Below are 137,810 nucleotides of genomic sequence, written 5' to 3'. Positions count from 1 at the left end.
ATCTTTTAATATTAAAAATTCAAATTTGAGTAATTGACATGGCAAATAACATGGATTACCATGTCATCATATGCTACATTAGTTGGTATTACTTATATAGAAATTAACTTAAACTCGAAGTCAAAATAAGAAAAACATAAAACATTAATTGAAAACAAAATGCAAAGTGAAGTCAACGCTCTATCTCTTGGGTTTGACCTCAACGGATGATTGGAATATGTTGAACCGCTTGAAATGCTTCACTATCCCTTCGGAGCTTAGCCATGAATTCAGTATGCATGTCATGTACACACAGTTCCTCGAGTTTCGTAAGACCTCTATGCCAACTGGAAGTAACCTCAGATTCTTACATTTGGACATGGTAAGCTTCTTAAGCACAGGCATTGCCCCCTTATTTATTCTCATCCTATTTAGCTGATCAAATTGTTGGATGCATAATATCTCTAGCTTCTTGAACGTTTCCATTTGGAATGTCAACATCTCTCCAGTATAACAGTCAACCAGATTGAGCTCCATGAGATTAGGCAAAGCTTGAAGGGTCGTAAGTGGGTTTGCATCAGCATCCAGTTTTGACCGCTTCAAGCTAATCTTCACAGCACTGTGAAGATGGGAAATCCACCTCGGCTAGCTGTTGAGGCGCCCTTTCAAACAGAGGCGTTGCAGAGAGGAAGGAGGGGATCTCATAGGATCCATATCAAGATACTCCTCCTCGTCTGTTGATCTCACTTCAAGCGTCGAAAGGCGCACCATTTTCTCAACCGCGCAGCTCAACTCTGTTGCATGTTCTGCTCTGAGATCTGTCAGCCCCAACTTTCTAAGACCAGTTAACTCTGCCAAGTTTTTTAGGATAGTTCTGTTGTTTCCCACCTTAATTAGTGCCAGTTTCTGTAATTCGGGTAAAGCTCCAAATGTTGCCTGAGGAAACCACTCCCACTCCTTGGGCAGGTCCATCGTGATCTTGATCACAACCGCGACTGACCAAAAGATGGCGCATATTGCACAGCTCATAGATCTCTTTTGGTAATTTGGTCACCTGGGTTTGCTTAAGATCTAACGTTTCCAAATCCACAAGCTTCTCTATGGAACTTGGAACTGATTTAATTTTGGTTTTCCTCATACTTAAGTACTTTAGGAGAGAGAGACTAACAATAGATTCGGAGAAGTCCTCCAAATGAACGCCTGTGAAATCTAAAACCCTTAAATTGACAAGAGTTTTAAGTACCTTTCCAAGCTCATAACCGTCAGAGGAACTGCCTGCTGGGAAGGGCCAAACACTAGTAATGTACATGTTCGATTAAAGTCCCTACGTCTTGACATATTGATGATAGGAACATAATAAGCAGAAAGGTGTCAAAATTTCTCACCTGAATTAGTACTACTAGTACTAGCGCTATTTGATTCCAAGATGAGGACGTGATCTGCTTTTGAAATGATGAACTCGCGAACAAGGTTCAAAACACGACACGTCCTTACTTGCCCATCAATCTCCCTGGAGTTCATTCAGATAACCATCTGCAACCTCCTCCCTTGTTTTCCCTCTTCTTGGGGTCACAAATCCTTCAGCTACCCACAAGCGAATAAGCCTCTCACGCTTGATGGAGTAGTCTTCAGGAACAAGCTGAAGTACAAGAAACAACTTTGGAGTTCCATAGGAAGGTCTCCGTAACTTGGATCCCAAACTAGTTTAACAATCGGAAGATCTGAGCCAAGATTGTCATGGAACTTCTCCCACACAAATGGGGTTTGTGGGTTCTTTGATAGCAAACTAGCCACCTCCTGAAACTGCAATGGGCAAGAATTCACACCTCTTGAGGATTTTTTCTCCCCAGCCCTGAAGTTCCTCTGGACATTCGCTCGAATTTGGCCGAAATGCCTTATTGCAGAAAAGTTTGCTGACATCTTTCCATGATAACACTTGGCTCAAATCATGAATATACTCGGCAGAATTTGCTTGCAAATAAGACAAATTAGAGTCTCGAGTAGTTATGATTATTTTACTCCCAGGCAAACCTTGTGGCAGAGCATTTACAATGCATCCCAAATCATGTCCTCTCCAAACATTATCTAAAATGACCACATACTTCTTTTGCCTAAGAAGTTGTTTCAATTTTAGCCCCGGATCTATTTCTTCATAATGATGCTGATGCTGATGATGAAGTACAACTGGTTCTTGCATTCGGTCCTCAAATTTGCTCAACATGCTTAGCAAGAGCTTTCAGCAATCAGAGGTGCGTGGAACATCAACGGAAGCATGGCAATCAAAGAATCGTTGCACCCTTTTGCTTTTGTTGATGCTCAAAATGGTTAGGCCAAGATTGAGTCCAACTTAGTGATGAAGTGTGATGGATGATGGGTGAAGGTGAGGACCTTCAGCATGTGTGTAAAGACTTGGGCAAGCGATAAATGTAAAGAAGACAAGATATCGTGGTTCACCCTTAATGAATGGGCTACGTCCATGGAAAAGTATGTTCTAATTATAATAGTATATGATTACATTTGTACATGGGGTTGGACCCGAATATAAAGATGACAAGTGAGATGCAGGCCAGGGATCTAGAAGAGAGTCCAGGCCCTAGGGTCTAACTCTGAGACCCGGATCCTTCTCTAAGTGGGGAGAAAAGTCCCATTTTCACATGGATACTATTCCCTATTTATAGGAAGGTGAAAGTGGGAGGTTTGCATAGAATTTCGATGTGGGACTTTGTGCAAGTCGTTGTGGTGGTGACACGTGTCTTTGGTGCTAATCGCTTTGAAATTTGGATATCTCAGTTGATTATGGTGTAAATAGTAGTCAAATTTGCGGTCAAGTAACTTCAGGTTGGGAACTTGTGAGCTTTCTATGTAATCATGACCGAGCATTCCAGGTTCAGTGGGAGCCGTAGGGCAGTCCCTAGTCCCCCAAGTTGGCAAGCTAGAAGTTGCGTTAATACTTGGTATGTATGATAAAAGCGGTGTGAGTCTCTAGGACTGTTGGTATCTAGGTACCTGGGTTTTTGGCAAGTTCCTAGAGCCGGACCCTTGTGTTTCGGGAGCTAGGCTTCGATAAGGGGAGAATTGGGGGAGCCATTTTGTGCTTTAATGCTTCTTGCCGTTCGGCAAGGAGGCCAAGACCTATTTTCTCTTTTTTTTTTTTTTTTTTTTTGAATGGCCATGTGGCATGGGCTTTGGAAAAATTTGTAAGCCTGGAATGTACAAGCCTTGAAAGGAACCAAGGTCTAAGAAGGTTCGATGATCCATGCCGTTCGGCAAGTAGGCTAGGAAGTCTTTTTTTGTGTGTAAAAAGCTAGGCCTTCAGTTTGTTTCTAGGTTTGGCTTGGCCCCCTTGTGGCTAAGGTGTAGAGCTGGGGTCTAGGCCGTGAGTTAGCCTAGGTTGTTGTGTAGAGATATGGGTTAATGACTTGCAAAGGCTGGGCCCGAGATATGTTTCAGTAAGTGGTTGAGAACCATGGGTTGGGATTTATTGTCGGCAAGTTTCAAAAATGGGGGAATAAGGGCTAGGTTTTAGCATTGTTGGGGGGTATAAATAAAGCGATGCAGCTATTGTCGTTCGGCAGAGGCTGGGTCTGGGTCTGAGATTTAAAGTTTGAGCTAGTACGTTCGGCAAGGTGAGTTCCCAGTTTCCAGCTGGACCCTTGCCATTCGGCAAGGGTTATTTTGGGAGTTTTGAGAAGGTTAGAGGGTTTCGTGACCTTAAGTGCAGACTCTTGAGGTCGTGCTGTGGCTTCGGCAGGTCCCCTTTTAGAAAGTTAGAGTTGGATTAGAGGCGGAGTCCCCCATTTTCTTCTGCAAGGAGCCTGCCGTTCGGCAGGTTCCACTTGAATTCCCTTCAGTTTTTGTTTTTGAATTTGCAGCAAGCCGCAAGTTCTTGGAGGGACTATTGGAGCTTGGTGAAGCTGGGTTTGCAAGTGTTGCTTGGGGTGTTTTCAAGTTCTTGGCTAAAACCTTGAGTTGAACCCAGGTTTGGAGATTAGGAAAGTCTGGGCAACAACCCACTTTCAGCGGGCGTTGGGTGGCTTTTCTTGGTTTGGGTCACGGCTTCCGTCGCCGCTTGAGTCCCCTACAAACTTGAGTACGTCATTGCCGTTCGACAAAGTACCTTGGGGGCTTTTTGTGCTAGAGTTGACGCGGTGGCCTTTGGGAGGAGGATGTGTGCATTATCTAGCTTCAGCAAGGTCTTGTTTGGGGCCGGTCTTGGGGTGTTGTCGCTTGGAACTTGTCGTACCGTTGTTGCGGACTCACCGGTTTTGGCAGCATAGAACCTACCGTTCGGCAGGGCTAGCTTCTCAGATCTGAGGTTATGTTCCCAGCTTCGACAAGGTTGTGACAAGGCTGATTTTCGGAGCTGGTTCTGGTTTGGTCCAAACCTGGCTTCGACAAGTTTAGCATTCGGCAGGTGCTAAAAATTGTGTCAGTTGGGCCCTTGTTGGATCTGCTGAAGTTTCAACTTGAGTGAGCTTGGAGCCTTGTGACCACAGATTGGGTTCTCCTTACGATTTGGGTGTCTTGAGAAAATTGTGGTTGCATAGACCATTGGTTGAGCTGGGCTGTTTTTCAAAGGAGCCTGCAGCATATTGTTGGCTTGGGCTCACTAACAATCGGTAGTTGGGTTCAAACATTGCTGAAGTAGGTGCTCTTGTGAGTTTTGGTGAAAGACTTGAGCTATTGGGCTTGGTCTTTGGTGAGCTTAGGGACCTTCGTCCTGGCTCGGGTCGAGTTCTACCTTCGGCAAGAGTGAAGGTTGTGAGGGCTGATTCACAAGCGAGGTTGGTGGGTAGATTCGGTAATGGTGGGCTGAAACCGTGGTGAGCTGGGTCTTTGTAGCTAGGAATAGTAGCCAGGCCGGCTTTTCTATGAGTCTAGGCCCTTAGATTGAGAGCTGCCCTCCTTATCTTGTTAGCAACCTTTGCCGTTCGGCAATGGTGGACTGGAAATATTTTGAGAGCTAGTAGTGTCTTCGGCAAGGCGTGAAGGTAACTTGGAGCTCTAGATTGTGGTGGGTGTCTTGAGAAAATTGTGTTTGCGTAGGAGTGTGGCCAGGGCTTCGTGACCTTTGGTAACCTTGAGCACGAGCTGTGTTTTTCGTGGGACTCCCTTCACTTGTTCCACGATCCTTGCTGTTCAGTAAGTGGATTTGTGAAATCTCAGGTCTTGTGAGTTCGGCAGAAGGTAATTTTGTGGTGCACTGATCCGATTTGCTCAACCCTTGCCGTTCGACAAGGATGGATCGAACTGATTTTTGAGTTTCTAGAGCTTGGTCCCGGATTCGGAAGCTGCAGGAGCTAGGCCTCTTAGGTCGAGAGTTGCGTCTATTAGCCAATGCGTATGATTAGTAATGTTGAAAGGCCTTCATCTTCTGCAAGTGGGCTTGGGTTTCATGAGCTAGTACCTTGGTGTGGTTTTGCTCAGCAGGACTTGGAGCTAGGCTCTTTGTTGAGTGGGTCTTAGTGTTAGTAATTTTGTGAGCCCTTTTTGAATTTCATAGGCCTTGCCGAACAGCAAGGCCAACCAATTTGTTTGAAATGATGTGTAATGTTGCGGTTGCATATTTCTTGGCAGGTTCTAGCTTTGGCAATGTAGACTTGGGTGGGCAGGAACTTCTTAGCTGGCCCCTTGGAGCGTTCGGCAAGAAACCAAAATTGGGCCTACAAATTGGATTGGTTTGGAGATGGGCTCCGTGAGGTTCAGTAAGTGGGTTTTTGGAGAGGTAGGAATTTTGGATTCCTTGAGGCTGGGCCCTTCGTGGTTTCAGTTTTTGGCAAAGTAGGCAAGGCTTCATCCTTGCATGCCCCCTTGGTGTTTTAGCTCAAGTGAGTTTAGAGCCATTTGGCAGGGTTGGCCTTGGAGGTTTCTCGAGGTCTTGGCTTCGGATCGAGGCTTGGTGCTCGGTAAGTTGAGCTTGGGCAAGGTGATATATTTTGTGGTCCTTGACAAAAATTCCTTTGGTAAGAAGCTTGATCACTTAGCTGTAGCTTTTGGGTACCGATGGAGAGAGCCAAGGAATTGGAGCTGGGCCATTTGAAATTTGGTGAAAATTTTGTTCTTTTTACTCAATTGGCTGCACTAATATCATGTCGGCAGTTTACTCCAAGGAAAGAGCTTCATCAAAGTCAGAGTGCTATTGATTGCTTGGATGCTTTGAGAAATTTTCCAAGGGCCCTTGGGTGCCCTTGAGTGTCGTTAATTTGAAACTGCTGAAGCCCCCCCCCCTTTTTTTAGTAGCTTGGGTGTTGTATGGCTTGGCCATTTAAATTGCTCAAGACTTTCAACTAGTTGTCACATGGGCTTCCCATTGGATTGAAATGGTGGCTTGTCCCTAGCCATGCAAGCCATGCAAAGTGATACTCTAGTTGAATTAGGTACCTAGGCAGCTATTATTCATATGCAATATTCATGAACCATATTGCTGAATAGGATTGTGCAAATATTACATGCTTGTATACAATATTTATATGTAAGAAGAGAAATCTTATCTTGTGGTGAGGATGTGCGTGGGCATCGCTCATATAAGAGAGGTCTGCCGAAGGCATCACTCGGGCCTAATTGTGGCTGGATGCCGAAGACATCACTCGCACCAAATGATGACGGGGTGCCGAAGGCATCACTCGCGCCGAATGATGGCGGGGGTGTCAAAGACAATATAAAGCTTGCGTGTCGTAAGGCGATGTGGCTAGGCACGATGGTGCCGAAGACGACACAAAGCATGCGTGTCGCAAGGCAATATGACTAGGCGCGATGGTGCCCAAGGCGTACGATGTGGCTAGGCGCGGGGTGCGAAGGCAACACAAAGCTTGCGTGTCGCAAGGTGATGTGACTAGGCACGATGGTGCCGAAGGCGACACAAGATGTGGCTAGGCACATGGGTGCCGAAGGCAACACAAAACTGCGTGTCGCAAGGCGATGTGACTAGGCACGCGGGGTGCGGGCGACACAAAACTTACGCGTCGCAAGGCAATGTGATTAGGCATGATGGTGCCGAAGGCGACACAAGATATGGCTAGGCACGGGGGTGCCGAAGGCAACACAAAGCTTGCGTGTCGCAAGGCGATGTGGCTAGGCACGAGGATGCAAAAGGTGACACAAAACTTGCGTGTAGCAAGACAATGTGATTAGGCACGATGGTGCGAGAAGGTGATACAAGGCTTGCATGTCGTAAGACAATACGGCTAGGCACGGAGGTGCCGAAGGGACACAAAGCTTGCGTGTTGCAAGGCATTGTGGCTGGCGCGTAGGTCTTGAAGGCATCCTCGCGCCGATTGATGGTGGGTGCTGAAGGCATCGCTAGCGCCGTTCATGGTGAGTGCGAAGGCATCGCAAAGCTATATGATGAAGATTGTATGGGTGCCGAAGAGCACTGAGGAAGGGGAGAACGACATAAGTCTTTTGTATCGATTCCCACAGACGGTGCCAAACTATTGATGCTCAAAATGGTTAGGCCAAGATTGAGTCCAACTTAGTGATGAGGTGTGATAGATGATGGGTGAAGGTGAGGACCTTCAGCATGTGTGTAAAGACTTGGGCAAGCGATAAATGTAAAGAAGACAAGATATACGTGGTTCACCCTTAATGAATTGGCTACGTCCACGGAGAAGTATGTTCTCATTATAATAGTGTATGATTACATTTGTACATGGAGTTGGACCCGAATATAAAGATGACAAGTGAGATGCCCAGGCCAGGGATTTAGAAGAGAGTCCCCGGCCCTAGGGTCTAGCTTTGAGACCCGGATCCTCCTCTAAGTGGAGAGAAGAAGTCCCCTTTTCACATGGATACTATTCCTTATTTATAGGAAGGTGAAAGTGGGAGGTTTGCATAGAATTTCGATGTGGGACTTTGTGCAAGTCGTTGTGGTGGTGACACGTGTCTTTGGTGCTAGTCGCTTTGAGGCTGGATATGCTCGGTTGATTATGGTGTAAACAGCTTTCATAAACAATCTTTACAAGGGTGGTTTTGCCTGAGCCGCCTGAACCCACAATCCAAATCTGCAAAGGCCTTGAAGTATCTCCTTCCATCAACTGTTTGATGATTTTTTCTTTAGGTTCCTCAAAGCCTACAATGTCTTCTTCCTTAACAACTTGGTGATAAACCAAATTATTATAAGTTTCTTCAACTTTTGGGTTGGAAATTGGTGGGTCAAGAGCTGACTCGAGTTTTTTTAGTGAACCAAAAGTACTGATGCTTTCAATTTCTTTGAGGGTTCTTGACAAATTTCTGCTTGCTTTCCATACAAAGAAAGAATGTTTAACTTTGTGCCCCGTCCGAGAGAGTATATTGGAATGGAAGTGATGTGGAATCTCAGCGCTAAACTTGGCAAGAGCATCTTCAGTATCGTAAACTATATCCTCGATCTCTTTTGCACGATTTTGAATCACTTGGGAGCCAATCTGGTCTGATAAGTGGTCCGCAAGATAGGCTCTCATCATCGTCAACATTTTTTGGGCCTTTGCAAGATCAACATTGGCGTCGCTTGGACGGTTGCATTCTTGGATGAGCTTCTCAACTAGCACACAGATGCTTGTTGAAGAGCAAATTTAGCCATTTCCACTGCCCAGCTAGCTAGTTAGGCTTTTTGGGTTGATTGGAATGGTCAAGCCTGAAAAGCACATATAAATAGCCACATTTCGTGTCTCCAAAATAAGTGGAATTTTAAAGGAGAAATTTTGAAGGGGGTGATTTCAACATATTTGGGGTGTATTTATATGTATTAGGAAAATGAGATATCTAATTTTTATCAGGAAAATACTTCCCTCCCGCTAATAATAGTGTGACATGTGTGCATAATGTTTTTTTTTTTGGTTGAGTTTTTGATGAATTATTTTTAGGGAGTTTCACTCAAACACCCAAAATGGGGGCTGAAATTATAAAAAAACTCAACACCCAAAACATTTTATAAACACACCCAAAACCCATCATTATACACACTCAAAACTCATTTATAAACACACCAAAAAATATACAATTGTTGATTTTGAGGTTGATTTTGGGTGTGTTTCTATGTTTAAATAGTACTTGGGTTTTTTTTATAAATACATGTCTAGGATTGGGTTTATTTATAAATTTGTATTATTTTTACATATGTGTCAAACTGTGGTTCACAAAAAGGAGGCAAGCATTATCTTTTTTATTACCCATTTTCCCTTTAAAATAAATATGACAATAAACTACAAATCCAGATTTAGTGCATCTTTTACTACTAATCAAAGTTTAGATTATGAACTAGGTTTGAACAACCATAAATGTATACACAACTAAGTAATATTGTATTCACGAATCCTGAGGCTCTATATTTAGACATTGTGCATTTACCCTCATTTCGTGATATCTAGACTATTCTAATAATATAATGGTCCAAAATACGACACTTCAATTTTTAACTTTGGACACCTATCTATTTAATTAACTTTAACCCTAACACTCTTAACTCTAATTATTATTTTGTTTTTAAAATGCTAAATAATGTATTTTTTTTAATAATAAAAATCAATAGAGGAAAACCCATAAACCTATCATCAGCCACCCATGACCCACCCCAATTCATGGCAATCCCTTCCCTCCTCATAGCCAAGCCAACCTCGCCCCCTCTTTAACATCTTCTCTCTCTCTCTCTCTCTCTCTCTCTCTCTCTCTCTCTCTCTCTCTCATTTTAGTGAAGCATCATTTGCACAATCCTCTATATTTTCCTTATTGTGCTTGGGTTTGAGGAATTTGTAACTATGCATTTCTCTAAATTGATGCCTGACTGAGCAATTATGACGGGGCCTTCAATCTTGACCTACAAACCGGAATGTCCTGGTCCATATGCATATCGGTGAGAGAGGACCAGTTGCTATCCAAATCATTTGGTTCATGTCTTTGAATTCTTGCTAACTGGAGATGTCTTTGTATTCATGGAAGAGATAGAGTTGTGAACGGGGAAAGGTGGATAGGGGTCGGGATGGCAGTCGGAGTTGGGGAGGTGGGATGGCTGTTAGGTTTATAATTTTTTTATTTATTGTTCAGTTTAATTTGTTTATTTTAAATTAGAGTTAACAGTGTTAGGGTTAGATTAATTAAATAGATAGGTATCAAAAGTTAAAAATTAAAGAGTCGTATATTGTACCATTAGATTATTAGAATGGTTTAAATGTTGCGAAATGTGAGTAAATACACCATGTCTAAATGTAGAGGCTCGGGATTCTTGTATTCACAACCGTGATTGGGATCATCTTCAATAATGAAACATTCAAACTATATAGAATGATGAAACATTCAAAATACATAGAATGGTGAAACATTCTAATTTGGCCACTTATTTATTTATTTATTTTATACAAATAATATCCTATTTTAATATATATATATATATATATATATATAAAGCAAAAGCGAGAGAATGTTAAAACATTCAAAATACCAGAAAATGCCCTTGGTTAATTCAAATATTAAGAATTGAAATTATTAATTAAATGATGATAATATGGTAAATTCATATTTTTTTTATATTAAAAACAAAATCGGATAATAGGTCATACTTTGCAAAAGAAAAAGAAAAAGAAAACCAATTGGCACATGCGGGCGTGTCTTAGAAGCTATGTCCTAATATAAATTACAAGGAGGGGATTCAAATTTGGATCGGGTGAAGAGTAGAAATACATCAATTCTAGCCAACTAGACTTAAGTCCATATATTTATTGAAGACTTTTTTTATATTTCTTTATTGGATTGAAGCATGTATGCAAGCATACTGTCAACCCTTTATGGGAGAGAAAAATGAAGCAATGCCATCCCAACAGAAAACAAAGAATCATACATAGAAGATTCTCCAATAAGTATTTATGTTAATAATTTATTATATATTTTTGATCTCGACTGTTGGATTACTTGTATTTTGCATAATAAATCTACTAAAACATTCACAAATACATTCAAATAATTTTTGTCTATAATCCAATCTTAGTATATAAATATCGTAGACTCTCAACCTAATAAATAAAAATTAAGAAAGCGAAGTGTTGATTCATTGACTGATGTTATTGGCACTTGTAACCCGAACCTTTTTCTCAAATAAAACAAAATATGACTTGTCAAAAGAAAAAGATATCAAAAATTGAAGAGGCAAAATGACAAAGACCAAGACTTTTCGTTATCTAGCTCTTTGTCATTTCTAAGGAAATCTTGCGTCACATTCATTCGTCTTCATTATTATTTATTTTAATTAAGTAAAGGATAGGAAGAAAATGTATATAGAAGAAAAGAGGGAGAAAGAAAGGGAGGAGGAAATAAGTGAAAGCCAATCACGATGTTCCAATCCAAGAGCCCACAATGTTTGGAGGAGGGTGAAAGCCTACCTAAGAGCATCTCTCCACACCGTTTCCAATGGTTCTGTCAAAATCATGCAAATGAATTACTGTCCAACAATGGTCCTTTTTCCACACCCCTAACCCTAAGGAACATACATAATGCATGCATATTCGTTCAACAGTAGCAATCAATCCTCATCACTTCTTTTATATCGCTACGATATTTCATTTTCCATACATAACGGATTCTGGAACTTCAAAAAAAATATCAAGGAATTGTACCACAATAGCATCAGCGGATGTCTCCACTTACGTACAGGTCATGTAGAATAGAAGCAAATTAACCACACAAAAAAGAACAAGTCAATAATAAATTATTGCAGTCTGTCTTAGATACAATCTTAGCATATAAATGTTAAAATATCGTATGAACTCTCAACCTAATAATTAAAAAAATGTAAATAAATCCTAAAGAAAAAAGTCTTAGCGGCCGCCCTTTTGGAGTTAGTGGCCTCCTTCCCTATCTCCCTCTATTTATCCTCAAGATTATATTGTTAGTTTATTTTGTGATGTGGAAGCAGTTATCATGAAATGATGTCGTCGTCATGATCAAGTCAGCGTCTTTTGGCCCACGTGCAAAAGGACATAGTTTGGAGCTCTAAAGAGGGGAAGATGTCTAGTTGCGTTGGGTTCAGGTTTAGCCAGTGCAAGATAATGGGTTTAGCCGGTATGACGCTATGATTTTGTTCGAGTTGCCTGGAAGATGTAGAGCGGTGGTCCTATTTCTTTAGTTTTGTTTTAAACTAATAATTTTCTATAACTCTTTTTAGCTTTTGGCTTTCGATACGGATTTGCTGTTTCTGCTGTTGCGCAGTAGATTTGTATTTTAGATATGAGTACATATGCTTTTGGTTGATGGATCGGAGATTTAGTCATTGTTTTAGGTTAATAATCAATTCATTGAGAGATGGTATTGGCTTTTAAAAAGGAACAAAAATCATCAAGCACGCCTCAAAGTATAATTTCTCTTTTGTTATTATGATTTTTTTTTTTTTTTTTTTTGCAATGTCAATATATGGCTAATAAAAATCAATGGGGTGTTTGTTGGATTGACCTAGATCTTTAGTGTGTTCCCAAGTGATCATGGTTTCAAGCCTCGATGGTACCAGTATGTGTTAATTTTTCCACTCACAACTATTTAAAATAAAGGCAAAAAGTCATTTTTGGTCCTTGTAGTTTGCCACTTTTACCACTTTGGTCCATGTGGTTTCAATTTTGAGCAATTTAAGGACAATCCCCAATTTTTTGTCAAATTACTTTAATATGGAGGGGCATTTCGGTCCAATCTTGTATCCCCTCCACAACTACTCTCTAGCCACCCAAGCAACCCTTAATGTAGCTTTTCTTATGCTTTCAAGTCTCAAGTCCCACTTTATTCTTGGATTCATGATGAGAGGTTTTAGGCAATGCATGTAATTAGTTTTGGAGTTTGATGAGAGAGAGAGAGAGAGAGAGAGAGAGAGGGAAATGTGGTTGTGGAGGCAGGGGATACAGTGATTGTGGGGGTGGTTGGGTCGTGGTTATAGGATAGGGAGTGGATTGAGTTAGGAGGAGGAGGAGGTTGGGTGGTGAGGGGGAGGGATGAGAGAAGGTGGTTGGGTAGGGGCTGCTAGGTTTTGTGGGGGTGGTTGTGGCGAGGCTGTAAGTTGGACTGAAATGCGCCTCTATATTATAGTAATTTGACAAAAAAAAATTGGGGATTGTCTGTGAATTGCTTAGAATTGAAACTACATGGTCAAAATTGATCAAATTGAAACTACATGGATGAAAATGGTAAAAGTGATAAATTATAGGGACAAAAAATGACTTTTTACCTAAAATAAGAAAACATATGACTTTTCAAAAGAAAAAAGAAATTAACAATTATTTATTTATTTATTTATCAAAGTGAGATAACTTCATTGAAACAACATTGTCATAATACAAAAAGAAACCGGACTTTAGTAATGTAACAAGTGTGGCCTCATTAAAACCTTATGTTGAGGCCCAAAAAAGTCCATGGTTGGTACGAAATAAATTCCGGCCCAAATACGATAATTTATTAAGAAAAGTCACATATCATAGTACATGAAGGCCAGTCATATACAAAATTTTCGAATTTGGTGAGTCCAAATCAATTCCGACATCCGAAAGTACTGCAAAAAATTATATTGAAATTGGAATGTATCTTAAGATTTTGAAATATATTAGAGTTTCAAACTTAGAATACACATAAGACCATTTCCAACCATATTGGGGCTAAACTTAAATTACCAGAGAAGAATTTTGCTATCAAAACTGAAAATTTGGGTTTCCACCCCAATGGTTGGAATGGTCTAGTGACTAAATTACCAAAAGAGATTTATGAGTTCAACAATATGAGCCATCTTTTACTCAATCGCGGCTGTGATCGTGATGATGGAGCTGCAGGAGTGGAGGTTCCCGAAGGCAACACATTGGATGCAAAAGTTGAACCCTAATTAAGGAAATGAGAGTTATTAAAAAAGAATATAAGAGAACGAGAGCTCCAACTGTACTCTCACCCATCTCAAATTGGTCAAGTTGCACATATGATTTGGTTAAAACAACTCAACTTCCTTAAGTTATAACTCATTTATCCGACGATTGAAGTCTTTGTTGCAACAGTACAAACCAAATTGTAAGGTATTATATAGAATGTGAGCATCTAAACTAATTGCACCATGCCTCAATTTTCATTATGAATAAATCAAAGTTTTGCGCTTACAGTCCACTAAATAAATGCGTAGACAAAGCAAATTATATAGTTAATAATGCATGGAGATCAGTTTGCCACACATATGCTGTTCTAATAAAAATGAATGTAACAGACCGTAGTGTTCTTCAATTCAATAGAGTTGTAACCCATCTTCACCTTCAGTTCAGCTACTCTCCCCAATGTGGCCTAAACAAAAAGGGAAGGAAAAAAAAAAGGTCAGTCAAAATGCTAATGAACGGACCAACCGCCCTGACAATTAGCAATACCAATATTGTCTACAACTTAATCACCTACAAAGCCCAGTATATGTGAGATTTTATCACAAAAGACCTCGGTGATATCAGTAGTGGAGGAACCATTCATTATATTTTGTATTTTCTTTAGTCAAGTTTTCGACGTGAGACTTATATTCTTCAACATTAATCCCAAGTTAGAGAAAGTGGCTGCAGATTTACCCATTGCAAGTCATCAACAAAACATAAGCAATTTTATACTCACCTCATGCTTCTTCTCTAGAGTCAAAGCAAATCAAGAGAGATTCTGAAATCCAGTGAAACATTGATTGCTCCCGAGATAGAAAGAATGAATGACTCGAATGTGCTCAACCGCCTGCAGGTCTTCACTGCCCTTCTGAAGCCTAGCAATGAATAAATTGTGCATGTCATATAGAAGCAGTTCGTCGAGTGATCTTAGACCCTCAATGCCGAGTGGAAGTAACTCCAAATTCTGACATCTGGTCATGGTCAGCTTCTTGAGCTTAGGCATTGCTCCATTCTGGACAACCATCATATTTAGCTGATCAAATTGTTCAATGTGTAATATCTTCAGCTCCTTGAACGTGTCCTTTTTGAACTCCAACTTTTCCCTAGTGTAATAGCGAACCAAATCGAGCTCCATCAGATTAGGCAAAGCTTGGAGGGCCTCAAATGGGCTCTCATTGGCATCTAGTTTTGACCACTTTAAACCAATCTTGGCTACACTATGGAGCTGGAAAATCCACTTGGGCAGCCTTTCTAGCCACCCTTTCAAATATGGACGTTGCAGAAAGTGAGGAGGAAATTCCTTGTGATCCAAGTCAAGAAACTCCTCCTTGTTCGTTGATCTTAGTCAAGTGTTGAAAGATTCTGCATTTTCTAATAGAAAAATACAAGTCCCTTCCATCTTTTCTTTCAAGATCTGTCAGCCCCAACTTCCTAAGACCTTTCAGCTTCCCCAAGTCACTTATGATTTTTCTGTTGTTTTTCACCGTAATTAGTGACAACTTTTGTATGCAGCACAAAGCTACAATATTGCCTACAGAAACCTTCACTCCTCTTGCAACTCCAAATGTCACATAATTCGGGACATTGTAGCGATAGACTAAAAGATGCCTCAAATTGTGAAGTGCATAAATCTGTGCTGGTGATTTGGTCACTTTGGTCTGCTTAAGATCCAAGGTTTCCAAGAATCCAAGCTTCTTTATGGACTTTGGAACTGTTCTAACATTGGTTTCCCTCATACATAGGTACCTCAAGAGAGTGAGACCAACAACAGAATTGGGAAAGTCCTCCAAAGGGACACCTTGCAAATCTAAAACCTTTAAAAATCTAATGGTCTTAAGAAGCTCAAAGAGAGAACTTGTGTGCCCACACACCAGTAAGGTACGAATACAACTTAAGTCTCTATTCCTTGACAAATTGGCCATACTAACGTTATGAACAGAAAGGCGTCGAATTTTCTCACCAGGAATACTACATGCAGTTTTTATCACATGAGACAGTGATGAAATTCTCCACTTTTCAGATGATGAACTCAAGGACAAGGTTCAAAACACGACAGCTCATGACTCGTCCATTGACCTCCATTGTACTTGCATGAACCAAATTTCTTCCAATCAGTTCTTTGAGATAACCTTCTGCAACCTCCTCTATTGGTATTTTTGGTCTTCCCTGCATCACAAATCCTTCGGCTACCCACAAACGAATTAGCCTTTCACGGCTAATGGAGTAGTCTTCAAGAAACATGAAGTACAAGAAACAAGTTTTAAGATGGCTTTGGAAGATCCTTGTAACTTGGCTGCAAAATTAGGCTGATAATCAGAAGATTGGAGTGCAGACTGTCATGTAACTTCTTCCACTGGAGTTGATCGTTTCGTTGCTAGCAAAGTACCAACAGTTGAAATTGCAAAGGGTAAACCTTCACACCTCTTGAGGATTTTATCTGCCCACTCCTTAAGCTCGGGTGGACACTTTCCTTCTTTATCATCTTGAAAAGCCTTCTTGTAGAATAGACTCCGAGTATCTTCTTTTGATAACAAATTGCTCAAATCTGACATTGATAAACATCTCTCTAGATTACAATCTCTGTGGGAATGACCCTTGCTTGCTTACTATACTATCATTTGATTTGTGCACTTGCAAGGTTTAAATATTGTTGTTAAAAGACCCTTGCTTGCTTACTATACTATCATTTGATTTGTGCACTTGCAAGGTTTAAATATTGTTGTTAAAAATTACCAACAAGTTTTTGGCGCCGTTGCCGGGGATTGTCAATCTAATTGAGTTTTGTTTTCAATTTTCAGGTATATGCTGGGTCGTCGTTCACAGAGTCACGAGCTTATACCATACGACCCTGAACTAGAGAACACACTTCGTTATCTCCGTCGAGATAAAAATAAGCAAGATACACTTCCAATCAAGATGGGAGACGCGTTGGAACTTAACAACCTCACCCGACCTTTGAAGGATTTCACGGTTCCTAAAGCATTGGACCAGCCGTCTTGCATTGCATATCCAGCCACTACAACCACCTTTGAGATCAAGAGTGGCACCATTCACCTTTTGCCACAATTCTATGGCAAGGTTGGGGATGATCCTCACATACATATCAAGGATTTCTTTGCTGTGTGCGCAACTATGCACAATGGAGGGATTAGTGATGAGGCAATCAGATTGCGTTTGTTTCCATTCTCACTCAAGGAACAGGCCAAGGAGTGGCTCTATTCTTTACCTAGTGCATCTATCACCACATGGACAGCATTGGCTTCCAAGTTCCTTGCAAAGTTCTTTCCAGCTCAAAAGACTAACCATATTAGGAAGGAGATCATGGGAGTGCAGCAACTAGATGGAGAATCATTTCATGAGTATTGGGATCGGTTTCAAAGACTCCTAGCTTCGTGCCCTCATCACCAAATTGAAGATTGGCTACTTATGCAATACTTTTATGAGGGATTACTTGATTCGGAGAGGATGATGGTTGATGCTACTAGTGGAGGAGGCTTGATGAACAAGAGTGCTACTCAAGCTAAGGAGATGTTTGAGAACATTGCAGCAAACTCTCAACAATTTAATTACCGGAGAGCTCCCCCAAAGAAAGCAGGTGTTTATGAGGTAAGTGCTAGTGATATTGGTCCTCAAATAGCTAATTTGACTAACCTTGTTAAGCAATTAATCCCTCAAGCACAAGTGTGTGTCGTGTGTGCTAATCCCGGACATCCTACGGAGTCTTGTCCAAGTTTGTATGGTGATGGAGAAGAGATGGCTCAAGCACACTATATGCAGCAACAAAAGCCAAGAAACGATCCTTTTTCTAACACCTATAATCCGGGATGGCGGCAACACCCTAACTTTGGATGGAAGAACAACCAAAATGTGCAAACAGCCCCAGTTCAACAAAATCAGTTTGTTCCTCAACAAAATGCACCACCACCTCATGGGCAAGGTAAGTCTTTAGAAGAGTTAATTAATTCTTTGGCATTAAGCACTCAAGGTTTTATGCAGGAAACAAGGCAAACACAGGCACAAATGTCTACAGCAATCAAGAGCCTTGAAAACCAAGTTGGACAAATTGCAGCCTCCTTGAGTCAAAGAGAGCCAGGAAAGTTCCCAAGCCAAGTCATTCCAAATCCTAATGGAGGCCATGAAACAGCAAAGGCGATTACTCTTCGAAGTGGAAAAGAGGTGGCAAATGTTGACAAGGAGGAGAGAAATTCAACCAAAACAGTGGCTGCCCCCTTTTCCAAGCTTACGGTTCCAAGTGACAACTCTAAGGTAAGTTCTCTTGTGAATCATTCGATTACTCCAAAAGTTCCTTTTCCTCGTAGGTTTTTGAATTCAAAGAAGGAGCAAGTTTCAAAGGACATTCTAGAGACTTTCCGAAAAGTGCAAGTGAACATTCCCTTGCTTGATGCGATCCAACAAATTCCAAGCTATGCAAAATTCCTCAAAGACCTTTGTACAAATAAGAGAAAGTTCAAGGAGCATGAAACCGTGGCCTTGAGTGAAGAAGTCTCAGCTGTGCTATTGCGTAAATTGCCTCCTAAACTAAAGGATCCAGGGAGTTTTACTATACCTTGTCTCATTGGAAATCAAAGGTTTGAACATGCTTTATTAGACTTAGGTGCTTCAATTAATTTGATGCCTTTTTCTGTTTTTGAATCTTTAAATTTAGGTGAGCTTAAGAAGACTTCCGTGAGCATACAATTGGCTGATCGATCAATCAAGTATCCTAAGGGAGTCTTTGGAAGACGTTTTGGTCAAGGTGAATGAGCTAATTTTTCCAGCTGACTTTCTAGTGCTCGAGATGGAGGAAGTTCCTATTCCTGGAAAAGACCTTCCATTGATTCTAGGACGTCCATTCATGAGAACAGCAAGGACAAAAATTGATGTGTATGAAGGCACTCTCACAATGGCATTCGATGAGGAAACCGTGGAGTTTAAGGTATTTGATGCTTTAAAATATCCTAACGATGATCATGCTTGTTTTTCCATAGATGTACTTGAACAAATGGTACAAGAAACATTTAGTGCATCACAAGGAGAGACGCCATTGGAGAGGGCACTCATCCAAAGCCCCGAAAGCAGTGAATAAAGAAGGGAACATAGCCGTACTTGAAGCTGGTGAATATACTTGAGGCCTTGCCTCCCCAAAGAGGTAAGTTTAACTCTATTTTTGAGTCTCTTCCATTATCTACTAATAAGCTTGTTCCCTCTATTGTGAAGGCACCACAAGTTGAGCTAAAACCCCTTCCGGAGAACTTGAAATATGCATATTTAGGTGACAAAAAGACGCTGCCTGTGATCATTGCTTCTAATTTGAGTGCATCCGAAGAAGACAAACTAATTCGAGTTCTAAGGGAGTACAAGACTGCCCTAGGTTGGACCATTGCAGACATCAGAGGAATAAGCCCTACAAAGTGCATGCATAGGATCCTTTTGGAAGGAGAATCGAAACCTACAAGGGAAGCCCAAAGGAGGCTGAATCCAGTGATGAAAGAAGTCGTTAAGAAGGAAGTTTTGAAGCTTTTGGACGTGGGAATTATATACCCCATTTCGGATAGCAAGTGGGTGAGTCCCGTCCAAGTTGTTCCCAAGAAATCCGGAATTACCGTTGTGAAGAATGAAGACAATGAGTTGGTGCCTCAAAGAATTCAAACGGGTTGGAGAGTATGCATAGATTATAGAAAGCTCAATACCACGACACGTAAGGATCACTTTCCGTTACCATTTATTGATCAAATGCTTGAGCGTCTTGCAGGTCATAGTCATTATTGCTTCTTGGATGGATACTCCGGATACAATCAAATTGCCATAGCTCCGGAAGATCAAGAAAAGACCACCTTCACTTGTCCATTTGGTACGTTTGCTTATAGGCGTATGCCTTTTGGTTTATGTAACGCACCTGCCACTTTTCAACGTTGCATGATGTCAATTTTTTCTGATATGGTGGAGGAGATAATAGAGTATTTATGGATGATTTTTCAGTTTTTGGTGATTCTTTTGATATTTGTCTTCACAACCTCTCTCTAGTGTTGAAAAGGTGTCAGGAATGCAATTTAGTGCTCAATTGGGAGAAGTGTCACTTCATGGTACAACAAGGTATTGTATTAGGTCACATTATCTCTTGTAGGGGAATTGAAGTGGACAAGGCAAAAATCGATGTTGTGAAAAGCTTGCAGCCCCCAACAACTGTGAAGGAGATTAGGTCATTCCTAGGACATGCAGGGTTCTATAGGCGTTTCATCAAGGACTTTTCAAAAATATCAAGGCCCTTATGTCGATTGCTTGGCAAAGATGTGGAATTCGAGTTTAATGAAGCGTGCTTGGCTGCATTTAACAAGCTTAAGGAGCTTTTAACGTCTGCCCCTTGTTATACAACCTCCAGATTGGAATTTTCCCTTTGAGTTGATGTGTGACGCCTCGGATTATGCAGTGGGGGCTGTACTTGGACAAAAAGTGCACAACGTACCACATACCATCTATTATGCCTCCCGGACTTTGAATGATGCTCAGTTGAATTACTCAACTACGGAAAAGGTTGCTTGCTGTTATTTTTGCTTTAGAGAAATTTAGATCATATCTTATTGGCACTAAAGTAATTGTATTCTCTGATCATGCAGCGCTTAGGTACCTTTTCCAAAAGAAAGACGCTAAGCCAAGGTGATTAGGTGGACTCTCTTGCTTCAAGAATTCGATTTGGTGATTAGAGACAAGAAAGGGAGTGAAAGCGTGGTGGCTGACCATTTGAGTAGGCTGGTGCAAGGATCCAATGAAGAAGAGGACATGCTTCCTCTAAGTGAAAGTTTCCCCGATGAGCAACTCTTCACCCTCGAAGCCAAGGACCCTTGGTACGCTGACATTATCAATTACAAGGCTTCAAAACTGATTCCGGAGGATCTCACTCGAGCTCAAAAGGATAAGCTTGTCAAAACGAGTAAGTATTATGTTTGGGATGATCCATACTTATGGAAATATTGTCCAGATCAGATTGTTAGAAGGTGCGTGTCCGAATCTGAATTTAATTCTATACTTACCTTTTGTCATTCATCTGCATGTGGTGGACATTTTGGTCCTAAGAAAACAGCCCTTAAAGTATTGCAATGTGGTTTTTATTGGCCAAGCTTGTTCAAAGATGCATATACTTATTGTTCCACATGTGATAGATGTCAAAGAACCGGTAACATCAGCTCTAGGAATCAAATGCCTTTAACGCCTATTCTTATTGTTGAAATATTTGATGTGTGGGGTATTGATTTTATGGGACCATTCCCTTCCTCTTATGGCTTTATTTACATTCTCCTTGCTGTTGACTATGTCTCTAAATGGGTGGAAGCAATTCCTACCCGGACTAATGATTCAAAAGTTGTTTTGAGCTTTGTGAAGGAAAACATCTTTTCTAGGTTTGGAACACCAAGAGCCATTATCAGTGATGGAGGCACTCACTTTTGCAATAGGTCATTTGAGGCACTTTTAAAGCGGTATGGAATTACACATAGGGTCTCGACACCTTATCATCCCCAAACAAGTGGACAAGTGGAGATTAGTAACCGAGAAATCAAGCAAATCTTGGAGAAAACCGTGAGCCCTACGAGAAAGGATTGGAGTTTGAGACTTAATGAAGCATTATGGGCATATAGGACAGCTTACAAAACCCCCATTGGTATGTCTCCTTTTCGTTTGGTTTATGGTAAAGCATGTCACCTTCCGGTTGAGCTTGAACATAGAGCATTTTGGGCAATCAAGAAATTCAATTTCGATATGAAAGAGGCTGGAGATGCAAGGCGACTCAATTGAATGAATTGGATGAGATGAGGAATGATGCTTATGAGAGTGCACGGATTTACAAGGAAAAGCGAAGGCATTTCATGACAAAGCCATTCAAAGGAAGACCTTTGAAATAGGGCAGAAAGTCTTGCTCTTCAATTCACGCCTTCGGCTATTCCCAGGTAAGTTACGTTCTAGATGGTATGGTCCTTTTGTTGTTACTAATGTTTTCCCTCATGGTGCAGTTGAGATTCAAAATGACAAGATGGGAAACATATTCAAAGTGAACGGACATCGCTTGAAGCCATACTATGAATCTTTTGAGCTTGGAAAAGAGAGCATGCTTGTGGATGCACCACCCCCATCTATTGTTTAATCATCTAAAGAACCGTGTCTGGCTGAAGACTTTAAACTTAGCGCTTCTTGGGAGGCAACGCAACCATTCTTAACTTTTGTTTTAGTTTATGTGTGATTTCTCATAAATTTTCAAATTTTTGTTTTTGTTATGTTTTGGGTCATCAAACAATGGATTTTGTGTTCCAAAGAAAAATTTTCACATTTTTATAGCCCTAGGGTGTTTGCAGCATGTTTCAAATGTGTTCCATAAGTTTTTTTGGTCATTGGCTGAGTTTAGATACCAGAAAACAGAAAAATAGCTTTTATGTTCTTATTTTGGTCAAAACTAGAATTTCTGCTTAATTTATTTTTTGCTGTTTTTCAGGTCAATTCGATGCCACCAACATGTTTCGAATGGTTATTATGACGATTTGGACCAGGTTTGGGGGCCTCCAATGGCCTACATTATGTTTTAGGATGATTTGAAGCTCAAAAAGTCCTAAAACACTAAAAACAGCAGCTGCTGTTCTGCCCAGAATTTGAAGTTTTTCGTCACCAAAGAGGTTTTAGCGACGGTGTTCATCAGATTTTTCGTCACGAAAGAGTTTTTTGCCGCGGTGTTCATCAGATTTTTCGTTGCTAAATGTCAGATTTCCAGATTTTCATGATTACATATTCAGCTCAATTTCGTTCCAATTTCATCACATTCCGTGACTTTTAGGAGCTATTACTAGTCCGTTGGCATTCAAAGACACAAGTTGTGGGTGTGTGAGTTCGTTGCCTTGTTTATCTCCTCTCACTTCAACAAATTCTTGCCCCTCCGCACACCTAGAAAACCCGGGAAGTCCTCAAACCCTCTCTCTCTTTAATTGATTATCCATTAATTTATTTCTTTATTTTACACATTGAGGACAATGTTTATTTTAAGTTGTGGGTGATTGAGTATTGTCTTGTTTCTAATTTTGTCTCTCCTTAAAATATATTTAAAAAAAAAAATCAGAAAAATGTCATAAAATCAAAAAATATTTTCTTTTACTTTGAGTCTTGTTTTTATTTGTTTGTAGTAGTCACTTCCCAATTCTATGATGAGATTGAATTTTATTTACAAGTTACTTTCAAGAAGTTGTGAGCATGACAATAATTCTTTACATTATCTTTGTGTTAGCCTTATTCTTGTGATTAGACTTGGTAAATCTTTTTGCACATAGCCATATTAATATGATTTTCGATTGGAGTTCACATGATTTAAATTCGCAAATAAGGCTAGTGTAGACTTATACAACCCTTATTATGTGAGCTTTTGAGCCTATCTCTTTCTTTCTTGAGTGTTATATACTATTCTATAATTTTCTCGCCTACAAGTCGTTGTGATCTCATTATTCTTTGTTTTGGCCAAATACTTGAGGATGTTTAAATTGTTTGCTAGAACTACTTTCATTATTTATTTGAGGCATATTTCATGAACCACATGGATCCCAGGAAGTGATATAGGCCTTGTTTCATTCGTTTGAGCCTTTCTAGCCAACCCATATCAATTTTATCCCTAGTCAACCCCTTGTGCCTTCTATGTAAGCCTTTATCATTCTTTACCCAATTCTCCTCACCTTAACCTTTTGTATATTTATCCTACACCCTTTTAAGGAGCTTTGTAGAGCACTTTCATGGTTAAGGGAGAATTGCACAAAATGTTCAATCATGTGTATATGATACTGTTTCAAAAAAAAAAAAAAAAAGAAGAAAAAAGAAAGTATGATTCCGAAGCCTTTCAACTCGAGTTTTTAAGCCCGAGGAGTGTTTTACACTTAATACCCTAAAGCTATTTAGCTTGGGAGTTATTGGCCTAACACTTGTTACATGGGTTGATTAGAAAGCTAATGGAGTTAGAAAGAAAAAAAAAAAAGTAAAAAAAAAAAAAAATATTTAAGACAGTATCAAGATAAAATTGTGTGCTAAAGTGCAAGATGTTATAATTTCATGGAAAGCTTTACTTAGCCCTTAGACTTCGTTTGTTCATCCATATCTTTTTCTTGTTTCACCCATCACCCTAAGCCCTATTTCAACCTTAGTGAAAGTCCTACTTGATCCAAGGAGAAGTGTGATTCCTCAGGTGGAGAATAGGTGTGGAAGGACTATGGTCGGATGGTTTAAATATTTTCAAGTATGCGATATCTTCCCATGAGATCTTTTATTCATGTCTTGTGCTTTTATTTCAATTATGTGAGTACATCCTATTGCTTTGATTCTTCTCACATACATGAGTGACATTACCTAGTCAAATTTCGAGTGTTTTCATTGGAGTGAACATCCTTGGTGAGAATTGAAGTTAAAGCTTGTTCTTATTTGGTTATTTAACTTTTGTGAAGCTTAAGTCGTGGTTATATTAATGTTGGCTATTTCACACACGACACTCCAAGTTGTTCAATTAAAGTTTGGTTAACCCTTTGATAATGTCTTGAGTTAATGTTGCTTATTTCTTTGAAGTGAGTTAACCGTTGGTGATTATCTCTGAGATCAATATTGGGAATTTAGTTGTTTGTTTGTTTTGAGTCGTTGTTTTTTTTGGTTTTATTTTCCGTTTTGTTTTGCTCGAGGACTAGCAAAATCTAAGTTGTGGGTGTTGAAAATTTATGAGAAATCACACATAAACTAAAACAAAAGTTAAGAATGGTTGGGTTGCCTCCCAAGAAGCGCTAAGTTTAAAGTCTTCAGCCAGACACGGTTCTTTAGATGATTAAACAATAGATGGGGGTGGTGCATCCACAAGCATGCTCTCTTTTCCAAGCTCAAAAGATTCATAGTATGGCTTCAAGCGATGTCCGTTCACTTTGAATATGTTTCCCATCTTGTCATTTTGAATCTCAACTGCACCATGAGGGAAAACATTAGTAACAACAAAAGGACCATACCATCTAGAACGTAACTTACAGGAATAGCCGAAGGCGTGAATTGAAAACAAGACTTTCTGCCCTATTTCAAAGGTCTTCCTTTGAATGGCTTTGTCATGAAATGCCTTCGTTTTTCCTTGTAAATCCGTGCACTCTCATAAGCATCATTCCTCATCTCATCCAATTCATTCAATTGGAGTCGCCTTGCATCTCCAGCCTCTTTCATATCGAAATTGAATTTCTTGATTGCCCAAAATGCTCTATGTTCAAGCTCAACCGGAAGGTGACATGCTTTACCATAAACCAAACGAAAAGGAGACATACCAATGGGGGTTTTGTAAGCTGTCCTATATGCCCATAATGCTTCATTAAGTCTCAAACTCCAATCCTTTCTCGTAGGGCTCACGGTTTTCTCCAAGATTTGCTTGATTTCTCGGTTACTAATCTCCACTTGTCCACTTGTTTGGGGATGATAAGGTGTCGAGACCCTATGTGTAATTCCATACCGCTTTAAAAGTGCCTCAAATGACCTATTGCAAAAGTGAGTGCCTCCATCACTGATAATGGCTCTTGGTGTTCCAAACCTAGAAAAGATGTTTTCCTTCACAAAGCTCAAAACAACTTTTGAATCATTAGGGTTTGGGATGATCCATTTCTTCACATTCACGTAACATGTATGAAACTGTCTTGTCTGCACGTGGGCTAACTTTACTTGTAATACTGTACCAATTGGCTTGGTAGAAAATTCTAGAAAAATCACAGATTGAACTTCAAGATGTTAGCTTTCATCTCCAATTGGCCTTGCTCTAAAATTCCTCCGAAAAGTTGATTTTTCCTTAAAAAGCTTCTAAGAGCGCAGAAAAGCTGAAAATCAGAAAAGTAAAGTAATAAGCCCTTTTTAAATCTAATTCTCCTACAAAACCTAAGTAAAAAGAGTACATAAATGAGTATATTTATGGACTTATCAAAATCATAGATGTGCGCAGGAGATTTTGCTCTCACAGAAGCTACATAGAATGTACGAGAAGTTATAATAACTTTACTCCGAAGCAAACCATTTGGAATAGCATTTACATTGCATTCCAAATCTTGGTTGCTCCAAACATTATCTAAAACGAGCACAAACCTCTTTTGTTCAAGAAGTAGTCTCAATTGCACTTTTGGATCTTCATGATGATCTGGTCCCTCCCTTTTGCCTTTCGAGTCAAATTTGCTTAACATGTTAAGTAAGAGCTCATGGAGTTTCCGGGCACACAAGTCACACGGCACATCAATCCAAGCATGGCAATTGAAAAACCCTTGGACCCTTCTATTTTCAAAAACATTCTTCAACATAGTGGTTTTGCCAGAGCCGCCAGGACCTACAAGCGAAATGATGGTAAAAGGCCTTGAGTTATCTCCTTCCACCAACTGTTTGATGAGTTTCTGTCTAGGCTTCTCAAACCCCACTATTTCTTCCTCTTCAAGAAAGAGATGAGGCAAATGATTATATCCCCTTCCGGCGGTGCTGGAACTGTTAGTATATGCAGACCATAATCTTGCATATTAATTCAACCAGAAATGTAATAAGATTCAAAGAAATGCATAGAGATTTTCAGAGAGAAAAAGAGTAGTGAATTTAGAGATAGAAACTTGGAGAAGAAGCTGGCTATCTAAATTAGCTCAGCTTCAAAACATGCATATATTGTGATTCTGACAAAACCGTTAGGAATAGAATATTCCTCATTACATCACTCAATCTTAGCCATTCATGCTCTACCCTATGAGATAATGACAAGTAGCATAAGCTAAAACATTCTCTGTTGTACACTTGGACTATGATCCAACGCAGCCTTTTAAAGAGTAGAACCTTCCTATTCTAATTACATTTCCGTAGACACACTTATACACCAACACTCCCTTCTAAGTGTTGTGCTGAAATGACTCCTAGAGCTTTCCTCAAATACTCAAACCGATCTCTTGCCAAATGCTTAGTGACAATATCAGCAAGGTGCTCTTCAGTTTTGCAATATAGTAGATCAATCTCACCATCTTGAAGTGCATCTCGAATGAAATGAAACCTTCGATTAATATGTCTGGTTTTGTGATGATGAATTGGATTCTTTGATATAGCAATAGCTGAAGTGTTATCACATAGCAATTTAGTTGGTTCTACTTGCTCTTCCCCAAAGTCTGATAGCACAAACCTCAGCCACATAGCTTGTGCAGTAGCTTCTGCTGCACTCATATACTCAGCCTCTGTTGTTGAAAGAGCAACACTGCTTTGCTTGATTGAAGCCCAAGAAAACACACCTCACCCCAAGTTAAATGCATAGCCGGATGTGCTCCTTATGTCATCTTCACTTCCACTCCAATAACTGTCATAGTAACCTATTAGCACTGCTCATTTTCCCTTCTCATAAGCTATTTCATAATTCATAATGCCTTGAATATATCTCAGCACTCTCTTTGCTGTTCCCATGTGCTTCTTGGTTGGATTATGCATGAATCTAGCCAAGAGGCTTGCTGCAAACATGATATATGGTCTGGTTGCAGTCAGGTAGAGCAAACTCCCCACCATTTGCCTATACAAGGTTTCATCTGCTAGTTCACTTCCATCCACCTTTGAAAATTCTTCATCCACATCCAATGGTGTTGCAACAGACTTGCAATCCTTGAGTCCAAACTTGTCAAGCAAGGTCTTTGCATACTTCTTCTGGTGTAAGAAGATGCAAGTATCAGTTTGTAGGACTCCAAGACCAAGGAAGTGATGAAGCAATCCTAGGTCAGTCATCTCATATTGTCTCATCATATCATTGTTGAATTCAGCCATCATTTCTTTTGAACTTCCTGCGTAGATGAAACAATGAGAATACCACTTGTAGACATCTTAGTGTACAATTTAGCTTCACTTGGACTCCTATAAAAACCAGTTTTGATGAAGTAGGAATTTATCTCTTCATACCAAGCTCTTGGAGCTTGTTTCAAGCCATATAAAGCCTTTTTTCAGCCTATACACCTTATCTTCACTTCCTTGTTTCACAAAACTAGATGGTTGATCCACATACACTTCTTCATTTAGCACTCCATTAAGAAATGCCGACTTTACATCCAATTGAAACAGTTTCCAGTTTCTCTGTGCAGCTGCCACCAAGGTTCTCCACAGTATCAATCTTGCCACTGGTGCAAAGGTCTCATTGAAGTCTATTCCAGGCTTCTGAGAATATCCCTTTGCCACTAACCGTGCCTTGTTCTTCTGCACAGATCCATCCAAGTTCAGTTTTGTCTTATAGACCCATTTAACACCAATAATTGGTTTGTCAGATGGTCTATTCACAAGTTCCCAAGTGTTATTTTTGTTTATCATTAGAATTTCATCTTCCATAGCTTTCTTCCAGGACTCATCATTTGCTGCCTCTTCAAAACTCTCTGGTTCTATAATGCACATATTGCATTTCTCATAGATTTCTGCAATACTCTTGTACTTGCAAGGTGTGTGATCAAAGTCTTAGGAGCTTGGCATTCTTTCTTGATCACTAGATTCAGCACTAGTGTCAAATGTTTCACCTTCTTCAGCTTGTACTTCAGAGTTACTGCTGCTTCATTCTTGCCTTGCTTACTTGAAGTTGGTTCAGCAATTGGAATCATCACACTTCTTCCCTTCTGTGTATCCCAATCCCAGCTTGCATTTTCATTGAACACAACATCTCTAGACACAATTATCTTTCCAGTTTCAAGACTATAAAGTCTGTACCCCTTTTCACAACTTTCATAGCCTAAGAAAATGCACCTTTTGCTTGTCAAATCCAGCTTCTGCCTTTGTTGACTTGGAACATGAGCATAGCACAATGATCCAAACACTTTCAGATGCTTAACTCCAAGCTTCCTTCCACTATAAGCTTCAAATGGTGTCTTCTTATTCAAAGCTTTGGTTGGACACCTGCCCAAGATGTAAACTGATGTATTAACTGCTTCAGCCTAAAATTCAAGATGAATATTCTTCTCTAGCAACAAACACTTTGCCATTTCTACAATAGTTCTGTTTTTCCTCTCTGCTACACCATTTTTCTGTGGTGTATATGGAGTTGTTAGCTGCCTTTCTATGCCTATATCTGCACAGAACCTGTCAAATTCCACTGAGGTGTATTCTCCTCCTCGATCACTTCTATGCTTCTTTAATTTATAGCCACTTTGCAACTCCACAGTAGCTTTGAATCTCTTGAACACACTCAGTGTTTCAGACTTTTGTCTTAGAAAATAAACCCAACACATTCTTGTGCTGTCATCTATGAAAGTGAGAAAATATCGATTTCCAGCTTTTGTAGTTGTTTGAATTGGACCACAGATATCACTGTGTACAAGCTCTAGAGGGGTTGATGCTCTAATAGAGGCTTCCTTTGGAAATGACTCTCTGTACTGCTTGCCTAGAATACAACCTTCACAAACTTCTGTAACATCTGTAATCTCTGGCAATCCCACAACCATTTCCTGCTCTTGCAGTAATTTCAGACTGCTCATATTTAGATGCCTCAATCTTCTATGCCACATTGCAGTAGAGTGACAAACACTAGCCTTGTAGGCAAGATACATGTCAGCCTGCAATTTCATTGGGAAACTTCGGTTGCCTCTCATTTGTATCCTTGCAATCAAGTTGGAATAGGAACTGTCATTGTAAATCTCCACCTTATGATCTCCAAACACCAAGTAATAACCATGTTCTATCATATGTCCCACACTAAGTAAGTTTTCTTTCAATCCAGGCACTAGCATGACTTCTTTGTTGTACTTCTTCCCCATTTTGGTTTCAACCACAAGACTGCCCTTACCAGTGACTTCCACAAGCTGTCCAGTTCCCATTTCAACTTTTGCAGTCACATTTCTATCAATGTCAACAAGTAGATCCTCCCTTCCTGTCATATGATTGCTACATCCGTTATCCAAGTACCATACCTCATCACCTCCTTTTATACTAGCATTAGTTGCATTGCTAGCATAAAACATAGTTGGAGTAGCATCTACTTGGTTGGCATAGTTGACTTGCTGTGTTGGTTCCTTACTGTAATAATCCTTGGCTATGTGACCAAGTTTGTCACAATTGAAACACTTTGGTTTTCCTTTGAATCGGCACTCTCCAAAGTGTAATTTGCCATAGTGCTTGCAAGGATTTTTAGCACCATCATTTGTTTTGTTCTCCCACTTCTTGCCTTTTGATTTCCAACTCTTGTTTTACTTAGAAGATTGATCACCAATTTTAACTGATTTGGCATCCACACTGAGACTAGCAAATGCCTTCTCAGTTTTGTTTTCAGAATGTCTGTCCAACCTTAATTCAAAGCTCTTCAATGAGGCTACTACCTCTTGTACTTCAATGATATTCAGATCTCTTGAATGCTCAATAACAGAGCAGATAGAATCATAGGCAGATGGCAGACTAATGAGCAATTTTTAAACAACCCTTTCCCTAGGTAATTCCTCCCCATAACTTCTCATTTGGTTTATCAAATCAAATAGTTTAGTAACATAAGCAGTTAAGGATTCATCATCTTTCATCCTTGTATATTCAAATTCTCTTCTAAGACTTTGTAATTTAACACTTCTTACCTGCTTATCTCCATGGAATTCTTGCTGCAGAATGTTCCAGGCACCTTTTGATGTCTCCTCATGAGAGATTCGTGGGAATATCTTATCTGAAACTGCTCCTTGAATCAATCCAAGAGCCTTAGCATCCGTCAGGAGTACCTCAGCAACCATGTATTTCCCACTACCATTTGATTCTTCTTTCTCATTTTTCTTAGTATCAGATTCATCTGACTTCTTCATATCTGTACTATCAAATCCCTTTATCACCAAATCCCACAGTCCATGAGATTTGAAGATGGTCTTCATCCTTATGCTCCAGAAATCGTAGTTCTCACCATTGAAAATTGGTGCTCTCAATTCACCACCACGTGACCCAGCCATGTTAAACTCAGATCTGCAAAACTCAAGCTCAGCTGCAGCTTCGATAGCTTACCACTAAAACGCCCAGTATTACTTGATCAAACCTGGCTCTGAGGCCATGTTAGTATATGCGGACCATAATCTTGCATATTAATTCAATCAGAAATGTAATAAGATTCAAAGAAATGCAGAGAGATTTTCAGAGAGAAAAAGAGTAGTGAATTTCTGAGTGAGAGAGCTTGGATAAGAAGCTGGCTATCTAAATTAGCTCAGCTCCAAAACATGCATATATTGTGATTCTAACAAAACCGTTAGGAATAGAATATTCCTCATTACATCACTCAATCTTAGCCATTCATGCTACCCTATGAGATAATGACAAGTGGCATAAGCTAAAACATTCTCTGTTGTACACTTGGACTATGATCCAACGCAGCCTTTTAAAGAATATAATCTTCCTATTCTAATTACATTTCAGCAGACACACTTATACACCAACGGGAACTTGGTCGGCCTTCTTGGTCACGTCTCAGAACTTGGTGAATTGACTTAGAGCTGAAAGAAAACTAAGCTTGTTGTCGATGATGTTTTTTATTGCGGAGGAGAACTCATGGCCTGCTTTCTGTACTGAGGGGTCATGATCATGAACAAAGTCGTGAAACTTCTCAGATAATCCATTGCTAGGGAAGTGATGAGGAACCTTAAGCATGAACTTGTCAAGAACTATTGGAAATTAGGAACGTTATTAAATTGTTATTTAGTTTCCTTTTATTAGTTGATTGTAATTGATTTGGAGTAGTCTCCAAGTAACCTAGTTTTCCTAGTTAAGCTTGTAATATCTCTATAAATACTTGGCCTTTTGGCTCTATCAATAACAACAGAGAATTATTCTTCTTAACAAAATCTCTAATTTCACATGGTATCAGAGCACCGATTCTAGGGCGTCTCTTGAAACTTTTTACAAACCTTATTTTCTTCACAATCCGATGTTTCACAACCCTAGTTGCTAATCTTTGAAATCCTCTGCCAAATTGAGAGTCGTTGGAGCTTTTCATCCCTCACCCATGATGGGTATTCATCTTGTACAGTCGTCTTGTTCACCCTCTCCTCAATGATCAATATTTTATTCCCGCTACCAAAGCCATACCATCCCACAATTCCTACATCTAACTAAACCAACAGTCGCACCCTTCTTTGGCGCTGCAATTTCCTTATGTTTTTCATACCTCCGAGTATTGCTCTATATACAAATCATATTGAGCCATCTCTAGTCATGCTCTTAGTTGCAATCAGATTGAGCCCTTGTTTTCTTGTCTACTACGCTTGCCACAACCACGCCATCTTTGGCCTTCATCGAGCCTACCCATCATTTTTTTAAGTCGTCTACGCTTGCGTAGACCGCGCCCGTCTTCATTGCGGTTCCTTTGTGAGCCTCGTCGCTGCTCACTGAGCCGTTTATTTCCTCCGTGAGCCTCATCAACGCTCACCGAGCCATCATGTCTTTGGACAACCCACGACATCTCCAACAAACGCAAGAGGCTCTACACTAGCACCACCACTGTTGACCAGCCACTGTGTTCATTGATCCCTCTTTCATCATTATTTTTCATTCTCTCTTCTCTTTTTCCAAATCTCGACCTTCTACAAGCTTCGGATTTGAGGGGCAGATATGGGAGATAGACACATTGTCACACATCAGCTAAACACAGGCAGTTGCACACCATCATCAATAGCTTCCGCACAATTGCACCAGCAACATCATCAATCGGTTGCACCAGGCAACACCATCATTCAGCTGCCCCAGCAGCATCATTATTCAGCCTCAAGATAAGGCATCATCAACAACATTTGTTGCACATTAGCAACAAAATCACCATCGTTGCACATCAGCAACATCAACAACAACCTCCATACATGCAACATGCACTGAACATCAGCACAACTTTATTTGGGTTCTGCTTCCTTCAACTCACGACTCATACATCGTCGGATTTGAAGAGGAGCAACAACCCCCTTTATAGCAGCACACCGCTGTCCCATTTGCCTCCATTACAGCAGCGACATAGCTGCCCCCTTTACAGCAGTGACACCACTACCTCTTTATCAGCAACCTTTGGGAGTAACACCTTTCACAATCTCTTGTGCAAGTTGAACGTTCTTGATATCCACTCTCCAACTTGAGGGGGAGTGTTGGAAATTAGGAACGTTATTACATTGTTATTTAGTTTCCTTTTATTAGTTGATTGTAATTGATTTGGAGTAGTCTCCAAGTAACCTAGTTTTCCTAGTTAAGCTTGTAATATCTCTATAAATACTTAGCCTTTTGGCTCTATCAATAACAACAAAGAATTATTCTTCTTAACAAAATCTCTAATTTCACAAGAACATCCTCAATTTCATAAGCTATGTTTTGGATCTCTTTTACACGAGTTTGAAGCACTTCAAGGTCTGATGATGATGATGCTGCTGAGTAATCCCTTAAATGTGCTCGCATCCTCTCTAAACATTTCTTGGCGTTTTCGACATCATCATGGACATTGTGAATTCTTGAAGGCTTGAGTTTGTGGTAGAGTACTTGAACGGCAATTTCAGCCATTAATTTGTGGAGAAAGACCAATGTTTTGAAAGGCGGCGTAGATACAAAGCGTTTTATCCGCTATGCGAGCGTAAGCCTTGAAGCGTTGAGGCGTAAGCCTTTTGAACATTAATTTATTCTAATACACAATTAAATTATACTACTAATTATTATTGAACCCTGATATAATGTATTAAGTATAATCAAATATAAGTACTAATGGTCTCATTCATGCATAATAATCAATCCCTAAATCTAAAATATTTATTCAACATAAAAACAAAAACACAATTCAGTTTATATATTAGGGTTATACTATAAATAAATATATATATATATATATATATCCACGTTAATATATTAATTTAGGAAGAAAAAAAAAAAAGGGTAAGTAGTGGTGTTTCAGTGAAAAAGGGTTAGTGGTGTTTCAAAGTGAGGCGTTAAGCATGTTGGTTGTTAAAAACAAAAAATCATGATTTAAAAATAATAAAAAAGGCATCTTGAACGCGTCGGTTTCTTTAAGTAACCTCAATGCTAAACGCGTGCGTTTTATTAACTATATGAAACGAAGTCGTTTCATTGCCAGCGAACCCTTAAAAACACGCTTGGTCATCTTCTTCCTCTCGCAGCCGCTTGCGAGCGGCGCCTTCGTCCGCCTCGCCACCGTTGCCACGCCGCACGCCTCTCACGCCTCGCGGCGCTAAACGTGCAACTGCTAAATAGATGAACGCTTCAGCGATTTCTTTCCGCCTCGCTCCGACGCCCCAAGCGCGCTTAGGCATGCCTTTGAAAACACGAGAAAGACAAATTTCCGAGTTCTTAAAGACTACGTACCTGCTTCAAAAAATGCAGAAGAAATTAACGACTGAAAGAGACAACAATTACTTCATTGCTCATGATAAAAGGAAGCTTAGAATGGTATGATGCATGACCAAGACACACACTTTGTAAACTAGAAGAATGATTTGGACGTTGAGAGGTTAATGGAAGAAATTTGGTGGATGAACATTATAGGAAGAAAGGTTCTGAAATAGTATTATTTTGATGGGGATGATGAAAGTGTGGTGGTGTGAGCACAGATTTATAGAGACTGAGAAGCTGTAGATATTTTGTATGTAGAATAGATACAATTATACTAAAAGATATTTAGTATGTATGTAATCAGAAAAATATAAATAAATAAATATTGCGTGTACCATTTTTACAGAATGTGAGGACTGTGGTAACCAAATTAAGTCAAAACCCTAGGTCAAATAATTCATTCCATTTGGGGATTATTTGACCTAATTGGGAATTAATCAACCTAATTGGGAGTTACTCAATTTAATTGGGGGTTACCCAATTAAATTGAAGACTACCTAATTGGGTTGGGAATTGATTCCTAATTCCTACCCCGATTCTCAATTAAATGAGGAGTTACCTAATTGAAATAAGATTTGACTTGATACCTACCACAATTAGGGATTTGATTTACCCTAATAAATCAAATCCCTAATTGATCAAATCAATTCCATAAAGGGGAGGAATAATTCCCTTCCATCTACGGAATTATTCCTCTGAAACCCTAGCCTCCGAGACCATTATAAAAGCATAGCCACACACAATGGTGGAGGTACGTCTAAATTCCTACTGAAACTCTGCAGAAATCATTTCTCACAAACCCTAGCCACCACTTTCTTTCTCTCCCTTACACAAGGCTCCGGCCACCACACACGGCTCCGGCCACCCGGTTTTCCTTGAAATACCTTACCTAACTTAGGCATCGGAGGGCCTTTGGCCAACACCCCCCGGGTGTGGTCCTTTACTCCGATCTGCTTTTGCAGGGAGAAAGAGAAGCGGAGAAGACGAAGGAATCTTTGACGAATATTCTCGTGGGGAAAATCATTCCCTCCAAATTGGTGCTTTCATTGAGAGCACGAGTTATACTCAACGCGTGCTCAAGGAATCCGTTCCTCCTATTTTCCAATCCACCGAAGCCTTCCAAACAACCATGGTTGGAAGCATGAAGACGAGAGGCAAAACCGCCGCGATGGCTAGATCCGCGACGGCCCAAAGCCACTCCACCCACGGTCCCGCAATCGACATGGTGGCACCACCACCTCTCACCACCGCACCGGCCACCGCCGCCGAATATGGTGGAACCTCTCATCAAGGTGGGCTTATTACCACCGCCGACTTAGGCCCGGTCTTGGAGCAACTTCAAGCGATCCTTCATTGCCTCCACGCTCGACACACGCTCCGCCGCGCCTCAATGAAACCTAGCCCGTGTGCAATTGGGCTCCACACACTTCTCTCCTCACGATCCACGAAGTCAAGCGGACCTTAGTGCGAGAGTTGACCAGCTAGCTCAGAGAATGGATGACCAAAGCGATCTGATGAGGCAACTCCTCCACCAAATCAGCTTGGCTCAAAACCTTGGCCTTGGACAACTAGGCGAAGAGAGAAGGATGGACGAACGCACCGGCAGGCAGCTCAACGGTACCCGGTAGGTCAAGCGGAGTAGGCGGACAAGGCGAGGACAACAACTTGATCGGCCTGCCGACATGTCACAGAGCATCCGCGAGCCCCACTCGGGCGATTAAGTTCGAGGAACAACATGCGCGAGAGGCTAGGCCCACGACTTGACGTCCACGCCCGCTTGGGACCGCGGGAAATGTACTTCAAAGGCTAGGCGCCCAGGGAGGACAATCGGACAACCATCGCAACGAGGTCGTGAAGAAAGGCGCTCAGCTGTCCACTCGCAGACGAATGTTCACGAGAGGCTACGTCCCCAGGGTGGTCAACCGGATAATCCTCACAATGAAAACCACGAGGAAGGACGCTCCGCTGCTCACTCACGAAGAGACGGCTCTCGTCGACAAGCTATGGAGAATCTCTCGCAAGCGCAGTCCACCAACACACCGCCTAGGCAGCGCAGACGAGAACGTCGACCCTCGCGACCGGAGGAGTTCGATCAACGCGTCGCCCGAATCGCGAAGGTCGCCAACATGATCGACCAGCAATGTGTATGGAGGACGTTGAAAAGCTTATGAATGACCGACTTCAAGGTCGAAGACTGGTGGGAACACCGGCGATGCACTACGCAAGGAGATCGACCGAGCAAACTCCACACCTTTCCCGCCAAAATCGAGCGGCTGCTCCTCCGGCGATTCTCCACGCCTTCGTTTATACACTTCAAAGGGGACTCCGATCCCGAGAGCCACCTAAAACACTTCAAAAGCGTCATGATCCTCCACAAGGCCGACGACGCGTTGATGTGCAAGGTATTCGTAGTGACATTGCGAGGAGCAGCACAAGATTGGTTCCACACCCTGCCATCCGGGTCGATCAACGACTTCAAGGAGTTGGCTTACGTCTTCACCAAAGAGTACACCTCTTAGAGCGATCAAGAAGAACCACTGACCACACAACCTGCGCAAGAAGTCCGAAGCGAATCCCTTCGAGATTACATCAAGAGATTCAAAGCAGAAAAGGCCAACATTGTAGGATGCGACGACCGAATCGCGTCATCTGCCTTCAAGAAAGGCCTTCCAGCTGAACACGACTTGTATCGCGGCTGACTATCACTCCCGGCCAAACTCTGGCGGAGGTCTCGCGACCGCGGGCGCTACGCGCTCTGGGATGACGATCGAATCGCCGCAAAAAGTCTACTAAGCAGGAAGATCAACCAACTAAGCGGGCAGGTCAAAGAAGCGATGGATTTAGCAACAAGAACAAGGATAAGCGCAGGTCACACCCACAAGGAGACGCTGCAGGCAGGAGAGAACTACACCAAGTTCAGCATCCCCATACATCAAATCTTAGCCCAAGTGAAAAACAAACCTTGGGTAAGAAGACCGCCACCCTTGAAAGGAGATCCAGACAAGAGGGATACTAGCAAATATTGTGCCTTCCATGGGACACACGGGCACACTACCAACAATGCCTCGCTTGGAAAGCACACCTTGAAGAACTCGTGAGAGAAGGTCACTGCACGGAGTTCATCGCGGCGAGCCATTCAAATTGAAGATCGAGACACCGCCAAGAACCACCCGAAGGTCATAAGGATTAACACAATCCTAGCCGGCGCCAAGGAGTCGGGGTGACCAGGCAAGGAAAAGAAGAGGAAGATCAAGCAGGCCACTATGATCTTCCAAGTCTCGATCGGCCTTCTACCAGTGAAGACGATCCTATAATCGGCTTCCAAAAGAAAGATCTGATCGGCCTCGACATGCCACATAATGATGCCCTTGTTGTCAGCATTCAAATCGCGCAGGCCATGGTCGACCGAATCCATGCGAGACGAGGTAGCGCGCCAATATCCTACGACTAGCGGTCATCCGGCGAGATGGGCTTGAGGCAAAATCAACAAATCAGCCAGATCACGACCGGCTTTAATGGTGCAACAACGGTTACCGTAGGCACGATAGACCTCGACGTCTATTCTTCACCTGTAATCTGCTTGCAAACATTCATGGTCATTGATGAGGTCTCACCCTACAGCGGCATGCAGGCGGGCCATGGATTGGCAAGATCAACGCCATCACCTCGCCACACATCAGAAAATTCGGTACCCAATCACGGGCGGTGTCGGCCAAATCAGCGATCGGGCAATGGCGAGAAATGCTCGCCAAGGGCTAAAGAAAAGCAAACAAGCGCAATTCCTCCTGTGAGCGGCGGTCGAAGGAAGTTGAACAACCGAATCTTGCTATCTTATAGCAATCAAAGCATCGAGGACCAATCCGAAGAAATCCGTCCCGAGGTCTTTCTGAAGAATGATGGGAACACGAGGAAGACGCGTTGAGTTAATACCCTTGGATCCTGATCGCCAGACAAAAAAGCGCGGATCGGCTCGCGCCTAAGCCCTGACGAGAAGAAGGAGCTTACCACATTCCTCCAGAATAACAAAGATATGTTCGCATGGTCACCGTCGGACATGCCCGGCATCGACCGAAAATCATCGCCACCGAGGCTCTCGTCAACCCTAGCGCAAGCGGTGGCGCAAAAGAGACGCAACTTCGCTTTTGAGCGGTCGCTATCATCGGCGAGATTGACAAACTTCTAGCTGCCGGCTTTATTGAGGAGGTCTCCTACTCGAGTGGCTTGCCAACGTGGTTCTAGTAGCAAAACAAGAGAAGGGCAAGTGGAGAGTCTGTGTCGATTACACTGATCTTAACAAAGCATGCCCAAAAGACAACTTCCCATTGCCGAGGATCGACCAACTCGTGGATTCAACCAGGCAATCACCTCGACTTCATGGGCGCTTACTCGGCTATAACCAAATCTTGATGCACACGGATGATAAGGCGAAAACTTCTTTCATCATCGAGAGAGGGACCTCTGCTACAAGGTCATGCCTTTTGGGCTGAAGAACGCCGGAACAACCTACCAAAGGCTGGTGAATAAAATCTTCAAGGAGCAAATCGGCAAAACTATGGAGGTATACGTGGACGACATGCTGGTCAAGGCCCCAAAACGTGCAGATCACCTCAAAAACCTCGCCGAGGCATTCAGCCTGCTCCGCCAATATCGCATGAAGTTGAACCCTAGTAAATGCACGTTTGGGGTATCCTCCGGCCGATTCTTGGGATACTTAGTCACACAACGAGGTATCGAGGCACACCCACGTCAGATTAAAGCTATTCTCGAGATGAAGTCGCCCTCCACAGTGAAGGAAATACAAAGTCTGACGGCAGAGCAGCGGCCCTCAACCGATTCCTCTCGAGATCAACCGACAAGTGCAAACCATTCTTCAAAGCTTTGAAGAAAGGACAAAGAGACAAATGGGATGAGGAGTGCGAAGTAGCTTTCCAGAGTTTGAAGACTTATCTCACTTCACCACCTCTGCTCTCAAAGCCAGTCCTTGGTGAGGACTTGTTCGTGTACTGGCATGTCCAACTCACCTGTCACTCGGCTCTCATTCGAGAAGAGTGGGGCCCAACATCCGGTATTCTACACGTCAAAAGCTCTCCTCGATGCGGAGACTCGTTACCCAAAATTGGAGAAACTCATTTTGGCTCTTGTAGTTTCCGCGAGAAAGCTACGACCCTACTACCAAGCTCATCGAGTCATCGTCATGACTGACTTTCCTTTGAGATCAATCCTGCACAGACGCTTCTCGCGACTCATGAAGTGGGCTATAGAGCTAAGCCAATATGACATCATCTACCGGCCAAAAGCGCAATAAAAGCCCAGGCTTTAGCAGACCGTGGTAGAGTTCACCCCATCAGCCGAAGAAGAGAAATTGGTCAACAAAAATAAAGAAAATTCAAGAGCAGATGGGACATCCGCTGGACCTAGCCAACTTGGAGACACGTGGCAGTGCGGGTAGACGGAGCGTCAAACCAAAAGGAGCTGGAGCGGGTGTCGTCATCATCACCCCGGATGGAACCTTGTTGGAGCAAGCTATCACGCTTGGCTTCCCGGCCTCGAACAACGAGGCGAAGACGAGGCATCGCCGGCCTGCGCTTGGCAAAGGAACTCGCAATCAAGAAGCTAGCCATCTACTCAGATTCCCAGCTGATCACGAATCAAGCGTCAGGTGAATACATGGCGAAGCACCCAAGGATGATCTTGTACCTTGACAAAGTCTAGGAGTTGTTGAAGGCGTTCCTTACCTTCACCATCCAACAAGTACCCCGGGCAGAGAACGAGTATGCAGACGCACTAGCCAGCCTAGGGTCAGCACTGGATGCCTAGTTCAGATGCTCCATCCTGGTCGAACACCTTGACCGACCAAGCATTGAAGAAATATAGCCAATCGACATAATGCAAATTGACGAGGACCCCAACTGGCAAGACCCTATCATCGACTACTTAGCGAGTGGGAACCTACCAACGGACAAGTCCGAAGCTAGGAAGGTCCAGTAGAAGGCCGCGAGATACTATATGCACGGCAGCAAGCTCATTCGCAGATCATATTCCGGTCCTCATCTCGCCTGCATAAAATACCCTCAAACACTTGAGGTCCTCTACAAAATTCACGGCGGCGAGTGTGGCAACCACTCTAGGGGCAAATCACTCGCCTAGAAGGCTCTAAACATAGGCTACTTCTGGCCTACCATGCGCCACGACTTCGCTGAATATGTCAAAAAGTGTGATCACGCCGATACAAGCCGATCCCTAACCTGCGTGCCGAAGTTGACCATCTGCAAAATAGTCCATGGCGATTCATGCAATGAGTCATTGACTTAGTGGGTCTCTTACCACCCGTGCCCGACAAGAAGGACATGGATGATCATCGCCACCGACTACTTTACTAAATGGATCGAGGCAGAAGCTCTATCCTCTATTAAAGAAGCCGATGTGGAGCGATTCATCTGGAGAAACATCATCTGCCGGTTTGGCTGCCCACAATGTCGCCCGCGACAACACTCACAATCCATTGGCGGCAGATCACCACAATCGATCGCCCATAAGCGGCGTCCTAAGGGAGACGCAGGCGACGACCAAAGCGTCGCCGGAGACGCAGCCCGTAAGCGTCCTAAGGAGACGCAGGTGCGCCAGAATTTCTTAAAGGAGGTCTCCATGCCTTCTGCGGGAAGTATCGAGTTCCTATCCGTTTCCTAAGGGAGGCATGATAGACACGCGATTGCCCATAAGCGTCCTAAGGAGACGCAGGCGGCGACCAAGCGTCCCGGAGGCGCGGCCCATAAGAAGCGTCTAAGGGAGACGCGGTGCGCCAGAATTTCTTAAAGGAGGTCTCCATGCCTTCGGGAAGTATCGAGTTCCTATCCGTTTCCTAAGGGAGGCGGGATAGACACGCGATTGCCCATAAGCGGCGTCCTAAGGGAGACGCAGCGGCGACCAAAGCGTCGCCGGAGGCGCGGCCCGTAAGCGTCCCTAAGGAAGGCGCAGGTGCGCCAGAATTTCTTAAAGGAGGTCTCCATGCCTTCTGCGGAAGTATCCAGTTCCTATCCGTTTCCTAAGGGAAGCGGGATAGACACGCGATTGCCCATAAGCGGCGTCCTAAGGGAGACGCAGGCGGCGACAAGCGTCCTTCGGAGGCGCGGCCCGTAAAAGCGTCCTAAGGGAGACGCGAGTGCGCCAGAATTTCTTAAAAGGAGATCTCCATGCCTTCGTGGAAGTATCCGAGTTCCTATCCGTTTCCTAAGGGAGGCGAGGATAGACACACGATTGCCCATAAGCGGCGTCTTCCGGAGACGCAGGCGATGACCAAGCCATCCTAAGGGATGTGCGGCTGCCGGAGCCTCTTAAGGGGGCCACGCACTCGCCGACTTCCTAAGAAACCATCCTAAGGGATGTGCGGGACACGCCCGAGCCTCTTAATGGGGGCCCTGGCGCCGCCAACTTCCTAAGGGATATGCAGGACATGCCCGAGCCTCTTAAGGGGCCACGGCACTCGCCAACTTCTAAGAAACCATCCTAAGGGATGTGCGAGGACACGCCGGAGCCTCTTAAGGGGGCCCCTGGCACTCGCCAACTTCTAAGGGAAACCATCCTAAGGGATGTGCAGGACACGACGGAGCCTCTTAAGGGGGGCCCTGGCACTCGCCAACTTCCTAAGGGAAACCATCCTAAGGGATGTGCAGGACACGCCCGGAGCCTCTTAAGGGGGGCCCTGGCACTCGCCAACTTCCTAAGGGAAACCATCCTAAGGGATGTGCAGGACACGCCCGGAGCCTCTTAAGGGGGCCCGGCACTCGCCAACTTTCTAAGGGAAACCATCCTAAGGGATGTGCAGAACACGCCGGAGCCTCTTAAGGGGGCCCGACACTCGCCAACTTCCTAAGGGAAACCATCCTAAGGGATGTGCAGAACACGCCCGGAGTCCCTCAAGAGGGATCCTGACACTCGCCAACTTCCTAAGGGAAACCATCATGAGGGATGTGCAAAACACGCCCGGAGTCCCTCAAGGGGGACCCTGGCACTCACCAACCCTCCTACTATCTACACAAGCAAGATGTTTAACCCTGGCGGATGATGATGAAACAGCTCTCACTTGAGTCTTCTCAGCAATACTCATCTTGCCCAGCCAGCAGATCATCCAAGTCTGGACCATTATGCTTCCATCTCTCAATATCCTAGGCAGGGGGCAGACCACCAACTTCCTCTGGATACCCACTTAGCTGACGAGGCATGCAACGCATGAGGCCCAACATGCTCCAGCCCAGGCCTGCGATGATAGGCAGCAGCTGGTCCATCTGCGCAAACATGCCCCACCACAGCTGCCGCCTCGCTAACCGTCACATGTCACGATGACAACTAGCCGGACTTCTCCCAACTAACCTTCGCCGAAAAAAATAAGAAAAGACGAAGAAAAAGAAATATACGTGCTCGACTTACTTTGGGATGCACGGCGACTCCTCTCTTCGACAAGCAGTACAAATTCTCCAAGATCTCTCTCAAGCTAGAAAGTAGAGAAGTTAAGTTTGCGATGTGAAGAAGAGTGAAGAGAAGCCATGCATTTACACACGTTGGGCATCCTAGGTCAAGAAGGAATCGCAAGCCTATTCCTACTAGGAACCCAACTCCAAGAACAGTCAAAGGCTCACTCCAATTGGGAACCCAATCTGCAAAAGGAGTCCAAATCCAAGAAGGAAGCCCGATTCAGCTGGACAGCCCAACAGATAATTCACATCTCCTACATGCCACCGCGCGCCATGCAGAAGCTGGGGGGCATTTGTGGTAACCAAATTAAGTCAAAACCCTAGGTCAAATAATTCATTCCATTTGGGGATTATTTGACCTAATTGGGAATTAATCAACCTAATTGGGAGTTACTCAATTTAATTGGGGGTTACCCAATTAAATTGAAGACTACCTAATTGGGTTGGGAATTGATTCCTAATTCCTACCCCGATTCTCAATTAAATGAGGAGTTACCTAATTGAAATAAGATTTGACTTGATACCTACCACAATTAGGGATTTGATTTACCCTAATAAATCAAATCCCTAATTGATCAAATCAATTCCATAAAGGGGAGGAATAATTCCCTTCCATCTACGGAATTATTCCTCTGAAACCCTAGCCTCCGAGACCATTATAAAAGCATAGCCACACACAATGGTGGAGGTACGTCTAAATTCCTACCAAACTCTGCAAATCATTTCTCACAAACCCTAGCCACCACTTTCTTTCTCTCCCTTACACAAGGCTCAGCCACCACACACGGCTCCGGCCACCCGGTTTTCCTTGAAATACCTTACCTAACTTAGGCATCGGAGGCCTTTGGCCAACACCCCGGGTGTGGTCCTTTCTCCGATCTGCTTTGCGGGAGAAAGAGCGGAGAAGACGAAGGAATCTTTGACGAATATTCTCGTGGGGAAAATCATTCCCTCCAAGGACCACATGCATTCTTAGCTTGAGGTTGCATGGGGATGACCTTTTTTGTCTGAATTATACGTTGATTTTTCTTTTCCCAAAACCATGACATAAGAATCTTCCGCGCAAGTTGCACTGACTTGCAAAGCAACTCACTCGCAAGGGAGTCAATCTCCTGAAAATACCATTAAACAATTTCCTAGTTGCCATCAAGCTACAAGTTACGACTGTCCTCCTCACAGCAAATTTTCTCATGTTATATACAATCGATTACACTTAAAATTTTATGTTTGTTGACGGAAAATATGAAACATCTTCAACTTAATGGGCATGACCTAGAACAGTAAAAATAATATGAATGGAAAGGGGTTTCAATGAAGGGATATTAATTATATTATTCTTATCCAACAAAACAGATGCCCCTAAAACCTCCCAATAACCATTGAATTAAATAATCTAGTTGCAAGGTTGATAAGGGCATGGATCAATCTCGATATGTATGGAAAAGTCTCAAGAGAAAATATCATGATTTAGCAGATGTGGACAAATTCTACATTTGCAAGTACGAGGACCACTTGAGAAACTTTGGCTTGTATGTGTTGAACAAGTCAGCCATATTGTCATCCAAGTGAAGTAGTTCATTTTTTATATGGCCTGAAACAGTGTGAGCTGTGGGTGGCGAGAAATTTATGGTTGACCTTGATTTCATTGTTCTCTCCTATTTTGCTAGACTTTGTCTTTTATTTTCTATTTTATTATGATGTCATTTCATACAGAAGCTTTTCCCACTCCTTCTCCACCACATAACATGTGAGAGTCCGTTTTTTTTTTAATGATGATTTTCTTAAAACTTGCTTTTAATATTAATATTATTTAATGGTAGTTGGATTTTGTCCTTAGCTATCTATAATTTCATGTATGGTTGTGTAATTGAGTTAATACGCTCCACCTAGTTATCATGTGTCAATCAAATATGCATTAGATGGTCTACTTGTTTTATGTACTTGCAAACTAATTAGATGTTAATGAATTAAATGGTTGAGTCATCATCAATACGTGTCTTCATTGTATTTCTTCTTATCCTTCTATGGCCTTAGAGTGAAGGAAAAGCTACTTGAGCTTTAAGAAATAAGGAGATTATCCTAAAGCATTGAAGTTATCTCATAGCTACCGCCCTTGGAGTCCTATAAATACAACCATTATTGTTTTCTTCAATCCTCATTTCCTTCTTCAGAAAAGCGTAGAGGGAATAGAACTAAGAAATAAATGCAACGTGTGAGAGAGAGAGAGGACTAAAGAGAGATACAAGGAAATTTAATATTGGACGAGATAAGTAAATGGATTGTCTTACCAATTTATTTTAAGGGCTCTCATTGTCGAGGTGAGTGGTTTATGTAATGTGCTCTAAAAGTTCTTATTTTGTGATAAAATATGAAAATCATGAATTATCATGGATTTGTTCTATTTACAAATATCTCTCTATTTCAAGTCAAGTATGTCTAATTTGGTGCAACCTTTCACGCTATATATATATATATATATATATTGATTGGAATATTTGTGAAGTATGTATTATTCATGGAATATGAGAACTTCAATGTTGGGGTATCCGAGGGATAGATGTACCACACAGGGACATAGGGCAGTGAGGCCAATAGGGGTCACGTGGTTGGTTACATGCTATGAAGGATAACCGAGATATGAAGGGATGATGTGATATGATCTGGATTGGTGTATCTTTTCATTATATTTTCTAGAGTATGTAAAACGGCATTGCTTGACTGGCATATTACATAATTTACTCACTGAGCGGTGGTTGCTCACCCCTCACCTTGTTTAATTTTTCAGATGAATTAGTAGGCAAGACGAGGACTAAACAAGTTGAGGCTAAATTAGAGGAGAATAGTAGAGCTTTGTTTATTTATTGTAAAGTTGTAAGATTTTGGGAGCTATTTTTATAATAGAAGTTTATTTTAAATTTTATGTTTTGGCTTTATTTTTATTTTTATTTTTATTTTTATTTTTACTTTTATTTTTATTTTTCTCAAGCACCGGGTGCGGGGTTTTCACCAACCCCGGGTTTGAGGTGTGACATAACATCACATCATTAAACTAAATTTTTTGTAATTAATAAGAGAGCAAACATTAGAAAAAGAAATATCACCAGACCGATAAAAAAAAGAAAATAAGAATTTAGCTAGTATGCTCAAATCTCTAAGAATGTCACCAAGGATTTTGCATTCGTGCCTGCAAATGATTCTTTGGACCATAACTTGCCTATTAAGTTTTCTCAACTGATTCTTTTTTGGAGATGATATGGGGTGGCAAGAAAATCGTACTTCTGAGATTTGGTCAGCTTTTTTTTCCAGTCTTTTAATAAGAACAATATTTTATCATTACCTTGAACAAAGATTCCTTTCTAAAAGTTGCATTTGCAGATCAACTGGATAGACCATTAGAAATAATCTAACCCCAAAAAAAAAAAAAATAGTAGACATTTGCAGATGAACTGGATCGACCAATAGAAATAATCCAACAAAAAAAGCAGACATCCCAAGACACAAACAAGACATCTGACAAGACAAAATGCAAGTTGCATTTGAGCCAGTACATTCATAGATATCAATTCAAATTAAAGCAATGCATTCATCTCAGTTTCTTTTGGTTCTTGGCCTTCCACTCTTTGATATCAGCTTCAATCTGTTTTTGCACACTTGCATGGAAACCTGGATAAGGTTCATAGCCAAAGGCTGATTGAAGAAGCTCAAGCAGCACAAAGTAAGGCCCCATTAGAAGTGCTTGAACAAAGTTGTCTGAAAGAGCTGGTGCTCTTTTCTCAAATATCCCATGGCCTATGAACTGTCCAGTCCAGCAGAACAACTGAGCAGCCAGAACAAGCTTCCATGACCTGGAAAACCCAAGTCCACCGGCAAGAAAACTGGCTCCAACCCAACAGAGAAAGCAGAGCAAAGCTGCCAAGGGCCCTGCTTTCTTATCCAAGCAAACATAAAAAACAGCATACATCAAATTAAGAACAAACCCAAAATTCAATTCAAGACCATGTTCACTAATCCCAGATGGGAAACTGTAGAGAGAAGGTGTGAAATGGAGAAGAACAGCAGCAGTGAAGAATAATGGCCACACAAAGAAAGTGTGTATCAAAATGTTAACTGGGTTGCTGTGATATGCTCCATAAAAGGCAAAGTGCCTTTCAAGATCAAACAATCCAGTCCTCCCCATGAAACTTTTCTTGCCAAATTGAATTGTGTTTGTTGGAAGAAAAGGACAGGGTTTACTGGAAATTTAGACTTGACTGGCAAATGAAACAAATTGGGTACAGATAAAAGTACAGCTGGTGAAGTTTCCTGCTAGCTACTTTCTTAATTGTATGACAATGTGTCAGTGGTCATTTTTTATAATATCGTTAAACTAATTTTATGGGAAAGGATTGGATTGGGCTATATATTCAAACATATTTCTACCCACCATTGTCTTGTATCTATGGCAACCAGAGGTCTTATGGATCACCATGGGACACATGCCTCACAATTGATTGGATCTGGCCACCTATTCATGTGAAGTCTTTTAAGTTGAAGCAACCAATGACACTTTGATTAAACTCAATTTTAATGATCATATGTTCTACCTCCTAATTTCTGGTTTGGGTGATTTGGTGTCAGTAAACCTCGGATTTGATGATATTTAGTTGTACTACAAAGCCAATAAATTACAAGGAAATACATCGTACCTGGGAATTTTCATGTCGAAAATTATCAAGGTATTGAAATTATACAAACTTTTGCATCAAAATATATATTATAGGCTGTCATGTCCTCTGCAATTAGTACAGGAAAACTGCACCTTTGTTTCCGGTCGTTTAATAAGAATAATGCATTGTCAGTACCTTGGACAATAACACAAGATTCCTTTGTGCAAGTTGCATTAATTTGCAAAGCAAGCTGACGAGATCATTAGAGATAATCTAGAAAAGAAAGCAAACATCCCAAGAAAGAAGAAACTAAAGCAACTGGCAAGACCATTAAAAATGCAAAGTTGCATTTGATCTAGTTGTCAACAAACCGAAAGGTTAAAAGAAGAAGCTGATGGTAGAAAGCCAGTACATTCATAAAGTTCATAAAGGAAGGAAACTACAGTAATTTTACAAAATTTTCATACAAAATACCAAAGTTCATAAACTACATAGAGATTTGACAAAATTTTAATACTAAATAACCAGTACATTCATCTCAATCCATCTCAGATAATTAAGAGAGTTTCTTTTGGTTCTTGGCGACCTTCCACTCTGCGATATCAGCATCAATCTTTGCATTCACACTTTTGTAAAACCCTGGATAAGGTTCATAGCCAAAGGCGAAGTGAAGAAGCTCAAGCAGCACAAAGTAAGGCCCCATCAGAAGCCCTTCAGCAAAGTTTTCTGAAGGAGCTCTTTTCTCAAAAACCCCATGGCCTATGATCTGTCCAGCCCAGGAGAGCAACTGACCAATCAGAACAACCTTCCATGATTTTGAAAACCCAAGCTCACCACCAAGAACACTGGCTCCAACCCAATTGACAAAACAGAGCAAAGCTGCCAAGGACCCTGCTTTCTTATCCAAGCCAACATAGTACAGAGCATACATCACAGTGAAAACAAACCCAAAATTCATTTCAAGTCCATGCTCACTAAACCCAGATGGGAAACTGTAGACAGAAGGTGTGAAGTGGAAAAGAAGAACGGAAGTGAAGAACAAAGGCCACACAAGGAAAGTGTGTATCAAAATGTTAAAAGGGTTGCTGTGATATGCTCCATAGAAGGCAAAGTGCCTCTCAAGATCAAACAATCCAGACCTACCCATGAAATTTTTTTGTTGCAAAACCAAATTTTTTTCTGTTGGGAAGAAGGACAGATTTTCTTGGGAAGCTAGACTTGACAGGAAACTGAAAGAAGTGGGGGTATAAATAGAACATCTGGGGGAGGTGAAGTTTCCTGCGCACTGCTTTGAAGTTTCTTTTATTAATTGCTTTTACAAGCGTCAATGGTCAATTGGTATAAAATGTGTTTCATGGTCGACTTGTATTGACTCATGGAGAAGGATTTTAGTTGGATTGAACTGCACGGTACTGAGATGGATTAAAGTAATCTTTTGGGCAAAGGACTGGATTGGGATATAGATTTAAAAACAAACAAACTTATACCTACCATCATCTTGTCCCTATGGCAAACCAAAGGGTTGTATAGCACATGCCCTCATCTGGTCACGTTGAGTCATTAGGTGTGGAAACAACTTTTTTGTTAAACTCAACTTTAATGATTCCATTTTATACCTGCTAGTTTTTGTGTAAGAAATTGTTCATCCAATGCTAGCCCAACACAAGACCTGTTGAGTTTTGTTTGATACATACCTGATAATTTTCTATGTCTAAGATAATCAAGGCATTGCAATTAATATTGTACAAAATATTGCATTGAAGTACATATAGATTATGGTTTTTTTTTTTTTTTTAAAATAATCTTTCTCATGTATTGCAAGTAACTCTCTCTCTCTCTCTCGCCAACATTTACTATTACTAATACACTTGACTCAGTCAAGTATTACCCGAAAGATGTGAAAATAGAGAAACTTTAGGTAAGGTCTGACTCAGTTTAGCCTCAACCTAACCTTTCTCAAATGGGAACGCTATAAATTGACAACCACCATAAATTGTTAAAGTTATAAAATAATGTGAATGCTCCTAAAATCAAATATTCAAGTGCATTAAGTGCTACCAATACAAAAGCTTGCCATAAATCATATACGGAATTTTGCATAAATATTACTTGACCTTTTAGGCATGTGCGAGATTACCATCTAAACTTTTAATTTTCACTTGTAACTACCTGAACTATGCAAAGTGTTAGAATTTACATATATGACTTGATTTAATAGAATTTTTTAACGGGGTTATATGTAGGTGGAAAATTCCAACACTTTACAGAGTTTAGGTGGTTACAAATAAAAATTAGAAATTCAAATTCAAGTGATAATCTCGCATATGACTAAAAATTCAGATGATATTTATGCAAACTTCCCAATCATATAATAAGAAAATCTTAAGAATCAAAGAATATGCCAGTAACATGATAAATAATCTCAAGCCAGTAGGCCCAGTGGGCCATGGGCCTAGTGGGGTCCTTTTCTGTAATCTCAGGCCTCATTCATTTCTCTCCACGGTCTGATTTTCTCTCCTGTGCTGCTTGGCATTGAGATTGAAGCCCATTTGTCAAAAATTATCAGAAATAGTTGGCATTTTTTAATTTTAATTTTAATTTTAATATTTTCAACTTGTATAGTATTTAACAATAATTGCATGTCACATTAGTTGGAGTTTTATGTCCAAAGTCCAAACACAAATGCTCAAATGTTTCACCATTGGCCCATGCTAATCATACAAAACAAGCAAAACAAACCTACGATTGTATTAGAATAGTAATCAGTGGGAATTAAGAAAGTGAAAAGGCAAAACTGCTCGCAGAAGAAGACAGAAAGGTGATTCTCATGCTCGGCAATTCTTCTTTCTTTATGTCATGAATTTCAGGAAATGATGGTAAAGACTCATCTCAATTCTCTATCCAATAATTCAGAACAAAAATAGAAATTTTTGGAGTTCGTACATCTGCATTCATTTTCATTTGTTATTCTATTTGCTCTACCAAACTCATGCTTGTGGTTGTAAACTGCGAGCAGCTGGTTTTCATGGACTTTGTTCATAAATTAGGGCAATATAGTTGGGAATTTTTCTTCCATGGCTCATAGCTTATTATTATAGTGGTAAATTTCATTTTTCCATGGCCCGCAATGAAAATTCAATTCTCGTCCTGGTCTGTTTTGTGGCCTTAGGCCTTTGAAAGGAACAAATTAAATATGTCATCGTAATGATTGACTTGCAATTTGCGTTATCCTCTATTTATACAGATATTCACTTGTTTTACTCACATCTAAATACAATCAAAATAGCCATTATCTAACCCTAAATGTTCACCTAGTTTAGATTGAAAATGATCTTGAATTTCCCTTTTTAGTAGTATCTCCAATAGCTGTTCCCAGTCTAAAAGAAAATTTATGAAACTGCCAATTACGGTAATCGTACTTGGGGGGAGTTATATTCTTTGATTTTTTTTTTTTATAACAAAATTGAAGTAAAGTTATAAAGAAGAGAAACTTGTGGTTGCAACTTTAAGCAAAAGTGGTGTGCTGAGTAAAAGAGTGGTTGGTACTTAACCCAATTCAATTGACCCAATATTATCTTTGAAAAAATTTAAATTTTTAGTTTCGATCATGCGTGATCGTTAGTGGAGGAGCCTTAGATTTTTTTAATTTTGATGTCAGATCACTCCATTATTATAATGACTCTTTGTGGCTAGTTTGTATTAGCCATTTGTAACTAATGGTTTTTTTGGCTGAATTATAATTGCAATTTCAGAATTTCAAAAAAAAAAAAAAAAAAAGACTACACAATAGAAAAAGAGAATAATGAGGAAAATATATATATATATATATAATTCTAACCTTAATAAGATATCAACATCATTGTCACTCATATTTTCACTACTCATGAGTCATGACATACATTCAGTTTACAAAATGAAATTTTGACCATCACCAACAGTAGGGATTATAAACTAAACAGTCCATTAATTAATTGATTAACATGTTGTATACAATTGGAGTATAATACCCAAAAGAAACCAAATTGACACGTGGCACATAAAATTCCCCCACATGGGTCCATACTTCTTTAATTCCAAACTAAACCCTACAACCAAAAGTCAAAACACTCCAAACCAACCACATTGCCTAAAGGCAATGAGAACCTATTCCTTGTGGCACAAAAAAATATTTGCAGAAGATATAAAGTATACACATGAACATTGCCTTATTATTATATTCTCAAACAAACATAACAAAACTAAAATGAATATATGCCATGAAAAAAGAAAACATTTTTACTGTCACCACCCAATTAGAAATCTCTTGGGAAAAAAAAGTTAAAATATTTATCTATAATTGTAAAAATTAAAAAATAAAAATTTCTGGGGTAGTTATGATTATGAATAACATGTCTCTTGCACTTGCAAAATGTGAGAGCACAGAGAGTCAGAGATGGAGGGCAAGAGAGAGACAAAAATCAAGATGAAAGCCTTTGTTATTGCTTAAGTCACCTTACGTTAGCTTTGCCTTCCTTACCATTTTTAACGTCCCCATACATTTCAATACACACACTCAACTCTCTCTCTCTGAAAGCCAAGCCAAAATGCCAAACCCAAAAAACCCATAAAAAGAAAATAGAGGAAAGAGAGAGAGAGAGAGAGATATATAGAGAAAAGGGTTAGAGCATTTAGCAAAAGAAGCCAAACCCAAAGCCAACTGTTTGCTCCTCCCAACACCTCCATCTCCATCACCACCTCAGCTCTGATCATTGTCCACTAAACCCATATTCCTCTTTTCAACCATTTTTATTATTCTACTCAGAGTTTCTTTAAATTTTCCATCTTTTTTGTTTTTGGTTTTTGTTCAATTGCGCTCCAAAATCTCAAGCTCTAATAAACCCTCACTTACAGAGGGACAGCAACAAACACAGAGGAGAAGAGCAACAAATAGTTTAATTTATTAATTTTATTCTCTCCTTGAATTCTCATTCTTATATCATTTCTATTTATAATTCTAGTAGTTGCTATTTTCTTTTTCCTTCTTTTTAAAAAAAAAATCTCTGTGGGGGGTTTTGATTCTATGGCTGCGGTTGCTGAGATTTCCGGTGAGGCAGCCTCTGTCAAAAACTCAAACTTGGATTCAATGTCAAAACCCATGTCCGATTCCAAATCAGAATTTGATGTGCAGAAGCTGGTGGATATGTTCACCAAGCTGAACCCTTTAGCCAAAGAGTTTTTCCCTTCATCTTACTCTCACCACCAACATTCCAATTTTGACAACTCTTTGGCGGTCAATAACAATAAGCTCTCAGCCAATGATAATCTGGCCAATAATCGAAGGGTACTGATCACTCTCTTTTGATCCCTTTTTGTCTTTTTTGTTTTATTTAAATAATGGGTTGTTACTTATATTTTGTTTTTCTTCTGATTATGTTCGGATTTTAGCTAAATGGGCTTTGTGGGATTTTTCTAATTGATGTAATTTTGATGTAATGTCATTTGAATTGGGTTTTTCGTTGAATTGGTAGCTGTTCAGGTTGTCGGTGAGTGAGGTTCTTGAATTTCATTTTTTGCCTTGCTGATCATTCATTATAAAATAGTTTAGTGATTGCTGATTATGATAGAAATGAAAAGGGTGTATAGTTCCAGTATTGTAAGTTGTAACCGTATGCATAGTTTCTGTTCAGAAGTTAGTTGTTTACTGATGTAGTCTGAATTCATGATCTGAAGTTCGAGTTTCCACTTGTTCGTCTTGAGAGTAAATGAGCTCTATGTATTTTGTTTAGCCTTTTGATTTTCAGTTAACATTCAGTTTGATTTCTATGGGCTGTGTGTTTGTGTTGGAAAGTCGGTTGCTCCTTTGGTCAGCAATTTTTTTTTCTGGATACGCTTAGCAATCACTTTTATTATTCAGCATGGAGTTTTGTTTGGTGCATATTTTCAATCATGACTGTGTTTCTCATCATCATTATTATTAGTTAGAACTTGTAATGATTTGATTGTTGGACGTCTTATCAATTGAGAGCCTCTGAAGCTGTTCTTTTGTAAGAAACGACTTTGTTTGAAAAGATATGGATTACGTTCTACACATGTAGTTATTATTTTCCTTCATTGTATTTGGTCATAGTAATTTATACTTTTTGTGTTTTTCAGAGAAGAAATAGCTTTAATCAGGGGAAGAGAAGACTTAGTGGGAGAGCTTTCAGAGCTGAGCGGGAAAATAGTATTAGACGAACAGTATATGTTTCTGATATTGATCAGCAAGTAAGTGAACTGGAAGATACTGATACCTATTTTGGGTTTTCTGTCCCTTCTAATTATAAACAAATAGCTGTTATAAAAACTCACTCTTTCTTATTTAGGTTACCGAAGAGCGTCTTGCTGCCATATTTAGTAGTTGCGGACAAGTAAGTCACCTTGCTTTCCCGGATTTCATTTTGTGTTTTCTGATTTTAGAAAGAGTGTTGTTTCAATATATCTGTAAATTCAAACCTGGGAGCTTCCTTTTGTTTCTTTGCTTTCTCTAGAATTTTTTGGTTAGTCTTACAGAGCATGAATTCCATAACAAGACTTCTTCTTTTCCTAAAGTAAGCTATCATCTTTTTCCTCCCGAAATGAAGTCTCTCATGTTCTGTTTGTCCGCTTCTAAAATGAGGACTGAGATCATGTGACGAAGTATATTGTAGCAGTGTTGGTAATGCCCTGTGGTTATCCTCTAGAATTTTCCATTTAAGTGTATTGGTAATGTATATAATTGGAACTTGTATGGGACATAAATAATTTTATTTATGGTATCTTGTATGCAACATTTAATTATATGAAATGACACCCTTGGCTTGATCCACACATGGGTTGAAGGTAGTTTTGAGGGTTGCTTTGATGCTCTTCTGGCCAAGAGTATTTGGTGTTCTGTTGTTGGCTCTATATCAAGCTCTATGTCAGGTCTTCTTTCTTTTCAGATGATTTTGTGCTCTATCAAGTCGTGTGATAAAAATATGAAGAAATGAAATTCATAAGTTTAAGGGGCTTCTTTGTTTTCTTATTGAATCAAAGTTCATGTTGTTTTCCTGTTAAAATTTGTATAAATGAGATTGTACTATTTTCTGGACATTCTGGGTTGGTAAAGATCTCTACAATAAGAGGGAAAGTGGTTTTCTTTAGATTTGTGGCTATGGATGTCAGTACATGAGAAGGATTTATTGTAACAGCTATAGTTTATTATAGTAGTGTTGCTTTTTAGGGCTTTTTTCGTGAATACCTTTTGACTACAAATGGGTGATAATATTGTGCAGGAAAAAGAATGTAATAACTTACTATCATTTTCCATTTCAATATCAGTTTGTCAGAAAAAGCTTTTTATTAACTGGGTATCTGGGACAAGACAGCTCTCATAATGTGAATACTAAATTATATAAAGATTTTCTTTTAAACATAGTAGAAAAAGATTCACAGTTATCTGATGTATGCGTTTCCACTTCTCAAACATTATAAGCTTATTTTCTGTTAGTTTTATACTGCATGAGTTGCAGTTTCTCTTGCAGTCTTTAACCCATAACGTTTTGTGAAGCTTCTGTGATTATATAATTTCAAAAATGCGCTTCCAGTGAATCTCTTGTTTTTTTATGATGTTTCTTCCGGTAAAAAATGTGCTTCCAGTGGATCACTGCTGTTAACGATGGGATTTATATATTCAACAGTCAATTTCCCCTTCTGGTTTTCCGCATACTCTGGGATTGCCAGTAGAATTCATTCATGTCGTTTATAAAGGTTTAGGCTATGAAACACCAATACTTACTATCATGCAGCGGATGTGAAGAGATACCTATACTTGTGCAGCAGTAATTGTTGGAAATAAAAATTCATATTTTTGTCATTTGGTGCTTCCACAACACTCACTATCGTGCAGGTTTTTTCACGCATGTTCAAAAATAAATTGTAGAAAATGTGTTGGTTTGACGTAGTTCAACTATGAAGACTTGACTTACATATCGTATACTTGACAATTAGGTTAAATTTATGGACTCAATACTTTGAAGGTATACATAAGCAAGATGGGGATTACACTAAAACAAGGATAAAAGATAGTCTAAATGAAGGTTTCTCTTTGCTTCTGTCTCTCCCTCTCCCCTTCCCTCCCTCACCCACTCAAATGACATGCATTTTATAATTTTCCTTATCTGACTTTTGTGTTCTTTTTAACGCATTATTCATATTATTTGATCTTTGGTGAAATGTAAGAAAGTTAGTGGTTAAATGTTTTTCCTTAAGGATTTGGCATTTGGAACGATGTTTATGTGCCTTTCAGTAATTATGATTTATCATACTTGTAAGCATTGAGAGGCACATAAGCATTGTTGTTAAAGGCAAATTATGTACTTCATCTCTTGTGCAAGGATACTAGGTTCTGATAATGTGAAGGTGGTTGCTTTTTACCTCGATGGCTAATATCTTAAATGACACTCCTAAACTTTGTTGTAATCTTTATCTTTGAAGGTTGTTGACTGCCGAATTTGTGGTGATCCGCACTCCGTACTCCGTTTTGCATTTGTGGAGTTTGCTGATGAGCGTAAGATTTTTTAGCTTTTTGGCCTGCAAGCTTCTGTAACATTTTTATGATTGCATGTCACATGGAAGTTTTGTCAACAGATGGTGCGAGAGCAGCTTTGAACCTTGGTGGGACAATGCTGGGGTACTATCCTGTTAGGGTCTTACCCTCAAAAACTGCCATCCTTCCTGTGAACCCTACATTCCTCCCTAGGGTATGAACAATGCTCTAAAAGTTTTGGGTTCATTTTCTGAATGGTGTGTGCATTAATGTTTCAATAAGGTTGCACTCTGAAGATTTTTGCCTTCATAAAATATTCTATGATTTCATTTGCAGTCAGAAGATGAACGGGAAATGTGTAGCAGGACTGTATATTGTACAAATATTGATAAGAAGGTATATACTTTCCTGTTTTACCATAATGAGATATTTGGTTTCCTCGGTGCATCCTTGTGTCCCAGATGATGCCTGTGGGATTGGCCATCAGGCCTTTATACATATGTATATGGCAGTTGAATAACTGGAATCTTCCATATATTACTGTATATGCAGGTTTCTCAAGCTGAAGTCAAGAATTTCTTTGAAACAGCTTGTGGTGAGGTAGGAAGAGTTCCAAAGCATGTTATTTATTTATTACATATAATTTTTTGTGTCAATAGTGTTTGTTGTGAAAGCTAATTTGATATTGATAATTTTTTTACTTGAAGGTTACTCGTTTGAGGCTTTTGGGGGATCATGTGCATTCAACTCGTATAGCTTTTGTTGAATTTGCAATGGTAAGCTTACAATATTAAGGTTGATTGCCGACTAGAGTCAAAACTTTTTGAAGATATGCTTATGATGTTTAAAGACTCTTTTTAATCCCTAACTCTGATCTATATTATTCTATCAAATGCTGGCTCTCTTCCAATTGAAAGCCCTCCCTTCCCAAGTGGAATACTACTGGCACCAAAATTATCCCAAACTTTGAGTACCAAGTGTCTCGTGTATATTTTGAAAAGAAGCACTCTCCAGAGGTGTCCTTATGATGGTGCCTAAGTCCTAGGCGCCTGCAAATATCACTTGTTGTCATTAAGGGTTTTTCTTTTTAAACTTTTATATTGATTTTTGGGTTTATTTATTTTGTTCTAGGCTGTACTGTGTACACTTTGGTAAATAGCTTTGAAGTCTAGGAATTACTGATCCTACTGTATTATTTGCATAATTAATGATGGCATATGGAACAAGCGTCTGAATGGTATCTCTATCAAAGGTTCTTGTTCCATTTCAGTAGTTTTTGTTCTTGTGTAAGTCAAGTGGGGTGAAGATTTTCTTGGGAGTAAATTAGGATACATGCAATAAAAATGTTTACCATAGTGTCATGTAGACAGGTTCAGTTTCAATATTGGGCATTGTTTCCTCCCCTTTTCCATCCCATTCAGTTGGAAGATAAAGAATCTTCTATTTTCCCAAGTGTAAGGCAACCCATTGAAGAAAAAGATATAGAAAAAAAAAATATATATATATATATAAATAAAAAAAATAAAAAAAACTTTGGTGTATTGTTCTTGCATTTGTTGCAATGTAGCTCAGATAATGTATTCTAAAATCTTGAACTATTGTTCCATGTAAGTTGTGACCATAGAACTTCTGCACATTAGGTTGTTATGGAATGACAAAGAGCTATACCTTTTTATGTGTCACAAGGATACTTCCTTTTTCTGCATTTACATGGAAAGAGGTAAATGTGATGTGCGATGAACTTAAGTATATCTGCTTATGAAGGGCCATGCGCATATTAAATGCTTGACAGTTTTTTTTTTTTTTTTTTGGGGTGAAGACTGCCGTACTTCTGATTTGACATCATGAAGACATATAAGAAAACTTGATGCTTCAAATTTTCTTTCGTACCTTCTTAATTGTTTGCCCTTGAAAATTATACTTTCCATTTTTGGTTCCTTAGATTATACCGTGTGTGCATGTTTGTGTTGACTGGAGGTCCATCGTTTCATTTTATTATAACAAGAACTGTATAAAGGATTATGTCATATTCCATTACATGTTTAGTGAAAATATGTTGAGGAATTTAAAATCTGTTTCTGTAATACAGTCCAGACAAATGATTGTTCTCTTGAAAAATCATGTTGGCTTACTCTTTGCTTTGATGAACAGGCAGAAAGTGCCATACTTGCACTGAATTGTAGCGGAATGGTGTTGGGAACACAACCCATCAGGTGTGGTCTCTGATCCAAAATGAGTTTTTATCCCAACTCTTCAAATCAGTGAATACCATAATATCTTGTACATTTTGTAATCTCTGTAGGGTAAGTCCTTCAAAGACACCTGTGCGGCCACGTGTTACTCGTCCATTGCATTAACCAATACCATCGGAAAAGATCTGTGGATGGAGCTTGGAGGGCTTTACGATTCGGAGGAACTTTGTTGTTTAATCATCTTTTCCATTCAGTATTTCCATCTTTTCCGTCGCAGTGGTTCGTGTTCTGGGCTGAAATATTGGGACCCTGCTTCAGTTGAAGTTTTAAAAGATGGTTTAGATCTTGACAATCTTACCTTTAACCTCGTCGTTGATTTGAAAGTTCTAGTTCAGTTCAGTTCTGTTCTGTTTATGATTGTGAGTATGTCCCTGCTCACACTGCACGCACTCGAAAGCTTAAATACCAATTTGTATTTACTGAATAAACAGCCGCAATGTTGCAGTTTACCAATTCCCCACCATTGTTAAATTCCTCATGGCATGAAATTCTAGGATGGTAAAACACCGAGTGACTAGGGAAACCCAGGAACAGAATTTCCACCAAAACTCTAGGTTCCCTTTTTGCCACTCAATAACCATAGTTTTCTAGTCTCTTTTTTCGGTCGAATTTCTAGTCTGGTTTTGAAACTAGATTATGCTTATGCATTTCAATGAAGGCGTGCAGCACATGTAGATGTAGGTAGATGTGTATTGTGATTGTTGGGCAGTGGCTTATTAGATGTTTGATGTCTTTTAGGCTGGTTTTGGGCAGTAAGAGCACTGGAGACTTTCTATCTATAATCTTACCCTTTATAAACCTTTCTAATATGAGACTATAAATAATTATTGCGCAAAATGGGACACAGTTCTTAGATGATGGACTTCTAGACGAATCCACTCGTTGCTCGTCTACAACAGGTTGTCTTGTGGCAAGTAATTATAGAAGAAGATGATGAGTTTTCTACTAAGTTGTAGTGAGCGGGTTCTCTCTTCCCTTGGTTGTATTCACCTTCTACTCCTTGTTTGTGCTAAAATCTATGCAAATCAACAAAAACAATTACATGAAGAGTGATACAAATGAAACAAAATTGTTGAACATTCATGAAAATCAACTAGGTGGGAACATGAGCTGCCAGTCCACAACCATCAAGGAGGAGCCTCTGGTAACTAGGTGGACCAAAAGGCCGAACGGAAAATTTGGGTGAACAAGTTACTCGAGCAAAATGCACTCTTATAATCCAAGCAAGAAGTGTACACTGCATTTTAAATTAAATGCATCCTCTGACCCGAAAGGGCTACCAAGAAAGAATAGCGGAAGAGGCACCTGTGAAGTTGAGGATCGGAGGTCGATGATGGAGAACTGGCGGCATGAGGCAGCTTCAGGCAAGGGGTGGAAAGCATCATAACAGGGGGAAATGGGAATGAAAGAAGTGAGAAGTGGAGGCTGAAACACAATGTTGGTAGATGGGGAAACTAGAAGAGGGAGAAACTGTAGATTTTTTTATTTTATTTTTTTGTCTGAAAAACTGTAGATTTAGGGTTTTAAGATTTGGGCATAAATTTAGGGAGAGTAAACTAAGAATGAAGAGGAAGAGGATAGGAAACCAAAAGGAGACAAAGCTCCGAATTTGAGACATAGCTCAGGGAGGAAACACCATAGCGGGTGGGAGGAGCCGTTGACTCTCAAAACGGTGGAGAGGGGGAAGAGCTCGCGAAATCCGAATATATTCATTTCAACACAAAATTAGTCGTTGTGAGTAGATCTAAACTTGAAATCCGAATATATTTTGAAATTCCGAATTCTTGGAATTTTGAGATACATTCCAATTCCAATTCAATATTTTTCGAAATTTTTGGAATTTTGGGATTTCAAATATCGAATTTGAATAGGCCGTGCTAAAGTTGAAAATTGTCAAATTGGAATTGCACCCGAAAGGAAAAGCCCTTGAATATATATACTAGATGTTCATTACATGATTGCCAAGGAGAAGAGATACCCTATATATAAACCACTGTTTCTTTTTTCCACCCAAGTACATATGATTTATGATTTGTGAAGTATGGAACAAGTGGGTGATGTATCCACTGCTTCAGGCAATGTTTCTTTGACACTTGCCAAGCAGTTCATCCCAAAAGATATGGATGAAGAGAGAACTAACAGAAGGAGATCTAATTAACGACATCTTTAAAGATTAACATGGATGCCAAAAAGACTTGAAAAATAGAAGAGGAGAGCTAGCTATAAGCAAGGAGGAGGGGTTTGGGAGCCATGAGAGGCGCCTATGGCGTGTAAGCAGACCGAACTGGAACGTCCTGGGGGATTAGAATGGGCCAAGTTGATGTTTTCCAGCACTAAATTCTTGCATGGCCTACTTTTGCTGCACACCAGACTAACGGCTACTTCCGATGACGACCTTCCCCATATGTTCTTGTATGTAATGTCGCTGATTTGCACACTCGAAGAAGTCTGCATACAAGAAGAAACAATAAGGAAACCCTTAAATAAGATCTGTTTTTTTCTTTCTGGAACCCTACTTAGGGTATAATATTCTTTTATCAAATACACAATTTGATACGCCACGTTCTTAAATTTAAAAATCTAGATCATACGTTCAAATTATAATATACAAGATTAATTGTTTAAATTGATAGTCTAACAATGCAAAATGTCATATATTGTTCAACGATCGAAAGAGATTTTCTCTTATGTTTAAGATTCTCTACTAATGTTTCTTGCACCGTTATTATATTTCTGTCAAAAGTTCATATATGCATTGCAAAGATTATTAAACAAAAGTAGTTTTAGACATAAAAAAACCATGTCAACACCAACAACAACAAAAAAACACATAAGAGGGTTTAAACTCGTGGATTTATGGTATATGTATTGTCGGACTATTAATCTAGACCACTATTGATTAGATGAAATCTTATTCACATGTAAATAAGACCTTAAATTGATAATCCGATGACATAACATCTCAATATCAAGCAGGAGATAAAAATGAAGGTATATACCTGCTGAAAGCAAGGAGGGTTGGGGCAATATTCTTGATCGATGGTAATGGGGTTGAGGACATCATCCATGAAAATGTCCTGGAACGTAAAGTTGGAAGCCTTGCTGGCATAAGGAGAAGCCCAAGTTTTGATCCTCACGCCATTGCTAGTCCCCAAGAATGTGCAGTTCTTCACAACCACTCCAACGACGTCGTCTTCATTCGCATACCCTCCAAGGCTTCCAATGCTGATTCCATGCCCAGGACCGCAGAAAACTTTAGAGACGTGGATTTTTTTGCTTCCCTCCACTATTGCCACGCAGTCATCTCCGGTAGCGATCCGTGAACGGGCGATTCTGATGCGGTATGAGCTTCCTATTTTTATTCCGTCAGTGTTGGGGCTGTCAGCAGGAGCTGAGATTCTGATTTTTCTGAAGTCCATGTTGTGGCAGCCGAAGACTTTGAAATGGGCATTCTTGCTATCGTATGATTTGACGCGTTGAACTATTGCGTTTGTGACGAAGTCAAAGCTCATAGACTGACACATTCCACAACACATGTACAACAAGATGTTAAATTGTGACCACACACACTAATCATTTTAAATAATATTATTTATACTATCTCAACTGACGATCTAGTATACTACCTCCTTAACCATATAGGGTCGGACCTAAAATTTTGGTGGCCCAGGGCAAAGTCAAAAAGAATGCCCTATAAATGCAAGACTACTTACAAGTAAAAATATTTGTTTTCATTTATACGTGTGTATATAGAATGTAGACCTTTTACAACTAGTAACAAAAATTAGACGTTAAAAAAAATTTCATTTTACTTGTGGAAATGTTTAAATTCTTTATATGTAAAGCAATGATTGAACACAAGGAAAAAAAAAAAAAGAGATTGGAAGAAAAATATGACATTTTAAGTAGTAAAATGCACCAAAGCTACAGGGGTAGAACAATATATGTTAATTATGTAAACCACAAATTAGTCCTTCCAAAAGTCATTTATAGTCTTCTTTTTTTTTTTTCCAAAGATGGTCCATTTGATACATTTATAATCAGAACATCAACTCATCAAGCATCATTTAAAAAAAAAAGTTTTATTTCTTAACACTAGTAGGACTTGAACATAGATTTGGTTTGAATAAAATCAAAGAGAAACCGTTAATGCAAGATGGAACTTCAGAAATCTTGATTTTGTTAGCTTCTTATATATACTCTAGACCTTTATATATACTAGTATACTACTGTACCTCATATTAAGAAACTATTTTAGAAGCAACTTTTAAAAGAACAATAAAATAATAAATAAATATTTTGGGGCCCATAGCCCTTCTCACCTTGCCTCAAGGCGGGGCCTACTTAACAAATGATGAGATTCATGTGTGCCGGTCTTGCGTAAGTAGTTTTCATCTCCATTAGAGAAGTGATATATTTGAATTGTCGGTTGAGAAGAGATAAATAGTAATACTTTTCATGGTTAATTTGTTAATGAAAGGATACCCGTGTAATTAATGTATTAAGTGCACATTACCTAATGTGGTCACTAATGCTCTCTCTTAATCTAGCACCACTCATTTTGTTTAGTAACGTATTAATAATACATGTACAAGACTTGTCCAAATGCATCCATATATGTGAATCGTATCCTTGTAATGTAGCATTAATGTTCATAACACAAATAAAAATCACGATGAGAACAAAAAATTAAGTTCCTTAGAATGCTTCTCATATATATATATATATATATGTATGCATGCCCTTTGTAGGACTGTTATATATTGTCTTTTAAAGAATTTTGTATAAGAGAAAAAGCAAGGACTTACAATAGGAAGAGCCTGGCATTGGGGATTACTTCTGCAGTTGTTCAAATGCCAAGCCGAGGCTCCTTGGCCGTCCAAGGTACCACCGCCGCTTACCGTCAACTCATCAACGTACCGGAAGTTTATCCAACTATGAGCACTAAAGCTTGATGGATCAGTGGTAGCCTTCAAAGTCCCCCTAATCACAAATGCAATCGGACCATTGCATGGACCGGAGAATATCACCGGGTACAGCTTGAATGTTCCTTGGGGAACCACGACCCTGGACTTTCCATTCCATTGGCATGCGTCACTCCATGCTTTCAAAAATGCCTAAATTCATGTATTCACAAAGAGCATAAACTAGTTCTTAGAAAGAAAAGAAATATAATTGTGATGATTAAAAGACATGCATCTAAATATATGCATCAAGGGAAATATGAGGTAGGTTAATTAGTTAAGAAAGTGTGTATGTCCTCTTGCACTCGAGTTTGATCTCATTTCCCGTACATTAAAGTAGTTTAGAATATCGCCTTATAAAAAAAATGCACATAAAATTGCTCCTTTAAGAAGCTTTATGTGTGTGGACTTATATTACCTTGCTGTTATCAGTTCTTCCACCTCCAACAGCTCCATAATCCATCACATTGAAAAACTTGGGTTGGGTAAGACCTTCTGTTACCCATACCAACAAGAACAATAGCAAGAAGACCCTACCTATACCCATGTCTCCTTTTCTTCTTCTTCTTCTTGGTTTTTTGGGTTCTTCTTTATCTTTTTCGAATGTTTTGACTTCTTTCCTGTACTTGTATATATATAACATATGTTATATGGTTCAACGTAGGGCTTGCCTATGATGAAGCTATTAAAGATTTGTTTCCCCCTTTTCTGATGATTGTTGTTCATGGTACCGTCGTTATTTTTGGTATGTAGTTTGAATGATTTTCCTATTTCGGCCTATATTGGACTATTTGTTTCTGCTTTTTAATATCTCTAAAAGGAAAGAGATAGGACAATATAGGAGGATGATTGGAAAATATAGGAGGATGATTAATTATGTAAGACATAGATGGTATATATCTAAAACATAATTAATATACTTTAAAAATCTAAATAGGGATATGGATGCTTGTAACATATAAATATTACTTTAAGACAAAAAGTAAAAATTATATGGTCGTTTGGAAGTGATTCTAGATAGGCCAATAATCACTTCTATGGAGAATTACTTCTCCATATGATCACTTAATTGATTTTTTGGAGAAGCACATGTGCTTCTCCCTAGAATCGCTTTAAATCACTTAAAGTGATTAAACGGAAAAGCACATGAGAGGTGCTTCTCCCCATAAGTGATTCTGGTCCTTTAGGAATCACTCTCAAACGAGTCCGAAATCACAAACCTTTAAGGGAAATATTAAATGACAATGTAACTAAAATAAGTCTAATACCCTCTAAATTCATGTGCATTATGTCAGTTAGCCTAGGCAATGAGGCTGCACCCTATAGATTGGATTAATATAGAGTGATTTAGATTATCGCTTGTAAAAAAATATTAAAATAATTTAAGTCAATTTTTAAATCTAATTTAGATTATTTCAAATCCCTTAAGCTTGGTTCATGATAGTAAGTTATGTTAAATTATGGGTTTAAATTTCTAAACTAGATTTTGCGATTCTAAAAAAATAAAATTGCATACGAGAAATCTCATTATTTCAACATCACCATGTAATTAAAAGGTATGTACACATTCAATTATAATCCGCCAAAATCTCCTATGATCAACTTTTTAAGTTAAAAGGAAAAAAAAAATTCTCATCTTGGTTTTATAGAAACAAGATTCTCTTATCAGCACAATTTAAGGTAGATTATCAAGCTAAAATAAGTACATATTCTTGGTCTAATATGTATATATATATATATATATATATTTATTTTTATGTTAGAAGATATTCCACAGACTTTGCATTGTAAACTTAGGTACACCACCATTACAATGGGATCTCACAAGCTTTGCATTGTGGTGCACTGCCAATAATAACTCCCTTTATATTTTCTATTTAAACTTGGATTTATAACATAGATATATTTGTTCTCAAATCTAATTATATTGCACTGCATCTAGTATTTGTTTGGTCATTCTTCCAAGCATAGATATTATCAATTCTAAATCCATCTTCATATAGTGTCTTTATTAATAATTTTTTATTTTTTGGGTTACAATGTTTTTTTTTGACAAACAATAAGTTATTTTTAAACATATACTTTTATAAAGAGCCAATGCACTTAGAGCATCCACAATAGACTCCCTAAACCACCTCCTTAGACAAATTTTAGGGAGAAATCGTAAAAATGTAACTCCAATCACGCTCCCTATTCACCTCCTAAAATAGGGAGTCCTCTAGGAGCTCCTAAATCTGAAGAGAGAGAAAGGACTCCTAGTGGCTCCCTATAATTTAATACTGTTTTATTTAATGAGTATTTCAAACATTTATTTAATGCTAACTATTTTTTATTTTATTTTTTTAATAGAGATGGATCAATCAAAAAAGAGTTATAGCATTTATCACTCTCCAAATTAGGGAGTATGGTTGGAGTTGAAATTTTGTAAAGAGCTCCTAAAATAACTTTCTTATATTCTTAGCCAAATTTTAGCTAAGAAATAGAGAGCATCATTGTGGATACTCTTTATAATAAAGCTACTCCGCAACAATTATATATCATTTTCGCATCAATTTGAGTCGAAAGAGGTAAAAAGATGAAGAATTTCAACAACCTCACAGAAATTATCCCATCTCACCGACTCTGTAACTGTAATAAAATAATTTGTTCAAAAATGACTTCTTCTTCTCCTTCTTCTTTGGTTCCGAACAATGTCGGAGTTATACATTGTTGTCCGAGTCATTTCCATGCCCAAACAAAATTATGAGGCTGTTGACAATTTCCTGCCCAAGCTCTATTTTCAAGCAATTTAGGCCTCCAACCAACTCTCTGTCCTCTTTATTCTCTAGACAAAGAAATTATCAACTCCGTAGTTATCCTCCTAATTACCTTGACTTTATTGAAATAACAAATGCGACTCTTAACTCTAAAACCACACATATATAAAGTAAATACCAATTTTTTTTTAACCAAAAAAAAAAAACCAATTTTTATTATTTGGTCAATCGATCGGGTCCCTTACATTTCTTCTTGAGAGTATTTTTTGCTCACCACTTTAACCTAAGGTGTATCGTCACTATTATTTTCGACACTGACACGTGTACATGGGTATAACCATTATTACACAAATATAAAGCAAATATTTCCTTTCTTCTTGGAAATAGTTTTCTTTCCTCGTATTTCTTCAACGCTTCATTTAGAAGTTTTCTCCTCAATCAAATAATTATCTTTTCTAAAGTCAACAAGAAAATTAAACCCTCACGGAACATTCTAAATTGGGTTTTATAAAAACCCCTCGATTGTTGCTCGACTTATATTGCCTTGATGAAATTCAACCCTCACGGCACATTCTAAATGGACCCCCTGATGAAATTCATTGGAAACCGAGATTCGTTGACAATGATATATTTTTGTGTTTTTCTTTTTATATTGCCTTGAATTTTTTTAAAATTGTTTTTTTTGACTTCCTCAGCGTGCTCTTTCCTGGTTAATTTTGAGCCTCAAAACTGACGGTTGAAAAAAATACCAAGCAGATGTCAAAATAATGTCAATATTTCTGGAGGGTTTCGGGTTGAAGTTGCAACATTAGTACTTCGTTAACAAATTAAAAGTAAGATTAACTTGTAATCTCATAGGATAGGATTATCAAATATTCAAATAGCAGCACAAGTTGACCAAGAAAAGACCTTAGCACTACAAATGCGAAGCCCCTCCATCTTTTCAACTCGTAGGACAAATTTGGACTTTCCACGACCGTTGGATGATGAAAGACAATTTGAAAGATGCCCAATAATTGACATGTCATTGGAGAAAAAAAATGAACCCTCTCCACCACGTCATTTGAATTAACACGTGTGCTTTGACCTTAATTTGTATTTTGTAATATTCATGCATGTTGTCAAATTGACCCTTTCAAGTTTTCAACCCTTCTTTACAGATGTGACTAAGCAATTTGATCAAGACAATATATTCACTGCTCTTACACCCGAGTTCGATCTCTCTTCTAATATATTAAAGTACTTTATAATATCGTGAATATAAAAAAGAAAAGTTTTTAACCCTTTCTCCAATTAGCACTGAGTCTCATATATGCTCATCCCACTACACACAATTTATAATGCATGGCCCATCGAATCAATTCCAACCCTCACCTTCGTATCACATGCTTGCATGGACTGATGAGGACATGCAAGACTTTCTCGATTGCGTGCTTTGACCCAATCTGGTCTTTCTAGACTGCTTATATATAAAATAAATATTTATGTGAATTTTTTCTAGCTAGCTTGAGCCTTCGTCAACATATACAGACAAGACACAACATAACGGTCAACTCAAACTGTCAACTCAGCCCCCACCTTGCCGTACAAGTCTTCCCTGAATCACCATTTCCTTCCCCTTCCACTATAAAACCAAACCATCTTGAACCACTAACAATTCAAATCGTAAAACCCCAAGTACGCTGTTTACCAAATTAACCCTTCTTCAAAACCAGCTTGCACAGAGAGAGAGAGAGAGAGAGAGAGAGAGAGAGAGATTAATTTTGTGTTTTTGATGTCGAGTGGAAATCAGTGTGTGAAGGTTGTGATCATCAACACCAAGTATGTGGAGACAGACGCCATGAGCTTCAAAGATGTGGTGCAAAAGCTAACTGGGAAAGACTCAAATGTCGCATATGAAATGCAGGAGCCAAATAATGTTGCAAAGAGCCAGTGCTTCTTGAGAGATCAGGGGATCAATAATTATGGTGGGAGGACTAATGTTAATGTTATGGAATCATCAAATAACACTAGTTGCAGTGTTAATGGCGGAAAGACGACCACGATGTCTCAGAGTAGTTCTTCAGTTGTGATGAAAAATATATCGTTCAAGGAGTTTGAAAGATTGTTCAGAGAGATGCCCCCAGTGGAGGATTTTTGGATTGATTAGTTATCTTTAAAAGTTCTATATATATATGATATACATATTTTCTTCTATGTCGTCATGTATTTTGTACTATTCCTTCATGATTTCCTTCTCTTTTACATGACTGTATAAAAGAAAAATTCATAGTAGCGCTATATGTATCATATTACTGGGTATATATTGTAGGCAAAAGTTATAATCCTTAACCGGGAAATTTTCCAGAAACAAAAAAATAATAAAAATAAAAATTGCACGCACTCTTCTCAGTTTTTTCTAGTGAATCTCAAAGCTTGAAATTTATTTTTTATTTTTTTAAAGAGAGAGAGCTTGAATCATTTCAAAATTAATTTACATACTTACGGCAATAATGGATCGTTGTAAATTGACCCCTGCGCCTGCGTGGCTCTATGCTTGTCACGGGAATTCTGTGGCTGATCCGTTCCCATCATTCATGTGCGCCCAATGTAAGTACAAGATGGCTGGACCTATATTATCAGCTTTTTTTGAAGTTTTTAATGCACGTGTTCCAATTATCTTTAAGTACGAAAAATATATGAATAAAAGAGGATAGACGAAGATCCTCACGTGATAAAAGAGATAAACTTAGATTCGTATTCAACTTATAGTACTACATATTCTCGAGAATTAACATACAATTCAAATACCCTTGTTGTCAATCGTAATTAAATTATTGATAAAATGTTCCTTGGGTGTGTGTTGGGTTGGGATGATTTATCTTTTCTATATGGGATTCATATCATCGATTGTCATTTTTTTTGTTTTTGAAAACAATCAAAATTCATACCACAAAAGTCCAAATACAAGATGTAAAGCACAAAAGGAGGGCTCATTTTAGCTAATGAGTTTTAGGGTGTTGGTTGTTTTGAGTTTTCTGGGCTTGACCTTGACCTGAGAACATGTTTAACTTTTAGTGATGGACTTTGTTTCTGTTCTTTTTTTAGCTTGGTACTTCGATTGTTTTGCCTTCGTTCTTGTAATGAAATTCGCTATTTGATGAGAAAAACAATGGAAACACTTATTTCTAAATTAAAGATGAGGAATGTTCGTTTCGTAGTACTACAAATTCACTCAAGTATAAGACCCCTAGGCCCATTTGAATCGAATGATTTCAAATTAATGGTACAATTATTTGTTTAGACTTAGAGACTATTACAGGCCATGTATGTTAAGATTTGAACAAAAATGAAGGCATAAAACAAACGTATTTGTAAAGATTTCTTGCATATGGACATTTCAAATCCAATTGCAATGTGCTAGATCGAATTATTTTAAAATGCATTAGGGATGATTTAGTTAAAATCAGATTTAGTTAAAATGTAAAGATAAATTTCATCTCATATCAAACTTAGTTAAAATTTTATTGTTTTCCTAGGAACCACGTAGCTATATCACCGAGAGACTTTGAGGCTTGTACAAAGTTCTCTTGAGCACCATCATTATAATTGTCCATATATCAACAATTTAGGCATACTGCGTGCTACATAGTTAACCTAGACATCATAACTACGAAGCTGCCAGTTAGGTTAAGGTAGCCTTTCCAATGATGTTGCCCACAACAAGTTTGGCATCCCCCTCATTTAGAATATTAGAAAAAAAAAAAAATTTCCCAAATTGGTTTGGCAGCCAATTAGGAAATAACTTCAATAAGATAGCTTCATATTCCAATATGCTACCATGTCTTCCACACAAAACCAAAATCTTTTCAATAGTTAATAACATAATGGGTAGAAGGGCATTATTGTCCACAAAATTGTTTAGAGGTTGTCCAAGTTATCCCATAATTTTAATTTTAGGCATCGCATTAAGACCACGTAATCCCTCAGAAGAACAATAGGGAATGCGAACTACTAACTATCGATTTATAAGTGTTTTTATTCATTTTGTTGGAAGATGTTACAAAGTTCAAATCCCCATCTTCTAAACTTAAAAACAAAAAATTAAGAATGAGTATAAACATTTTAAGCATGTAATCTGACAAGTTTAATGAAGAAAATGTCATGCGCAAAAGAAGAAAAAAAAAAAACCAACGAACATATTAGGTAAACCAAAATCACAAATTTCGGCTGCAAAACGATATAATCTGCAGCACCTTTCCTTAGTTTAGCAAACGAGATAATTCGGGTTTGACATTTCTTCCCATTAAAAGAAAACAATTTTTGTACTTACTCCATCGGAATTTACAAACAGGTTAGGTTGGTTTTCTCACTGCACAAATAGGACAAAATAAGAGCAGGACATTGTTGCACCCTCCGTAACCAATTTAGATAACCCAACATCACCCAATCCAACCCATTTAATTAAATTTTAAAAATGAATTAGCCCAAATATAAACCTTTGTGAGTCTGTGGTTTTATTTTAGGGGCATTTGGTTTGGGTGCACAACATTATCCATTTGCACCATTTATATTTATTTATATGTTGGGTTAAGACACGGGTCAAAAATATGTATTTTGGTCAGCTGATTCAATGGCGTGAGATCGTGGTCTAAATTATATGGGTCTCGACAAAAAGCAAACCATTTCATGGGGGCCAATACATTTTGCTTTATGGAAATATGTAAGGTCTAAAGATTCCTACTTGAATCTCATGGAGCGTTCAAGCCACTCACCATTCATACCTCATACATTCATTTTCTATTTATTATATTTCTTTTTTTCTCTATTTGTTACCAACTCAAATTATACCAAATATATATTATAAATATATATATTGTTGATTCATTCAACAATATATGTTTATTATAGGTTTGCCTCTTGCAGTTTTCTTCTTAGGTAACGGGAATTATACATAAATTTTTTGGCCTGTATGTTGTTTCCACGATTATTTCAAAATATATTGCATAAACACGTTATGTTCTATATCTTTCGATTTTAAAACTACGAGATAAAAAAAAAAATCTTTAATTTTAGAAAATAAAAATATATCACCATATATATGCCTAAGTTCATCCATATAATAAAACAAAGCATAATGATCATCTGGTCAAACAAAATGCAAGTGGTGCTAGAGATCGAAGATCAACAATCATCTTGTCTTTTGGTTTTTCTTTTCTTTTTTCATAGTCAAAACAAAGAAAAAAAGCGGAAAAAAAAAAGCGGGAGTGAGGAGCACGCGGGAAAAGAGGCGCGTGGAAGAGAAACAGAAGCGTCTACTCTGCTGCTTTAGGCCCCCCTTTCCTTTTACATATTCTTTTCTCGTCTACTACTCCACCGTCCCTTGCCTACTTACTAATCTCTATCTCTCTCATGTATAAAAATTTCCGTCGGATAAACCACGGAGGCCGAAAGAAAACAAACACTAACGCGAAAATAAATAGTTTTAAAAAACAAACAAAAACGAATTAAAAATATTTTTAAATAGAGAAAAAAATACGAAAAGCAAAAGAGGAAATTTTCTGTGTCTCGGAGAAAGTTCTAATCGTGTTCCTCTTCTCGTTAACAAGTCACTCTCCGACTTCATTTTCATCCCCAGAGGGACTCTCTCTCTCTCTCTCTCTGAGAAATCGACGAAGTGTTCTTCAATACTTTCAATAATTTGAAGGTTCGTTTTTCAGTTTCTGATTTCTAATTGTTAGGCTTTTGAATTTGAGCTTAATGCAAACTATGTGTCGTACTGAATTTGAGCTTAATGCAAACTATGTGTTCATCATTTTGCGAAATTCTGAAGCGGAAAATTGAATTTTGAAGCGAATTTGGGGTTTTGGTTCGATTTTTGTGCTTTTCGTTTGTGTTTTTGCTGCTGCCGAGTTGTGTTTCGGAAGCAGATTGTTGGCAATTGAAACTCAGGGAGTATTTACCGCCGCTTAAATTAGGGTTCTTCACGTTGCTCCTAAAAGCATGGCGTTTTCAGTGGAGTTCTGCTTCGTTTTCTTCGTTTGTTGAAGCTTTCATTTGTCTTCAAATGAAATTCCTGGCTTTGTGTTCGGATTCTCTGCTTTTGCTTTCGGTTTTACACTTCTGGCATTGTTTTTAGAGGAATTGCCGCAATTGACTACAGGCTTAAGGTTCTGTAGTAAAGATGATGGCGTTCTGGTATACTAAAGGATTGTTAGGGTTCTTGCCTTTTTGGTTCATTGTATGTTTGTAATTGTGCCAAACTGGAAAATGTGGTTCCAAGTCCTTGTGCTTGCTTTATTCTTTGCTTCTTTGTTCTTGAAGAAAAACACTAGGATGGCTTAGTTTTATGTTATAATTCTTCTTTTGACTGGTCATTTTTTTTATGATTGCGCCGGCAATATTTTTGGCACCAATGTAAGGTAAATTGAATTGATTCTTAGAAAATGAGGTATTCTTTTCTTGTCTTGTAAAGGACTTATATTGAGGTTGTTGCTTTTGTTTTAATCAACTGCAGGATTAAGAGGATGTCTTTTGGCTGCAAATATCGACTATTCAATTGAAAGGACTTCGCTGCTTTGACAATTGTGTTGTAATATAAGAGCTAAGATCATATTCTAGCTTCTTGGTATAGTGTTCCAAAGTAAAATTTTGTGTGTAGCAATGCTTTTGTTGTTCAAAGAAATTGGTGACTCTGAGAAATTGGTTTGTCATTCTTGTTATTATTGTTGATTTGTTTTCATAAATTGAAGAATAAGCGAGAAGAAGAGAACCATATTGGATGGGTAATAAGCTTGGAAGAAGGAGACAGGTGATTGATGAGAAGTACACAAGGCCTCAGGGGCTTTACCACCACAAAGATGTGGATCATAAGAAGCTCAAGAAGCTCATACTGGAATCCAAGCTTGCTCCTTGCTTTCCTGGAGATGAAGAATGCACTTGCGATCTTGAAGAATGTCCAATTTGCTTTCTGGTTTGACTTTTATTGTGACTCATTTTAGTTTTCTTTTACTTTTCTTTTTTGATGCTATTTCTTATCTGCGTTTTGCTATCGTTTATATTGAAGAAAAGTAGCTGTAAGAAATTACATTACCTTATATTTAGTGCAGTCACAATGCTGGATGGTTTAACTCATTTTAATATTGTTAGAATACAGAAGCTTATGCGACAATCCAAATTTCCCTTCTTTTTTTTTGTTTGGTGAACCATACATAACTAAGTTGATATTTTTTTCAAAAGGTTTTCTTTGGCTACTTTTCTGGTACTTGGGCAATTGAGAAATTTCTCATTTTTTAAAATTATTTATAAATTTCATCTTAGACATTATCCAGGGAAGAACTCATTGAATTTGAATGTATGAAGTTAAATTGAAATTTAATTTGTAATTATTTGTGCTCTGTAAGACTTCTTGCCATCCTATTACATCTTTTTCTTGTCTTGTTTCAGTATTACCCAAGTCTTAATAGATCAAGATGTTGCATGAAAGGCATTTGTACAGGTTATTATTTTTAAAATTTTTACACTTAGATACTTCAGCTATAAATGTTTGCATGAGATTGATTAGTCTTCATTTTTCCCAGAATGTTTTCTGCAGATGAAAGTTCCCAATTCAACTCGTCCTACGCAGTATCCTTTGTTACCAATGTTATGCCTTCAATTTCTGAAGTGCACTTCAAAATTGAACATTTGGAAACCGTCATTTTCTATTCGTTGCCTTTTGCTCTATGTACTTGTTTCACTTAACATAATTAGGTGCCCTTTTTGTAAAACCTCTAATTATGCTGTGGAGTTCCGTGGTGTGAAATCGAAGGAAGAAAAGGGCCTGGAGCAAATTGTAAGAATCATACTGTCACAATAAAATTTATATTTTTTTCAATAAATTGTGGAATTGTTCAACTGGTTTTGGCCACGTGATGGATCTTGGACATCATTTGCATTTCTGGAAACTCTGCAGGAAGAACAGCGAGTCATAGAAGCGAAAATTAGAATGCGACAGCAAGAAATTCAGGATGAAGAAGAAAGAATGCAGATAAGACAACTACTAAGCTCTTCAAGCAGAAACATGGCACCAGTGGGTGATGAATACAGCGTTACTGGTAAAATTGAACTAATATTGTGGTTTCTTCTAGTGTACAAGTATTTATTTATTTAGGTGATGACAAAAAATAAATTCTTGCAGTTCCGTCTTCCGCTTCTCCAGCAGAAGGAGAGGAAATTGTTTCTTCTCAAGATTCATGCGCTGCCTCAATGTTTAGGCAACCTCCACCTCCGAGAGTGTACAGGTATACAGTATTTTCCTTTTCTTGGTGTGTGTGTGTGTGTCTTTAACCATGTAAGAAATTGTTTTTATAGATTAGAAAATACATGAATGCATTTAGAAAAGAAAACAAAAAAATAGGAAAAATTGACATCTCATACTGCAGCTAATTATCTGATTGAGAATTGCTTTCCAAATGTTCCTGGAACTTTTACCACTGAGATCCTAGCTTGTGTACGAGTGAATAGGTTGCTCTGGTTTCTCACGTCAACAACCATTATATATGCACCTTTGTGCCTGTCAGTATCTAACCAGTCTAAATGTATTTGAAAAACTAAAGAGTTTTCACCAGAGTTATCTGGCTTTTCACATGTCAGTAGCAGATTTTCTGTTCTACTTGTATGGGTTTTTTGTGCTTGTTAGAGATGTGGTGTAATAGTAGATAATTTTGAAGCTATTTGGAATTGTAGTTTGGTCTTAGAATGATAGAATCTGATTTTGTGTCCTAGATGCATATGCTGTGTTGCTTGCTCTAGCAGATGTGTACGCATGACATGTGTTTGTGATAATTGCATATCATAGTTGCTACTGAAGTGTCTGAGTCTAGCATGCATCAAGCATCCGCTCAATTAGATTTATGATTTCAGTTTAGGGAAACACTGAAAATGGGATAATGTTTTCAAGATGTCATCCTAACTAACAAGGGCTGGAAATTCCAACATGGCACAAACCTAACACAAAGTAATCTGGTTAAGTTCGATCATTACTATACAAATTCAGAAATGGCCTGTCAACACGAGGAATAAACATGTCTGGCTGATGTCAAATACATATAACCTTATTTTGATTGGTATTGTGAAAAATAATGTTTTTTTTAATAATTATTTTGTTTATGATAAGGTTTTTCTTGAACTGTTGCAGGATTAGAGGATGCTTTTATCTTGGTTGTGTTAGCATGTTGTTTTCTGTTGATGGGGGTGTAAGAGTGATGGGTTTAGATTAGAACTTTACAGATAAAAGGGTCTTAATCTTAAGCATTTATTTTACGAGATACATGACAATCTGTTTAGGACACTAATAAAAAAATAGGTCAGATTAGGATTACTAGTACTTGATATGTTTCATACATGGTATGAAACAACTTTTTCCAATCCTATTTTTAATTTTTAATTTTTTGGTCAATCCCCATTTTTAATTTATAGTTTAAACTCTGAAACTGCAGGGAGGATGAATTTGATCTGGATCTTGAGGATATAATGGTCATGGAAGCAATTTGGCTTTCTATTCAGGTAAAAGGTGTAAATTTATAGAAGTTATGGATTCTGTTTGAAATAAACTTAGCTACAAAACTGTATGAAAACCATGTGTAATAGCCATTCAAAATGAAACCAATATCATATGATGATTTCTTTTTTCTTTTCTTACTTTTTACATTGAACTCTAGTATGTGGTTGTTGAAGTGTTTCTTTCAAGGTCATATTTTTACTGAGTACTCTTAATTGGAGCCTAGTAAGTAATGATTGATTTGATTGGCACCCAACATTGAAATGAAAGCGAGGATGTGCAGGTGATTTATGTGCCACAGAGAGTTGTGAACTGTATAATCTTGAGGCTGAAGCGCTCAATTTGCAATAGTGAGCATTGGAACTTGTACTTTTGACATCATTATATGAAAGATATTTAAACTATTTGAGTGAAAGCTCCCTGTATCAAACCATTTGAGTGAAAGCTCCCTCTATCAAACGATTTGAGTAGAATATCTCTTTATGCAGATAACGCAACATCTAAGCTTTAGATTTAATTATCCTAGTTGTATCTTGAGTTTAGATGAGCAGTTGTGAGCAATTTGAATTCTCTCTTTTTTCATTGTAAACATTAAACAAAGTTTCCTGTTACTGAAGTTAGTTGATTGCTTACTAGTTGTTTTTGGTTTTTTCTATAAATTTATTAGTTGCTAAAATTTTCCCTTTGCATTGTGTTCTTAGTGAATCACAAAAGAAATTAGTGGTACTTTTAACCGCTGGTGCACTATGAATCACGGTAGTTGGTTTACTAATTGGTCATCTCTGACAAAGTCAACTTTTGAGATTTGATGCCTTTTGTTAGAGGGGGAAGGTAATGATGTTATTCTATGTACTGCCCTCCTTACAGCTTCTTGTCTTCTTTGACTTGGATGCCAGCTCCAAACTCATTAGTAAACAACATTCATAGAATCAGTAATTGGAAAATTATATTCTATTAAATTCTCATGACTAGGTCCGGTTTTAGTTATATGTTAACTAATATTTTATAACTCATGGCCACACAAGTCCTTTCTTATGTGTCTGATCATATTCAATGTTACTCGTAGCTTTTGTCTCATCTTTCCTATTATCCTAAGCCATATTTCTACAGGTGTCATACTGAACTACAATATTGAGCCATTTAGCTTGAGCACTTGTTTTCGTTTGATAAAATGGTGCTGGCATGATTGTGGGGACTTGTCATTTGGACTTCACTTCTGATATTTCAGAATATGTGTTAATGCTTCAAACAATTTTTCTGCAATGCAGATCTCTATCTTACGAAGCAAGCTAAACGTTTCTCTTGTTGCATGAATCTAATGACATTCTAATTTTTGGGAAACACCATCCTTTTTCTTCACGATGTCTTATTCAATCCATTGGACATTCTTTTCTTTGTCATTATTTGATCCAATAGCAGTCCATCAGAGAGTAAGAACAGGGATAAATACTAATAGTTCTTAGGTGGAGTATTATAGCAGAAATTTGTTAGATAATGTACATTATTTGTTATAAGATATCTCTCAAAGTGATAGAACAATTCAAAGTATTTCCTGTATAGTCTTGATGACCAGCATTGGCGTAGATGTAGGAAGATGTGCTTCAAAGCAAGGTTCTACAGTGTTATCCTTCTTGTGTTGTAAAATGGTGATTTGGAGCTCCATTATACATTGTTGTCTTTTACTAATTTTCTATTGCTATGAGTTTTGTGTTTTTATTTTGTTTTGGTTGATATATTTGCTGCTATGCACAAAATCTCTCCTTCCCCATCAGGACTGCACGCCCATACACACATTTCCAATTTGTGGAAGTTATATGATTATGTCTACTGCTTTCCTATTCAGGTTATTATTGAAGTGAATCTGTATTTCTATCTAGTTTTCTGTTGGAAGATATGACGTGAAGTCTTCAACTTTTCTGAATTGCAAAAAAATTATATTTTCAGGAGAATGGGAGACACAAGTCTCCATCTTATGGGGATGTTACTCCATCTGAACAATTTGTCACAAGACAAAGCTATGTCTCACCAGCTATGGTTTCAGTTTCCGGTTCATCATCACCATCCGGGGGTCTTGCTTGTGCAATAGCTGCCCTTGCAGAACGACAGCAAACGAGTGGAGAATCATCTACTAATCCTGGTGGTAATGTGCCAGGGTTCAGTATGGTTCCAGGCACTAGCAGGTTTTACAACAGGGTGGACAGGGAATCAGAAAATTATTCGGCTGCAGTGAGCTCTTCTGAAATGTCTATCAATCATGGGATGCCTTTGACGCAGGATGACAGAGAATGGAACGCCGACACACGGACGAGTTATGCAAGCTCTGACACAACAGAAGATGCTGGCAGTACATCTGCGCCACCAACAGGAAATGAGATTGAGGGCGATCTTCAAAATGTCCCAGACCCTATTGTTCCCGAGAGTTTTGAGGAGCAGATGATGCTGGCCATGGCCGTTTCTCTGGCTGAGGCTAGAGCTGTGGCCAGTGGACCTGGAGTTCCGTGGCAGTAGTTTAAGTCATAGTACTAGTGATAGTTAATCCTGAAACAGATATGGCGTGTGGCCTTGGCAGTTCGCTAGCTGAGCCTTCAAGCACGGCAACTGCACCCGGAAAAAAAAAAAAAGATGAAGAAAGAAAGAATGCAAGTGACTAGTAGAAAGGCCAAGGTAGTGATGATTCTCCCTCACTCTTTCACTCCATCTCTGTCTCTATTATAGATGTGAAAGGAAAAACAGATTATTATTCTAATGAAATGAAAGGCTACTGGTTTTGCTATTTCCTACTGATTTCCACCCTTCCACTCCTATATATGGTCAACTTGATTAGCGAGTCCCAATGATTGATTTCGTTTTCCTTTTACTTGTAAGAAAATGTATGCCTCATTGTTACAATATCAACAGTGAAATGGAGTTGTCTGCTGGTTACTCCCCATAGATTGGAGAAGAGCATGCCTGAAAATACAGTTGAAGAAACATGAAATGAGAATTGTATAAAGAATTTGATTCGGAGCCTGGTTATTTTATTTGTACTTTTTCCCTGACCTGTGAAGTTGAAGTGCAGGTTGTATAACATATCTTTCCCATGTCAATTTGATCTAAACAATTCACCATCTTTACCATGTGACATTGGAAAAATAACATATCTTGAGACAGTACCCTTTCTTTACAAGTCGATTTTGTAGGGGCAAGGGAGGCAAGTTCCACCCATGAACTGTTATAACCTTGTGTATAGAGGTATTCGAAACCTACGCGTAGAGATTAAAAAGAAATTTTTAAATGTAGTATTGGAAGATTACTCCATGGTTAAGAAGGAAGCTGAAGTAATGTAAACTTATCACTTGATCATCCACCTTGCCTTACATCAATTTGGGTTCAAAATTCAAATAATGTTTGTTCAGTGGGTCGTTGATGATTGCAAAAGACATCCTTACAGAATTTGATTCTTGTAGCGGTGGTGGGTGCCGTCATCAGCAAAGCAATTCAAAAATGGGGGGTTTGCTTGGCCTCAAAATCTAATAATGTGGGGGTGGTGCTGGATTTATGAGATTGGGCCTCAGAGTAGGTGGAGATATCATAAACATTTAAGTTTCACATGCATTTTGTCCATCTCTTTGCTATGAACATAACAAAACTCAGCTACTCCTTTTCTTTGATTGCCCACAAGGACAAGCTTTGTTTTTCTAGCTTGCAATTTGAGTGAGGACCACATGGCGACCTATTTCCTCACTGTTTAGCTACATTATTTTGCACAGATGCTCCTATAGACAGACAAAAGGGACCAGTACTCTTGGGTATTTCTATTCATTTGGAATTAAGCCAAATTTGATTTCAGACCAGACAATGGCTTCATCACTGGTAACCAAAACATTTGAACCCGCGAGCGAGCCCTTTCGTAGTTCCGTTCTACCCTAAATCCTGTATTTGATTCACCTCTCTCAATATTGTTTGTATATATGTTAATAGGTCTTGAGTTTTGCTCATCACTTATGAGTGGCTAAGAGCTACCACCTCTTTATTTTCTTATATATGGACCATGGTTTAGAGATGTCATCTTCAACTTCAAGCGTGTCTTTAATTAAAAAACTTGATTGAGACTCTGCTATGCATGAATTTTAAGACTGGTTTAGTTTAGACTTTAGAGTCCTTGGAAAGCCTATGGGAGGCTCTGGCGTAGAAGCTAAGTTCAAACCAGCAGATTTTGATTCTTGTGAAATAGTACCAAATTTTATATACTGTATAGATTATTACCTCAGAGAGAAGCAAGTGCTTCCATATAAAGTGCTTTTGCTCACATGGCACATTAAACTCCCAACAAATGAAATATAGGCAACATTCAGGCTTTGAGAGGGGTTGGTTCGACGTGGTCACATTGGAGCAATAATAATGTGACCCCATTGCATTATTGCAAATAGTGAACAAAAAGTTCATTAGTATCAATCAACCACTAAATCATATTACCATTATTATATCCTTTTGTTAAACACCATGATTATATCTTGGAGATCAAGTGGGGTCAATTACAGTGATAGCTTAACAATAATAATACTATACACCCATGTGCTGTTAAGATTATCAAAAGAAAGAAAAATAAAAGAAGGGTGTTGGTAATTAAACTGCATTGAATAAAAGCTAAGCTATATTGTGCCGAGTTGAAAGTTCGTAAAAGTTTTATAATTGAAGTGATTAAAAGCGTTTATTCAAGTACCCGAGGAAGCGACCGATTTTCCTTCCCTTCAATACGCTTGTATAAAGTTCGGTTTTTTTTGAGGTCATTTTTAAAGTTTGGTTTACAAAACTTGGAATAAACAAGGACAAAGGAGGTGATTCCAAGATGTCTATTTATTTGCATGCACTGCCCCTAAACAGCCTTTTCCTTCGATACATGCACGCATTGTCAAAATGCGCATATTTATATGGTCAAAATGCGCGCAGTGCCATTAAAGAAACAAAAGGAAAAAGTTGAGAGAGTTTTAAAAAGGTTTGAACTTTGAAGAGAGACAAAAAGACAAGAGTTTACGATAGTAAGATTTATACAGGTTGGATTTTCCCAAGATCCTTATATTGAATTATTAGTCCTTTCTTTAAAATTACTCTTTTGTCCTCTTCTTCTTGCACCTTCTTGAAAAGCTGAAATCCACTATCTCTGTCTCTCACTTCCTTTAATTCAAACTTGTTTCTCTATCTAGGCTGTCTTCATTATAAGACACTCTCTTTCTAGGTAGATAGCTCTTCTGGGCAGTGTTTTTACCGCCTAGTCAGAATGTTTCAAAAAAAAGCTGCCAGCTTTTAACACCAACCCAACCTGTGTAGCTCAAAAAACCATCTTTTACCCCTTTCTTTAATCCCCATTGCATATTACATAGTCACAAGGAGAGGTCTTTCATGGAGTTCTTCCAGTTCCGATGCCACTCAGATTACAAAACAGAGTGTTAGTTTAGACCCTGATTTACTTTGCTGCAAGGTGAGAACCTATTTCTACTGTTTCCACTGCTTTTGGATTTTTATTTTTGTGCTGTTTTCTTACCTTTTATTGTCACATTTTCTGCCAGTTGGGTGTTTAACTGTTAATCATGTCCTTTGATCGTAAGAAAGAGAGGCAGAGAAGTAAAAGTTGATATCTAGTGACTAGTGGCTACCAAAAACTCCTCACCATGAGTTTTGAGATCCAAATACTGAAAACTTCCTTTACCTTTTCTCATTCTTCACAACCAGAAACAGTCATAGACACACTCACAGAAATAGAGAGGGGGTTTATTGTTCAAGGATCCTTTTGTTTGGAGACTGATATTGTTCATGGATGCTTTTGTTTTGGACTGATATTGTTCAAGGATCTGAGTCTTGAATTTTTTATTATCTTACTTTGGATACGTGAGGTACATTTTATTGAGACTTTTACTTCCATTTAGACTCTTCAAGGAAAAAAATACAGAAAATTAGATGAGCTTAATGATAATAGACATAGGACACAAAGCGATTGTCACATGATTTTTATAGAAGTATCCACTTTTCAGCCTTCCAACACATTGCATGAGCTTGTCAGCGGAACAAAAGAAAAGTGGATGCAATTTTGGAGCAAAAATGCCAAATGACGAGAGTACCCTCCCCTGCCAAATTTCAAGCCCAAGAAATACTCTGAGCTTTTAGGTTGAAAAGCATGCCCTGCATTTGATAATGTGGTAATGCATAATAAGATACATGGTGGGTGGGGAAGAGAGATGTTTGAGAATGCTTTTGCACTGTCCCAGAAGCATGCTGGGGGAGATAGGGTTTTGCAAAAAGTGAAAATATGCCTTGAATTGAGTAACCACATCTTTTTTCCAGATGGGTCAATTTACACTTTATAGTTTATAGAGGCTCTCATTTGTGAGCAATAGTGGCTTTGTGCTTAGCAGGGATATTTGAAATGTCATTGCCCTAGTAAGTTTAGGCATGCTTCTGTTAGAAGAATGATCCTCAGAGGAAGTAGAATATATTATTATTTTGGAACTTCTATTGCATCAATATTAGTTGCTCCAGGATCATTTTTCCCCCCTTGTATTTTGCATCAAAGTAGGTTAAGGTAGAATGTGAGTTAAAAGGAGCATGGAATTTTTATTCGATAATACATACAACAGCATTTTCAACTATCATTATTATGCTGATATCCTAGTTATGTGCTTGAAACTGCTTATTTCTTTCTTGTGATCACAACTAAAATTGTGCAGAACACAAGCTTTCAACTTGCAAGTCCTCGTCTCTTTTCTTCAGCCAATCTTCTAAGCTCAACAAATGCCGCGATCAAGGTTAGAGGATGCTCTTTATCATAAAAGCTTTTATCTGGGTTTGATTTCTGTGTCCTGCTGCTGTGAAGACGTGTTTATGTGCATGCTATAATTACAACTACAAGGGTGACCAAATCTGTCTTTGGCCCTAAATACAGTGATCAGAACTGTGTTTTATCCTAATAGAAAGTTCTTTTTTGAACTCTAATGGTTCATATTACATGTCTTAAGAGATATGTGAGTATGTATGAAAATGGAATTCTGATGGAAATTTCTCGTCATTGCTTTTGAGGAATAGGGGCTCCGAAATGGTTCAGAGGCCGTCTCCTCGAGGAGCACATCAGCTCAGGACTTCAAGCTCTGATTCAGATCCACTCCATCATCGACCAATCACTGACCGAAGTCCAAAGCTAGGAGATCGTCGTTCCCCAAGAGGTACACAATCTGATCCACTAAATCAAAAGAAGCTTGGAACCCGCCTTGCTGATTTAGAATCGCAACTTGGGCAAGCACAAGAAGAGCTAAGGATTTTGAAAGAGCAGTTGGCTTCAGCTGAGGCTGCAAAGAAAGAAGCCCAAGAGAAACTGGAAAAGAAAATTAAGAAACCAGTTGTGACTTCAGAGCCAGTGAAAATCCATGGAACGCATCTGTCATTGGAGATCCAAGATTCTAACAAAACAGACAGTTGTACCTCTGAGGAAGTTCCAGATGACTGCCAAAGGGAAACTGATGTTTTCGAAGTCCCTGTGGAACGCGTCACAGTTGAGCCCAAGGTTGAACCTAGTGAGACTGATCAAGTGGAAGAAGAAACCAAACCAGTTGATATATCAGCTGATCCACCATCAGTTATGGAACCAGAGAAACTGTCCTTACATGACCTGGCTTTGAAGAATGATGAGATAAACATGCTAAGAGCTGAGTTGGAAGAGAAGGCAAATGAGCTAGAGGTGTTTGGTCAAGAAAATGAGGGTTTGAAAAATCAGCTGAATGAGGCAGCTTTAAATTTCTCATCTGCACAAGCAAAGGACAAGGAAATGACCTTGAAGTTAAGCCAGCTTGAACAAGAGCTGGAAGCAAGTAAGGCCAGTGCAGGCCAGTTGAATGAGAAGCTGCAAGCAATGGAAGGAGCAAAGGAAACAATGGACGCTGAGATGAAGAAGATGAGAATACAGACAGAGCAGTGGAGAAAGGCAGCAGATGCTGCTGCAGCAGTACTTTCTGGGGGTATGGAGATGAATGGGAGGATTTCTGAGAGGTGTGGCTCCATGGATAAGCACTTTGGTGGAGTGTTTGAGCCACCAGCTGGTGGCTATGCTGGCTTTGTTGGGTCACCTGCTGATGATTTGGATGATGGATTTGGTAGTGGGAAACGAAAGGGTTCCGGGATAAAAATGTTTGGTGACTTGTGGAAAAAGAAGGGCCAGAGATAGAGATACCTTTTTGCATCTCTTGCCTAACCCATGCTTAACTTCAAAAATATGTTTCTGTTAAAAACGTGTTTGATGGTGGCAAAACAGTTCCTTACTGTTTCACATTCGGTAGGCAGTGTGCTTCAGACTACCGTCTTAGCCATTGTTTTTCTTAGCATTTTCGAAGGCTCTGTATAATTGTTTGAAATGATCTTGACATGTTTTATTTCAGTTTATGAGTAAGGTTTTAGTAACTCTTCGCTAATAAATGGGATATTTTATTGTTGCCTTGCCTGAATGCAATTCTCCATCCCTATGGTATTCTCATCATTTTGTTGCTTTGTAAATATCACAATATATTCTGAGAAAAAGAGAAAATGAACGCATTATTCAAAAACAATAAGATATCCTGCAGAAAGCCAACCCAGCCAGATACTTAAGCATCCACAATCAGGCCAAAATCATAATTATATCCAGTTCTGTAAATCAGGGAGGTTAGCAAAAGTGGGTTTGTGAATGAGACCACTCAATTTGCACCCTGTGACTTGGATTATGTATTTGAGGAGAACAGTCATAGTGGCTGGCAAGAGTTCCTGAAATTCCTGTTGTTTCACCTTTCAGATAAATAAATCGCTTCAGACAAGCAGATCATGATTATGTTGTGTAGTTTCTTCCCTCTTCCAAATTGTATCAGACAGGAAGATCTAAGTATGTCCTTGTTGATTGGTACATTGTTTCCCTAATCAACATTCACAATTTCTGGTCTCAATCTGCCTATACAACAATCAACATGTACACATAGTACTAATTAAGGGGGGCCAGAAAGTTAAAATATTTCCTTTAGAAAAGTTAGGCCCACACTTTAGAAGTTATGTTCTCATTTTTACAACATTCATTCTCTTAATACATAATGGTAACCAAGATAGATCAGGATATACTGAAAAGATTTCCTCAAGACATGATTATGGGAATAAAAATGGGAAGTAGATACAACTAATCGACAACTATTCATCATCACTATCATAGTTTTGGCACAATGACTGTAGTACATTGCTTGTAGCATTGGTTTTATTCTCTCCCTTTTGCTTTTCATCATCTGGTTTTGTAGAATTTTGAACCTCCTCTCCCAATTGTTTCTGATCTTCTCCTTCCACTGACTTGTTACCTTCAGCCGCAACTGGTTTCTTAACTATAGAAACCCTAACAGTTGACGACTTCAAAGTGAATTTAGTATCAGTTGGAGCTTCTGAGCCATTTTGATTTCCTATCAATAGCCAAATAATAAAATGTTCAATAATGCCAAACGGAAATCTATAAAGGAATTCAGAGACGAAAACCTAGTGTGTCGAGCATACCTCTCTTGCTTGAGATATTAAAAATACTGCTTTTTGTCAACCAATCTGTCGGGTTGCTAGGTGTGTCTTGGGTAAGCTTTGGCCTCTGCATGGTAAAATGTGCACACAAACATTCGTAAGCTTACTGTTGTCCATTACAGAGACATGGATATCACATTAACTGTTGTGACATAAAACATGGTCGGTGTTATTTAAGCAAGTTGAGGCCTACTAGCTCACAGGGGAAAGTATTAATTCCTTTCATTCCACAGGGTGTTTGATAGCCACCCAGTGTAAGTGTTACTATGCAATTTCTAGCAATTAAGAAAAGAAACTTTCAGTTTTGTGCCCACCCACTCTCTCTCCTCTTCATCTATAAAGCCTTCATCCTCCATATATTGATGTTCACAATTTTCTCCTCTAACATCATGTCATATCTAAGACTCTCAAGCTAAACCTTTTTCCTACACCATATTACAGGCCTAAAAAGTACTTAAATAGTGGAAGCACCGTGTAGACCTCAAAGTGCACGTAGAATTATCTGTAAGGAATATCAACAACCTTGACTAATCTTTACATGTCACCTACCTAAAATTAGGTCGAGCTTGATGACATAAGGGAACATATCCTATATTGAAGATTGTTTCTGCCATTTGCACTACAATTACCAAGTTCAAAGGGAAATGCTAAATCTAGAGGAATGACAATTATTTGAAGATAGTGGAAGCACATTCTCTGCAGTGCATTGTGGAGGTAGCATGGATCCAATTGTCTATTTATGGGTACCCCACTTGAAATGCTCAACACAATCTATGCGGGGACTATTTAGTAAAGAATGAAGAATACACAATTCAAATAAAACGGAAATAAGAACACATGCTATACACCTATATCAAAAACCACATGTTATGCTCCATCCAGGGACAGGCATAAAAGACCCTATAAGGTAGAGCTGGATTAATCTAAAACAAAAGGTTCAACACACTGTCTAAGTATTCTTTGATAAGACACAATATCTAAACAACAACCAACAAGTCATACCTTGAAATTATGATCTGATGTTTCACCGTTGCCACTTAAAGGCTCAATATCTTCATCAGGAACCCTTCGAACAAAATCTTTTGAGTTCTGCATAAATTTTTTGGAAAACAAAAAAAGAAAGGTCGTATTAGAAACAAACATCCCGCAATAAAGAATAGGAAAAATAAAAGAAAAAGAAACAGAATTAAGCTGGACATAAAACAAAGGTAGTACGTCAATACTAACATGGAATAGTATGGATTTTAAGGCTGCTTCATCCTCCTCTTCAATCATTTTCTCCTGTCAGCACATCAATATTTTATTACATTCAAAACTAAATAATAAAACCGAGACTAAACAGGTAGCAGAGCAAGTTGAAGATAGAAATGAATGCACAAAACATGCTTCCAGAAGAAAAAGCGCATGTATTCACTCCTTCAAATTCACCTCCCTAGGTGATGTATCTCATTTCAATAAGCTGATTACATCAGGTATTTGGTTTATCCATTGACAGGGTTCAGAACAAGAAGATAATTCAACTCACTTTTAATTAAGTGCAGCTTCTTTCTTCTTTCTTAATTAAAAAGACAGTAACCAACTCATTATAATACGTGGGCTTTAGAAGTTCCCTATCAAATTTTTTGGCTATATTATTATTGTACCCTGAATTACATGATGTTGTAACATATTCATGGAAACCACATCATCACACACTTCAGGAACCATGGTCCAATATGTTTTTGCATAATAATATCTAAAGAGATTCGCATGTATACACCATACAATTCATGACACTGGACAGGAAGCAATACCATATATATACATGTGTCTCTATTTATTGGGGTTAAACTGGTCTAGATATAAAAAGTGCATAAATTTGTACCTTCAACGCAGCCGTGTGTTTCAAAGCCTCCAACATGTCATCCGCACTCACATTAAAATGTCTGGCCTGGAAACCACATACATTGTATTAGTATTAGGGGATACTGACTTGCAGCCAACACAAAGGAATTGAATACTACATAACATATTATACATATACATATTTACATAAACGTAAATGTGATGCACTACAATTTAGTTGCAGAACTGTATAATTACATCACATCCACTACATTATCTATCCATCCATCCAAGTTACAAAGCATCAAATTTGATGACCTTGTCGTAAGATACACTAGTCAGGCACCTACCTTCATGGACTTCATCTCATCCAAAGCAGCCATGATGTCCATCTCTCTTTTTGAATCCTGGGTTCTGTTCTCCAAGGATTTCATGGCGTCTCCCATTTCTTCAGACTCCCTTTTTTGTTTCTCCTTATCTAATTCCTGAAAAGAAAACATATATCAAGCCGTTAAACAATGTTGATCAGTGATCAGAGTATAAGGGAATCTGAAAACACGAAACAATGCAGTAAGTTGGAAGTTATCCTTTTTCTTTTGCTTCTCTTTTACCTCATCCTCATTGCGCCAGGGTTCAAAATTTCGTGTAGCACCAGCCTCAACAACATAGTCTGAATTCTGTGGGTCTGTCTTCATCGCGAGCTCAGCGGAGCACTTGGTACATTTGAAGTAAAATCTAAATATTTGAATTCCCAAATACGTCTGCAAATGATAAAAACATTAACAAGTCAGTCCACAGAACATAACAAGTATCGTGTCCAACCAAAGCAAATAATCAATCACAAATTGCCCCAAAGGCCAAGACGATTGTTCTCAAAGAACAAGCATACCGATTATGAGTTAAAACAAAAAGAAAAACCTTAGAAATCAAATCAAGGCGAGCTAGGCTATGCAATTAGAAACCCTACTGATCAACAAAGTACCTCTCCGACGACATCTTCTTTGCGAGAATTGAATTTGGTTCCTTTGTAGATGTAATTGCCACAAGTATTGCAGCGAATGCTCATGGGAAGCATCATCCGCACCTTTATCTGTTGATTCTTGGGCCTCCTGATTCTGGGCAGCTTCGATGGGTCGAAGTCCGGTGGATAGTACTTGTTCAGAACCTTACGCTCTCCCATCTTCGCTTCTCTTCAAAAACCCTTAAGCTCTCTGATTCAATTCAAGTTGCTTCTCTTTCTAAACTAAATATCCGAAAGATTCAGTTAGTGTGGAAGTTTTATGTTGTGAAAAAATAGATGTCTATATATAGGATTCGCAAACCCCAAACAAAGAAGAATTCTTGTGAAAATAGGAGGACTCGGTGTGGAAGATGATACCTGTTGAACGCGCGAGCTTTTTAGGGATTTTGGAGGATCGTAGGGATTTATATGTTAAGCCTGAGAGCGCCGAGTTTATTGGATTTTCCAACTAGACCGGCTGGGTCGGTCGGTCCGACTTCAATGTAATAATGTTGGGTTGTGGACCGGAATAGTCTCCCAATGTTCGAAATATTCGATTTAGGCAATCAAACTAGTTTTTTTTTTTTTTTTTGGGGGGTGGGGTGTTCGAAAGGCAATCAAACTAGTATAACTAAAGTAAACCAATTTATTCAAGGATTGCTTTTTATTTTATTGACCATTTGCCTTTAATTAGGTAAATATATAGATATAGGTAGTATTGATTTGTGGTGAGGGGGCCAAGATCACTCCTAGACTTAACACAACTCCGTCCCTAAAATCTTGGGAGAGAAGTGATCTCAAACTAGTATAACTAAAGTAAACCAATTTATTCAAGGATTGCTTTTTATTTTATTGACCATTTGCCTTTAATTAGGTAAATATATAGATATATGTAGTATTGATTGTGGTGAGGGGGCCAAGGTCACTCCTAGACTTAACACAACTCCGTCTCTAAAATCTTGAGAGAGAAGTGATCTCAAATTCAAATGATTAGAGAATTTAAAGTTTTGATATTCAATAATTAATATCAATTCGACATAATAATAGCAATGAACAATTTAGGCCATTTTTAATTAGACCGTATTGAATCAAACCAAATTAATTGTACTTTGGTTCAGTTCGAACCAAAATACACGTTCAATTTTAACCCTAGCAGTATAAAACCTGGGCAGAGCCGAACACAAAGGTTCTCAGTCAAAAGGCCTACAATGTGGTAAGGAGGGTAAGTCAAAAGACATCAAACCCCAAGTAACATAAAAACAGGGAACAGAAAATAAAATTTACCCATTGAGATAATGAAAAATAAATAAGCATAATTTGTTTTTCTGGACTACTATTAATAAAATTGCGTCGGGATATAAATAATGTGGCCTCGAACAGGGGAGCAAATATGACAATGTAAATCTTTTGTTCCTTCAAATTGTGGACTCAACTTCAATTTTCAACCAAAATATTTCAAACAGTACATCAAACTCATGAACATCCGGATTTATATAATTACTAGAAGCTGTTTGATAAAAAATACACCAAAAATAAAAAATAAAAAATGCTTGTATAACTATCTAGTAGGTAAACCCTACTCCCAAAAATGCTTCAATTCTGATGTCAAACCATTGCATTTGCTCCTAATAGGAGATTCCTTCGGCCAACTCAGCCTGCAACAGATTAATGGATTTCGGATCCACCACTTCACAATAGAGAAACATGAAAAATTAAAAGTGCAGCATATACTAGCATCATACCGAGCGATAAACTAGTCATCCTCCATAGGCACCTCTGGAATGTCAGACAAATCCTCTTCAAAAGGTTTATTGATCACACCAACTGGATATGGTATGTAAAAGTCAAGGGGAACACACAATATTTTCTTCATTTTAATGTACTCTTAGAATTCAATGCTAATATGGCATTTGCGTGATCGCATGCCATTTCCAGCTCATTGTCCAAAAAAGTTGGGTTTTAGAAACACTAAGAAAAAAGTTGACTACTGTGAAGCAAATGAAAACACAAAGCAAAAAAGAAAAGGATATCGATTGACATAAGATCATCCTCTTTCTCTCCACGATTGCGGCTATGATCTAGTTCCCTTCTTATTTCAGGGGTTACCTACAATTGAACCACAGAATAGAGATTACATATTGCCACAAAGTTATATAAATTAAACTCTTTCTAGAGAAAATGCTCCTACCAAATAGTGCTTTTGCTTTTCAAGAAGATTTCTAAGATTATCTTTATCCTCCTTTTGTAATTCGTTTTTGTACCTACAAGAATGATGCACAGCAAACTGTATATGATGAAAAAGACAATAGAAAAAAAAAATCAAGAACCCTTGAGACATCCCTCATTTAGGCAAGGAAGAAACTTATAAAAACTTTGCTCACCTTTGCACAAATGTAAGAAGTGACTGGTGCCATATAACAGGCATTAGCCTTGTTTCCTCCAAGAATCTCATAAAATGTGCAACAAGAGCATCGAGTACGCGATATGGTAAGGCATATTTTTTATCCAAAAGAAGCTTTATAAAGTAACTGCAACAAGTCATAAAACCAACATTGTCAAAACAGTGTTGTATAGGGGGAATCTTCTCCCTTTATACTAACAAGAAGAGTACTTCTAAACTGACCAATCATCAAATATATAACTTCATTATATTCAACAAATGTCACGTAAAGACACTGATTAACCTTATGCATTATTCAGGGGAGGATTATTGAATCAGATCTATATCTTTCTACTGAATCAGGACCTTAGGCCTCCCTTACCATCCCTTTCACCAGATGCATTAATTTTTTACAAATTTATAAATAAACCCAATCCTAGACATGTATTTATAAAAAAACCCAAGCACTATTTAAACATAGAAACACACCCAAAATAAACCCCAAAGTCAACTTTTTGGGTGTGTTTATAAATGGTTTTTGAGTGTGTGTAATGATGAGTTTTGGGTGTGTTTATATGTTTAAATAGTGCTTGGGTTTTTTTATAATTTCAACCCATATTTTGGGTGTTTTAGTGAAACTCCCTTAATTTTTTGGCTCGCATATTTTACAATTTTAAAAATAAAAGAAAATTTGCGACCACATACACATTTAAGAGAAGATGTCTCTTTATGTCTTTCAAACCATGTTGAAAATACTAATTGTTAAATGGTTGAATACCTCGTTGTGCCACAGTATTTCATCTCTGCAAGCTTCATTAATGCAACACTGCAAATACATCAAAATCATGTGTCAGAGATCCCAGATGGATTACAAGAAAAATGAATCAATATTATAACCTCCAACAAAAACAAAACATGAGAGAATCAACTTCCACAAGACAGACAAAAAAAAAGATGGAAATCTTATAAAAGCATAGATTCCTAGCTAAAGAAATAAGATATAATCAGGAGATTTGTGCATGATCAATATTTAATTGGATTCACAAATTATTTGATTGATTCAAAAAGATTTAAGATGGAATTGACAACTGATAGCCTTGCTCAATCTAGGTGTTAATGGCATGCTAATCTACACAAACAAATTAAAGCATTTAATGATAAATAAATTTTAAAATGAAAATTCTGTCAAGAAAATTAACCATAATAGATTGACTCAGGCCAATTGGTAAAAACTAACCACAGTGGTTATCTTAGGGAGACTCAAATTACAACAAGCAGAAAGTGAATTCAAGATATAAAAAGTTCCAAATAATAGATTTCAACATCAACTTAATTTTTTATATTTATAAATCTTACACAATGTGATCTTAACAGTGGCTTCATTAGTTGTCACACAACAATTATAAGCACCCAGAAAAATGAAATTCAAAACTGAGAATACTATTTTCACAGTTCGTACAATTAATTGTTATCTTCTGTTGAGAGAAAACAGAAGAAATTTAACAACGCAAAAAGTACAGCCAGTTACTAGTTTACAAGAACTTTGTGTCTTATACGAACTTAATATGGAATTTAAAGTAATAGAACTTTGACAATCTAATTATATGCAACACTTGTCACATGGGCTGCTAGTAAAAAAAATTCAAATTGTTTGTCCTTCGTTCATATAACTTAGATGATTTTATTACTTGTTAGGATTAAATTTCTATCAAGCACATCTTCATTTTAAAGGGTATGTTTGGAAGCCTTCTGTTATGCCAAAAGCCCAAAATTCATAGACCAAAACCAATCTTCATAGGTCAGCTACCGTACCTTGAATGAAGTGGAGGAATGGAGACCTTTTCTATAATGCTCCCAAAAATAACAGCTTCTCTTAGATTACATGTCCCTGACTGGTCAAGAAGAGGGGGAAATGGGGCCAAAGAGGAGTGCATTAGAATTATCAAAACATCCATTCCAAAGCCAGAAAAACATTTTCAGATCTAAGCATCCCATTCAAATAATAAAATTGAGGTGAAAATCACACTTCAAAAACTTGGTTTGGAGTAATACAAATAGACTAGCAAAGAAGGTTAAAAACAGAAAATCATGAATCCCTGCACAAAGCATACATGATGAACAATATATATTTCATAAGTAGATTGGAAAAATATTTCAAATCATGCGCTACAATGCAAACCACAATGCCACAACTTGATTTATTGTATGAAATAAAAAATTAAAAAACAGAAATCAAGAGAACTCCATAATAATAATTTAGTGATGGTCCAATAATATGAATTAATGCTTTTGTTTTGCACCTCAAACTGGAAAAGTACCAACAGACAAACTCAAGAACTTAACTTCAGTATAACAGAGAAGGAAATAAATGAATGAGCTGCCAAAATAAACAAGCAACACGCTTAAACTTCAAAACACTGCAATTAGGTGGGCAAGCATGGCATGTTTTGAGAATTGTATACCTCACACAACGGAAGAAGTATTCCTAAGAAAAAGGCAGCAGGCTTGTACAAAGACTTTTTCAAAGATTGATATAGGGCAAAATGCAAGCGCTTATGCTTCCGAATGTCTTCTCTCACTCGTGGGAGCAACACAAGCTTGTAGAAACGTTCTACCTTCTGCTTACCCAAATTGGAAGCAAAAATTCTTGTAGCTTGGTACATTGCATTTGGTGACCAATTCTCAGGCTCAGTCAAATATAGGACATCCTCCCATCGAGGCACTGAAGGGATGTGTTTGAATGGTTTGGGAACCTTGCCAGCAGTGTACTTACTAAGAAACTTGCCAACTCTGCATAAACAGTGAAAATTTAAGAAGAAGTTTAGCATTAGTCAAATCACATATATGCGTTTAAATATTATGTACTAACGAAAGAAGGATAGGTTACTTACCCCTTATACAATTCTATGAGGGAGGTATCCAATTTAGGCAAAGGCCTAGCATCTGCAATCAAACATATCCAATCGACAAATAAAAACATATTAATGAAAAGATCTTCAGCTTAAGCTAATGACGCAATTTTGTTAGATTTGAGATTCAAGAAACAAGCAAGAACAATGAAATCATATTCCATTTCAACCTGAGCTGACATCTGAATCCTTCTCTTTAATTCTTGCGACAATGAGGTCTGCAAGAGTACGTTGTGGACCTGCAGACTTTGACAAGAATGCCTCTAAAAGATTCTCATCATCTTCATCAATCTCGTTTAATAATTTCTCATCATGTTCATCATTCTCCTGAAATTCAAAGGAAACAAGACTATTTAATTTGGTCTCATCTACAAATCAATGCGTTTCAGCCAAGTGAAAAATAACAATTTAAAAAGTAACAAAATAACACAATTCAGCATTCATTTACATTTCCTATGTTTCCCCACAGATTCTCACTATCCTAAAAGAGCCAATAAACAAATAAATACGTTAAAAGTCACAAATAACATTTTAGCAAGCGACACTCACTTCATGGCCACCAAAACGGCTCTGTGTTTCAGAGAATCCACCGAAATCATCAATGTCTTCCTCTTCCTCAGCTGCTTCATCCTTGCGCGGGTCTTCAGTGACGTTTAATAAGGAATTGTTAGGGTTTTGGGCACGGTTCTCCTCGTCCTCGACCTCCCTCTGCTGAGCCAGAGCCTCCTTGAGGATCTTCGAGCTCATGCCCGAAGATATCAGCTTCTCTTCCATCTGGTGCTGCTTGGACTTGGTTTGCTTCTTCGAGGCCACAGAGCCATTCTCTTCTGCGAGAAATGGCTCTGGATTCTGATGCCTCTCTCTCTGCCTCTTCTTCCCCATTGAAACTGCTACAGGCAAAGCTTTCTTCTTTTTCCTTTCTTTCTCTCGATGCTAAACCCCACCTTATTTCTTCAGTCTAAACCCTAACAACATAAAGACAAATTGCCGAACAGGACAAAAAATAAAAAATAAAAAAAGGTTTACCTGAGGCAAAAATTTTTTTTTTTTAACATGTAGTGATCAGGCGTGGTGAGGCCTACGGTTTTGGCTACGCCAACAAAGTAAGGGCCGAACCGGAAGGAGAAGGAACCACAAGGGCCCAACAAGAATGAACCAACCCAATAATTACTCTCCAAGGACCATTTGATAACCATTTCAGTTTTAATTTTTAGTATTTATTTTGAGTTTTTCTATTTAAACCTCGCTCTTCTCTTTGTTCACCCCACGTTTTAAGTTCACCCCAACTTCTAATTCAAATTTTCACAATTTTCTAAAAAAACCCCATTATCTTCCCAAATTACCTCTAAATACACACATTATGGTGAACAAAGAAAAATGTGAGATAAATAGAAAAACTCTTTATTTTTTGTGCTAGAATATAGAGAAAAATGGGAGTCAGAATGGGGGTCAGGATGAGAAGGGAGGAAGGAGGGAGGAAGGAAGGAGGAGTAACAAGAGTGAAAACAATTTCAAATAGTTTCAGTTTTTAATTTTTGTTTTCAATTTTGTTACTTCTCCCTCCCATTATTCCCTCTCATCTTCCCTTTCAATCTCATATTCTCACTTCCGTTTTCTCTCTTTTTCCTCTATACTTCTAGCAACAACAAAAAAAACTAAAAAAGAACTAAAAACTAAAAACAAAAAATTAAATGGTTATTAAACGGGTCCTAAACCACTCAAAAAATTTCTTAAAAAACTAGAAAGCAAAGAACAAAAGGAAAGCCTTGTTATTTTATTTTATTTTATTTAATACAAACGATATTAGGAAAGAGAAGAATCAAACCTAGGATTTCGAATGCAAGCGCCTTGCAGGAAAAGCCTACTTTTGATGGACTAAAGTGTTTCTAAAATATAGTTATGCTTTTTTATTCTATAAAGGTTATGTCTGTTTAATTTGATCATTGTCATCTATAAAAATTTGAACACAATCTCCTCCAATAAAACTGAAATGGAATGTAATTAAACCAAATGATTATAATCGAGAAAATCAACATTGTATTAAGAAGTGTAGTGGTTATGGAGTGAAACTGGAAAAAAATTTTGTGGTTGAGTGGCAACTTGAATTTGAAATATGCGCACCAAACATTAGAAGATAAAATGGCTTTTCAACTTCCTCTTTTTTTCTTCCTAAATCAGCGTTTTACTTTTTGACCAAAAAATATCAGCTTTTTATACTTAGTGGATGCCTTTGACATGCAGTGTGAACTTGTAAAAGTTATTACACACAATCAAGACTGGTGGCATATACACGTTTTTCTGGTATTTTCAAGAATTCTAAGGAACTTGGTAATAGCACAATTTGAAGCAAGCAATTCATTCCCTGGGCATTTACCACATAAGCCTTTGCAAACCACATTGCTAGCTGGCATTATAGTGGACTTGTAAGTTGAAGGATATGAGAAAATTTTCTGATCATGGCTTTGTTCTACTTGTTTTATCGTTCGCTGCCATACCATTCTGTTTCTGCATTAATTCAACAGCCAGCTGCGTAGAAAGAGACAGAAAAGCTCTTATAAAGTTCCAGCAAAGTTTTCAAGATACACCAGACGGGTTCTCTTGGAAAGGCAAAGACTGCTGCAAATGGAAAGGAGTGAGTTGTGATTATCAAAGTGCAGGACATGTTGTCAAGCTTGATCTTCGAGCTAAACGCCTCCGAACACAGGTTGACCTGCAGGCCACTGAGGTTAGCTTATCTTGTTTGCTGGAGTTGAAATATTTGAAATATTTGGATTTGAGTGGAAACAATTTAGGCGACAGACCAATCCCCAAGTTTTTTGGTTCCATGAAGCAGCTGACATATCTTAATCTATCTTCTGCACAATTTTCTGGGACGGTTCCCCATCATCTTGGAAACCTTACTAGCTTGCAGATTCTTGATCTCAGTAACCAACCATTGTTGATTGTAGATGATCTTCGATGGCTTTCTCGTCTGTCGTCTTTGCATCACCTTGATATGAGTGACTTGTACTTTGAGGAGACACTAAACTTAATGCAGGTACTCAGCATGCTTCCTTCTTTGCTTTGGTTACGATTGTCGAATTGTGGACTTAATGAAAATCAATTTCGAGGGGGTGGCACCAATGCCACTTTTCTCCACAACCTTCAATCCTTAGATCTTGCCAACAATGGACTTCTTGGTCCAATTCCTGATGCTCTTCGAAACATGACTTCCCTTAGAAGACTTGATCTTTCATTCAACATTTTGCAATCATCAATTCCTGCCTGGTTGGGAAATCTTGAGAACCTTGTCCATCTCAATCTTTCTCACAATGTCTTCAATAGTATTGAAGGTGGGCTATTGTCAATATTAAGAAATCCATGCCATCTAAAATCATTAGACTTGTCGCTGAACCCATTTCAAGGAGAGATATTAGGAACTAGTGGAACTTTATCTGGATGCACTGAATATGATTTAGACACACTGAGGTTAGTCAACAGTGGAGCTAGTGGCTGTTTGCCAGATTGGCTGGGGAAGCTAAGAAATTTGAAATACCTTGACTTTCAGATGAATTCATTCAGTGGCCCTATTCCATTTTCGTTTGGGAATTTGTCAACCTTGAGAGAATTGTATCTTTCACACAATCAATTGAATGGGGCAGTTCCTGAGAGTCTAGGGCAACTTTCAAACCTTACAGTCTTGGATCTTTCTTCAAATAATATAGATGGCATAGTTTCTGAAGTCCACTTTGCCAACCTCTCAAAGTTGGAAATATTGAACTTTGCCCTCAACCATTTGACAATCAAGGTAAAGTCCAACTGGGAGCCTCCTTTCCAGCTCAAACATGTAAGGATGGAATCTTGCAAGTTCGGGACACAATTTCCTCAATGGCTTCTAACACAGAAGACCATCACATTAGATTTGTCCAATGCTAGTATCTCAGGAACGATACCAAAATCGCTTCATGGCTTGCACCTAACCTACTTGGATCTATCATACAATGAGATAACTGGATCCCTTCCACAAAAATTTCTGATATGATGCCTAGATTGGATAGTTTATTTCTTGGCAGTAACCATATAAAAGGTTCAGTACCAACCTCATTGTGCAACATAGAGACTTTGGGTGCTCTCGACCTCTCAAAGAACAGGTTATCTGGTGAAATTCCTGGATGTTTGAAGAATCTCCAAAACTTGTATGCTGTGGACCTCTCATCAAACAACCTGTCAGGGGTTATTCCCAGCTCAATTGGTTATCTTCGGCATCTAGTATGGTTGAACTTGAACAACAATAGTCTTCATGGAGAACTCCCTTCAGCCTTGAGAAATTGCTCTTATCTGAAACATTTGGATCTTGGCAAGAATAGATTGTCAGGGCATATACCTGTGTGGATCGGAGATAGCTTTGAGTTCTTGATAATTCTCCGCTTACGGAAGAATACGTTCAATGGCAGTATTCCTTCACAACTGTGCCAACTTTCCCCACTGCAGGTCTTGGACCTTGCACATAATGATCTAACAGGAATCATCCCTCACTGCTTTGACTATCTCAAGGGAATGCAGTTGGCGAAGTACTCAACCAACCAACCAGAATCAGATCAGCAGGGGTATGATATTGATGCAGAACCAAACAACAAGAATATCTGGCAGGTTTTAAAGGGAAGGGAGTACGAATCTGCAAGGATTTCATCTCTAGGAGTTAGTATGGACCTCTCAAGTAATAATTTGGTTGGATTCATACCTGAAGAATTGACATCCCTTTCTGGATTGCTTGGCCTGAATTTGTCACATAATCATTTGGAAGGAAGCATCCCTTAAAAAGATAGGCGAACTGAAGTCATTAGAATCTTTCGATATATCAAACAATCAACTTTCTGGCACAATTCCAATGAGCATGTGGTCCTTGGCAATGACAACATTAAGCCACCTCAACTTATCATATAACAACTTATCTGGCCCACTTCCAAAAGTTTATGAGGTACAGCCTTTTGATTCAACTAGTTTTACTGGCAACTCACTACTCTGCAGAGCTCCACTACCAAAGAACTGCTCAGGTGATGATGAGCTGCATCAGATTCCTACAAGCACCAGCAATGTAGACCATGATTCTGAAGAAGATAGGTATGAAAAATTATGGTTTTGCCTTGTCGTAATGCTTGGATTTGCAATGGGGTTTTGGGGAGTTCTCGGGCCTCTAATGCTCAACAAGAGCTGGAGACGTGCATATTTTCGATATGTGGATGAAGCCAAGGACTGGATATTTCTTGCAGTAGCAGTGAAGATGCGAAGCTGGAGAAGATGGGAAGAGGCCATGTAGATGATTACAAAGGAGACTGAGTATGTGTTGTTGGAAACAAAATTTAAAATCCTTCAGAACTTTTCTCCTTGTGCATCTTTGGCAAGCAAAAAGCATATGATTAAAATATATGATGTTCCATGCTGTAATAATTTTGAAAGTACACAGACAATTGTGTGAGTAGCTAGCTAGAGATTTGACCCAGAAGCACAGACATAAATAAGGAAATCCATTACATATTTTTTTGGGCTGGTAAAAGGAACTTCATAAAGATAACTTGGAACTAAGGGCTTAAGTAAAACAAGCTTCATAATTCAATCAAATTTTTAAGGGCTTAGGTAAAAAAACCTTGTCCCCATTCAATGATACAAGTATAGTAACTGATGAAAACAAAGAGCCATAGCAGTAGCCGTTACCAAAAAGAGAAACAAAAAGGCATGGTAGACAACGAGAGTAAAATAAAATATTGCTTATAAAAACCCGAAAACACTATTATTAAAATAAAATAGACTCGGTTCATAACCAGAAAGAGGCAATATGAACTTGAGCTAAAAGATACATGAAGTGTACTGTTGTTCTGTTTCAATAGGCTGTCAAACAAGCCAGTCCTGAAGTCTAAGATCTGCAAATATTCACAATATTCCAATGTGCGATACACTCTGAACATGCTATTTGGATCACAATATTAAATGACAGCATACTTCTGTGTCCAGGAAACTATTCTGAATTTTGGCTTTGCAAATTACTTTACTGGCAGCGTAATTGACTGCTCTGCCAAACCTGAAGAGAATAAATTAAATTACAAAACTAAACATGTGAGTCATAAGTTCCTTTTCAATTCATATCACAATGTATGGCCATGTTTCTTCTTTCTATTTTTCTATATTCAAAATGCTAGACGTGCACAGTTCTCATCAATGCATGGAGTAATGAAAAGTAGGGGAAGCAAATGCATTGGTCCAATATGTCCAAGCAACACGAAGTTTGTCCAAGAAACTTTGGTTGCACAAAATAAATGTTAAATGGTACATGACATTACCTCATCGACCAAACAACTTTCGACTGGAACCAGAAATCAATCTAAGTTTTTAGAGATAACCTGCAATATCAAAACTTCTTCATCAGATTCATAGCCATGCAAAGTATCGTAAAAGGAAATCTAGGGACTGCAGGAAGAGGAGAAAGAACAATGCTCAAAAGCATAGATAACATAAAATCCAATCAATTAATAATTGCTACATCAGGCTGAAGTGACCAGGGTAATGATTGTTAAGAAATGGCTCTTTTTTAACATACAAATAAAAAAATAAAAATTTCTAGCCAAATACCATTGGCCAGAAGATAATCAGATCTGAAGCAAAACAGATTATGACATACAGTCGATAATAAGACTGATTTGCACGCATATTGTAAACTTGCCTCTAGTATTAATGCTTTCGCATGCTCTTCCCACTCAGTAGCCCACCTCCTAGAAGAACACATTTCCAATGCACCATTACGGAGACCCTTCAGTGAATCACATGCATCTGGAAAACCCTTGAACAGCATCTGTGCAGGTGAGAAATGAATATTATCATGAAGAAAGTGCACTAAGCAATAATCCAAAATTTGTAAGCCATTATATGAAGCAATTGAGTATACAGTGGTTAGTCTGCCATGCATATTAGTTTCATCTATTAACCACTAAATCCATAAGGAGACTACCAGAGATTCAGAAGGGAATGGTACCAAAGAACAAAGAAATAGAACATTTCCTGCACTACAAGTTACAAGAACTGCATACGGGGTCCAAAGATACTACATAAAGGATGTCCAAAGTCAAGCATAAATCTTAAAAAGAGATTGTAAAAGAAAATTCAATCTAGGAAAAGCAGTCATGAAACAAATCCTCTGTGACATGGATTAAAGAAATAAATTATTTGGCTGAAGTCACTAACATGGTTCACAGGCTAATCAAAAAACATATAGGAGTGGCAAAATACTGACTTCAGTTAGTTCACCACGGACAAGTATCATGGGATGACATCCATCCCAAACCTAGATCCAGAAGAAGCAGGCATAAAACTGTCCTATTTCACATTCAGAATAGGACCAGAAGCATCATGCAACCCACATATTCAAAATTGGCTAACCAAAAGCTGAAACCTGCCTACAAGGCAACTGGGATGCAAGAAAAATAGATATAGATATCCCTAAGAATAGAAAGCTATGTATGCATGAATTATTTCAATCATTTTAATGTAGCAGCCAAAGCATCCTAACCGACAAACAAGCAAAACTTTCATGCAATTGCTACCTGTATGCCTAAAAATTAATTTGTAACAGTAAAACATCCAGCCATGTTGACAAACTTACCAAAAGTTCATCAGCTAGCTCTGAAGACGATGAAAATAGAAGGCCGTTTTTCTCAACTTGCACTAATTCCTTGATGCTTTGAACAAAGATTTACATAACCAAGGACATCATATTTTAATGTGCAGCATCCCAAATAAACATATAGCACATGAATATAAGTATTCCGCACAAAAATAATGCACCTAATAAAAACAAAGAGTTTACCATGAGTAGGAAACGGCACAAACAGGCAGCCCACAACCGAACATGTCCACGACCTAATGCCAGAAAATTGTTCAAAAAAGGAAAGTGAAAAGCAATTTGAGAAGATATATATTAGTGCAATCTTATCTAGTGCAGTATCCAGTTCATGTTGTACCTTCATGGGAAGATCCAACCCTGATGAGGATGTATGCAAGCATACACCAAGATCTGCTGACCCTGTAAATGTAAACTTATAACACTGAGTACTTTCCAAATATAATGTACAAGGACCAATGGGAACAAAAGTATAAGCAACTGGAATAAACGACCTACCAAGAAGCAATGGATAGTCCTCAGCTGACAACCACATAGTACGAAATGCCACCCTTTTGAGGTGTAATCTGCTAATTTTTTCTTCATACTTTTCTTTTTCAGGCCCCTTACCTGTATGTATCAAATCAGAATGAAAGTGCGTAAGATGACCCTATTCTCTTTCAAAGCACATACATAAAGCTAAAAGGAACCTGACATCCTAGAACGAAAAACATTATGCTCACCTGTAATGATGAATAACAGCCTTGGATACAAGTATTGCTTCCCACTCTGCATTTCCTTCCAAAGAGCCTCTTCTTGAATAGAATCATCTTCATTCAAAATAGCAGCAACACGCCTGTCATACATGACTGCTGCTTCCAGGAGAATGCCAAAATCCTCATCGGGAGTCCTGTAAAGCACCACTCAAACCCAAAGTACGATAAATATTCTACCACAACCATAAAAATAAATAAATAAAAAGAGGTACAAAAGCAAAATATATCTAAACATGGGATTTGTCTTTTATCTCTACCAATGTGATAAAAATAGATTTAGCTCAAAACACTTGATGATATGAAGCATTTCTACACCAGTTAAAATTAGCTTGGGAGACTCTCAACCTTATTTCTACCTAATTATGCTCCTTTTTAGTAAAGACAATCACTATTGTCAGTCACTAGCGTCTGTCTAAAACAGAAAGCTACAGAAAACACCATATAACATGTCAACATCATACACGAAACCCAATTCTAATTTTCATGCAACAGATTGGCAGATTTGGTGCGCATACACCCTCATGTTAAATGGAACATTTTTCACTACATCAGCTTACCAGCTTGTACTGCTAACTATGAGTGCCGGCCTGTCTAGCTTTGAAGTAATGTCCGTGCCAACCAGAGTGGTAAACAGAGTCTCATTTATGTCCTTATTCAACATTTCCCCTGTTCCTGTGACATATTAAAAGAACATAATTAACCTTTGAAGTTCAGTTAAGATGCAATTTATAGATTTACAGAAACTGATAATATATTACCAGTGCTGGTGCAATCTTGAACACCAAGTGGCTTCCTCAGACTTTTATCTAATCTGCAGAACAACTGCAAATAATTCAAATGTTGTGCCAAATTCTCCAAATCAAAAAAAGAAGAGTTAAAACAAGCAGATCATCAGCATCAACACCTTATGCTTTTCTTCAAGTGAAGCAGGACGGAAAAACTCAGGAGGCTGATCATATAGAACTGTGGCTCTGATAATTTGTGATACAAGAGAAGATGTAAAAAAAAAAAAAACTTCATAATGATATTTTCTGAAGAATAATGCAGTAAATTGTGCATATTGAGCTGACCATCTTACTTAATTCCCCAATTTTGAGCCAATTCATGTTGCATTGCCCTTGTTACACATAGGGAACCATCTGCCATCTTCCCGAAATGCCTCTCAAACCTAAGCAGGCAAGAGAAACTCAATCTAGTGCACCATCAAGAACATGCCATCAAAAGAAAAGTCTAAAAAGTAATTGAAAGATACCAACGGTATATTGCCACAAATCGACTACTTCTTCCAAGAGACAGTGCCAGTAACGTATATCCAAAATTATGCCAATCAACAATAAATGCAGATCGCCTAAGCCAGCTTGCCCATTTTACAGCCACTAAGGTTGGAACAGAAGGTGGATTCTGTAAAAGCAAAATGAATCAAATTTTTTTCTTTTTACATTCAAGTCATTGGTACTTCACATACAAATATTGGGACCGAATTTTATAAAAGGTTCTGCAAGCTTTTTAACAATTCAACCTTCAATTTTCCTAATTGGAGAAATGAAAGCTCACCTGCACTAGAAAAACATCAGGAGCGGGTATCTTAATACAAAGAAACCAAAGAAGCACTAAAACTTGAATCACTGGCTTGATCAAAAGCGCCAAGGGCTTAAGTATGCTGGGTACGCCACGTGGAAATGTTGGCCACTGCTGCTGCAACTCAGAATCAGAAAAACTTTACTCTTGTAGAAGACCAATAAACAATTTTATGGTAAAATACCGTGGTGAAAAGAAAAATACACATCAACAATAAATACCATTTTGTGTATGTGAATAGACTGATGTTCTAGTACAGCAGAATGGGGTTCAGAACCTGCCCAACATTCAAACTCAAAGATAAATCAGCACCATTAATTTATCCTTTGTTCTCACTGACAAGTACACACTTCTTATGAAGTCTCATTTGGATTCAAATTTTCTCAAGAATGCATGTATTATACCATCAAAGAAAAGGAAAAAAGAAAAGGATGTACCTCCATATGCAACAATATCTACCTCCAGAGATACCTGAACGCATTTTCAACAGTAAAAGTCACAAAAGGGCGCAAAATTTTTCATGGAACAATGAACAGTTGTGACTTCAAAATTACATTGCCAAAGCATAACATAGAAAATTAAGAATTGGGTTGTTGCTGGCAATGTTTATTCAAGTAGAGGTACGTACCTGACGGGCAAGCGAAAGAGCATGATATTGCATACGGGGGCTGCGCCCAATGTCACCTAACACCACCACGCAAGCCCTCCCTCTCTTCCCTCCTATAATCAAATTACAAACTTCTCATAAATCTGAATACGAACTACAAAGAACACGACGTTTTAAAAAAATAAAAATAAAAAGCTTACCTTTTGCGGCCATCTCTGTGCGTCTTGGACTCTGATCTGTGACAGAGTGGCGTCAAGGTGCAGACTTGCTGTTGAAGTCTTGAAGAAGACGAAGGGAGATAGTTGGGATGTCAAGGTGGGCCGATTGGGTGGGCCGATTGAGTGGGCTTGGGAGACTCGATTTGACCCAATTTTGTACGAGAAAATAATAAAATGGGCCTACCCGAATTGGTCTTTCAGGTCTTTTGGACCGAAAAGAATCGCACTCATCCGAGTTGCCTCTGGCTTGTTTTCATCAGACCCATCCTCTACCCGCGAGCTTTCGCCATTGTTAGGGTTCTAAATTTGCTGTCTTTGATTAAGGCCTTGAACTTGAAGAATTGAGTTGAGCTTCCAAGGTATTTGCTTTAATAGTCTTGGTGTTTTGTGCTTGGATTGTGTGTTCTTTATCTGTTTGTGCTCTTTTGTTGAATTGATATGTTATGCATTAAATAGTGGTGCAAAATTATTCAATTTGGATTTGGATTTTTTTTCCTGCTGCTATATTGTGTGAGGAAGTTTCATGGATTATGTTCATGAAGAAATGGATGCGTTATTTGCGTAAAAGCTTTAGCTGAGTTAGTTTAATTTCATGAGTTGGGGGATCGTTAGAATTTGAAATTTGGTTTTGGAACAAGCAAAGGTATAATCTTTTTAAAATACTTGATCTACTTGAATACTATCTTTGGCTTGTTTAATTTGATTCTGTAGAAGTTCATTACTGTCATTGACTTTTTCCGGGTCAATCTGGTTCGTCAATTTCTTGTATTTTCTCTTTCTGCATCCACTTTTCATTTCTTATGTGTTTTTGTGATAAAATCAGGTGCACAAGTGTCCCTGAGCCTCAGATTAAACACAATATGACAATCTTGGGGAGAGCCCATTTCCTGTGATTGTATCGGGTTGAAAGTTTTTCACACATATCTCCAGACTTTCGACTGCTCTGTGGTGCTTATTCGCTCAAATTTAAGAAAATTTACACAACCAGCCATGCAAACCGCTTCGTATCTTCATCCGTTCTCTTATTACTCTGACAGGTATCTCTCTCTCTCTCTCTCTCTCTCTCTCTCTCTCTCTCTAATTTTATGAATATTCACTTCTCATGTTTCTGTATTCATGTTTGTTGAATTTCAATTAAATTTTTAAAACATATTTCAGAAGAAGTCTTTTAAAACCAGATGGGTGCGTTAAATTACAAATCCCATATTCAAGTCAGCTTGGTAGGAAAGTTCCGCTCACTGGAAGACCTCAGACATGTAAGTTTCTCATGCCTAAGCAACAAACCAGATTGTTTGCAGTTCCCAACACAGATGATGGCCACCCTTCTGTCTCTGTGTTAGAAGATTCAAATACAAATCATGCACCCAATTCTGAACTGGAGACAGTGTTGCGCAAATGGTCACCTCCCAGGTATATGTGGAGGGGATTCTCAGCTCTTATCCTTGCTGGGCAGGTAATTGTTAGAACTTTAAGAGGCAAAGTGCACTGGAGAAATACTCTCCAACAATTAAAGAGAGTTGGGCCAAATTCAGTTGGGGTCTGTCTCTTAACTTCAGCATTTGTTGGCATGGCCTTTACCATCCAATTTGTTAGAGAATTTACTAGATTAGGGTTAAGCAGAGCTGTTGGCGGGGTTTTAGCCCTGGCTTTCTCAAGGGAGTTGAGTCCTGTAATTACATCAATTGTGGTTGCTGGGCGTATTGGAAGTGCATTTGCAGCAGAGCTGGGAACAATGCAGGTTTCTGAACAAACTGACACACTGAGAGTTCTTGGGGCAGATCCTGTTGATTATCTTGTGACTCCAAGGGTGATTGCTACCTGTATTGCTCTGCCGTTTCTGACTCTAATGTGTTTTACAGTAGGGATGGCATCCAGCGCCCTCCTTGCTGATGGAATTTATGGTGTTAGCATTAACATTATTTTGGAGTCAGCTCGGAGAGCTCTTACCTCTTGGGATATAATTAGTGCAATGATCAAGTCACAGGCTTTTGGTGCGATTATATCTATAGTGAGTTGTGCTTGGGGAGTTACCACTATGGGAGGAGCCAAGGGTGTTGGGGAGTCAACAACTTCAGCTGTGGTTATCTCTCTTGTTGGGATCTTTATAGCTGATTTTGTACTCTCTTATTGTTTCTTCCAGGGAGTTGGAGATTCATTGAAGAATCTGTAAGTGGTTGTTGATCAGTATATGGTGCTACACTCTCCATTATTGTTAGTTTTGTGGGCTTTGATTAAACCAAGATGAGCATGGAATGAATCAAAATATATGCTTAATTGGCTGCAAGCCTTTTCGTACTTTAGCCGATCAGGTGTCCTTTCCACTTATGCCCCCCTTTTTTTGAGGGGAGTGGTCTGGAAACTGGTGGCATCAGCAGTGGGTCCTATAGCATGAAGTAGTGCCTTGTGGGTAGAATTGATTATGAATTACATTTTCAAGCTTCTTGTACTCCATGATGGTTGTGAGGTATTATTTCTAGAAAGAATATACATTATTTTTCTCTCCCATCATTTGTTGATATCCAATGTAGTGAGGAGAATGATTTTTGGAGTAAATTTTCATTGAAGCATCATAAAGATGATCTTGAAGCACCTCATTGCTAAGCAAGCGGCTATGATTTTGGTGCACTCGGTGTTCATTGGTAGAATTGGGATACTGAAGTCTTGATGAAGGGTTTTGTACATCGCCTTTCACTGTTACTTGTTATCCCAAAATAACAATTTGCCCTATGGTTGGTTATCCTCACATATGTAGTGCTTGACCAATTGTTTTGCCTTGTAGTCTTACATCTTTTTTTCCCCTAGAGGAAATAAAAAGAATAATTAGTTAATTATGTGTTGTAGAATTGACAGTTTATATTTCTCCTTTCAGATTGAGGAGAAATATAAACTGTCAATAAAAATAAAATAAAGTTGCTGATTATCTCATGCATTAAATATCCAAATGTTGATTGCTCAGTTTTTGCATTACATAAAGTCTGTACTGAAGTAAGTTTATATTTATGGATGAGGAACCAAACAAAATTAAAACAATAGCAGAAAGGAATAGCAGGCTAATTCCCGTGTGTATTTTTAAAAAGGAAAGAGAACAGCCCAATAGAACCTTTCAAATTTACAATCCTTGAGAAATATCCTGGTTCTGGTACCTTCAGTAGTTTCTGAAGTTAGCTTGCCTTCTGATTAACAAAATGATAAGTTTGGAGTTGTTCTGCATTAACCCTTGGTGATAAATAATATTAAATATATGCTTGGCAAGCTAGAAAGAGAAAATATAAAGAAAATGAAAGATGTGTTTGCATTGTGAAAAGAAAGAGGAAATGTTCTCAACACTAGTCATGACCATATTTCTGAGTTAGTAATTATGCAAATGGTTCAGAGAAATGAACCCACAAACTCCCTTAATCCCAATTTTGACACAATGAAGATGATTAATTTAGGAGGAAGAGAAAATGTTTCATTTTCTAGTTAGATTTGGCCATTATTAACCCTTGACTTATTCATTAACTGCATTCTCCTTTCTTCATTTGATTGAGAGAGAAAAAAAGAATTGTGGGGTTTTAGAACATTCTCAATTTCTTTGGTAATTTCAATTAGTTTTGAAAGCTGTCCACCTACATTGTTATTCATTGAACTTCAGCAGCGTCTGATAAAGTGATAACCAATGAGGAACCAACCTTTTTCCATATCAGCAACCAAACCCAGCAAGGAGATCATGTTGCAATAATTATATGGCCATCCATATATTTCCGATTTTATGCAAAGAATATACAGTGAAAGGCAGCAGTAGCCATGAAATATTATCTCACCATCCAGTATCATTACAGAAAGCAGAAATAAGGAATTCAAGAGAAAAGGCAGGCTGTGGATCACATAAACTCTGAGCTTGTAAACATTTCTCCACCACCATTCACGAATGTTTCTATAACCTAGGCAAATGGCGAGGGCGAGGAGTGTCCCACTCAGTCACAATGTGGTCACGGGTGATTTCTTTGAGTGAACGGCATCCACTTAATGCCATGGTTAGCTCAAACTCTTCACGCAGCATTTGGAGTACTTTTCTGATGCCAGCCTCTCCTTCAGCAGCCAAAGAGAACACCACAGGGCGCCCAATCTGTCATAGACATGAGTCTCAGTATGTTTTGAACAGACAATATAATACGAAAAGCGAACTGTAGCTGAATGAATAAACTTGCATTTCTATAGTATACACATGCTGGAAATTTCCAGTTTGATGGCATGGAATCAAAAAACATTTGTCCGTAAGTGATCTATGGAAAGAAACAGCTCTTCCATCCTTGTATGAACAACTTTTAGGCGCCACAAAATAGAAAAAAAAAAAAAAAGTGAAGTCTGATGGTGTGGTAAAATAATTATCATAACCCTACTTACAAATATGCCAGATGCACCCAATGCTAATGCTTTAAAGACATCTGTTCCACGACGAACACCACCATCCAAGAAAACAGGAATACGCCCTTGTGCAGCTTTGACAACCTAGTTATCAAGACAACACCATCAGATCAAGAAATATGAAACTTACATGCATGTTTATTTAACATATCTAAAGAGATAAACAACAGCTATAATCAAGCGGTTGTACCTCTTCTAGGGCCATAATAGTCGAAGGGACATAATCAAGTTGGCGAGCTCCATGATTGGATACAATAATCCCGGCTGCTCCAGCTTGTACCGCAAGCCTTGCTGCATGATGAGCATAGAAGAGTTTATTCAAGCTTTACAAACCTATCAGAGAGAGGAGAGAAAAGGAGTTGAACTATACCATCTTCAGCAGTGAGAACACCCTTCACTAGAATAGGCAGTTTAGTGATTGTCTGAAGCCACTGCACATCCTGTCAAAATACAACAACAGATTACTGTATGCGCATCAGATATTATTCAAAAGAATGCATAGATGTCGAGAAAACATAGTTTCTTTTCACAAACTTCCAGCTGAAAATTCCCAGCCAAAACACCTTCTTCCTTCTTTTGAATTCACATATTTCCCTTCAGAAGATGGAATACTTTTTGAAAAATCCCATTTATGATCTAGAAACATTACACATTTCTTGATATTAAATCCCTTCTCTTTTGTTGGACGCTTTTAAACTCAGTGGAAGATGGCTGAATAACTTATGAACACCAAGTTGTATTGTGTGCCATTCTTAAAAAGTTCATGTATGATGTATCAACATTTCGTTATCTGACATACCTTCCAGCTAAGAGAACGATCGATTTGACCAGCAACGTATGAAGCAAGTCCTGAGTCAGCGGCCTGCAAGATCCCCACAGAGCAAATTAAACATAAGAACATTATTCTTAATATTAGGAACTAGGATGGGGACAGTTTGTACTCACTTCGTCCATCTTTCCAAGATCCAAACCTTCAAAGTTCTTCAATGTCAGAAATGGAGGTAAAGTAAATCTGCAAGACAACAAATATTGCGCATGCTAAGCTTACATCAAATGCTAAATTGAACCAGTCTTATTGAACCATTAAAAGAAAATACACACACAGAGAGACACAAATCTTTAGCAAATTTATTTACCAGGTTGACATGAATGTTTTCAGCAACTGGTATTGCTATAACAGTTATAGACATGAAGCTGACCTGTTCTTGATGTCAGCTTCTCTGCGACCCAGCCTTGGAGTATCAACTGTAAGAGCAATAGCCTTGAACCCAGCCCTTTCAGCTCTTCTCACTAGCTGAGCAACAACATGCCTGTCCTTGTAGACCTGAAAATTATGACCAGAAAAATCATGGATGACAAAAGCAAGGAAGCATATACACAAAAGTCGAAACACAAGATCAGGGACAATAAAGTACAGTAAACAATGAAAAGAAATGAAATTAGTTATTTGAGCGTACATAGAGCTGGAAAAAACGGACTCCAGGTCCAGTTGAAGCAACCTCTTCAACACTTGAAGTAGCCCATGAAGACAAAGTCTGAAACAACATACAAGCGGTAGAAGTAAGAGCCAACCAGGATGTTCAATCCCGTAAATGAAATTCTCAAGTATCACTTTTTATTTACAACCAAAAGATGCATTTGCTTGGCCCCAAATAGGAGTTTTCTCTAAGGCAATTATGAAAATATGTAACTGAGTGCAACCTTTCTTATTTCCTCACACAAAAGCATGCCCACTTCTTGTTTTAGGATGATTCAAAACACTATTCATCTGCAGTGAAGGTACTTGAAAACAGAGGATATATTAAAGTTCCCAACACCTTTTACATTACTGACCGCCATTTACAACCCAACACCATTTACTTCTCCTAAGCTTTTGATGCAATATCTAATTTTTTTTTTGGATGAAAATTTCCAATATGGGCAGGTCGTCTAGTTCACTTTTGCCAGTTAAGACTACGCAGGACTGAAATAAGAGAACGCATTTTATCCTTCATTACCAACAGTAAACACTGTGAGTTCCACTTTTGATTGCTTATACTTATTGAATCCCTAGATTAGCAATTTATCACTATCACAATAATATATGTGAGAATTCATGGGGTTAGAATCTTTATTAGTGCAAGGAAAACTACTGAAAGAGACAATTGATCAAGGTCAAAAGCAGTACCATAATTGTTCCCGCTGCTGATGCTGCTCTAGCGGTAGCATATTCACCTGCAATAATTCACATATCATTGTCAGACGGACACCCTCTTGCTAATCTGAACAGTATTAAGTATGATACCGGATGAGGAGAAAAGCTCAAAGATTGGCAATAAAAAATTGTTGAATCTCATGGGAGGATGACAAGATGCCATTTTAAAATGGATTGAGATCAGATGTTAGTTCATCCTTTGTACAATATAAGAAATTGTTTTCTCAAGCAAATGTACACAAACATTAAAAGTGTCCTCAAGCTCAACACACTGGACTGGGACTATCCATGTTGTAAGTAGTTTAATTACATAATCCCTGGGTGACACTAGTCAAAACGCTGTTCATTGTTTTTGTTTGTAACACATAAAAAAGATCTCAAGGTAACTATTTATGTTGTGTCAATAGCTTACTGGGGTAAAGATGATATTAGCACACATGATCCAATACGATTCAAATGCTTTATCCAGATATCACCCCAAGAGAAAGGCGAACGGCTCACCAGTTGTGCTGTGTGTTTTTCAAAATAAATAAAAAATTACTTATGCATAATAGGTGAAACGATAACTTACCTTCAGGATGAGCCATTTTCTGCATAGCTGTTGGGGCAATCATGATTGGCATTGAGATTTTGAAGCCCAAAACAGTAGTGGTCAAGTCTATGTGGCTTACATCAATAAGAATACGGGGTCGAAACCTATGTTCGATGAAAATATGTTTGTTTCAGAAAATTTCAAAAATGTTACTTTCTTATCCAGAAAAGTTATTAAAAAAAAAACTGCTAGATGAATAGTATCAAGTACTACTTTTGGTAACTCTGAGCAGCTCTAGATAAAGATTGAGTTCTTACAGAATTTTTGAGAAAGCATTTCTGTTTTCAGCCAGAGTCCACTGGTCCTCTGCTCCTGATGCATAGTAGTCAAAGACCATCTTTGGCAATTTCTGCTTTGCAATGGCCTCATACTCACTGACGTTGGTTATCTCCATTTCAATAGTTGACAGTCAATGCTTCCCTTAAAAAAATGCATTTAACATCAACATCCTGCGAATCAGATCATATTCTGCATGTGCATACAAATTTTAAGAAGATATGGAACATCCTTCAACTCTTCAACTATTACAAGAATCTACTTATTTCTTCCCTTTCTTTCTTTTTCTAGGAACAAGAAAGTCCTTAAATATTAGATGGTCATGCATGATTTAACTAGTTCGCTTGCTTGAGCAGATACTAGATTAGAATTAGAAAGAATAAGATTGAGATTGAAAATTCTATGATAGCTTATGTTCTTTAGTACAATGACCAATTAACCAAATTGGTATATATATAAAAAATGAGATTGAACCCAATTCAATGGCAAGAAAAACTAACCAGGCATCCAAAGTTGCTTACTTTAATTTCTTCTAATAGAAAAAAGAGAAATTATAAAGTGGGATTGAAACCCCCACTTGAAATATTTTACCAAGTAATAGTCTTTCAAAGCTGTTTGACAAAACCCATTTGACAGAGAAACTTGAAACACAGAGCTGAAGGGAAACAAGAGCAGTGTAGAGAAAGGAAGACACTAACCTTGGGTTCAGACACTATGCAGCAGAGTGCATGAAGAGTAGTATAAAATGGATAGAGAAATAGCGAATGAGCTGAAGTGAAACACAAACAAAGAGCTTATAAGTATGAGGTGGCATGAAGACAAACCGGGTGGGGTTCATATTCTTCCAAAATTCATGAGAGAGATAGAGAGAAGGAGAGAGAATGGATGAGCATTTGGAGGTGGGCATTTCAAACCAAATCGGATGAGGGGAAGAGAGGGCCTCATCCACAAAAGCCTTGTGTGTTCCACAGTTTTCCTCCTCCATTATGATTTTGAACCCCAAAAAATGAATTTGGGATAATATACCTTTGTCCTTTTGATATAAATGAAAAAAGAAAAAAAAAAACCCAATGGAAGAAGAGTGAGTTTGTGAGCAAAGGAAAAGGACGAGAAAAAATTTCCCTCTTTTTCAGCTTCTGTCTGTCAAGTTTGATGTTTTGATGTCAACTTCCAGCCAAAAATGATTGGTGCAGACGGGTCGGGTTTGTTTGAGGTGGGTATGGGTCGGGCACAAGAAGCCCAACAGAGACAAACAGCAAACTGATATGGGCCTAGCAACCCAACTAAGTCGTTCTTCAACAGATAAACCAGAGTGGCCCTTACCCAACTCAGTCTTCCTTCAAGGCTTCAACAGACGATCAATTTTAAATCAGTAAGTTTTTCCAAGATATGCGGATTTAACGTTGTCAAAATTGAATTTTTGGCGCTCTAAAACATACAAATATAATCGCAATCCCAGGTATTGTTGTTATCTTTAATTCGGGTTTATTCATGCCAATCGTAGTGTCAGTGGCACTCATGCTCAGCAGGTGTTTGTAAAAATCCCCAAAAGAAATTTTTTTAAAGAGGAAAAGAGATAGAAAGAGAGTTGAACTTCAGTTTGTGATTCTTTAGCTTATTCTATGATATGCTATATTGTTTTACTGTAGTTCCCTTCATCTTATTCTTACTATGATAAGCATTGCTCTGCAGTCTGCCACTCTCTTGTTAACTGATATTCACAGCTTGCCTTTATGGGGAGCAGCAGCTTGGGGATTCATCATTGGTCTGTGTTAGCCTCTCAGCGGGTAATTCTGCCGCAAAATTCCGCAAAGCCATTACAAAAGTTCCATTCTTTGTCCACAACTGTCACTGTTGCTAGCATTGCCAACTCCAGAGCTTCGTCTGTGAGGTGCCATAGAGGTTGCTTTGGCTTCACAGCATTCAACAGAAAGTCGAGGAAGAGTGTACGAGGCTGTGCTACCAGCCCATTTGTTGTTGCCAATGATGAGAAGTATGGAAACAAGCAGGTTATTAGTATTACTCCACAAGTTTACAATTACATTCTTGCCAATGTTCGAGAGCCAGAGGTAAAATGAACCCACATTTTGATTTCAATTCCCCCATAATTGGGTATCTTAGTTCTTTTTGTTTTGTTTTTGGTTCTTGTACATCTACATTGTCCATGTGGGGTATCTTGATAGAGAGTACATTGCAGGTTCTACGACAACTTAGGGAGGAGACTGCCTCTATGCGTGGTAGTCAGATGCAGGTACTTGTTACTGTTAATTATCAAGCATTTTGCTTCAGGAAAGATTTAATATTTTATGGCTTTCATAATTACATATCCAAGAAAACCACAAATATTAAGTGATTTATATGAATTTGATTATTTTGCATGGCCTGTCTTATGTCCTTGCAAAAGTTGACTGGGGCGTTCTCTGGATAGGTGTCTCCTGACCAGGCTCAACTGCTTGCAATGCTTGTGCAGATTCATGGGGCTGAGAAGTGTATTGAAGTTGGTGTTTATACTGTAAGTGTATTTTTCATTCAAACTTAACTGCATTGCTCGCCTGACAGACTTCCTGCTGCCTTCTTCTAAATTTATAATTATACTTTCTTTTTTGGGTAAATTATACCAATGCCCCTGGAGGCTTGTTCTCATTTGGTCTTTGACTTTCAATTTGGCTCACATTGCCCCTTTGAACTTCATTCCATGTACTAAAATGGCCCTTTCTATTAGGAAATGGTAATTATTTAATTGTCACTTTAAACCTAGAATATCAATTGAGTGCCACTGAATAAAAAGAAATTGATGCATATGGGGAAATATAATTAACCTAGAGATTCCTTGCCTGCTCCTTCTGTTTCCCTCTCTTTTCTTCTCTATTCCTATTTCTTAATCTTGCTGTTAGGAGCCTAAGAAGAGTCAAGAATATCTTACACGTTAGTTTGATGAATGCAACATCTGATATAACTATTATTGTTAATTCAGGGATATTCATCGTTGGCTACTGCATTGGTCCTTCCTGAATCAGGGAGTTTAGTAGCGTGTGAAAGAGATGGCAGAAGTCTTGAGGTCGCAAAAAAGTATTATGATAAAGCGAATGTTTCCCACAAGGTAGTTATGTCTTCCACTTGCCAGTACAACTACTAGAGGCTTTGTTCTTGCAAATAGATGACTATGTAACTTATGCAGTGGCTAAGTGTTCTACACCAGTACATTGTGGTAATATGCTAGGTGGGTGTTACGGAAATTAGAATATACTTGAGAAGCACCATCTGGTCATATATATCAAGTTCATCCTTTTTCTCCATGTTATATGCATATGAATATAACACGACAAATTATATCTTCAACTATTTTTCCTAATACTTCTTTCAACATATATATGTATATATGGCTCTGAAATTCTAACTTGGTATTTAGGTGCATGTTAAATATGGACTTGCAGCAGATGCATTAAGATCACTGATTCTGAGTGGTGAAGCATGTAGGTAAATGAAGCAATGTTAAAAATCATGATGCATATTGCATTTTTCTTTTTCAACTTGTTTTCTCTGAACATTATGATGAAAGATTGTGGGTTGGATGTTTTCAAATATCAGAGAATAATATATAATAGTTCTCTACTTTTAATTTATTCTCTTGCATCTTCACAGTAATGCTGTTTTGTGGTTAGCCATCCATCCAGTATGGTCATGATATTGTGTATATTCCATATTGTTTTTCTTGATACAAGTTCTTTTAATTACCAACACAACTTTTCTCTGCTGTGAATTCCCCAAATATAACCTCTCTTTTTATATTTTCCGGTTTTCTTTAAACAATTAGCTTTATGTTTTAATTATTTTACCTCACCTTTAGCCTTAATTTCTGAGGCCCACTAATAACTATAGGAACATGTTTCACATGTTTACTCTTCTATGCAGCTATGATTTTGCATTTGTTGATGCTGACAAGAGAATGTATCAGGAATACTTTGAACTGTTGCTACAACTTGTAAGACCGAAAGAATTTATTTAAATTCATATTCATCTAGTTCTTCTCCTTCTCTCTTTCTTTCTCATTCAGTTTCCTTGAGCAGTTTTCATTTTGGCTTTGGTCTTCTGTTTCAGGTCAAGGTTGGGGGTCTAATTGTGTTCGATAATGTTCTCTGGCATGGAAAAGTTGCTGACCCAGAGGTGTGAATCAATAACCATGGTTTATTAACTCTGTCCCATTAAAATGAAGTCTGCTTAATTGTAATTGTGTTTTTTGAGCAGGTAAATGATGCCAAGACTGTCAGCATTAGAAATTTCAATACAAGTATAATGCAGGACAAGCGTGTAAGCATTAGTATGGTAGGTCTTACCACTTGTATTTTCATACCTAAGTGAAAGTTCAGAGATATTTGTTTGATAACCCTAAATGTTTTGGAGGGTCAGGTACCCATTGGAGATGGCATGACAATCTGCCGAAAAAGGTGACCTCATAACAAAAGTTGATGCACTTGTTGACTTAGTGACCAATACCATCAAGAAAATGGTGTGTAGATAAGTTGTGTTGTGTTTGTTATTGGTAGCAACATTTGAAAGGAAAACGTCTTCAATGTTTGATGAAAGATAAATCTGACTGGTTACCACGGCATGCGACATGGTGCGAAACTTTAACATGCTAGGCCTTTGGCTCCTGGACAAGCACACCGAATTTTTTGCCGGGATCTCGGTGCTTTGGAGTAGCTGAAGAGAAGGGCAGTTTCTACCCATTTAATGTAATATATAGCTTTTCCTTCTGGGTGAAAATACTCCATTGGGATTGTTATATGTCAAATCATCACAATTTATGTAAAACACAATGCAAGTCATTGAGTATTTTACACTAGAGATTTACCATCAGTTTGACGAATGTTCCAATGCAAATATCTTGTATATGTAGCCTAACTAGCAAACGTTTTCGCTCTAAGGTAAGAGGTGTGCGTGAATTGTATTGGATAAGAAAAGCCATGTATTGCATTTCTATAGTCAGCAGAAGCTTTTTAATTTTTTCCCATAATTAGGAAGAAAGGACCTGTCAGCTAAAGATTCTTCGATGATCAAGTTACTCCTCTCATGTTGGACTCACACGAATGCAAGCACCGTATATATTTATAATAAATTCGATACTTAATTTGACTAGCTCCATTAACATAACATAACAATGTTGTGTATGCTGCCTTTATATCATATCATTTGTGAAAGAAAAAAAAAACTTTCAATTTCATCCCAAAAAAGAGTGTTGCTATTTTCACATTGTTATATTTTCTCATCCACTTTATCTTCTCACCCATCATGTAAATTTGAAAAAACACAATTCATATCTTTCCACGCACCATTATACCTACTTAAAATACTCTTTAATTATTAATTCAAGCAAATTCTATTTGCTAATCATTAGTAGTTGAGATATGCGCCATTGTTAAACTTTTATTAAATTTGCTTGAATTAGCAATTAAAATGTATTTTAGGAATAATAGTGGGTGGAAAGATATGGATTGTGTTTTTTCAAATTTACATGGTGAGTGCTGCTATTTTCACACTTTGTTCTATTTTCTCATCCACCTTATCTTCCTACCCACCATGTAAATTTGAAAAAACACAATCCATATATTTCCACCCACCATTATACGTACCTAAAATACTCTTTAATTATTAATTCAAGCAAATTCATTCACCTTATTTTCCCACCCACCATGTAAATTTGAAAAAACACAATCCATATCTTTCCACCTACCATTATATGTACCTAAAATACTCTTTAATTATTAATTCAAGCAAATTCATTCACCTTATTTTCCCACCCACCATGTAAATTTGAAAAAACACAATCCACCATTATATGTTCTTAAAATACTCCTTAATTATTAATTCAAGCAAATTCCATTTGCTAATCATTAGTAGTTGAGGTATGCGTCATTGTCAAACTTTTATTAAATTTGCTTGAATTAGCAATTAAAATGTATTTTAGGAATAATAGTGGGTGGAAATATATGAATTGTGTTTTTTCAAATTTATATAGTAGATGGAAAGATAAGGTGAAAAATAAGATAATGGGTGGGTAGAAAGATAAGGTAGGCGGGGAAATAAAACAGTGGGCAGGTAGAAATAACAGCATTCTCCCAAAAAAGACAAAAATCCACGTTGATTGGTTGTTTTCTTTACCACCAAAAACAAAAAGTAAAGAGGAAGATCCTTCTCTTTCGGCCTCACTCCACCTCTATTCGACTCTTCACGAAAAGCTAAGCAAGCTTTCTAATTGCAAAGATTTCTAACTTAGCTCACCTTTCAGTGATCTATAAATCTCATTAGTCTTTATACAAAAAATAAAATTAAAAAAATTCTACTGCAACACCCACCAGATCTCCAAAAGCACTTTTTTAAACGTAAAAAACGGTTTTTGCTATTCACCGCCAAACAGGAGCTCTCAGCCGTACAGAGTTTTATCTTCTTCATACATTATCACGTAACCTCCGTTTCCAATCCTCCGGCTTCGGATATGGCGGATCGGCTGCGAGCTTTGTTCAAGGGTGAGGCCCTCACTTACGCCTACCTTCTTCTCTACATCGCACTCTCCAGCGGCCAGATCTTCTTCAACAAGGTAGGTACTCGCATTGCTTTGAGCATTAGGTCTTCCTTTGTTTGGTTGTTGAGAAAATGTTGAGGTAAATTTTCTAGGGTTTGATAAATGGACAAACCCATTTCGACTTTGACCAGTTACTAGCTTATGGTATAGCTTGAGCTGGGTCGAAGATGACTTTGCATTGCATGCTTACTGATTCTATTGCTTTGGAAATTAGCTTTACTTTATCGTTGATAGTGAATGGATGATTTTGTTGGATGTATCTGTTTATTGGAAGACATGAAAGGAAACAAAAGGAAAAAGAAAACGAAAAGAAGGAGCTTAGTGAGGAAGCCCCTTCTAATCAAGTAGCTCTTTTTTCCTAATTGCTTTTCGAGAAGCAGTTATTGTGGCCTTTTCTCTCTCTCTTACTCATTGCCTGCATTAGCAAATGGCAACAGAGAAACACAAAAGGTTGAGGAGCAGCTTTAGAAGTTGACATGACAAGGATTTACCCAAAAAGTTCATACCTGGTTCATCACAGAGCTTAATTTTTTTTTAACTAGGGACATGGAAAGACATGCATCTTACCCTTAGCATGAAATGTTTTGACATTTACAGAGAAACACACACATAGTTTACAAATGCCCTGTGTTTGGGTATTTGAAAGTAAGGAAAAATTAAAGCAAAACTGCAAAATGGTTAAGATATGAAATGGATTTCTCAAGAAAATCGATGGTTGTCTTGCTTCCCCTCATTCATTTTGACACTGATTGAGGGCTGTAAAACACTATTAAAGCAATGAAGGTCAAGTAAAGCTATGGAGGTCTGGTTCTGGTAATTTCCATTAGATAGAAGGTGCTGGTAGACTTCACACGAATCCACTTTCGTTGAAAACAGAGGAGGAATTGGAACTTTAAGAATATCCATCTTTTCCAACCACTGTATTTCTGTAGGTCTAGGTGTAATACTTGTTTATATTAGACATTCAAGTCACTTTGGATGCTCAAAACCTTTATTACAACAGGCCCTTTTTTTTCCGTTATTATCTGTTTTTATTTTGTTGCAGGGACTGTGAGTGAGGCAACTACTTTGCTGCTATAATACCTATTTTCAGGAGAATTATTGTTATTAACTACTTTGTGTTGAAATAAATAAATAAAAATATGATAAAGGTTGCGTTAATAATGCCCTCTGTCTGTCTCTCTGTGAAAGATTGCGTTAATACTCACCATTCAGTTTAGTCTGATGCCGCTTATTGCTAGTTTATGTGTATTTTTGGGTTTGTTCCTTGAAAATGAAAAAGTAATTGCTGGCATCTGTATATTTTTATTGTTTTTGTTAAATTTTTTTGGCATTGAAAGCTATTTGTTATGATTAAGTGGAGATACACTCTTGTGAGAGGTTTTGCAGGGCTAACATAATGTTTGAATTGTGGAATGCAGTGGGTTTTGTCGTCCAAGGAAATAAACTTCCCTTATCCTCTTGGATTGACTTTGCTTCACATGGTCTTCTCCTCTGTCTTATGCTTTTTACTCACGAAAGTTTTTAAGGTATGCAGGTCACTAATTATTATGATAATCATTAAATCAAAAATTCCAGTGGTACTCTTAAACTTATTTATTGTTTTACAGATTATGAAGATTGAGGAAGGAATGACAGTAGAAATGTAAGTAAAGAGGGAGTACACTTACTTTATTTTACAATTTATTTTCAAAGAAGGTATCTTTCAATTTTTAGTGTTTTTTGTGGTTTTAAATATAGATTTACTGGTCTCTTTGTGGTGATCAAATAATTGGAGGGATTTCTTTTCTGTGTCATAGCTTGATGTTACTAATTAGGCTGTCTTCATTGTTTCAGAAGTAGAGAGATTATTTGCATCTATAAGCTAATGAACTCAAGTCCAGTGATATTTGTTTTGGTTCTTAATTGAACTGACTCCAACTATCTAATGAAGTTTAAAAAAACTAGGAAAGTTAAACACACTTTTCCTTTGACCAACAAGTTGGATACAATTCCTACAGGCTTGAAGCAGGTGGAGTTAATATGATTCTTATTGCACTCTTAAATCATTGTGCCATCTTTTGAAGTCGTACAGAGTCTCCGGGGTTCAGTTTGACTGCTAGAAAGAAAAATGGAAAAGAAAAAAGAAGTTAAACTGCTGATTTAATATATTTTTCAGAACTGGCGACTTTGATTACTTGAACTTCTTTTTTTCTTGTCCAAAAAAAGAAAGAAAGAAGAAAAACATGAACATTGGCTGGTCCTTAACTTGCATATTTCACTGAGGTCATTGATCCTCTGGCTAAATCAACTGTGTCAATCATTTATAACATCTCACACTTTCGTTCTTCCTCATAATCTAATGAATTTTAGTTCTGCAGATACGTCTCATCAGTGATGCCAATTGGTGCAATGTTTGCAATGACTCTTTGGCTGGGAAATACTGCCTACATGTATATTTCTGTTGCATTTGCACAAATGTTGAAAGCAATCAGTAAGTTTTCACTAATTCTTTTTTGTTTTTCAATCCACTATAACTAAATGTAGCCTGTGGAGAAATATTTTCATCAAAGAAAAGTTTCCTTAATCTCTATGTTTGGGCATCCAGAGGAATCTCTGCTGTTTTATATGATGGTTTGCCCCTATGGCTGTCTGTTTGTTCAGCAGTAGAAAAGTAGGTTGGTCTTAAAGTCTGGTGATTGTATTTAACCATTCATCATGATTAGGAATTATCTCTCTCAGTCTATGATTTCTTGAGTGACGTATGCAGTGCCAGTAGCTGTTTTCATTCTTGGAGTAGCAGCAGGACTTGAGGTAATGAGCTGCAGAATGCTATTGATCATGTCAGTGATAAGTTTAGGTGTTCTGGTGGCTTCTTATGGTGAAATAAATATCAGCTGGATTGGAGTAGTTTATCAAATGGGAGGAGTTGTTGGAGAAGCTTTAAGACTTATTTTTATGGAGATTTTTGTTAAAAGGAAGGGTCTCAAATTAAATCCAATATCTCTCATGTACTATGTTAGCCCGTGCAGGTATGCATTTCTACTTGTAAAATTCATCAAGCTTTGCATTTATACTTATAAAATATTATAGACCTGTGTGATATGAGTATTGAGTTTGTATGCAGTGCTCTTTGCCTACTCATTCCATGGATCTTTTTGGAGAAAACAAAGATGGAAGAAAATAGCTCATGGAACTTTCCACTCCTTCTGCTAACACTCAATTCTCTGTGCACTTTTGCCCTCAACTTATCAGTTTTCCTTGTGATCACTCACACAAGTGCCTTGACCATTCGTGTTGCTGGAGTTGTCAAGGATTGGGTGGTTGTCTTATTGTCTGCCCTTCTCTTTGCTGATACAAAGCTGACTATTATAAATCTGGCAGGTTATGGCATTGGTAAGTGTCTGACCTTGTATGCATATTTATGCTTTAGCACATCATTTATTTTCTATAAGACATGATAGACATTGGTGGAATGAAAGTACAAGAAGGAGAATTTTAAATTTTCAAAAGGTCAAAGAGCACTGGAGTGGATATAAAATGATATTAGTAAAGTGTTAATAGATATTAATGAATGGTGCTGAAATTGACTAGATTTAATATGTATTGTAAATAATTATATATTAACTTATAGGGAGGTATATATTCAAAGCACAAATGCATCCGCAAAATACACAAGAAAGTGGTCTTCTTCATGTTATGGAGTTGCCTTTGCGGTGGAAGTTAACCTAGCTGGCTCTCATTGTCTCTTTTAAGCCTCTTGTTTGTTTTCTAAAATCATTTTTTGTTGGAGATGCATTTTTTGGTTGTACATATTTCAGCTTTTCATAAATACCTCCAGATTATACTTAGTTTTTAATGTTGTAATAGCCCAGGGGTCTTTGAGTTGAAACTAGGATCCGTTGACCCAAAAAAAGAAAGAAAAAGAAACTAGGATCTGATTAGTAGTATATAATTTTTGAGTTTAAAGTGGCTTAGTTGTTGGATATATCTGATGGGGGGCTTTATCAAAAATGTAGTATTGTATCTATTCCTCTTTTAAAACTGAAAGAAACAGTACGAAATGAAGGGATTTCTGGTTGACAAACAATATAAGAGAGCATTACCTACAAACCAATGTAAATTATAATGGTACATTACTTCTTATGCAGCCATAGCAGGTGTAGCAGCATACAATAATCACAAATTAAAAAAGGAAGTTTCTAGAGGCAACCCTGAAGAAGCTGAAAGTTCTCAACCTACACTAACGGCGGCATCATCAGATTCCAACAAGTAGAGATGTCACAGGAGCATTCGGCCTATTTATTTTTTAGGTATGCACGTGTGCATTTAGCAAAATCATTGTTCCCATTGTCCATTATTTCTTATAATCGTTTTGGGTCAAACACTCCAACAGCCCCGGAAATTGATGAAATTGTGTAGTGCATAGTGGCATTTTCATTTTCGATAGCTCGATGGAACTAAATCCATAAGTTTAGATTATAGTTTTTTGAAGCCTATCATTGTTGCAGCTGCTCCTGTGGTGGGGTAAATTTTGTGGCAGTTTGAAGCAGAACTGAAATTGAAAGTATAAAGATGTCAAGTTCGCAGAAGTGTGTCATCCTCACAAAGGTAGGCATTTACAGAGGGAATTTCAAAAGTTGATGTATCATAGATGATTTGTCTGTAAAGCAAGTGCCAGAGTCACTGTGATACTAAACGTACTCTCTGTTTATAAAATTTTGATAATTTTTTAGTTCACACAATTGTATCACAGCCCAATCTTACATGATTTTGCTTCAGTACAAGGATCAATAGTTTGAACCTGGACCTTGTTCCATAGTTAATTTCTCAGAACTTTGTATTTAGAAGAGATGTTTTAAGTATCACATGGGGGAATAAAAAGATGAGGTTGCCAGATTTTCTAGGCTTGACCATACAATCAAATTGAATTGTTATGATAGAAATTGAGCTGTAACATTATTATTTTGGTAGAAAAAGACTCCCGCCCCAAACAACAAATTCATTGGTATCCAGATGAAACTCATTCGCTAATATTTTCATACACCAAATTGGGTTCAGTTGGATTCTCTCTTCTTTTTTTATACAACCATATTGGGGGTGGGATAAAATGGACGTAGGACTTCGAATGCACAGGTAAATGCAATGGGGTTCTTTTTTCTTTATCCCTCAATTCGAGCGCCATTATAAAACCTATCCTCTTTAATATTTTTGACTTTGATTGTGTATTGTCTTAAAAATTAACTACACAGAAGTCTAAAATCACATATTTTTATGAAAGGGGTTTTGTGAACATGTTCGATATTTAGAAAGTGTTAGTGAAAATTTTGAAAATCTCAAGATTAGGTTAGTTGATCGGTGCATTAAGACCGTCCCTTTGCACCTAAGTTATTATCAACAAACAAAAAATATGAAAACCCCGACTACAAAGAAAAAAAAAAGAAAAAACGAAATTCAGCAAGGGATCAGGACCATTATTAAAAAGGCGTGAAGTCTGACCCAAGTTAGAGGTATTTCATGGGCCTTCTGAAAGAGAAGCCAACCAAAGAAGAAGGCCCATTAAAAAAACAATTGTCCAACTGTACGAGATACTTACTAAAGAAGGGTGGGCAAAAGAAGAAGAGGGAAGGAAGGAAGACATGAACCCTCGAAAATCAGACAAGGGATTTTGGGTTTGGTGGTAAAGAGGGTGGGAGGCTTTTTGCTTCTTCTTCTTCACAGCAGCTCTCTCTCGTCTCTATGTCTCTGTCCGTACCCGCCTTCTTCCCTTTCCCTTCTTACTTTTTCCTGCTTCTTCTTATTCAATTCTAAAGCAAACAAAATATTTAATATTTATCTTCTTTTTTTAATTTGATTTTTTCATTCGAAGAAAAAAAGGCGCTAGAGATTGGAGAGAGATATGCTATTGGGGTGGTGGTGGTGGAGGCGTTGTTCCGGACGGAGCAGCAGCAGCAGAACGGCGTCGTGCGATGGTCGTCGTCAACGTTGATGGGCCTGCAATTTCAATTGCAGATGAGTTGGCAGCCGAGTCTACTGAGTCACAAGCGCAAGACGGGCCCACCTCTAGGGTTAAGGAACCTCGGCAACTCTTGCTACCTCAACAGCGTCCTTCAGTGCCTCACCTACACCCCTCCTCTCGCCAATTTCTGCCTCCGCAACCAACACACCTCTCTCTGTAAGTTCCTTCTTCTTCTTCCCCCCTCTCTCTGATTGATTGTGTGTGAATTTGAATTCAATTCAATTCAATGTCGAATTCAATCTGTAGGTGACTCTTCGGATGCGGAGCGGAAGCGCGACTGTCCATTTTGCATTTTGGAGAAGCGAATAGTGCGCTCGCTCAGTCTGGATCTCAGTCTAGATGCGCCGCAGAAGATACAGAGCTGTCTCAGGATTTTCTCCGAACACTTTCGGTGCGGTCGCCAGGAAGACGCCCACGAGTTTCTCCGCTACGTGATCGATGCTTGCCACAACACCTGCCTTCGCCTCAAGAAGCTGCGGCGCACTGCCAGCTCTAATGGCAATGGCAACGTGGCCAATGGCAAGGCAATGGGACGACGACGTCAACTGTGGTGAAGGAGATATTCGGGGGAGCTTTGCAGAGCCAGGTGAAGTGTCTATCCTGTGGCACAGAATCCAATAAGGTTGATGAGATAATGGATATTAGTCTTGATGTTTTTCATAGTAATTCGGTTAAAGACGCCCTGCAAAGGTTCTTTCAGCCTGAGCTTTTGGATGGCCAGAACAAGTACAAATGCGAAAGGTATCATCTCTCTTTCTTTCTGGTTTTGTTGTTTGCTTAGTACTTCTCTTGTGTTTTGGCTTTTGATTGAGTTATTTATGCTTTCTTAGTTGTAACAAATTGGTGGCAGCAAGGAAGCAAATGTCTATTCTTCAAGCACCCAATGTTCTTGTTATCCAACTTAAGGTGAGTTTATCTTATTTCCTAATATCCTTTTGCTATTAGGTGCTTAAGTTGCTCCATCCTTCCATTTTTTGTGTTTATTTATTTACCTTGACAGTGTTATTGTTGTTTTCTGTTGGTAGAGATTTGAGGGTATATTTGGCGGGAAGATTGATAAATCTATTTCATTTGAGGATGTTTTGGTGCTCTCAAGCTTCATGTGCAAAGCAAGCCAGGTACAGTTGAGACCTTAAGTTGTGAATTTAATTAAGTTGCATAATTTGATAGTGGGGCCTAGTTAGATGCTAAGTGAACGTATTGAGTATAACGATGGTTACCTTCAAAAAGTTTCTAGACTGCATTAGCAATCCTTAGATCTTAAGGGTAAAGAGTCCAAATTCAGCCTCTGTGAACCCTTGACTAAATAACTATCAAGGAGAACGCTTTCTAGTTCTTTAAAAAATCATAAGATATATACACATATAGAAAATTTCAATGTGTTCCATATAGAATTCTACATGTGTACAATGTTGATAGTACTCAACCTATACTAAACCTATGAAAAATACCTATCCAGTTCTTTTCAAATTATAATATCTGTAATGATACCTCCCCACAAGGCAGGCCTAATTGAATTAGCAAGGGTTTTAAAGGAACCCTAACTTGGAAAGAAATTTAATTAAAAGATGTAGAACTGAAAGATAATAAAAAGCTAGTGACGTCTGGTACAGTAATTAGTTCCAACTTTTACGTGTTTGTGCTTTATAAGTTTTGCTTGAATTCAGTTGGCACTAAAAGCTTGTTGAAATCTATGTGATTCAGTTTCCAATGCTATGATGGGGTGTCATGTCTGTACTTTTCTTTCTTAGATGAAAACAAAGAGGTTAGTCCAGGGTGCCCTTAAGCCAAAAGCGAATGCCATGGTAATCAATATTCAAGAGTCTCTTATAAAGAAAATAGTCAAGAGTTCGATTGATGTACCCTTGATGTTATACTTAAGAAGAGTTAACGCTGGCAGTTAATCACCTTCTTTAAAATAAAATAAAAAATAAAAAATCTGAGTCAACCATTATAAACTAAGTAAGATATAGTAAAGGGGAACAGAACATGGACAAAAATTTGCTACAGGTGCATGTACATTGTTTTATTTATTGTCTTGCTAAAGTGATCACAATATACTAATAGAGTATGGATGGTGCTGCAATTTTAATTATTATATTTTCAATCTGTGTATCAAGCGTGAATATGGGATCAAGTTGAGTTGACTTGGTTGGAAAAGGAATCTCCAATTCATTATCTTGGTTGATTAAATATGGAGCTACGTTTCAAAAAAGAAAAATGTAGTGCTAGAAACGGGAGCCAGAAAAGACTATATAAAGGGATTAAAAATTTTGAACAAGAGATATTCAACTAATTATTCACATAGTAGGATTAAGGCTTCGTTGAGTTGAGTTGTATATCCAACTTATCTGCTTCTCTCTGTGCAAAGTTCGACTTTTTCAGCTTCATGTTCTTTATTGTACTTTAACAAGGCTGTGACGATGCATCACTGGAGAAATAAAATGCATTGTTTGTTGGATTCTAGTAAATGAATCGTCCTGATATGTGTTTTGTACTTTGTTTGGTAATTTACGATGCAGATGCATCATGGTCTTTGTATTTTTTCTTGCATATCAAATGCACGTTGGTTTGTTGTATATTCATTTGGAAATGTTATTACTTACTTGTAGGTTCATTTCTTGTGTATCTCCTTTATTGCACTTCAATATGAGGCAGTCCAGTTCTTGATATCCGATAAGAATGTTACTTTTCTCCAGATTCTTTCTTTAACTTCTTAGAAACATTTAGAAACATTCGTTTATGCTAATGCAGGCGTTTATTTGACTCCAGTCTCATGAGACTTCTGTTTGTTTCTACTTATTCCTTTTATATTTGGGAGATGTTGCAGACAATTTCTTTCCTACTAGTAATGCTGTTGAATTTTTAACTGCAATGCAGGATCTGCGGCCTGAGTATAAGCTTTTTGGCACTATTGTGCATTCAGGCTTCTCACCAGAGTCTGGTCACTATTATGCATATATTAAGGTCTCTGTTCACCTATCACCTTCCCTGCAATCAGTAAATTTGGAACACATATTATCAACTATATGCTAATCTTATTTTTTTTTCATAATCTAGGATGCCATGGGTCGGTGGTATCGCTGCAATGATTCATTTGTCTCGCTTTCCACCTTGCAAGAGGTATTATCTGAAAAGGTTTACATCCTTTTCTTCTCTCGTACCAACCAAAGGCCAGCAGCTAGCACTGCTTCCAATGGAGTGAGTTCTCGTGATTGTAATGGCCGTGAAACATCTAAAAGCCCAAAGCCTGCTCTTCCACCGAAAGGAGCACAAACAAAACCTTATGAACAGTCTTCTTGGAAGGATATCTCAGCCATATCTAAGGTTGATAAAGCGCCTTCTAGCCCACGGATGAAGTTTAATATCAGTGGAAATTCTATCTCCAAAAGAGCTCCTGCAACTAATAATGGAAAATTTGCTTGCAAGAATCAATCCTTAGGATCAAACGGGGAAAGAGCTCCTGGAACTGATAATGGAAAAGTTGCTCACAAAAATCAATCCTTAGGATCAAATGGGGAAAGACCTCGGACAACTGATAATGGAAAAATTGCTTATAAGGATGAAGCATTTCGATCAGATGGGGAAAGAACTCCTGCTACTGATAATGGAAAAATTGCTCACAAGAATCTATCTTTAGGATCAAATGGGGAAAGAGCACCTGCAACTGATAATGGAAAAATTGCTTACGAGAATCGGTCCATAGGATTGAATGGAGATGTGAAGGACCCAGTTAGTTTGGAGAAACGTGAGAAAGCTAAGACATCTTTGATAAACAAGGATGGTTTACACAGAGATAAAAAGTCTGATATTATTGGTGGTAACGGTAGCAAAGCTTCTTTGTTATCACGAGAAAATGGTGGTACTGGTTCAGTAAAAACTGAACTCTGTGAAGGTATTGGTGCACGAGACAGGTTGACAGCAGGGAAGTGCCTGATCACAGTGAATTGGATAATAGTGGTCTCCATGGCCACTCTGGGGTCTCTGGGCCCAAAAGAAAATCTCAGGATTCATGCATTTTGTTTGCACGTGATGATCAATCCTGGGCAGAAGTTGAAGGACTGAAGGAAATGTATGTGGCACTCTACAACATTCAATTGAAATGAAATCTCACTCTGTAGCAACTTATCTTTATTAGGATCTGGTATTGAAATGTGGCTTAAGATTTGTTTGTTATGAATTGCATAGTCTTCTGGATTAGTTATCTTAATGATCCCGTATCTCCAGTTCAGTCATACATCTGTCTTCCATATCCCCACGTGTCCTCCCCTGCCCTGCCAAAAGAAAGTCTATTCCCCAAGTGATGAATTTTATGTTTGTTGTTTTAGGTTTAGAAGTATTGATATGAGTTCATAGCCCATATACTTGGATTTTTCTAATGACTATGACATTCTTTGAATGATTGTGTCTACTTGGTACTGTTTATTGATTGTTTCTTTTTTATGTGTACCCCTAATTAATTGTTTCTGCTTAATAACTTCGTTGGTCTCATATCATTTTCCCTCCTCTGTGACATCTGGACTTGCCCAGTTTGTTTTATATTGCAGATTTCAGGCTCATAGGTTTTCTTCCATGATGCATGCAATTAATTATTGTTTCTGTGTTTTCTTCTTTCCATGTTTTGGTTGCCTGTAAACTTGAGTTTTTTTTTTTTTTTTTTTTTGGCAGACACCTGTAACATGTGTTTATTGCGTCAAAAAATAATTTTCATAATTTGCTTCATGCCAGTCTATAGTTTGTTTTCAATTTTTTGAAGTTATATATTCTATTGGTTTTAACACTTTTTTTTTAATGTTTATTAGTCTCAAGAAAGAAGCTTCTTCAGTTTTGCGATCATGTGGCTGGTCGGATAAAGTGCACAGTTTTATGCGTTCAAAGAAAAGGTTATGTGCACAGCAAGTTGGAACCGATCTGAACAGTGATGAAGTGAAGTAAGTATTATTTTTCCATTTTAACATTGGTATGTAGGAAACTTGGTGGTTCTCTAAACTTAATTGTATAAATTCTTTTCGAGGTTTTTGAGTTATACATATGGCCAGTCCATGTTGTTTATGAACTGTGATAGAATTCGATTGGGTGGGTGTGTGTCTTTTATCCTGATGAAAGCTTCTCTCTAGACTTCTGTAGTTTAGCCTTCATATGGCTGAATTTCATCAATTTAAAAATGAATAAATTAAATTAAATTTTTGCTCTTTAATTGAGTATGTGTATGCTTCTTTAGTGAAAAATTCTCTGCAAGTATTCTCACTTTATCTATCATTTGGCTTTCTGATTTGAGTGAGATTGTCAACAACTAGGGACGTTTTGTGATTCTGCTTCTGTTACCCTTAGTTGATTGCATCCCTAGGAAAACATTCTCTCTTGAATTGTCCCCTTTAAACCATTTTGTCCATCCATTGTTAGTTGATAATGTTTATCCTGAGAATCACTAATTAGGAGCAAAAAAGTCACTTCAACGTTGCTAATCATGGACACGCTCAATTTTACCACGCTAAATGCTTGGTGGAAGCTAGAATATCTGTAGGGAATATTTCTTTTTCCTGATTAAACTTCGGTTTCCCTCTCTCTACCCATAACATATTAGAACATTAGTGACATGTTAAATAAGCATGTCTGAACGAGTCAGACACTGTTAGGAGATTACTTGGTTACCCACGACAATATTCATGTATCTAAGAGGCCTTTTAGATTTCCTATATAACTCTTGAGATATCTAGGTAAGTCTAACAAGGACGCACAGCACAACTTTTTTCAACATTTTTTTTGGGTGAATTAACTTCTTGCAATGATTTATATTTTGCTTTACCCAGTTATTGAGTTGAACTCATTACTTTCTGAATTTTAATACTGTTTATTTAGTCCTCTAATTATCTGTGTTTTATATTCTCAATTGCATTTACTTGTATTAATTGGTCGGGACATAACATAGTTGGTAATTGATCAGGTATTTAAATTGTGTTAGTACTTGCATTAATCTGAAACATCCATCTGTCTATACTTATGCATTGCAGGAAGTTGTTGATCGTGGATTCCAAATCAGCTTTTCTTTCACAAATACCCGAGTCTTTGAGAGCGGACTTGGTCAACCGTATTCGATCATTTAGCCAAAAATAGTGTCATTAATTTGGTGCTTTGTCAACTCCGAACACGGTATGTGAAAGGAACCTTTTACTATCAAGATGTTTGAATGAGAAATAGGCTGGTGGCATGACAGCCTTTTATCGAATAATTTCTTTGATAAACATTTGCAGTGTTAGCTGGCGGGAATTGGTGTGTGAATTGTATAAATCCTGTTGTGGTGTTGAAGATATCACCCGAGCAAGGAGAGGATTGTGATATAAACTGAGCTCTTCTTCGGCAAGTGCTGGTGTCAGCGGTCATGCTTTGCCAACAGCGATATACTTTTGTAGATGCATCATGTCAAGTTGAGACGAAAGTGGTGATTCAAATCTTGCCGAAGTTGTTTCTTCCTTTGAGGCTGTGTAGTTGGTTTTGGGCAGAGAACAAAGTCAAGAATTCTATTCATTATGTACGATATCCTTTTGGCAGTATAATCAGTATTTAGCCCTCATTGTTATGGATCATCACTGTTTTCTTCTTCAAAATGTGATCCGGTAGTTAGAGAAACATGGATAACTAAGTTCAACCATCTAAAATAGTTAACCTTTTCTGTTCACATTTTTTTAATGACTTTGTTTGTTGGTGGTTTCTTTACTTTATTATTACTTGGAACAAGTTATTTGTTGGTGTATGCTGCACTGGAAATTTGTCTTGATCGGACCATAACAAGTTTACTATTCGATTGCAATGTTTATATTTATTTTATTTCTTTAAGAGGAAGAAAAAAAAAAGTAATTTTAAGATTTTTTAATTATTAGTTTAATTCTAGTATTCTCTTCAATTATGTGTTAAACAGGATCTTAAAAATTCAAATTTTGATAGTAAGAGGCTTGTAGTTCACGTGGTTTAGAATATTTACCTTTGCACTTGAAGTCGTATGATTGATCTTGTACTCGAGTCCAACTAAGATTGCTTGTATAATAAATTAAAAAAATATTGCTTGTATAATAAATAAAAAAACAAATTCGATTGGGATAGATGGTAACACATTCCGATTCTCTTTTTGTGGGGCAGGACTAATGTGAATTATGTGTCGTCGGCTCTGGAAAATACTAGCTATGCCTATGTGGTTCTTACGCAAGCAGTGATAAGACAAGGGAAGAGCCTAGACAAACCAACCCAAAGAAAATTCTACTACTCTCTCTATCCGTGCCATGTATAAATAAACTCACTCTTGCTTTGGCTTTGTTGCACAGAGAGAATTGAAAGAGAAGTACCAAAAGGCAAGCAGAGACTCTCAAGAGGTAGCTAGCAATGGCAGACGAAGTGGTTTTATTGGATTTCTGGCCAAGCCCATTTGGGATGAGAGTGAGGATCGCCTTGGCGGAGAAGGGCATCGACTATGAACCCAGGGAAGAAGATTTGAGCAACAAGAGCCCTCTGCTTCTCAAGATGAACCCGGTTCACAAGCAAATCCCAGTCTTGATCCACAAGGGAAGACCCGTATGCGAATCCCTCATCATTGTTCAATACATTGATGAGGTTTGGAGTCAAAAAGCTCCTCTGCTGCCTTCTGATCCTTATCATAGAGCCCATGCCAGGTTCTGGGCTGACTATGTTGACAAGAAGGTCTGTCAATTTCCATCCCTTACGTAATTTATTTACTTTCTTTCACGAAAAGAAAAATACTTGGTTCCTTACATGCAAACGCGCGGGTTAAACTTTTTAACTATGTTTTCAAACTGGGTTTTCTTGTTGTTGCAGATTTATTCTACAGGAAAGTTGGTGTGGGGAACAAGAGGTGAAATCCAAGAAGCAGCAAAGAAGGAACTGATAGAGTGCTTCAGGCTGCTGGAAAATGAGTTGGGAGACAAGACCTACTTTGGGGGTGAGACCTTTGGCATAGTTGACGTGGCACTTATCCCTTTCTATAGCTGGTTCTATGCGCTAGAGACCTGTGGAAACCTGTGCATGGTGAAGGAGTGTCCAAGGCTTGTGGCTTGGGCTAAGAGGTGCATGCAGAGGGAGAGTGTGTCCAAGTCTCTGCCTGATCAGTACAAAATGTATGACTTCCTTTTGGAGCTTAGGAAAAAGTTTGAGATTCATAGCTAAGAGAATATATATATATATATATATATTATATATATATCTAGGAAAGAAAAATAAATAAAGTATGATCTTCATGTTACAAATTACAATTTCCTGTCCCTAGTTTTCTAAATAAAATGAACTATTTTCTATTTTGCTTTTAAGAACTATATGAATTAGAGTAAGCAAGTAAACTTAGCCATCAGTTCAGAATTTTGTCCAAGGTTATATGAAGAACGAAATAATTAGCCAAATGCCAAAAATATTACATAATTAATACTTAGCTCAAGTAGTTAAGATTTTTTTTTCTTGTTTCTTTTCGGTCATTCTCCAAGGAGATTTAGGGGAAGGTGGAGTATTATATTGAATTGCTTTAAGATTGTCTCCTAATTAAGTGAATCGAACCTGAGTGAAAAAACGTTCGCTTTACATGTGTCGAAGTATACTCAAAATCTATTTTATAGAGTCATTTTATTACCCTTTATAAGTGCAAGTTGTCAACCAGTAAATACTTACTGAAAATCTACGAATATTAATGCTATAACTACTTCTTTAATTCTTGATAAATCAAACCAAATTAAACATTTACAGATAGAATCAATTAAGAAAAATAGGAAGAAGTCTATTATGTAATAATAAAGCTTGTAATCATATATATATATATATATATATAGGAATAAATGTATGATCAACAAATTACCGTCCCTAGTTTTCTAGAACTACTCTAAATTAGAGTAAGCAAGTGTTCAGAATTTTGTCCAAGGTTATATGAAGAACGAAATAATTAGCCAAATGCCAAAAATATTACATAATTAAGCTCAAGTGAAGATTTTTTTTTTCTTTTTTCTTTTCGGTCATTCCCCAAGGAGAGGGAAGGTGGAGTATTACTTTACTCCTAATTAAGTGAATCGAACCTTAATCTCGCTTTACATGTGTCAAAGTACACTCAAAATCTATTTTATCTATGTGTGTCAAAGTATACTGAAAATCTGAATGCTGCTGTCATTACGGCACTCAAGCTCCTTAACTACCTGTTACATCTGATGCCGTCTAGTCTTCAACGGATGCAAAATATTGCCTTAGCGTTCCCCTCAGAAACCCTAAACCTAATCATCTTCATGACTAAATATCCATTACCGTGTCCCTCATAAACCCTACAACATGTCGTCGTATGGGCTTATTCTGGGGTTGTATTTAAACATCTGCCTCATCATGTTATGGTAATCCCTATCTTCTTCATGACCATGTTGCTCTGAAGCTGTCCCCTTAACCATGTTGGTGGTCTGAGCTTCCTCTTGTATGGGCATGGCGGACCTGCAAAGCGGGCAGGAGGCACGCTTGAGCAGCCACGTTTCGAGACAAGGCGAGTGAAACCTGTGCTTGCAAGGCATCTCTCCATGGCCTCAGCACCCACCTTCAGGTCTTTCAAACAGATACAGCACTCCTTCCATTCCTCCGTCACTGTCACATTTGGAATGGCTTAATTCATGAAGGACACTGCCCTCACCTCGCAAACCCTATATTTGAGGAATAGGATAGACATGTAATAAGATATAGAAAATATATACCAAGAGAGATTTGAGAGTAAGTGAGAAATTGGAAGGAAATTGAACTTTGTACCTATAATCCAAACTTATTACTTATCTTCTTGTTCAGTATATATATATATATATAGAAACGATATTCATTGAAGAGGGGGATTCGAACTTGGATGCAAAATGGGAAGCATATATGCTCTAGCCAATTTAGCTAGTTCATAATTTTTTTTCTCAACTAAGATAGTGACATACGTTAACCTGAAGCTCATTTAGTTTTCGACTCTAATTTGAAAAGTTAAAAACTTAATTAAGAACATCTCCGATACAACATATAAGTTTGGAGATGTAAATCCATTTCTACATTCTATTTACATCTCCGAGGAATATAAATGTGATTTTTACTTCAAGCGAATGTAAAATTGTAGATGTGAATTTGGCTTTTCATCCGTTCCATTGAATCTAATAAGACCATTGCAACCAATTAAAAAAACTCGTAACTTTTTATCGTTGGATTTCAAACCGAAAACATTTGGACCCATCTTTGTATGAGGGGACTAAGGCCCAAAAAGAGATCAAGGCTAGGAAGGGCCTTGCTAACTCCAATAAGGCTCAAATCTTGAAACCCCAAATCCAGCTAGCCTGTCGCGGCAAAATTTCTCTCTGCCTATTTGTGGCCACTCCACATTCCACCTCTACCCTTTTTTCTTCGTGTTACTCTTCAGTTCTGTAGAACAAGCTCCAGTCCCCAACTTCAATCCTAGATAACCCAAAAGGGCTCACCATCTCCTTGTCTCTCTCATCTCGTGCATAAAAATGGTAACTTTCAATTCCCAGTTTCTTCTACGGGAACTTTTTCATAATGGGTTTTCCCCCATATTTTCTATTTGTATTTTCTTGCAGATTTTCTTTGAATTTCCCTGCAACCCGTAATTTCAACAGGGTTTTTTTTGTTCGTGCGTGTGTGCAGTTGTTCTTCTCGTATTTCAAGGAGTTGGTGGGCAGAGAAGTGACAGTGGAGCTAAAGAATGATCTTGCAATCAGAGGAACACTGCACTCAGTGGATCAGTACCTCAACATAAAGCTAGAGAACACAAGGGTCGTCGACCAAGAGAAGTACCCGCACATGGTATCTATCATCTGTCTTAAATTTTGACTCATCTGTGTACATGTGTGTGCCTGTGTGTTGTATACTTGGTTTCTAGGGTTTGGTATTTTGAGGGGATAATCCTTTGTGATAAAAAGTTAGGGTTTTGGGTAATAATAGCTCTTTTAAAAATTTAAAAAATCTTGGTCTGTTTTCTGTGGTTTCGTTTTGACAATTTGCCAATCTTTTTAGTTTCTAGAATTTATCATAATTAACTCAGTTCTAATAGCAGATGAATAACAGTAGTTATAGTGATAGGCCATTTCCTTGGATATGTGCCGACTTCGGAGTGATCATAAGCAGAATATTTATTGATGGGTGGGTATTTGAATTTCTAATGCGAAAGGCTAGGCGGGGCATTTTGGTTCATTATGTGATGTTAGTTAATTGGATTATAAAGCGAAGATAGAGAAAAGGGATGAGTTGAATGTGGAGAAGTATGATTCATAGAATACAAATGAAGTGGAAGGGAAAGTTTTGAAAGACCACTATAAGGCATTATAGAACACTATTCAATAAGCTAGATAGGACAAAAAAATGAAGAGAAAATGAGAGAGAGTCATCTGACATGGTTTTGTTTTGTTAACTGTTTGAAGGTTTCTAAAACTTAGTTTACTCAAGTTAATGCCGCAAGAAAGGGTAACAGTACACCTAAAAGGGCATGAATATCATAAAACCAATGATAAATTATATAGTTTTAAAGATTTTATGGAGAATATGATAATGAATAGTTCTTAGTAGAAGGTGAAAATTGATGTTGAGGACCCCCAAGCCCAAGCCAGTTCCTGGAAAGAAGCATATATTTTGTTTTTCCAATAAATGCTTGTTTGAGTTGAAAAAGGCTTCCTTCTTCTAAAAAAATTTGAAAAAGACTTTCCCAGTTCTATGCGTCATCATAAAGAAGGAAAAATCAAGCCAGGTTTAGCCACTCACTGGTATGTGTGTTTGTGTAATAAGAAAGGTGCAGGGCCCTTGATCTTCCTCTACAAGAAAACTCTGTTAAATCTCTCTCTCTATCTCTCTCTCTCTCTAAGAGGCAAAATCAAGTTCTCAAGTCTGACCTGCTTACTAACAGGCATATTGTAGCTTAGTTATACTGTTAGGGTTTCTTTCACAAATTTCAACTTGCACTGAAGAAATCATGTCATAAAACTGAACTTAAGTAATGGGAAAGAATCTTTAAGGTGAATGGAGAAATAAGTTTTTCTTCCTCGTTCATCCAAAATGCTATCCTTTTAGATCTACTCTGAAAGAATCATACGTGGAGGAAGTCTTGAAAAAAAAGAGCTTGAACCACTGCATGGGGGTGTTCTTTTGACTCGTCCAATTGTAATGGGAAAAACTGAATATTTCGTGTGAGCTGGAATGGCTGCTTCCACCACTTATATTGATGATTCCAAATCAACACATGTTTACTTCTGGTGAATAGTGACAAAATTTGCTAATCAAATATGATTTGTTTATGTTTTGATGGGATTATGCTGGCACTTGAGTAGCTTGAAAGGATTAAATGTATTTGAAATTAATGTGTTGTAATCTAGTTGTGGGGTTTTCGCTTCTATTACTTTAAAACTATGCAGACCATATACTTACTATTGATTTGAATTTGACATGTAAGTGAGCTTTATATTTTATGGATTTTGTGATATGAATGCTCACTGTGAGTCTTGTGATGGAAGGATCACCTTTATCAACTCTGTATGATAGAGACTGCCTTATAATTGTTGCCAATCTAAATTGAATTCCAGGGGTTCTTTTTTTTTATGTTTTTTATGTTTTTGTTTTTTTTGGGGTGTGGTTGTTTGTGTTGTGGGTTAGAATTTCTCAAAGCACGGGTCATCAGGTCTCATGACCAACAATAATTTGCTTGGTCTTTCACCTTTTATATGTTCTCATACTCTTGTGTATGCTTTGTTTAGGTCTGTTGGTTGTTGTTGTTGATCTTATCTGCTGGTTGTGTTTTCTACCCCTGTTATGCATAAAAAACTCATTATGGAAATTGAAATTGAACTTACTCTTTAATATCATGTTAGCCTTCCAATCTGACAACTGCACGATAATGTATTTTTGCAGTTGTCAGTGAGGAACTGTTTTATTAGGGGATCAGTCGTGAGATATGTGCAACTACCCCCAGAGGGAGTGGACGTTGAACTGCTGCATGATGCCACCAGAAGGGAAGCTCGTGGTGGCTGAAGAAAGGGCTATTTGAGCACTGAAATGTTGTGTAATTGTTTTTGCTATGCCTAGTCTTTTCCCAGTTCATGAAGACGTCTCCAATTAGATCCCAGTGCAGCTCTATGATCACTATGGAACATTTTGAGCCAGTCGCAAGTAGTTTTTATATTTTTTTTAATCATCTATAGTGCACATTTTAGTTAACATCCATGAAAATGTGGGCAGCCAGGATGATCTATGTGATGCACGCCTCTTATCCTAACGCATTTGTACGTTTATTTTCCCCGAGTTTTTAACAGAGTAATTGATTATTACGTTTTATTTTTTTGTTTTTTTCTTCTTCATGGTTGATGTATGGAGCCGGTAAAATTAAATTTTATTGAGATACAAAGCACAAAGGTGAAGAAAATAAAACAACAAACCAACCCAATTGCGCTCACTTGCAAGATGATTGCTAGTTTGTTGATACCCCGAGGGGAAGAACAAACTAGGTGAAATAGGTGGGCTCTTCCTGCAATGATCAATTATCTGAATTTCATGTCTCTTTATTATCTTTGTAATTATTTGAAGAATTAGACTGTCATCAGGTCATTGTCAGCTGTTTAGCATGTCTAACCTCTCTTTGCCGATAACATTTTTGCCAACCATCCTTAATTGGTGGTGAGCAATACCACCGTATTATCATCGTTGGATGAGTTTAACTTTCTAAATTCTCGTAGCATGCAGGTAAATAATACTGATCAAACGAAGGTAATACTCACCTTCAATTAAGGTTGGTGAGCAAAAATATATCCGCCTAAATTCTTGTAGCCTGTAGGTAAATCACATTGATCAAACGTTAGTTAATACAGTGGTAATACTCACCTTCAATTAAAGGTGGTGAGCAAAAATGTTAGAGAGTGACATTATTCGTCATGAGGACGATTTGTAAATTGATGATCTACTAATGATTCAACAATATTGATGGTCTCAATTGTTATGAGTCATACATTTTGAAAAATAGTTGAAACTAATCTAACAA

General features: G+C 38.1%; 19 protein-coding genes, 1 long non-coding RNA gene and 1 pseudogene across 39 annotated transcripts; 13 read left to right on the top strand and 8 right to left on the bottom strand.

Annotated features, from left to right (window-relative positions):
• The window catches only part of LOC148918737 (disease resistance protein RPM1-like), a 9,144-nt pseudogene extending 15 nt beyond the window's left edge, over positions 1-9,129 (bottom strand).
• Positions 9,130-16,616: 7,487 nt separating this feature from the next.
• Positions 16,617-21,948, top strand: LOC148918736 (uncharacterized). Its single transcript, XM_089047966.1, is given in 7 exon segments — positions 16,617-18,548; positions 18,550-18,913; positions 18,916-19,771; positions 19,939-20,166; positions 20,516-20,806; positions 20,972-21,468; positions 21,818-21,948. Coding segments are annotated over 7 exon segments (4,299 nt in total).
• A 22,815-nt stretch (positions 21,949-44,763) lies between these two features.
• On the top strand, positions 44,764-45,536 carry LOC148918735 (uncharacterized). Its single transcript, XR_016125428.1, has 2 exons — positions 44,764-44,934; positions 45,402-45,536. It is a non-coding gene; the product is annotated as an uncharacterized LOC148918735 (long non-coding RNA).
• A 494-nt stretch (positions 45,537-46,030) lies between these two features.
• LOC103325829 (2-hydroxy-palmitic acid dioxygenase MPO1-like) lies at positions 46,031-47,137 on the bottom strand. The gene has a single exon (XM_008228018.3). The coding sequence runs from the start codon at positions 46,791-46,793 to the stop codon at positions 46,200-46,202; it is 594 nt and encodes a 197-aa protein (XP_008226240.1). The 5' UTR covers positions 46,794-47,137; the 3' UTR covers positions 46,031-46,199.
• A 520-nt stretch (positions 47,138-47,657) lies between these two features.
• Positions 47,658-48,541, bottom strand: LOC103325830 (2-hydroxy-palmitic acid dioxygenase MPO1-like). Its single transcript, XM_008228019.3, has one exon. The coding sequence runs from the start codon at positions 48,407-48,409 to the stop codon at positions 47,819-47,821; it is 591 nt and encodes a 196-aa protein (XP_008226241.2). The 5' UTR covers positions 48,410-48,541; the 3' UTR covers positions 47,658-47,818.
• Positions 48,542-51,726: 3,185 nt separating this feature from the next.
• On the top strand, positions 51,727-58,509 carry LOC103325907 (polyadenylate-binding protein-interacting protein 9-like). 3 transcript variants are annotated; one of them, XM_089048168.1, is made up of 10 exons: positions 51,727-52,582; positions 53,395-53,505; positions 53,604-53,648; positions 55,735-55,807; positions 55,888-56,000; positions 56,123-56,182; positions 56,339-56,386; positions 56,494-56,562; positions 57,938-57,999; positions 58,089-58,466. In XM_089048168.1, exons 1-10 carry the CDS (start codon positions 52,322-52,324, stop codon positions 58,141-58,143), a joined length of 897 nt encoding a protein of 298 aa, XP_088904294.1. In that variant the 5' UTR covers positions 51,727-52,321; the 3' UTR covers positions 58,144-58,466. The 3 variants fall into 3 exon arrangements, with proteins under 3 accessions (XP_088904294.1, XP_088904295.1, XP_088904292.1); XM_089048169.1 differs by lacking the exons at positions 57,938-57,999; positions 58,089-58,466 and adding an exon at positions 56,704-57,055 and having other exon boundaries at positions 51,781-52,582; XM_089048166.1 differs by lacking the exon at positions 57,938-57,999 and having other exon boundaries at positions 51,783-52,582; positions 58,089-58,509.
• Positions 58,510-59,233: 724 nt separating this feature from the next.
• Positions 59,234-63,480, bottom strand: LOC103325908 (Pectin lyase-like superfamily protein). Its single transcript, XM_008228097.3, has 4 exons — positions 63,421-63,480; positions 62,847-63,155; positions 61,038-61,553; positions 59,234-60,486 (listed from the first exon to the last, which is right to left on the bottom strand). Exons 1-4 carry the CDS (start codon positions 63,463-63,465, stop codon positions 60,259-60,261), a joined length of 1,098 nt encoding a protein of 365 aa, XP_008226319.2. The 5' UTR covers positions 63,466-63,480; the 3' UTR covers positions 59,234-60,258.
• Positions 63,481-67,420: 3,940 nt separating this feature from the next.
• Positions 67,421-68,159, top strand: LOC103325831 (VQ motif-containing protein 1-like). The gene has a single exon (XM_008228020.3). The coding sequence runs from the start codon at positions 67,533-67,535 to the stop codon at positions 67,905-67,907; it is 375 nt and encodes a 124-aa protein (XP_008226242.2). The 5' UTR covers positions 67,421-67,532; the 3' UTR covers positions 67,908-68,159.
• A 2,996-nt stretch (positions 68,160-71,155) lies between these two features.
• LOC103325832 (E3 ubiquitin-protein ligase DA2L-like) lies at positions 71,156-78,385 on the top strand. Of its 4 annotated transcripts, none has more exons than XM_008228022.3 (10): positions 71,156-71,444; positions 72,255-72,365; positions 72,490-72,710; positions 73,184-73,235; positions 73,318-73,363; positions 73,490-73,571; positions 73,692-73,833; positions 73,917-74,019; positions 75,217-75,283; positions 77,223-78,385. In XM_008228022.3, the coding sequence occupies exons 3-10, from the start codon at positions 72,519-72,521 to the stop codon at positions 77,784-77,786; spliced, it is 1,248 nt and encodes a 415-aa protein (XP_008226244.1). In that variant the 5' UTR covers positions 71,156-71,444; positions 72,255-72,365; positions 72,490-72,518; the 3' UTR covers positions 77,787-78,385. The 4 variants fall into 4 exon arrangements, with proteins under 4 accessions (XP_008226244.1, XP_088903886.1, XP_088903885.1 ...); XM_089047760.1 differs by having other exon boundaries at positions 72,255-72,380; XM_089047759.1 differs by having other exon boundaries at positions 72,255-72,390.
• Positions 78,386-80,426: 2,041 nt separating this feature from the next.
• LOC103325833 (interactor of constitutive active ROPs 4-like) lies at positions 80,427-83,743 on the top strand. Of its 4 annotated transcripts, none has more exons than XM_008228024.2 (3): positions 80,427-80,736; positions 81,980-82,057; positions 82,335-83,743. In XM_008228024.2, the coding sequence occupies exons 2-3, from the start codon at positions 82,044-82,046 to the stop codon at positions 83,464-83,466; spliced, it is 1,146 nt and encodes a 381-aa protein (XP_008226246.2). In that variant the 5' UTR covers positions 80,427-80,736; positions 81,980-82,043; the 3' UTR covers positions 83,467-83,743. The 4 variants fall into 4 exon arrangements, with proteins under 4 accessions (XP_008226246.2, XP_088903882.1, XP_088903881.1 ...); XM_089047756.1 differs by lacking the exon at positions 80,427-80,736 and adding an exon at positions 81,127-81,148; XM_089047755.1 differs by lacking the exon at positions 80,427-80,736 and adding an exon at positions 81,577-81,692.
• Positions 83,744-84,253: 510 nt separating this feature from the next.
• On the bottom strand, positions 84,254-88,162 carry LOC103325834 (coiled-coil protein (DUF572)). The gene is made up of 9 exons (XM_008228025.2): positions 88,021-88,162; positions 87,625-87,885; positions 87,254-87,403; positions 86,993-87,127; positions 86,683-86,748; positions 86,046-86,099; positions 85,821-85,907; positions 84,801-84,885; positions 84,254-84,709 (listed from the first exon to the last, which is right to left on the bottom strand). The coding sequence occupies exons 2-9, from the start codon at positions 87,820-87,822 to the stop codon at positions 84,450-84,452; spliced, it is 1,035 nt and encodes a 344-aa protein (XP_008226247.2). The 5' UTR covers positions 87,823-87,885; positions 88,021-88,162; the 3' UTR covers positions 84,254-84,449.
• Positions 88,163-89,047: 885 nt separating this feature from the next.
• Positions 89,048-93,897, bottom strand: LOC103325835 (bystin-like protein). 2 transcript variants are annotated; one of them, XM_008228026.2, is made up of 11 exons: positions 93,481-93,897; positions 93,102-93,258; positions 92,914-92,965; positions 92,485-92,812; positions 91,835-91,914; positions 90,801-90,848; positions 90,024-90,170; positions 89,831-89,903; positions 89,673-89,748; positions 89,385-89,475; positions 89,048-89,297 (listed from the first exon to the last, which is right to left on the bottom strand). In XM_008228026.2, exons 1-10 carry the CDS (start codon positions 93,811-93,813, stop codon positions 89,396-89,398), a joined length of 1,374 nt encoding a protein of 457 aa, XP_008226248.1. In that variant the 5' UTR covers positions 93,814-93,897; the 3' UTR covers positions 89,048-89,297; positions 89,385-89,395. The 2 variants fall into 2 exon arrangements, with proteins under 2 accessions (XP_008226248.1, XP_016648348.1); XM_016792862.2 differs by having other exon boundaries at positions 89,048-89,475.
• A 1,471-nt stretch (positions 93,898-95,368) lies between these two features.
• On the top strand, positions 95,369-98,378 carry LOC103325909 (receptor-like protein EIX2). The gene is given in 3 exon segments (XM_089048687.1): positions 95,369-96,940; positions 96,943-97,725; positions 97,727-98,378. Coding segments are annotated over 3 exon segments (2,856 nt in total). The 3' UTR covers positions 98,228-98,378.
• A 294-nt stretch (positions 98,379-98,672) lies between these two features.
• LOC103325836 (UDP-Glycosyltransferase superfamily protein) lies at positions 98,673-103,791 on the bottom strand. 3 transcript variants are annotated; one of them, XM_008228027.3, is made up of 18 exons: positions 103,720-103,791; positions 103,541-103,632; positions 103,350-103,383; positions 103,134-103,189; positions 102,889-103,029; positions 102,587-102,735; positions 102,413-102,502; positions 102,239-102,305; positions 102,093-102,156; positions 101,892-102,006; positions 101,302-101,468; positions 101,078-101,188; positions 100,920-100,981; positions 100,766-100,818; positions 100,562-100,637; positions 99,626-99,754; positions 99,246-99,305; positions 98,673-98,986 (listed from the first exon to the last, which is right to left on the bottom strand). In XM_008228027.3, the coding sequence occupies exons 1-17, from the start codon at positions 103,730-103,732 to the stop codon at positions 99,282-99,284; spliced, it is 1,443 nt and encodes a 480-aa protein (XP_008226249.1). In that variant the 5' UTR covers positions 103,733-103,791; the 3' UTR covers positions 98,673-98,986; positions 99,246-99,281. The 3 variants fall into 3 exon arrangements, 2 of the variants coding, with proteins under 2 accessions (XP_008226249.1, XP_016648333.1); XM_016792847.2 differs by having other exon boundaries at positions 102,889-103,026; XR_016124959.1 differs by lacking the exon at positions 100,562-100,637.
• Positions 103,792-103,956: 165 nt separating this feature from the next.
• ABCI14 (trigalactosyldiacylglycerol 1) lies at positions 103,957-106,565 on the top strand. 2 transcript variants are annotated; one of them, XM_008228028.2, is made up of 3 exons: positions 103,957-104,096; positions 104,561-104,774; positions 104,896-106,565. In XM_008228028.2, exons 2-3 carry the CDS (start codon positions 104,728-104,730, stop codon positions 105,905-105,907), a joined length of 1,059 nt encoding a protein of 352 aa, XP_008226250.2. In that variant the 5' UTR covers positions 103,957-104,096; positions 104,561-104,727; the 3' UTR covers positions 105,908-106,565. The 2 variants fall into 2 exon arrangements, with proteins under 2 accessions (XP_008226250.2, XP_016648800.2); XM_016793314.2 differs by lacking the exon at positions 103,957-104,096 and adding an exon at positions 104,136-104,380.
• Positions 106,566-107,447: 882 nt separating this feature from the next.
• LOC103325839 (glycolate oxidase 1) lies at positions 107,448-112,120 on the bottom strand. Its single transcript, XM_008228030.2, has 12 exons — positions 111,905-112,120; positions 111,188-111,350; positions 110,910-111,034; positions 110,312-110,358; positions 109,602-109,679; positions 109,344-109,468; positions 109,090-109,156; positions 108,944-109,006; positions 108,515-108,584; positions 108,335-108,435; positions 108,124-108,228; positions 107,448-107,845 (listed from the first exon to the last, which is right to left on the bottom strand). The coding sequence occupies exons 2-12, from the start codon at positions 111,322-111,324 to the stop codon at positions 107,654-107,656; spliced, it is 1,110 nt and encodes a 369-aa protein (XP_008226252.1). The 5' UTR covers positions 111,325-111,350; positions 111,905-112,120; the 3' UTR covers positions 107,448-107,653.
• Positions 112,121-112,399: 279 nt separating this feature from the next.
• On the top strand, positions 112,400-116,167 carry LOC103325838 (putative caffeoyl-CoA O-methyltransferase At4g26220). 8 transcript variants are annotated; one of them, XR_016124961.1, is made up of 10 exons: positions 112,400-112,578; positions 112,951-113,275; positions 113,404-113,457; positions 113,635-113,718; positions 114,181-114,306; positions 114,616-114,679; positions 115,119-115,188; positions 115,305-115,370; positions 115,452-115,529; positions 115,614-116,167. XR_016124961.1 is itself a non-coding variant. In XM_089047750.1 (10 exons), exons 1-10 carry the CDS (start codon positions 112,472-112,474, stop codon positions 115,653-115,655), a joined length of 978 nt encoding a protein of 325 aa, XP_088903876.1. In that variant the 5' UTR covers positions 112,400-112,471; the 3' UTR covers positions 115,656-116,167. The 8 variants fall into 8 exon arrangements, 7 of the variants coding, with proteins under 7 accessions (XP_088903876.1, XP_088903875.1, XP_008226251.1 ...); XM_089047750.1 differs by having other exon boundaries at positions 113,677-113,718; positions 114,616-114,683; XM_089047749.1 differs by having other exon boundaries at positions 114,616-114,683.
• Positions 116,168-117,390: 1,223 nt separating this feature from the next.
• On the top strand, positions 117,391-122,510 carry LOC103325841 (Nucleotide/sugar transporter family protein). The gene is made up of 8 exons (XM_008228031.2): positions 117,391-117,801; positions 119,208-119,315; positions 119,397-119,431; positions 120,147-120,259; positions 120,536-120,797; positions 120,893-121,161; positions 121,917-122,078; positions 122,277-122,510. Exons 1-7 carry the CDS (start codon positions 117,700-117,702, stop codon positions 122,039-122,041), a joined length of 1,014 nt encoding a protein of 337 aa, XP_008226253.1. The 5' UTR covers positions 117,391-117,699; the 3' UTR covers positions 122,042-122,078; positions 122,277-122,510.
• An 867-nt stretch (positions 122,511-123,377) lies between these two features.
• Positions 123,378-130,471, top strand: UBP25 (ubiquitin-specific protease 25). The gene is given in 12 exon segments (XM_008228033.3): positions 123,378-123,512; positions 123,635-123,940; positions 124,031-124,303; positions 124,306-124,525; positions 124,615-124,690; positions 124,810-124,902; positions 126,665-126,751; positions 126,845-127,712; positions 127,715-127,856; positions 128,587-128,715; positions 129,796-129,934; positions 130,036-130,471. Coding segments are annotated over 10 exon segments (2,178 nt in total). The 5' UTR covers positions 123,378-123,512; positions 123,635-123,753; the 3' UTR covers positions 129,899-129,934; positions 130,036-130,471.
• A 139-nt stretch (positions 130,472-130,610) lies between these two features.
• LOC103325843 (putative glutathione S-transferase parC) lies at positions 130,611-131,976 on the top strand. Its single transcript, XM_008228034.3, has 2 exons — positions 130,611-131,473; positions 131,609-131,976. The coding sequence occupies exons 1-2, from the start codon at positions 131,159-131,161 to the stop codon at positions 131,954-131,956; spliced, it is 663 nt and encodes a 220-aa protein (XP_008226256.2). The 5' UTR covers positions 130,611-131,158; the 3' UTR covers positions 131,957-131,976.
• A 2,149-nt stretch (positions 131,977-134,125) lies between these two features.
• On the top strand, positions 134,126-137,116 carry LSM2 (Small nuclear ribonucleoprotein family protein). Its single transcript, XM_008228036.2, has 3 exons — positions 134,126-134,286; positions 134,438-134,596; positions 136,688-137,116. The coding sequence occupies exons 1-3, from the start codon at positions 134,284-134,286 to the stop codon at positions 136,805-136,807; spliced, it is 282 nt and encodes a 93-aa protein (XP_008226258.1). The 5' UTR covers positions 134,126-134,283; the 3' UTR covers positions 136,808-137,116.
• The last annotated feature ends 694 nt before the right edge of the window (positions 137,117-137,810 follow it).

Source organism: Prunus mume, linkage group LG3, assembly GCF_029339155.1.
Source record: "Prunus mume cultivar Tortuosa linkage group LG3, ASM2933915v1, whole genome shotgun sequence".
Taxonomy (NCBI): domain Eukaryota; kingdom Viridiplantae; phylum Streptophyta; class Magnoliopsida; order Rosales; family Rosaceae; genus Prunus; species Prunus mume.
Note: the sequence above shows the minus strand (reverse complement) of the source record. Positions and strands in the feature narration are given on the sequence as shown.

Coding starts and splice junctions, on each gene's coding strand:
- LOC103325835 (XM_016792862.2), bottom strand. CDS start 93,813: ATGGGGAAGAAGAGGCAGAGAGAGAGGCATCAGAATCCAGAGCCATTT. Junction 90,171..90,800: donor AAATACTGTGGCACAACGAG/GTATTCAACCAT, acceptor GACTTGTTGCAG/TTACTTTATAAAGCTTCTTT. Junction 89,749..89,830: donor AAAAGCAAAAGCACTATTTG/GTAGGAGCATTT, acceptor GTTCAATTGTAG/GTAACCCCTGAAATAAGAAG.
- LOC103325832 (XM_008228022.3), top strand. CDS start 72,519: ATGGGTAATAAGCTTGGAAGAAGGAGACAGGTGATTGATGAGAAGTAC. Junction 72,711..73,183: donor AATGTCCAATTTGCTTTCTG/GTTTGACTTTTA, acceptor GTCTTGTTTCAG/TATTACCCAAGTCTTAATAG. Junction 74,020..75,216: donor CCACCTCCGAGAGTGTACAG/GTATACAGTATT, acceptor CTGAAACTGCAG/GGAGGATGAATTTGATCTGG.
- LOC103325838 (XM_089047749.1), top strand. CDS start 112,472: ATGGGCCTAGCAACCCAACTAAGTCGTTCTTCAACAGATAAACCAGAG. Junction 113,458..113,634: donor TGCGTGGTAGTCAGATGCAG/GTACTTGTTACT, acceptor TTCTCTGGATAG/GTGTCTCCTGACCAGGCTCA. Junction 114,684..115,118: donor CTGAGTGGTGAAGCATGTAG/GTAAATGAAGCA, acceptor TCTTCTATGCAG/CTATGATTTTGCATTTGTTG.
- LOC103325834 (XM_008228025.2), bottom strand. CDS start 87,822: ATGGGAGAGCGTAAGGTTCTGAACAAGTACTATCCACCGGACTTCGAC. Junction 86,100..86,682: donor AACACACGGCTGCGTTGAAG/GTACAAATTTAT, acceptor ATGTGCTGACAG/GAGAAAATGATTGAAGAGGA. Junction 84,886..85,820: donor CATCAGATCATAATTTCAAG/GTATGACTTGTT, acceptor TTTACCATGCAG/AGGCCAAAGCTTACCCAAGA.
- LSM2 (XM_008228036.2), top strand. Junction 134,597..136,687: donor AAGAGAAGTACCCGCACATG/GTATCTATCATC, acceptor GTATTTTTGCAG/TTGTCAGTGAGGAACTGTTT.
- LOC103325841 (XM_008228031.2), top strand. CDS start 117,700: ATGGCGGATCGGCTGCGAGCTTTGTTCAAGGGTGAGGCCCTCACTTAC. Junction 119,316..119,396: donor TACTCACGAAAGTTTTTAAG/GTATGCAGGTCA, acceptor ATTGTTTTACAG/ATTATGAAGATTGAGGAAGG. Junction 120,260..120,535: donor ACAAATGTTGAAAGCAATCA/GTAAGTTTTCAC, acceptor TGACGTATGCAG/TGCCAGTAGCTGTTTTCATT.
- ABCI14 (XM_008228028.2), top strand. CDS start 104,728: ATGCAAACCGCTTCGTATCTTCATCCGTTCTCTTATTACTCTGACAG. Junction 104,775..104,895: donor TTCTCTTATTACTCTGACAG/GTATCTCTCTCT, acceptor AACATATTTCAG/AAGAAGTCTTTTAAAACCAG.
- LOC103325836 (XM_008228027.3), bottom strand. Junction 102,736..102,888: donor CTGATGTTTTTCTAGTGCAG/GTGAGCTTTCAT, acceptor TTGCTTTTACAG/AATCCACCTTCTGTTCCAAC. Junction 101,469..101,891: donor ATAGTTAGCAGTACAAGCTG/GTAAGCTGATGT, acceptor GGTGCTTTACAG/GACTCCCGATGAGGATTTTG.
- LOC103325831 (XM_008228020.3), top strand. CDS start 67,533: ATGTCGAGTGGAAATCAGTGTGTGAAGGTTGTGATCATCAACACCAAG.
- LOC103325829 (XM_008228018.3), bottom strand. CDS start 46,793: ATGGGGAGGACTGGATTGTTTGATCTTGAAAGGCACTTTGCCTTTTAT.
- LOC103325908 (XM_008228097.3), bottom strand. CDS start 63,465: ATGGATTATGGAGCTGTTGGAGGTGGAAGAACTGATAACAGCAAG. Junction 63,156..63,420: donor GAAGAACTGATAACAGCAAG/GTAATATAAGTC, acceptor ACATGAATTTAG/GCATTTTTGAAAGCATGGAG. Junction 60,487..61,037: donor ACCCTCCTTGCTTTCAGCAG/GTATATACCTTC, acceptor TCTTGTATGCAG/ACTTCTTCGAGTGTGCAAAT.
- LOC103325830 (XM_008228019.3), bottom strand. CDS start 48,409: ATGGGTAGGTCTGGATTGTTTGATCTTGAGAGGCACTTTGCCTTCTAT.
- LOC103325907 (XM_089048166.1), top strand. CDS start 52,322: ATGGCTGCGGTTGCTGAGATTTCCGGTGAGGCAGCCTCTGTCAAAAAC. Junction 52,583..53,394: donor ATCTGGCCAATAATCGAAGG/GTACTGATCACT, acceptor TGTGTTTTTCAG/AGAAGAAATAGCTTTAATCA. Junction 56,183..56,338: donor GTACAAATATTGATAAGAAG/GTATATACTTTC, acceptor CTGTATATGCAG/GTTTCTCAAGCTGAAGTCAA.
- LOC103325843 (XM_008228034.3), top strand. CDS start 131,159: ATGGCAGACGAAGTGGTTTTATTGGATTTCTGGCCAAGCCCATTTGGG. Junction 131,474..131,608: donor CTGACTATGTTGACAAGAAG/GTCTGTCAATTT, acceptor TTGTTGTTGCAG/ATTTATTCTACAGGAAAGTT.
- LOC103325839 (XM_008228030.2), bottom strand. CDS start 111,324: ATGGAGATAACCAACGTCAGTGAGTATGAGGCCATTGCAAAGCAGAAA. Junction 108,436..108,514: donor TGTTCTCACTGCTGAAGATG/GTATAGTTCAAC, acceptor CTCATCATGCAG/CAAGGCTTGCGGTACAAGCT. Junction 108,229..108,334: donor CTATTATGGCCCTAGAAGAG/GTACAACCGCTT, acceptor CTTGATAACTAG/GTTGTCAAAGCTGCACAAGG.